The following is a 144,179-nucleotide window of genomic DNA, read 5'->3' as shown; positions in this document are numbered from 1 at the left end:
GGGAGACACAGACAGAGTATATGCATTGTATTAGTGTTTAAATCCTTTGCATTGCTGATTTTGTAAGAAATTATTGTACCTTCCAAAAATATCTCTGACCAAGTAAGCCACTATCCAGAGACATTATAAACAGCTGATCTAATAAACTGTGGATGTATCATGTGTTTCCAACTGGAAAATCTGCTTTTAATACCTATGTAGAGAACAGCATCCCTTCAAGCTACATAGTAATCAGCTATGCAGGCTAGTTTTAGGAAGAGCAGCAGAAATCTTTGACATTAATTTTTCCTGTGAAACCAAATTTAATTGCTGTATGACTGAAGTCTAATTTTAAATTTCAGAAAAATATTAGTTATGACACACTCACAGAAGAAATTATGATTGCTATTATTTAATTTACTCTTTTATTACTGTACAGGCTGTGTAAATTTATGCAACAGAAATAATGACAATTAGCTGACAGAAGGTAAGCACACTCATGGAGTAAATATCCATCCATCCATCATCTGTAGCCGCTTATCCTGTTCTACAGGGTCGCAGGCAAGCTGGAGCCTATCCCAGCTGACTATGGGTGAGAGGTGGGGTACACCCTGGACAAGTTGCCAGGTCATCACAGGGCTGATACAGAAACAAACAACCATTCACACTCACATTCACACCTACGGTCAATTTAGAGTCACCAGTTAACCTAACCTGCATGTCTTTGGACTGTGGGGGAAACCGGAGCACCCGGAGGAAACCCACGCGGACACGGGGAGAACATGCAAACTCCACACAGAAAGGCCCTCGCCGGCCGCCGCTGGGCTCGAACCCGGCCCTTCTTGCTGTGAGGCGACAGTGCTAACCACTACACCGTGCCGCCCCTCATGCAGTAAATAATTTTATTTTAATTACCTACAAAAAAGATGCCTCCATATACAATAGCAAATAGGCCACATACAGTGTCTTGCAAAAGTATTCTTCCCCCTTGGTGTTTGTTTGTTTTGTCGCATTACAAGCTGGAATTAAGATGGATTTTTAGAGGGTTAGTACCATTTGATTTACACAACATGCCTACCACTTTAAAGGGGCATTTGTTTTATTGTGACACAAACAATAATTAAGATGAAAAAACAGAAATGTGGAGTGTGCATAGGTATTCACCCCCCAAAGTCAATACTTTGTAGAGCCACCTTTTGCTGCAATTACAGCTGCAAGTCTCTTGGGGTCTGTCTCTATTAGCTTAGCACATCTAGCCACTGGGATTTTTGCCCATTCCTCAAGGCTAAGCTGCTCCAACTCCTTCAAGTTAGATGGGTTGCGTTGGTGTACAGCAATCTTCAAGTTATGCCACAGATTCTCAATTGGATTGAGGTCTGGGCTTTGATTAGGTCATTCCAAAACATATAAATGTTTCCCTTTAAACCACTCCAGTGTAGCTTCAGCACTATGTTTAGGGTCATGATGATGATGGAGTTTATTTAGTAAAATAATGTACAAAATACAAGTATAGTGTACATTAAAATACATGGATAGCACCAGGGCAGGAATTTCATGAGGCCCACGAGGACCATGGCCCTCCTGCCCTCTCAATTTGGCCTTGTGCCCTTGGAAAAAAATATCTGCCGTAAGGCCACAGTGGCCTTGATGCCCTGCGGTTTTGCGGTTTTGTAGTCTGCCTCGTGACTGCCAATAGGCTTTAACATCACCTGCGTCTATTGAGAAAAAAATATGTCTTTTGATGACATTCTGGATTCTTATTGGGCAACTCATCAGTGGTGGATCGGACTCGAGCCTGGCATGAACCACTCCGACATGCTATAATGACACCAATCTATCACCAGCCAACCAGGAGACTTAATCAAACGCATCCCATGCCCACTTGTGTCCGCGTCTGAGACGTTGAATTTTCACAGAAGGAGGGAAGAAGTTGACTGAGGTAAGACTGTGTGATAAATTAACGAACGAATAAGATAGGAATTTCAACATATAGGGCTTAAGTTTGTTACTGTTAAATAAGCATTGCTTGTACAGTAGCGTTATGTCGTTACAACATTGACCCACTTTTAACGTGCCGAGTACCAACTGTAGCCGGTAACAAATGCTAATTAGCTTGCTGTCAAAAGTGCAAAGACCTTAAATTGCTCTGTGTAAATTAGAAAATGGCGCAACTTCCTCTGTAGCCATCAACGGACAAGCACAGACTTGTCTTGAGTTTTGAGCCAATCACAACAGGGCAGCACTGTGGCCTGAGGTAAAACATGATAGTTTAAGTTTGTTTAAATTACAAAAATGAGTACACCCAATGACTGTCTCATATACTCTTCATATACTCATACTGTTTAAGTAATGCAATAAAACTAATCTTTAAAAGTGGTATTTACTCAAACTGTTTGCATAGAATGAATTTTCGGGTTAACAGTGTAATAGTGTTGCAGTGTTCTGCAAATTTGCAATTTAATATTTCAGATCTTGAGACATGAAAGTGCTATTTTTTAAAAAAAAAGGTCAGAAATGTTTTCTTTGTTGTCTATTTAGTTCATTTTATTTCCTCAATAATTTTCCTTGATTGAGAAATCGGTCTGGGCTCTTATGGGTTAATCAGTAGCCTGCATGCTAGTATATGTTCCATTTACAGTCAAACATTTTGATGTACTCCAGGCTCAATTTTGATTAATCAAAAATCTGCGTAGTAGTACAGTCTGAAGATGCTCTTGTACATTCGGTGTCAACTGAACAAAAATTATGGGAGGATATAGGTTTAATAAGTTTTACAATTTTTGAAGTGAGTGATGGATTGATAAATTTAGAGGTGTTCAATATTTTCTTATCTTCAGACATAATAGTGTAGGAGATGTTTCTTTACCTGCTTGATAGTTTCGACTGAGACTCCAACCTTCCTCAGAAGAGTCATTAGTCCTTAAATTAAATTCATTATAGATGTGAACTTAAAATCATTGTTTTATTTTATGGCCTTGGTGCCCTCAAAAAATTGACAGCACAAAAGGCCAAGTGGCCTTGCCCCTAAAATGACGAAATTCCAGGCCTGGATAGCACAATAAAGTGTAAACACTTGTTTCCATTGTGGTCCAATAATTGTCCTGCTGGAACGTGAACCTTCATCCGAGTCTCAAACCTCTGGCCGGCTCAAACAAATTTTCCTCCAGAATTGCCTTGTATTTGGTGCCCTCCATCTTTCCTTCAGTCCTGACCAGCTTTCCTGTCCCTGCAGGTGAAAAACATCTCCACAGCATGATGCTGCCACCACCATGCTTCACTGTAGGAATGGTGTTCTCAGGGTGATGGGAAGTGTTGGGTTTGCACCACACATGGCATTTCCCATGATGGCCACCAAGTTCAATTTTAGCCTCATCTGACCAGAGAATCTTCTTCCATGTGTTTGGGGAGTCTGCCACATGCTATTGGGCAAACTCCAAACATGTTTTCCTTTATTTTTTCTTTAAGCAATAGCTTTTTTTTTCTGGCCACTCTTCCATAAAGCCCCACTCTGTGAAGTGTACAGCTTAAAGTGGTCCTATGGACAGATACTCCCATCTCTGCTGTGGATCTTTGCAGCTCCTTCAGTGTTATCTTTGGTGTCTTTGTTGCATCTCTGATTAATGCCCTCCTTGCCCGGTCTGTAAGTTTTGGTGGGCGGCCTTCTCTTGTCAGGTTTGTAGTGGTGCCATATTCTTTCCATTTTGCTATAACGGATTTAATGGTGCTCTGTGGGATATTCAAAGTTTGGGATATTTTTTATAACCCAACCCTGATCTATACTTCTCCACAACTTTGTCTCTGACCCGTTTGGAGGCTCCTTGGTTTTCTTGTTGCTTGCTTAGTAGTGTTGCAGAGTCAGGGTCCTTCCAGAACAGGTTGATTTATACAGACATCATGTGACAGATCATGTGACACTTTCATTGCACACAGGTGGATCTTAATCAATTAATTATGTGACTTATGAAGTGAATCAGTTGGACAAGCTCTTATTTAGGGGTTTCATACGAAAGGGGGTAAATACCTATGCACACTCCAGATTTCTGTTTTTTCATCTTAATTATTGTTTGTGTCACAATAAAACAACAATGTGCACCTTTAAAGTTGTAGTCATGTTGTGTAAATCAAATGGTGCTAACCCCCCCAAAAATCCATTTTAATTCCAGCTTGTAATGCAACAAAACAGAACAAACACCAAGGGGGATGAATACTTTTGCAAGGCACTGGAGAGCTAATACGTACATTAAATCTATACTTTCACAACACATAGCTGTAATACCTGGTATGGGTTTATAACCTAATTAAATTAAACAAATGTATCTGCTGCTGTCAAAATGTTAATATTAGGATAATAAATTCAAGGATATGGATATGGTTGAATTATTTAAGATAAATATAAATAAGTAAATCATATTTATGGGTTTCATACAAATAAGTAACCATGTACAGTGGTCTTCACAGCCACAACTCACAGAGCTCAACTCAAGTGAACACACATGGGAGATCAACATGTTATACAGCACTTTTCACTTTCCATCTGAGGGAAAACACCAAATAAGAGTGATGTTCATACCTCCAGTACAATACCAAAGACTTATACAATCTGTTTATGTTGTGTTTTTACCCTTTAATTTTTCCTTTAATTTGTCACCCATCTCTATATGAAAGTGAGGATAAAGCCTTTAGGCTTTTTGACACAAAAAGGCTTGATGGCTCTTTTACGCTAAAAATAAATAGTATATAGCACACAAAGACCAACAGGAGGCGATGTTTACCTAAAATCTCACCAACTCTGAGAGATTTGGTCTGAATTAGCACATAGCTGGAAGCTTGTTATTGACAAAACAACAAAGGCATAAAGCCTGCATTCAGTCCTTTGAATGTCTACAAAATTGTAGTATCTATAACGCCCACCAAATCAGACATGACTGTATCAGTGTAGTGTGTGTGTGTGTGTGTGTGTGTGCGCATGGGGGGGACTGTCATTTCTAAAGGGCAAGGCAGGGTGTTACCAGTAGAAATGGCTGCAAATCAAAACATATAACATCCTGCTGTTTGTCTTACAAGTCTAAGTCTGGGGCACCGCAGACCAATTTATCATTATTGGGCTGACAAATCATGATTCAGACCATAACATGTTACACTGCCGGCACACACACACACCTACAGACTACCTTTGCCTCTTTACCTTATTGGATTTACAGACTTGTCAGTAGTATAGCACCAACCACCATCCAGGCTATCGATATACGGTATTTCTGAATTTAATGATACAGTAGTGTGACTTTACACTAATGAGAGAATAATGGCCAAATAAAAACTCTTATTTCTCTGTGCTTATTTAAGACAGCAGCCTGTAGCCTGTGGTTTCAGACAGAGATAGTGTCAGTGTGCTGCCATATTGCCTGGCCAGCTCTAGGGCACTGGATAGACAGGAGTAGAAGTGTTTGAGCCTGACACTTTAATAGATATCACAATAATACACTATTAGAGGAGCTAAATTGAGGTTACTGAGCTGGAAAAAGCTGCAGTGATTATAGCAGAGGTGTGATTCAAGTTGCTGTGTGTGTGTGTGTGTGTGTGTTGCACAGGATTCCCAGGAGGAACCGGTATCAATATAGATTAAAAATCCTCCTCTGTCCAGAACTGGTTTGATTGACATGGTGAAAAGTGCCAGTTGGAGAATTGATGGATTATGTATGTATCTTTGACTGGATTCATATAGCAAGTCTGGCTATATGTACTGCATATATATTCTGAAGGAATGCAGTGTTACCGCTTGGGCATGCTGTCACACTGGACTTTTGAGGATTTTCTGAATCAGGAAAAAAGGAAGTGTAAGATATTGTCTTCAGTTTCTTTTTATTTGTGTATCTAATTATTGAGTACTGATTATTTATTGGCGGCACGGTGGTGTAGTGGTTAGCGCTGTTGCCTCACAGCAAGAAGGTCCTGGGTTCGAGCCCCGGGGCCGGCGAGGGCCTTTCTGTGTGGAGTTTGCATGTTCTCCCCGTGTCCGCGTGGGTTTCCTCCGGGTGCTCCGGTTTCCCCCACAGTCCAAAGACATGCAGGTTAGGTTAACTGGTGACTCTAAATTGACCGTAGGTGTGAATGTGAGTGTGAATGGTTGTCTGTGTCTATGTGTCAGCCCTGTGATGACCTGGCGACTTGTCCAGGGTGTACCCCGCCTTTCGCCCGTAGTCAGCTGGGATAGGCTCCAGCTTGCCTGCGACCCTGTAGAAGGATAAAGCGGCTAGAGATAATGAATGAATGAATGAATGAATGATTATTTATTGTGAGTCTCAGTATTTGTGAGAGATTTCACAGGTTGAATATGACATCTTGGGTCATTTTGTGAAAGAGGGGAAAAAGGATAAAATTAGCATCAGCACTATTATCTGATTTGAATGTAAATTACTGTGGTACAAGCTGAAGCTTAATGTTTTGGGGGTTGTTGTTGTTGTTAGTGAGTCATACCTTTTATTTAAGTAATTTGATTTCTTTTTGAAAAAGGGACACAAAGCAAAACAGACACATGGGAGGGGAAATAGAGGATGAGTAAGAAATGATCTCTGACTCCGTGGAGAAACAATTTTGCTTTCTACTGTAACATATTGGAAGCTTCAAATTAATGTGCTGTTTGGATTTTACATTTTGTGCTATTTTTACTCATCCACCTTTATTATATATTTTAACTATGCATAACTAAATCTGACTTTTGGGCAGGTGTATTTAAGAAAAAAAAATATTTTCTTCAAGTATTAATGCACAGTTACAGTGGTGCTTGAAAGTTTGTGAACCCTTTATAATTTTCTATATTTCTGCATAAATATGACCTAAAACATCATCAGATTTTCACACAAGTCCTAAAAGTAGATAAAGAGAATCCAGTTAAACAAATGAGACAAAAATATTATACTTGGTCATTTATTTATTGAGGAAAATGATCCAATATTACATATCTGTGAGTGGCAAAAGTATGTGAACCTCTAGGATTAGCAGTTAATTTGAAGTTGAAATTAGAGTCAGGTGTTTTCAATCAATGGGATGACAATCAGGTGTGAGTGGGCACCCTGTTTTATTTAAAGAACAGGGATCTATCAAAGTCTGATCTTCAGAACACATGTTTGTGGAAGTGTATCATGGCACGAACAAAGGAGATTTCTGAGGACCTCAGAAAAAGCATTGTTGATGCTCATCAGGCTGGAAAAGGTTACAAAACCATCTCTAAAGAGTTTGGACTCCACCAATCCACAGTCAGACAGATTGTGTACAAATGGAGGAAATTCAAGACCACTGTTACCCTCCCCACGAGTGGTCGACCAACAAAGATCACTCCAAATGGAGGAAATTCAAGACCACTGTTACCCTCCCCACAAGTAGTCGACCAACAAAGATCACTCCAAGAGCAAGGCGTGTAATAGTTGTCGAGGCCACAAAGGACCCCAGGGTAACTTCTAAGCAACTGAAGGCCTCTCTCACATTGGCTAGTGTTAATGTTTATGAGTCTGTGGCGAGACGCACTGAGTTAAGTGCTTCTTAGCAATTGGGGTAGCCTCAACCAATGGCGTGCGTCGCCAGCCTATTTATGGTAGAGTGATTTTGAACTCTGGAGGCGTGACGACCCCCCCACCCGCTGTTTCCTGTCACACCCCTTCCCGTTTACCTGTGGCCGTGCATCCACTGTTTGGCTTTCCTCCGGTCTTGTCCAGCTGTGCATTTTTTGTGCAGTGACTTCCGAACGTTCTCTTGGCGTCTGTATTAAGTGCAGATGACCCATGGAATTCTGTGAACCTCGCTGGGACTAGGCAAGAAGTTTTGGATCATGTGGTGTTGCCGTTTTGGTCCGGGTTTGCTGCTGTTCTTGCCAGCGCGTTTTTACCGAGTGCTGCTTTCTTTGATTGGTGCAGCTGCCTGCATGAGGAGGGCTGCGAAACCACCAACCACCATAGCACTTTAACACTAGTTTTAACCTTTGTTGTGTGTGTGTGGGTGACTACTTGTGTGTCTGATCATCATTCATCTATAATCAGTGTGCGTGTATGTGTGCTTGGAGTGTGGTGTGAGGGATATTTTTTTTTCTGTTAAATTGGGTATTTTTGTTTATTTGCTTTAGTCCTGGAGCGCAAGTGGCCAAGTGGTTAGAGCACTTGACCGCTAAGCGAACGGTCCCTGGTTCGAGCCTCGGCTCGACGGGGATCTGGGGCTCGCTCCCTGTCCACCCAGCAGGGAATGGGGACCTGGTGGAAACACTGGGGAAGTTAAAGGCGGCGAGGAAAGGAACTGGCCACCCTACCTCACTATGCCGATGGCCCAGGACAAGTGCGCTCTCTAACAGGCACTTCCCCAATGTACGAATCGTATATGGGACTCCCCTTTGCTTGCTTTAGTCCTGCTCAGGTTTCACCTGCTGGCAGGAGGTTCTTTTTCTATAGCTGCGGATAGCCAGTGGGCTATCTTATTGGGCCTGATTTATGTTAATGCATTTTCTTTATTTTGTTTATTTGGTTTAATGCTCGCAAGAGCTTATTTTATGAGTTTGTGTGTGGTTAGCAACCACGTTTGTCAACCTTTTCTGCCGTGGCAAGCAGCCTTTGGTTGCCAGCTGTATGCCAGTACTGGTGGGAGGCCATTGCAAGCTGTGGATCATCAGTGGTCCATGTAGTTTCCCTCCCTTAGTTTACATTGTGTGTGGTTGTGCGTTTTAATTGGCTAGTTTGTTGTGATTTAAGCTGTATGTTATTTCTTTGTTTGATTTTCTTTCTTCATATTTCTCTTTTTGTTTATTTACTTTCCAGGTACTGTGTGCCCAAGGCGGGGTGGCAGCTGATCCCTTAGGTGGTGGTGTTTTCCTATTTTCCGTGTGTGTGTTCACGTGTGCCTGTGTGGAATTCTCCTTTTGCTGTGTTTTTGATTTATTTGATTTATTTCTACTTGGTTTGTAGTGAGTGTAGGGTTGCCACCTGTGTCTGACAAAAATCCTGGACATTTCGACCATCCAATCGACCTTTTTGCTTGTAAGCAACGGCGCCCTTCACACATCTAACCCAAGACAAAAATCGCCCTTCTACACTGAAACTGTATTGCTCTAATTAGTAAAAATGACGCTTTTGCTAGTTATTTGTTTAGTTAATTGCTTTACATAATATAGCAGGTCTTCAGTAGCCTGGCAAGCCAGACTAAATGTGAATATTTAGTCTGGCCTCGATCCGTAGACATTTCCGAAGCGGGTAGGAGGAACAACCCGCTGTCTTTCAAACTGTCTCTGTGCGTATAGGCCAATGCTCTGACCAATCAGCGCAACAGTGACTGTGACGTAGTCAGAGCGACAGAAAGCAGTGGGGGAGGCCTTGAAATAAATAATTTTTCAAAATGCATATTAATTAATAAACATGTTCTAGATATTAAGAAGTTTGGAGATAATGACCACAAGTTTGGAGTCTGTACCACATACATAACATACACTCATTTTTTTTTTCCCCAAGTGTTTTTCAAGGGTTTGCTTAAACTGTTTTTGAGAGTTTTTATTTAGTGGTGTTTGGTGAAATAATTTCCCTTAAATTTAAAATAATGGGAAAATAAGAAACAAATCAAAAAGTAATGTTTCAAAGCTGTTTATTAATTCTTCGTACTGCACAAACTAGCCCCATCCTTTTGGCTACGAGCGGAGCTAGCTGGTAGATCAGACTTTTGCCATAGCCGGTCGGCAAAACAGCGAAAACGTCCTTCTTGAAAAGGAATGAGCGGAGAGCCTCTTCCTGCTCATGTTTCAACGAAAACCCCAAGTCTAATTCTTCTAAAACTGATTCCAAAGCGGAGTCAAACGCGCGCTGTTCACTAGCCGTAGCCATCTTTCCTGCTGCGCTTTCTCCAGCATCGCGCAGCTTTGTCGTCACTCCTGCAAAAGGCCGCCCAAAGAATCCAAACAAAAACCTTGCGTTGTGATTGGCGGGCACGATTTGATGCCCGGAGTGTTTTTGTTTACATGGTGCGAGGCTAGACCCATTCGCTAGGCAAAAATATTTTTGGCCGCTAGGCGGGTGGGTCTAGTTTACTAGGCTAGGTCTTCAGTATTTTGGTTTATTTCCAACAGTTTTTGGTTGTGGACACCTGGGGGCAGTAGTGGGCACAGGTAAAAGGGAAATACATAATTAAGTTCTGTTTGTTTGCTTATGTGGAATAAAAATAAATAATCTAATTTTTCATTGTATCTAAGAATACCTGAATGTAACAACGTAAGGCGTAGTGTCAAACAGCTTACCTGATTGCTTAGAGTGTGGTGTGTGCTTTGCTTGTGCTTGCCTGTGCCTCTGCTGCTCTTGGCTAAACAAATACATAGGAGGACATGTAACTGATATAACTTGGCACATACAGTACATACAGGAGTATGTTACTACACTACACTATTTCATTTAATTCACCAAAACCTTACCTAATCTTCCATTTATATTTGGTGTTTTTCTTTGCTGCTGCTATGAGTCCTGGCTGATTTTCAATGAATGTCTTGAACTCAGTACAGGACAACTGAAAGTTTAGCCTGACTTGAAGCTCAGCCTTCACCATTGCAACAGAGAGTCTGTTTCTTTTATCAGTCCAAGCCGGTTCCAGGCTCGCACCAACTCTCTGCTGGGCCAGAGGAAAGAACCGCTTACGTCAGCGGGGGGGCGGAGTTGTTAAGACCAACAACAATAACAAGACCATGAAAGATCGCCATTTTTAAGCGCCGAGAAGCAGCAGCTGTACAAACGCGAAGTCATCCATTATTATTGTTGTTGTTGTTACTGCTGCTTCTTCCGTGTTTTTGCTTTGATATTCGCGCCAAGGTTTATGTAAACGTAGCGCCGTAACTGACGTATACAGCGACGTAAGTGACGTATACAGCGACGTAATGACGTATTCAGCGACGTGATGACGTGGCTCCGCTTAGTGGCGCTTAGGACGGGCGAGCTATGGAAAAGCAAACTGGTTCTCAGCTGGCTCGCAAGTTGAAATACACATTTTGCCCATCATGTACAAAAAACCGGGACATTCAGTGTCCCGGATTTTTATTTTTTTTTTCCGGGACAGACCATGAAAATCCGGGACAATCAGGAAAAACCGGGACAGGTGGCAACACTAAGTGAGTGTGACACGTGGGCTTGTATGGTGTGCCTCCTTGGATCCCTCCTCCGTCTCCTGGTATCTTGCCCCCTGCTGGTAGGCCTCAGCCCTGTTAATATTGATTTTTCCCTTACCCTCGCCCCACATACATGTCAGTCAGTCCTTTGGCGTGTGAATGAAAGTGATTGTGAAGTAAAGGGAAGAACTTTTATTTTTGTAAACATTGTAACAAAATAAAATAGCTTTTTTGTATTTTCATAACTTTGGTCTCTGGTGTCTTTAGTCAAATGAACCTTGCGTGTCAACATTGTGAAGTGTTTTCTGGTTAATATTCCTGGGGTGAAAGTCCCCTGGTGGCGTAGTCAGTAATTGTTCTTCTGCTTAAGGTCAAATTTAGTCAACGCGTTGCTTTTCTGCCCTAAAAAGGCCACAAGTCCACCATCAGGAGAACACTGAACAACAATGGTGTGCATGGCAGGGTTGCAAGGAGAAAGCCACTGTTCTCCAAAAAGAACATTGCTGCTTGTCTGCAGTTTGCTAAAGATCACGTGGACAAGCCAGAAGGCTATTGGAAAAATGTTTTGTGGATGGATGAGACCAAAGTAGAATTTTTTGGTTTAAATAAGCGTTATGTTTGGAGAAAGGAAAACACTGCATTCCAGCAATAAGAACCTTATCCCATCTGTGAAACATGGTGGTGGTAGTATCATAGTTTGGGCCTGTTTTGCTGCATCTGGGCCAGGACGGCTTGCCATCGTTGATGGAACAATGAATTCTGAATTATACCAACAAATTCTAAAGGAAAATGTCAGGACATCTGTCTATGAACTGAATCTCAAGAGAAGGTGGGTCATGCAGCAAGACAACGACCCTAAGCACACAAGTCATTCTAGCAAAGAATGGTTAAAGAAGAATAAAGTTAATGTTTTGGAATGGCCAAGTCAAAGTCCTGACCTTAATCCAATCGAAATGTTGTGGAAGGACCTGAAGCGAGCAGTTCATGTGAGGAAACCCACCAACATCCCAGAGTTGAAGCTGTTCTGTACAGAGGAATGGGCTAAAACTCCTCCAAGCCGGTGTGCAGGACTGATCAACAGTTACCAGAAACCTTTAGTTGCAGTTATTGCTGCACAAGGGGGTCACACCAGATACTGAAAGCAAAGGTTCACATACTTTTGTCACTCACAGATTAGATTAGATTAGATTAGATTAGATTAGATTAGATTAGATTAGATTAGATTAGATAAAACTTTATTGATCCCTTTGGGAGGGTTCCCTCAGGGAAATTAAGAAATGTAATATTGGATCATTTTCCTCAATAAATAAATGACCAAGTATAATATTTTTGTCTCATTTGTTTAACTGGGTTCTCTTTATCTACTTTTAGGACTTGTGTGAAAATCTGATGTTGTTTTAGGTCATATTTATGCAGAAATATAGAAAATTCTAAAGGGTTCACAAACTTTCAAGCACCACTGTACTTTATATTTGATTAACTTAAACAGTAGGGGAAAATATTGTGGCAAGTACAAATGTTTTGACTCCCTACTAAGTCAGAACTTAGTAACAACCCCTTTGGCAGATATCACAGCTTGCAAATGCTTTTTTTTTTGTAGTCAGCTAGGAGTGTTTCCTTTCTTGTTTCATGAAATTTCATGAACTTCTTCCTCTCTTCCTTGCAGAATGTTTCTCTCCTTGCATTTCTGAGATATGTTTGAGCCTTCTTGCATGCACATCATGTTTAAGATCTACCCACAGATTTTCAATGATGTTCAAGTCAGGGGACTGTAACAATCTTTGTCCTAATGTAGAATCCAGTCTCTATTCAGCTTCAGTTGTTTGACCGACTGGGTCATAATTGCTTACAGAATTTGTTGATATTTACTAGAATCCATTCTTCCATCTAGCTGTACAGTATTTCATGTGCCCTAAAGCAGAATATATGCACCACCATGACAGAGAATTGGAAAGGTGTTCTTTTCGCCAAACACTGCTCCTTTGTTCTCCAAACATACATTTGATGATTATCACCAAAGAGCTCCATTTTTCCATCATCAGTCCACAGCACTTGTTTCTAAAATACCTCTGGCTTATCTAGATATTGTTTGGTGTACATCAGATGTTCATTTTTGTGATGAAGTCACAGTTAAGGTATCCTTCTGATGACTCTTCCATGCAGATCATGTTTGTGCAAGCAACACTTCAGAGTACAATGGCAGACAACCAGAGGTGGAAAGTAACGAATTACATTACTCACGTTACTGTACTTGAGTAGCTTTTTTGTGTACTTATACTTTTTCAAGTAATTTTTAAAGAGTGTACTTTTACTTTTACTTAAGTATGTTTTCTTTTAAGTAGTGTACTTCGGTACATTTTACATCACAACCGTTACTGAGTAAATAAATAAATAAATAAATAAATAAAAAGGCTAAAACGGAGAAGGGGAAATGCGTTCTGGAAATGAATCACGGGAAGGACAGTTGTCGCGCGCACGAGTCTCACACAGACGATGGCAGACATGCACCGGCGCTTTAAGGGGGGGGCTTCGGGGGGCTCAAGCCCCTGGGCCACAGCCAATCAGGGGCCTTGTAATATTAATAAAATAATAAACTGTCGGAATCGTGGGCCTACATTAATGTACGGATAGAAATAAGGTTAGAAATAAATGAGCGCACAGTAGCCTGCTGTAAGAGACATGGTGGATGTGGTTCGCGAAACGAACACCCACAACTGTACCAGAATAAAATGTAACAAAATGTAACGTCACACACGAAAGCACACCAAAGACTGCAGACTACTGAGACACAAATTTAGAGGCTTTGAAAGATGAAGCGTTCACATGTTAGCGGGGCGCATAAAAGGAAAAAAAAGAGAGATGCAGGTAATGATAGAATCGTTGCCTAAAGTCACAGACTTTTTTAAGGTAAGGATCACCAATCTGTTCAGAATATCAGGTACTTATCAGTTATCAGCCTACCAGCAGCTAGGCTATGTGTAGCTAGGCTAGATATGCTATGATCTGTCCAACAGTAAAATAAATCAGTTGTGATTTGAATACGTGTCGTGTGATTTGAGTTATAATCCTGTTAGTATAACAGCATATTTCGATGGGGATAATAAAATGTCTAAAACGGCATCTACTGAAGAAATTGATGAAAAGATTGTAGCCTATAATGTTCACAGTTCGGGCAGCAGACAGAGTAAGCATACTGAGGGGAATAGCAATACAAAGCTAGCGCATATCCACATTTCTCGCTAGCTGTGTTGGGTGTGTTGTTAACCCGTGTGGATTTAAGTGAAATACTTGAGAAGTTCTGTGGTCAAGACAACGTTTTAAGGTAAGGACGCTTGATTATTAATGTTTGCCCGCCGTGGCTTGTTGTTGACGAAAGGCCCACGTGATTTTGCCTTATGCAGCTACTGCTAGCGTCATGCTTTGAACTAGGTTAAGCTCATTTGCGCTAAAGGATGGGTTTATTGAAGGACTTTGATGTAGCTAGTTTCTTTTTAAAAAATCATATGCTCAAAACAGTATGCCCGTGTTCATCATGTTTAACTTTTTTCTTGATGGAGTGCGTGAAATATTGTTGCAAGTGGTATTTCGATGCAGTCATGTCAAAAAGGCAGTTGAATGCACGGTCTTATTCAAGGAGAAGGAAGACTTGCATGATGCTTGAACATAGATCGGTAAAATAGACCCTAGTAGGACTTGGTTTCGTGTATTTCGGTCTGTAGAGTTATGAGTTTGGCTGCTGTCCATGGTGTTTACGTTTCATGTGGCCGCTGAGCCAAGTACCTTGACTTGCAGTGAATGTTTGTTTTCATGCCGCCGAGCTATTTTTATGTATTTTATTTTTTAAAAGGACTTGTCTGTAGGTGTGTGTGTTTTATGTTTACAACACATAGGTCTACATTATAGCGCACGCGCGCTTGTGTGGTTATCTCTGGCCATGCCCCTGCGTGAAAGTTACGCAGTATCACTGTCCTGTCCGTGGTAATAATCAGAACCGGCTCTGTAATGATAATGCGCGTATTCTTCTCTCCCTCTGTGGTTGGATGTGTTGAGCGATGTGAGCGTGGGCCTTGCGCAGCTACGCTGAGCCAAATGTAACCTATCGTAGGCTTCTAGGCTAATTACGCGTTTACACTGTAAATGCTTGACACGTATTGCAAATAAAATAAGAGTGTTTTCCTGGCCAACGGTAAGGGTAGGGTTGACAGGTAGCCTATGAGGGGCCTAGCCCCTGGGCCACGGGTGTTGATAAAGCGCCCCTGCGGACATGGAGGAGACCGAGGAACCTGTGGTGGACGACCCTGCAGAAAACGCAATTTCTTCCAGTAATGAAGTGCACCCCTGGCCCTACATACATGATCACTTCAGCTTCGTAGAAAAAAGGGGTGACAGTTTCATTATGCAATGCAGATTATGTGTGCCCAAGAAGACAACCATTGCGGCATACAAAAATTCGACGTCTAATCTGTGCAAGCATGTTGAGGTAAGTATTGTCATTGGCATCATAATCACGGGCGCAGATAGAGGGTGGGACGGGTGGGATTCGTCCCACCCAGATTTAAATTCACCTCGTTCGGTCCCCCCCACTTATAGGGAGGAAAAAACGTCTATGCTGTCTTTCTTTGCATAAGGCAAACCTCACGGAAAAATCAAAAGACTAATTACCATTCGGTTTATTGAGGTGCACAGCAGTGTATACATAGTTGCAACAACTCACATAAAACAAAACAAAGACTGATATTCAGTTGGTTGAGCTGCACAGACTGCACAGGTTGTGAGCTCGAGCTTGGCTGCTATGGTTACCCACAACAAGTTTGACAGGCATATCGGGGTTGGGGTTGGTTTGCTGGCAGCTTTGTCCCCCCCAGTTTTTTGTCCCCCCCAGTTCAAAAAATGTATCTGCGCCCCTGATCATAATGTTTCCTTTCCATAGTAAAACCGACAATAGGCTGGTTATATTCCAAAAATAGTGGATGGCATTGCTAATGTTGAAGTAGCAACCTGTTGGTACTGTAACATAATGGTAACTAGTCTGTTATTCGGTTGGCTAATCATGCAAGCAAGTTAGCTCGCCAACCTGACGTGATCAGTCCTCCTACCATTCTACATCCAACAGGCCAGAAAGGAATACTAAGCAAAACAAATAATGTTTGAATTGAATTGTTCAATAACACACAGTGCACACAGGCAAGCTACGAGATTTCGGTGCAACATTTCACTTTCATATTTCGTGTACAATGCTTTGTGTGTGGTCAGGGCGATGTAAACGACATGACTGTGTGTATTGACCTTTTTTGTTTGTCTCAGTTTTAATGCAGCATTATCCTAAGCATTCAATTTGATACACTTCCTTTAAATAAAACATCTGGGTTGAGATGTACATATATCCTTGTTTCCTCTTCTTTTTCATTTTTGCACAACACAATGGAGGCAGAAAACACCCATTGTTAAAAGTAACGTTTTACTTTTACTCAAAGTACATTTTAAATGATCTACTTTTTACTTTTACTTGAGTAGATTTTTTGTCTGGTAACTTTACTTGTACTTAAGTAAAATTTCATCAGAGTAACAGTACTTGTACTTGAGTATAATATTTTAGTACTCTTTCCACCTCTGCAGACAACCCCCTGTGTCATTTAGGGATTTTCCTTTGTCTTTCTGATCAGCATACAGGCAGTTCTATCTGAAAGTTTTCTTGCTTTTCCAGATCCTTGACTTCCACAGTTGCCCTTTCAGACAGTGGACATTGCAAGCTGGAAACACTTTGATATATTTTTATAGCCTTTCTCTGCTTTGTAGGCATCCGTTAGATTCATTTTCAAACCCTCAGTCAGCTTCTTAGAGAAGCCTGCGGCTATTGAGGGTTAGGACAACGCTTGAAGAGTTAGAAATGTATTATGCTCTGGAACTGTTATTCCTAATGACAATTCTTGATCTTCCTAATCAAGTCCTAATGAGTCAATTAAGCTCTCTCACTTTACAACTGGGGCATGACAGATAATTGTCCACCCTATCGTCTGGAGATCTCAACTTCAAATCACAGTGATGCCACAGCCATCTGTGACGGGGGGGGGACATGTTCTCTGTGTTGAAAGAATGGCATACTATCTCTCCCTTGTCAATCAAAATGACACTAGCCAATATAAAAACGTAACGCTGACCAAAATGTGGCATCCATGCATCCATGGCAGGACGCGATAGTGCATATGTAGAATTATTGTTAAAAACCACACAAAAAAATCCAGGATATCAGAAGTAGTTTACTGATTACTTACAGTACATAGCTCAGTAATATTTTATATTATGGTTCTTTTGATTGGCCATGTACTTCATAATTAATACACCAGAAGTAACATTGACAAATTAACTATGAGCTGTATTAATTGTTTTTTAATAAATAATGCACTAAATAATCAACTCCTGCATTACTGCATCCATCAATGAATAAAATTACAGTGTCTTGCAAAAGTATTCATCCCCCTTGGTGTTTGTCCTGTTTTGTCCTGTTTACAAACTGGAATTAAAATTGATTTTTAGAGGGTTAGCCCCATTTGATTTACACAACATGCCTACCACTTTAAAGGTGCAAATTGTTATTTTACTGTGACACAAACAATAATTAAGATGAAAAAACAGAAATGTGGAGTGTGCATAGGTATTCACCCCCCAAAGTCAATATTTTGTAGAGCCACCTTTTGCTGCAATTACAGCTGCAAGTCTCTTGGGGTATGTCTCTATTAGCTTAGCACATCTAGCCACTGGGATTTTGCCCATTCCTCAAGGCTAAACTGCTCCAACTCCTTCAAGTTAGATGGGTTGCATTGGTGTACAGCAATCTTCAAGTTATGCCACAGATTCTCAACTGGATTCAGGTCTGGGCTTTGATTAGGCCATTCCAAGACATTTAAATGTTTCCCTTTAAACCACTCCAGTGTAGCTTTAGCAGTATCTTTAGGGTCATTGTCCTGCTGGAACATGAACCTTTATCCCAGTCTCAAACCTCTAGCTGACTCAAACAGGTTTTCCTCCAGAATTGCCCTGTATTTAGTGCCATCCATCTTTCTTTCAGTCCTGACCAGCTTTCCTGTCCCTGCAGATGAAAAACATCCCCACAGCATGATGCTGCTACCACCATGCTTCATTGTAGGGATGGTATTCTCAGGGTGTTGGGTTTGTGCCACACATGGCATTTCCCATGATGGCCAAAAAGTTCAATTTTTGTCTCATTTGACCAGAGAATCTTCTTCCATGTGTTTGGGGAGTCTGCCACATGCTGTTGGGCAAACTCCAAAAGTGATTTTTTAAGCAATGGCTTTTTTCTGGCCACTCTTCCATAAAGCCCCTCTCTGTGGATTGTACGGCTTAAAGTGGTCCTATGGACAGATACTCCCATCTCCGCTGTGGATCTTTGTAGCTCCTTCAGTGTTATCTTTGGTGTTTTTGTTGCATCTCTGATTAATGCCCTCCTTGCCCGGTCTGTGAGTTTTGGTGGGCGGCCTTCTCTTGTCAGGTTTGTAGTGGTGCCATATTCTTTCCATTTTGCTATAATGGATTTAATGGTGCTCTGTGGGATATTCAAAGTTTGGTATATTTTTTATAACCCAACCCTGATCCATACTTCTCCACAACTTTGTCTCTGACCTGTTTGGAGGCTCCTTGGTTTTCATGTTGCTTGCTTAGTAGTGTTGCAGAGTCAGGGTCCTTCCAGACCAGGTTGATTTATACAAACATCATGTGACAGATCATGTGACACTTTGCACACAGGTGGATTTTAATCAACTAATTATGTGACTTATGAAGTGAATTGGTTGGACCAGCTCTTATTTAGGGGTTTCATACAAAAGAGGGTGAATACCTATGCACACTCCAGATTTCTGTTTTGTCATCTTAATTATTGTTTGTGTCACAATTAAACAACAACTTGCACCTTTAAAGTGGTAGGCATGGTGTGTATATCAAATGGTGCTGACCTTACAATAATCCATTTTAATTCCAGCTTGTAATGTGACAAAACAGGACAAACAGCAAGGGGGATTAATGCTTTTGCAAAACACTGTAAATGTACAAAGACCAGTATGATCCAACACCTTAGTTAAAATTGATCCATTATCCGTAACCGATTATCCTGTGCAGGGTCGCAGGCAAGTTGGAGCCTATCCCAGCTGACTATGGGCGAGAGGCAGGGTACACCCTGGACAAATTGCCAGGTTATTGCAGGGCTGACACATAGAGACAAACAAGCTTTCACACCTACATTCAATTTAGAGCCACCAATTAGCCTAGCCTGCATGTCTTTGGACTGTAGAGGAAACCCAAACACTCAGAGGAAACTCACGCAGACATGGGGAGAACATACAAACTCCACACAGAAAGGACCCCGTTGGCCACTGGGCTCGAACCCAGAACCTTCTTGGTGTGAGGTGACAGTGCTAACCACTACACCACGCCACCCCCTTAGTTAAAATGGGGTGCCAAATTCAGAACTGGGGCTAAATTGCAGGTTCCATTATTTATACCAGCCCTGCGATAACCTGGCAACTTATCCAGGGTGTACCCCACCTCTCTCGCCCATAGTCAGCTGGGATAGGCTCCAGCTTGCCTGCGACCCTGTAGGACAGGATAAGCAGCTACAGATAATAGATGGATTATTTATACCTTTGATCCGGGCTGTGTCATGCTCTTCAGACTTTCAAGTTCCCAATTCTACACTGTTCAGCTTCCCTTTACAGCAATTCAAACAGACTTGACCTGGGAAGATATTTCTGTCTTTGTGATATCTACAGTCGACTGTGTTGGACATTGTATGTCATTAATTTGCCAGGCTCATTTCACTTAAGGAACCTGGCTTGATTAGGGCCTGCCTTAGGGTTTTAGCACCATGACAAAGCACATCAACATCAACCAAAGTCTACGAGAAACCAGTAGGAAAGTTACAGAGTCACTGCATGACTCTTTGAAATCCTTCTGTCTCTGAGTGTTTGAGCTCATACCACACTTCTCTGTTCTGAGATTAAATCTAGCTCATTAAATTAAATTAGAGATTAAATATAGTAGAGATTAAATATTGCTCAAGGTAAAGTGGTGTTTGAAAGTTTGTGAACCCTTTAGAATTTTCTATATTTCTGAATAAATATGACCTAAAGCATCATCAGATTTTCACACAGGTCGTAAAAGTAGATAAAAAGAACCCAGTTAAACAAATGAGACAAAAATATTATTCTTGGTCATTTATTTATTGAGGAAAATGATCCAATATTACATGTCTGTGTTAGGGTTTTGCTGGGACTCAAACCTGGTTCGCTGGTGTGATAATCCAGCAAACCCCCACTAGGCCACCAGGGGAATGACTCAAGTGGTCCCTGTCTCTGCCAGATAGCAGTAGCCCAGGCTCACGCCTTACCAGCTAACAAGGTTATCACAAAGGCAATCTTGCGGCAATCCATAGTGTAGGTGGTAGGCTGAAGCTCAAAGGTGAGTTGACACTGGGTAAGGAACTCTCGACACTCACTGTGCTTGCCGTCATACCTCTGTGGTGCAGGAAGGCTGGGTTCGCAAGGTGAAGAAGGCAGCATGGCAGGAGGCACTGGAGCAGGAGCAGATGGTGGAGCAGGAACAGAATCAGGTGGAGGAGATAGGGGCAGAGAAGTCAGCTGTGCCAGGGTTCTCCCAATCTGCTGAAGCAGTACCTCGTGGTGAGCAAGGGTCTCACGTTGGCTTGTCCATGGTGTATCTGAGGCGTGTTAACGCAGCCATCATTCCCTGAAGGTTGGCCAGGTAGACAGATGAAGAAGCCTCTGCTGAGTCAGTCAGGACAGAATCTTTCTGTTAGGGTTTTGCTGGGATTCGAACCTGGTTCGCTGGTGTGATAATCCAGCAAACCCCCACTAGGCCACCAGGGGAATGACTCAAGTGCAGAGGCGTGAGGCAGAAGTAGGAAGGTATCAAAAACAGTTTATTTACACTATGTACAATCTAAGGGAAAAAACAAAAAGAATAATCCAAAGCTCAGAAGATAAACCAAAAATAAAAATATCCAAAGGTACAAAGTCCAAAATCCAAATAAGAAAAAAGGCAAAAACTCAAATGCTCAGAAGATCAAAAAGGTCAAAAACAAAATCCACAAAGTCCAAAAAGAAAGAAGCAAAAACCAAGAATACAAAGACACAGGCAAGGTACATGGGACAGAGGGAACTAGCACTAACAGCATAACATAGGAAAAAGACTCCGTGACAAGGGAACAAACAGAGGGGTATTTATACACAAACTAATTAAGGACAGGGCGGGGCAGGAAACAGGCAATAAGACAAAAACAAAACACAGAACACAGTGGTGACCTCTAGAGGCCCAAAACAAACATGACCAGAAAAGGAAATGACAGTGGCCTCTAGAGGCCAAAACAGTCCCAGTCCTAACAGTCTGTGAGTGGCAAAAGTATGTGAACGTTTGCTTTCAGTATCTGGTGTGACCCCCTTGTGCAGCAATAACTGCAACTAAACGTTTCCGGTGATCTTTAGCAAACTGCAGATGAGCAGCAATGTTCTTTTTGGAGAGCAGTGGCTTTCTCCTTGCAACCCTGCTATGCACACCATTGTTGTTCAGTGTTCTCCTGATGGTGGACTCATGAACATTAACATTAGCCAATGTGAGAGAGGCCTTCGGTTACTTAGAAGTTACCCTGGAGTGCTTTGTGACCTTGCCGACTATTACATGTCTTGCTCTTGGAGTGATCTTTGTTGGTTGACCACTCCTGGAGAGGATAACAATGGTCTTGAATTTCCTCCATTTGTACACAATCTGTCTGACTGTGGATTGGTGGAGTCCAAATTCTTTAGAGATGATTTTGTAACCTTTTCCAGCCTGATGAGCATCAACAATGCTTTTTCTGAGGTCCTCAGAAATCGCCTTTGTTCGTGCCATGATACACTTCCACAAACGTGTTGTGAAGATCAGCCTTTGATAGATCCCTGTTCTTTAAATAAAACAGGGTGCCCACTCACACCTGATTGTCATCCCATTGATTGAAAACACCTGACTCTAATTTCACCTTCAAATGAACTGCTAATCCTAGAGGTTCATATACTTTTGCCACTCACAAATATGTAATATCGGCTCATTTTCCTGAATAAATAAATGACCAAGTATAATATTTTTGTCTCATTTGTTTAACTGGGTTCTCTTTATCTACTTTTAGGACTTGTGTGAAAATCTGTTGATGTCTTAGGTCATATTTATGCAGAAATATAGAACATTCTAAAGGGTTCACAAACTTTCAAGCACCACTGTAAGCTTAATGTTAGCCTGCTTTATCCTCCATAACCTGCTGTAATGCGTGTTTGGGTTCACTGTCCTGTTGTAACTCCCAAGTCCCAAGTCGTGTTCAAGTTTTTGATGGTTTATGCTGAAGAATTCTGAGGTCGTCCTCCTTCTTCATTATTCCATCCACTTTGTGCAATGAACCAGTTCCACTGGCAGTAAAACAGCTCCAGAGCATGATGATCCTACCACCACCACCAGCTGGTACAGTGTTCCTCTGTACATGGTGGTCATTGTGGCCAAACAACTCAATCATTGTCTCATCTGACCACACAGCTTTCCTCCAGAAGGCTTTTCCTTTGTCCATGTGGTCAGCTTCATATTTTAGTTAAGCTTGAAGGTGTCAATTTTGGAGCAGGGGGTTATTTCTTGGATAGCAGCCTCTTAGTCCATGGTGATCTGAACTGTAGACAGTGATCCATCTGCTTCCAGTTCATGGTAGGGCTGTGCCATGGTGGTTCCTGGGTTATTCCTGGATCAGAACCAATTTCCTTTCAGCTGTGGGTGACAGTTTGGGTTTTCTTGAAGCAAAGTGGCTTGGCAAAGTGACTGCACCTCCCAGTAACTGACATACTATTGTTTGAACTGATCATGGAATTTGCAGTTGTTTAGAAATGGCTCCAAGAGACATTCCTAAGTTGTATATATCTGCAATCCACTTTCTCAGATCTGCACTGAGCTCCTTGGACTTTCCCATTTTACCGTGTTGGTCAATCCAATGAGTGCTGTAAACAAACCCTTTTTATGAAGGCACAGAGAAGCTACCAGCTGGAGTCAATCATGATCACTAACAGGAACTTAAGAGACTTTGGCCTTGGTAAGATAAGAGACATTTTGGATGTTTCAGTACCTCTCAATTAATAGTCTAAGTGAGCGTATGTAAATTTTTTGACCCTGTATGTATAATTTTGACCCTGTGTTGATTTCAGAAAACCCAAATAAAATTAAAACTTGTGTACCAAATTCTAGTGTTTTTTTTTATTCAAGCTGTATGCTGTACAATCATTCTGCCACAGAAAAAGACCAGTTCAAAGAAATTACTGAAAGCCCAAATATTGCCATGACATTCATATCCAAGATGACATTCATGTCACTGTATGTAAACTTCTGACCACAACTGCAGATTAAGGAATGTACTGTATTTACAGTAAAATTAGAAAAACAATATGTGGGTCTTTTTTTTGACACATTCTTGTTTCAATTTGCTGTCTCACAATGAATTTTTGCACCACTGAACTCATTTTGTAGTGATATGCCCCAGAATATGTATGGATATTCTTCTTGGACAGAAGATCATAAGTTATTGCAAATATTCAATACTTCTCTATATGGAGACCTTTTATACATGCGTAAATTAAATAGTATGCCATTGGTCAATGCACATGCATTTTGCCACCATAACATTTACTGATGCATCACCTTTGTGTCTTTTCTCTCAATAGCCACATGTTCACCACATGTTTTATGAACAAAACTACTGATCAAGTAACACTAGAATAACAATCTGTATGCTAATTCAGTAACAGAGTGCTACTATAATTCTGTGCATACATCTTGAACTTTTTTTTTTAATCATTTGGCTTGTGACTAGTAACCTACCAAGTTGGAACATTTGCAAATGTTATTTCTGAAAACTAGAACAGAGATCAGAGAATGTATAACAAGTAGAAATAAAAATACAGTACACGTTAAAAAAAAAGTATTTATCCAAGGAGCAGTTGGGGGTTAGGTGCCTTGCTCAAGGGCAACCTCAGGCCATGGCTGCCCCATGTTAACCTAACCACATGCCTTTGAACTGTAGGGGAAACTGGAGCACCTGGAGGAAACCCATGCAGACACGGGGAGAACATGCAAACTCCACACAGAAAGGCCCCCTGTTGGCCACTGGGCTCGAACCCAGAACCTTCTTAGCAGCAGTGCTAACCATTACACCACTGTGCCACCCATTATTACTGATCAGCTCTTCAGGTGTCATTCTAGGAATTTCAGGTCAAACCTGCTTTTAGTTACCCTGGAAAAGGTTCTCTGTCATGCCAAAGTCACCTTAGTACCAATAGTTCTACACAGTCATGTGAGACATCAAATGCTACAATGATGTGCCTTATTCAGATGTGTTATGAAAGTCAGATAGGACTTGCTCACATCACATGTCACAGTTCACGTTGAGTGACTGAAGGATGGAATAATGCTGCCAGACAACTGAGTGATGTCTTTCCACAATAAATATGCCATTTTCAAATGTGTGATCTGTTATTGTCGGCATTAAACAAAGCCAATAGTATAATAATATGTACAGTGTGACGGTTTACAGTGTGCTCCATGTTCAGAATTGTCTTACAATGGCTGTCAAGCTTAACACAGACTTCAATTCAATTCAGTTTTTCTTGTATAGCACTTTTAACAATAGACATTGTCACAAAGCTGCTTTACAGAAATCTGAACGTTGATTTCGAGCCCTGATGAGCAACCCAGAGGTGACAGTGGCAAGGAAAAACTCCCTGAGAAGACATGAGGAAGAAACCATGAGAGAAATCAGGGTCAAAAGGGAACCCATCCTCTTTTGGGTGGCACCAGATAGTGGGATTATTAATCATTACTCTTCTACAACTGAATAAACTCATTCAAAAAAGTCATTATTACTAAGCGTGTTGAAAAGATCAGTAAACGCATCATAGTTTTAGAATTACAATAGAATACAGAATAGTTCACAACACTATTACATCTTTTGGACATCTTTTGTGATGAAGGTTGTGGAGTGATATGATGTTATATGTGATTAAATTATGAATATGAATCTTGAAAACTGCCATCAAAGCTCAAGCAGGCGGTTCACAAAAAAACCCAATTGTCATGTTTTAATGTAGTTTTCTCCACTGACTCACTGCTACTTCGTATCTGTTTAAGTTACATGTTACAGTTTTGTATTTGTTTATGATACAACTTAAATCACTAATGACAACAGTATATCGCAAGCCAATAATCTATTTTAGGCGATCAAACTGAAAAAAAAATTTGCAAAAGTGAAAATATCTTGAAAAGTGAAAACATCAAAATTTTATCATCTCATCTCATTATCTGTAGCCGCTTTATCCTTCTACAGGGTCGCAGGCAAGCTGGAGCCTATCCCAGCTGACTACGGGCGAAAGGCGGGGTACACCCTGGACAAGTCGCCAGGTCATCACAGGGCTGACACATAGACACAGACAACCATTCACACTCACACCTACGGTCAATTTAGAGTCACCAGTTAACCTACAGTAACCTGCATGTCTTTGGACTGTGGGGGAAACCGGAGCACCCGGAGGAAACCCACGGAGACACCATGCAAACTCCACACAGAAAGGCCCTCGCCGGCCCCGGGGCTCGAACCCGGACCTTCTTGCTGTGAGGCAACAGCGCTAACCACTACACCACCGTGCCACCCCAAATTTTATCATATTTTCTATTAATGTTGATAAACCAAATATGTTTATTAAACCTATTTCTAGACATTTCTACTCATTTCAAGCTTTACATTTTCTCATTTTAATTGCAGATAATTCCGTTTCTTTCTAGAAATACCACAAATATAACAAGACTATTTAAAGTTAGGAGGTTAGTTAAAATGACCAGAATTAAGTTTAATTGTCTTATGTTTCGTTTACTGGATTTTAATACTAGATTGATTATATTCTTGCATTTTTTGCAGTGCAGGTCATTTTATTTTTATTTATTCTGTTTATGGCCAAGTATGACCACCAAAGACGTGTTTGTCCATTTCTATAATCAGTCATTTAATTATGCATTTTATATTTCTAATTTATCTCTAGGTGTTAAACATTTATACAAATCCATTCCCTGGCCTTTCTTTGCCCTTTCCACATGCATCAAGTGAAAGCAGCACTAATTTGTTTTGATCAACAGGTTAATTGAGCACAAACACACAGAGCATTGTTTCCATGTTGTGTGATGAGACACACATCAGCCACCTCACACATTTACCAGCATAAAGCTTTCATTAATCAGGGATGGGCATGCGTCAAAACAGTTCATTATGACTAATTATGTAGAGTATGTCTATAATCGACATACTTTGAAGTTGCATTTTTCACATCACCCATCAAGCAATTGATTAAAAAATTGTAAAAAAAATATACTCCAATGAGTTAGACAACACGAAAAAAATAAATAAATACATGCGTGATATTTGAATCAAGAGCAGAATTTCTACTAAAGTAAAGTTCACCAAAAAGGAAATAGATAAATAATGGCAGGTTTTTTAAAAACCATTATTGTAGTAATATGGACATGATATCGATATGTAAAAGCTAAATTTTACTTAAGTGGAAATTCTGCCCTTTATTTAAACATTTTGATCCATGATTTTTTTTTCACTGAAGAAAAGGGGTGTGTATTATCCCTTCATGTAGTTATTTGTAAATTTCCAAATTTTACAGGTGATTGACTGAACAGGGGCAGCACGGTGGTGTAGTGGTTAGCGCTGTCGCCTCACAGCAAGAAGGTCCGGGTTCGAGCCCCATGGCCGGCGAGGGCCTTTCTGTGTGGAGTTTGCATGTTCTCCCCGTGTCCGCGTGGGTTTCCTCCGGGTGCTCCGTTTTCCCCCACAGTCCAAAGACATGCAGGTTAGGTTAACTGGTGACTCTAAATTGAGCGTAGGTGTGAATGTGAGTGTGAATGGTTGTCTGTGTCTATGTGTCAACCCTGTGATGACCTGGCGACTTGTCCAGGGTGTACCCCGCCTTTCGCCCGTAGTCAGCTGGGATAGGCTCCAGCTTGCCTGCGACCCTGTAGAACAGGATAAAGCGGCTAGAGATGATGAGATGAGATTGACTGAACACATTTGTCACATCAGCAGCAGAGTCCATTCTGGACTCTGGTTCCCAGAATGCACTATGGTCTACAGATATGGCTGCCATGAACTACAACTCCTATCATGCACATTCACCGTCACCTGAGTACTGAGTATGCACACCTGTTCCTCATTACACACACACTATATAAACAGACTTTGGATAATGCCTCTTTGTGATGTAATATTCAGTGTGCTTTTACTGGACTTACCAAGCGTTTATATTTTGTATTTGTGTCTCTGTTTTTTGCTATTTTGGATATTGCCCTAGTATTGATGTTTACTGTTCGCCTGAACCCTTGCCTGGCCTTGACCTTGAGTGTGATTCTTATTTTGGATTTGTTTGCTGAACTTTTTATTAAAAACACTAACCCTAACTTAACACGAAGTTAAAAGGGACAGTGTACATTAATTAGCATGCTTATTTACATAGCTATGTAAATGTACCAGATTTAGCCACATAGACTAATTTCCATCTGTAATTCCTGTCAGGTTGATGTTAAAAAGAAGAGAAAACAATAACAACACACAGACATGTATGAGAAGCATAAAAGCAAGGACACTGACACTTAACATAGACAATTAGTACACAATTAACATACAGTGACTTTGAAAACATGAGCAAAAGCACATACAGTTGCGGTTAGAAGTTTACATACAGTGACATGAATGTCATCTTGGATATGAATGTCATGGCTTTCAGTAATTACTTTGAACTTCTTTTTCTGTGGCAGAATGTACAGCATACATCTTTAAGAAAAAAGAAACACTAGAAATTGGTGCACAAGTTTTAATTTTCTTTGGGTTTTCTGAAATCAACACAGGGTCAAAATTATACATACAGAGTCAAAAAATTTACATACGCTCACTTAGATTATTAATTCAGAGGTGCTGAAACTTCCAAAATGTCTCTTATCTTGCCAAGGCCGAGGACTCTTAACTTCCTGTTAGTGATCATGATTGACTCCAGCTGGTAGCTTCTCTGTGCCTTCATACAGCACTCATTGGATTGACCAACACACAGTAAAATGGGAAAGTCCAAGGAGCTCAGTGCAGATCTGAGAAAGTGGATCACAGATATACACAACTCAGGAATGTCTCTTGGAGCCATTTCTAAACAACTGCAAATTCCAAGATCAGTTCAAACAGTTGTATCCAGGTTATTGTGAAGTGTAGTCACTTTCCCAAGCCACTTTGCTTCAAGAAAACCCAAATTGTCACCCTCAGCTGAAAGGAAATTGGTTTGGATGGTCAGGAACAACCTGGGAACCACCATGGCACAGCCCTGCCATAAACTGGAAGCTGATGGATCACCGTCTACAGTTCAGATCACCATGGACTAAGAGGCAGCTATTCATGAAATAATCCCCTGCTCCAAAATTGACACCTTCAAGCTTAACTAAAATTTGAAGCTGACCACACAGACAAAGAAAAAGCCCTCTGGAGGAAAGCTGTATGGTCAGATGAGACAAAGATTGAGTTGTTTGGCCACAATGACCACCATGTACAGAGGGACACTATACCAGCTGGTGGTGGTGGTGGTAGGATCATCATGCTCTGGGGCTGTTTTACTACCAGTGGAACTGGTTCATTGCACAAAGCGGATGGAATAATGAAGAAGGAGGACTACCTCAGAATTCTTCAGCATAAACCATCAGAAACTTGAACACGATGTTAAGACTGGGACTGTTTTGGCCTCTAGAGGCCGCTGTTATTTCCTTTTCTTGTCATGTTTGTTTTGGCCTCTAGAGGCCGCCACTGTTCCTGTGTTTTGTGTTTATTGCCTGTTTGTCTTCATTATCGTCACCTGTGTTCAATTTATTTTGTGTATAAATACTCCTCTGTTTGTTCCCTAGTCACGGAGTCTTTATGCTATGCTGTTAGTGCTAGTTCCCTCTGTCCCATGTACCTTGCCTGTGCTCTTGAGTTTTTTGGTATTTTGTTTTCTTTGGATTTGTTCTACCCTTTTGAATCTTCTGAGCATTTTGCATTTTGCCTCTTCTTTTTTCATTTTTGGATTATACTTTTTGTTTTTTGCCCCTGAACCTTTGGATTATACTTTTTGCCCTGGATTGTATATAGTGTATATATTGTCAATAAACTGTTTTTTGCAACTTTCTACTTTCGTCTCACGCCTCTGCACTTGAGTCATTCCCCTGGTGGCCTAGCGGGGGTTTGCTGGATCATTACACCAGCGACCCGGGTTCGATTCCTAGCAAAACCCTAACAGAAAGACTCTGTCATGACCAACTCAGCAGAGGCATCTTCAATGGTCTACCCAGCCAACCTTCAGGGAATTATGGCAGCTTTGACATGCTACGGAGCTACCATGGACACTCAGGGACAAATACTTGCAAGCCAACGTGAGGCCCTTGCTCGCCATGAGGTACTGCTTCAGCAAATTGGGGAAAACCCTGGCACAGCTGACTCCTCTGCCCGCATCTCCTCATCCTGATTCTGCTCCTGCTCCAGTGCCTCCTGCCATGCTGCCTCCTTCATCTCACGAACCCAGCCTTCCTGCACCACAGAGGTATGACGGCAAGCACGGTGAGTGCCGGGAGTTCCTTACCCAGTGCCAACTCACCTTTGAGCTCCAGCCTACCACCTACACTACGGATCGCCGCAAGATTGCCTTCGTGATAACCTTGTTAGCTGGTAAGGCATGAGCTTGGGCAACAGCTATCTGGCAGAGACAGGGACCTGAGTGCTCTGATTTCGAACTGCTTACAGAAGAGATGCTTCGGGCCTTCGATCAGGTGGACATCAGTACAGACGCAGCCAGAAAGCTCATGTCCATCCGGCAAGGAGGAAGCGTCGCAGACTATGCCATATCGTTCCGGACGCTCACAGCAGTCAGCGGATGGAACGAGGCTGCCCTGGTTTCAGCCTTTCACCATGGTTTGTCTGACCCCATCAAAGACGGCCTGGCCTCTATCGGATGCCCAAGTGACCTTGAAACACTAACTTCCCATGCCGTTCGTCTTGACAACAGGATGAGAGAATGCCGCCAAGTCCTGAGCCTCCCCGGTCTCACTGCCTCGACCTGGAGCCCGTCTACCTCCTCCAGTGACTGTCCAGAGCCCATGCAAGTTGGCCGTACTTGTCTCTCCACAGCTGAAAGGGAGCGCAGAAGGAGGGACAAGTGCTGCATCTACTGTGGCAAGCCTGGCCACTTCCGAGCATCATGTCCCGAGCTCTCGGGAAAAGGACCGCCCCGTCCAGCCGAGGGAGGGTTGTGACGGGGCCTACCCTCTCTCCTGAACTTCCTGGCCAAGGAGTCTACATCCTGGTCTCCATCTCCTGGGGTGAGTCCGTCCATTCTTGTCAAGCCTTGTTAGACTCCGGGGCAGCTGGAAACTTTATGGATGTCGACTTCGCCCAAAGTATCAATGTCCCGACTGCACCTCTTGAAGTCCCACTGTCTGTGTCTGCCCTGGATGGCCAAGCGTTAGGTGATGGAATAGTCACCCAAGTTACTTCTCCAGTCTTTCTCCAGTCTCAAGGTCACAAGGAAGAGATATCCCTGCATCTTATTCATTCACCAGAGTTCCCAGTGATTCTAGGCCTTCCTTGGCTTACCTGCCACAACCCTCACATAGACTGGGTAACAAGCCAGGTTGTGGAATGGGGCCCTGCGTGCCATGCCTCTTGTCTGCTCTCTAGCTCTCCTGTGTCTCCTGCCGAGCCCCCCGATCTCACCGAGCTATCTCAAGTTCCCACAGAGTACTGGGATTTGAAGGAGGTATTTAGCAAAAGCAGAGCCGCCGTTCTTCCTCCGCACCGTGCCTACGACTGTGCCATCGACTTGCTCCCTGGGACTACCCCTCCTCGGGGCAGACTGTTCTCCCTCTCTCAGCCAGAACTCAAGCCCATGGAGGAATACCTCAAGGATGCCCTGGTCTCTGGGTTCATTCAACCCTCCACCTCACCTGCTGGTGCCGGCTTCTTCTTTGTCGGCAAGAAGGATTGGGGGCTCCGACCATGTATTGACTACAGGGGCCTGAACAAGATCACCGTGCGCAACCGCTATCCCCTTCTGCTGATGTCCACAGCATTTGACCTGCTCCAAGGCGCCACCGTCTTCACTAAGTTGGACTTACGGAACGCATACCACCTCATCCGTATCCGACAGGGAGACGAGTGGAAGACTGCCTTTAACACCCCGTCAGGGCACTACGAGTACCAGGTGATGCCCTTCGGACTCACCAACGCACCAGCTGTTTTTCAGGCCCTTATCAACGACGTCTTGAGGGACATGATCAATCAGCATGTTTTTGTCTACCTCGATGACATGACATCTTAATATTCTCTAAGACCTTGCAGGAGCACCGCCACCATGTCTGCCAGGTTCTCCAGAGGCTGCTACGGAACAATCTGTTTGCGAAGGCCCAGAAGTGCGAGTTTCATGTTCCCGAGGTCTCCTTCCTGGGATTTATTGTACGGACGGGTCAACTCCAAATGGACCCAGCCAAGACCCTGGCCGTCTGGGACTGGCCCACTCCCAAGTCCGTCAAGGAGGTGCAGCGGTTCTTAGGATTCGCTAACTTTTACCGCAAGTTCATCAGGAACTTCAGTTCCATAGCAGCACCCATGTCAGATCTCACCAAAAGGACTGGTGGATCTTATGTCTGGTCTCCTCAGGCGGAAAAGGCGTTTAAAGACCTCAAACACCACTTCTGCACGGCACCCATCCTGGTCCTCCAGGACAATTCTCAACCATTCATCGTCGAGGTGGACGCCTCGGACAGCGGTGTCGGCGTGGTTCTGTCCCAATGCTCGGAGGGTAAGCTGCACCCCTGCACATACTTCTCCCACCGCCTGAGCCCTGCGGAGTCCCGGTATGATGTGGGGGATCGGGAACTGCTTGCGGTGAAACTGGCCCTTGAGGAGTGGAGGCACTGGCTGGAAGGAGCGCAACATCCATTCCTGGTTTGGACGGACCACAAGAACCTGGAGTACCTCCAGCAAGCTAAGAGGCTGAACCCACGACAGGCTAGGTGGGCCTTGTTTTTCAGCCAATTCAATTTCACCCTTTCATACCGCCCGGGCTCTAAGAACACCAAACCAGACGTGCTCTCCAGGCTGTTCTCGCCCAACAACAGGGAGAGTGAAGTTGGGCCTATTATCCCTGTGTCCCGGATTGTGGCCCCTGTCCGCTGGGGTGTTGAGGAGGCCGTCCGACAAGCTCAATGCCAGGACCCTGGTCTTGGGACGGGGCCACTGGGCCTCCTGTACATCCCTCGTCAAGCCCGGGCCAAGGTTCTCCAGTGGGGTCACTCTTCCCCTCTCACCGCCCACCTGGGAGCTCGGAGGACCCTGGACTTCTTGAAAAGACGCTTCTGGTGGCCGAACATGGAGAAGGAAGTGAGGTCATTCGTCCTGTCCTGTGATATCTGCACCAGAACCAAGAATCCTCGACAGCGTCCCCAGGGTCTCCTGCATCCTTTGCCTATTCCCTGGCGTCCCTGGTCCCATGTGGTGGTCGACTTCATCACGGGCCTGCCAGACTCTCAAGGTAACACTGTCATTTTGGTTATAGTCGACAGATTCTCGAAGGCCTGCCGCTTCATACCACTGTGCAAACTCCCTTCTGCTCTGGAAACAGCTAAATTAATGTTTAATCATGTCTTCCAAGTCTTTGGTCTCCCACAGGACATCGTCTCAGACCGGGGGCCCCAGTTCTTCTCCCGAGTGTGGCACGGGTTTTGCAAGCTCATCGGAGCCACTGCCAGCCTCTCCTCTGGGTTCCACCCCCAGTCCAATGGCCAGACGGAGAGGCTCAACCAGGACCTCGAAACCACCCTGCGAGGCCTGGCTATGGATAACCCGACATCGTGGAGCACCTGGCTGCCATGGGCAGAGTACGCCCACAACACCCTGCAGTCATCGGCCACCAAGCTGTTGCCGTTCCAGTGCCAATTGGGGTTCCAGCCACCTCTGTTCCCGGACCAGGAGGAGGATGCTGGGGTGCCCTCGGTCAACCAATATGTGAGACGGTGTCGCAAGACCTGGAGCAAGGTCAGGAGGACCCTCATCCAGACCTCCAGAACCAACCAGACTCAGGCCAACCGCCATAGAAGGCCTGCCCACATTTTCCGCCCTGGGCAGCGGGTTTGGCTGTCCGCCAAGGACCTTTCGCTATGGGTGGAGAACCGCAAGCTTGCTCCTCGCTACATTGGCCCCTTCAAAGTTGTGCACAGGGTGAACCCTGTCTCCTACCGGCTCCAGTTACCACGAACTCTAAGGATCAACCCCACATTCCATGTTTCCCTGTTGCGGCCCGTATTTTCGTCCACGTATGCCCCTGCCCCTAGGAATCCCCCGCCCCCCGCATCTTCCAGGGTCAGACTGTGTTCACTGTGCATCGCCTGCTTGACTCCCGCCGGGTCCGCGGTGGGCTCCAATATTTAGTGGACTGGGAGGGCTATGGCCCTGAGGAGCGCTACTGGGTCCCAGCTCGGGACATATTAGATAAGGAACTTTGTCGGGACTTCCATTCGGCCCATCTGGATCGCCCTGGGAACGTCAGGAGACGCTCCTAGAGGGGGGGGTCCTGTTAGGACTGGGATTGTTTTGGCCTCTAGAGGCCGCTGTTATTTCCTTTTCTTGTCATGTTTGTTTTGGCCTCTAGAGGCCGCCACTGTTCCTGTGTTTTGTGTTTGTGTTGATTGCCTGTTTGTCTTCATTATCGTCACCTGTGTTCAATTTATTTTGTGTATAAATACTCCTCTGTTTGTTCCCTAGTCACGGAGTCTTTATGCTATGCTGTTAGTGCTAGTTCCCTCTGTCCCATGTACCTTGCCTGTGCTCTTGAGTTTTTTGGTATTTTGTTTTCTTTGGATTTGTTCTACCCTTTTGAATCTTCTGAGTGTTTTGCATTTTGCCTCTTCTTTTTTCATTTTTGGATTATACTTTTTGTTTTTTGCCCCTGAACCTTTGGATTATACTTTTTGCCCTGGATTGTATATAGTGTATATATTGTAAATAAACTGTTTTTTGCTACTTTCGCCTCACGCCTCTGCACTTGAGTCATTCCCCTGGTGGCCTAGTGGGGGTTTGCTGGATCATTACACCAGCGACCCGGGTTTGATTCCCAGCAAAACCCTAACACACGACTTGGGAGTTACAACAGGCATCAGAGCTAGTTGTGGAGGATAAAGCAGGCTAACATTAAGCTGAAAACAAGTCCTGACTTCAACCCTATTGAAAAGATATAGACTATGATTATAAGTGGAGTCTATGCCAAGAAAAAAAAAATTAATTGAGCTCTACCAATTCTACCATGAAGAGTCGTGAGATATCCAACCAGAATTCTGCCAGGAGCTTGTTCATGGTAAACAAAAATGTTTGGTCAAGGTGAATCTTGCGAAGAGAAATTTTACCCAAATATTAGGTGTGCTGTATATATATTTTTGACCCTGTATGTATACTTTTGACCCTGTGTTGATTTCAGAAAACCCAAAGAAAATTAAAACTTGTGCACCAAATTCTAGTGTTTTTTTAATTAAAGATGTATGCTGTACAATCATTCTGCCACAGAAAAAGAACAGTTCAAAGAAATTACTGAAAGCCCAAATATTGCCATGACATTCATATCCAAGATGACATTCATGTCATTGTATGTAAACTTCTGTCCACAACTGTAGCACATAAACGATGCAAAAATACAGATTAAGACAACAAGGACATAAGCTTATGCCAGAGTAGTAGCATGAATGTACCAGACAAAGACATAGACGCTAGACGAAATACTTACACAGAAATTGGTAAAATTAAATAAAGAAAAAAACCCTAGACAGTTAGTAAAACAATGACATAACCATTACTCCAGATGATAACATGTTTGAGTGTCCAACAACCGTTGTTTTAAAGATTCGGAGAAGGAGTTAATAGTTGTGATATTCCTTAGTTCTATTGGTATGGTGTTCCAAGTATGTGCTGCTTGATAAGAGCAGGCTGACTGTGCAAATGTAGTTTTTCTGTATGGTACTTTGCAGTCCCCTGTAGCAGTAGCTCTTGTGGATGTATTTTGGTTTTGTTTAATGAACTCATTGAGCCGAAGGGGGCCACGCCATGAAAGATTTTTATATACAAGCAGAATATCAGAAAACTTTTCCCAATTTAAGAAATTGTATTTTGTTAAAATCTTACAGTGGTGATAAACATTTGACTTTTTATCCAGTGTTTTCAAAGCCTGCTTATAAAGCCTTTCTCCTGATTGTAATGTGGTCCTCGCTGTCTGTGTCCAACTAGTGAAGCAGTAATTTATGTGTGAAAGGATCATGACATGCAAGTATAATTTGGAAGCCTCAGTTGTTAAATTATTCCTGATATGTCTGAAGTCAAGTCAACTTTATTGTCAAATATGCTATACATGCTCAACATACAGCACAGATGAAATATCAGTCCTCTCTGACCCACGGTGCAAACAGGCAATGCAATAAATAAAAATAGAATAATTGAAAAAAACCAACAACAGTATAAACACTCTAGATAGGAACTAGACAGACTAAACACTCAAACAATATAAACAGTATAAACACTAGATAAGAACTACACACAGACTAAACACTCAGACAATATAAACAGTATAAACACTCTAGATATGAACTAGACGTAGACTAAACACACACATATATATATATATATATATATATATATATATATATATATATATATATATATATACACACACACCACACACACACAAATTGGTTCAAATAACCAAACAGTCAAGGGCACTTGAGGTATAGCAGGTAAACATGAAACATGAAATAAGCAGCGTAAACAAACTAGCAGCTGTTAAGATGAGGTAGTGCAGAATAGTGCAAATGAGCGAGGTAAAGTGAAATTTGCAGTCCCTGAGTTCAGTGTGTTAATGAACGATGAGATGTTATGTATGTATGTATGTATGTGTGTGTGTGTGTGTGTGTGTGTGTGTGTGTGTGTGAGAGAGTGTGTTGGGGGGGGGACTGTGAGGATGATATGTCAGATGCTGAAGGGGGGGCAGGGGGGTGTGCGAGCAGAATCTGTGGCAGGGGGCAGAGGGGGGGATGGACAGAACAGGAGGGAGTTGAGCCTCTTGACTGCCTGGTGAAAGAAACTGTTCTTGAGCCTGCTGGTTTTGGCCCGGAGACTCCGCAGTCTCCTCTCCGACGGCAGCAGGCTGAAGAGGCTGTGAGATGGGTGGGTGGGGTCACCTGCAATCCTGATGGCTTTGCGGGTGAGGCGGGAATTATAAATATCCATTAGAGAAGGGAGAGAGACACCAATGATCCTCTCAGCTGCTCTCACGATGCACTGCAGAGACTTGCAGCAGGACACGGTGCAGGCGCCGTACCACACGGTGATGCAGCTGGTCAGGATGTTCTCAATGGTGCCTCTGTAGAAAGTGTGCATGATGGGGGCCGGGGCTCTTGCCCTCCTCAGTTTGCAGAGGAAGTACAGACGCTGTTGGGCTTTTTTGAAATTTGCTAAATGAAATTTGATTCTGTTCACAACTTTTTTAACTTGTGTTTTGAATCCAAGTTGTGAATCTATAACTATGCCTAAATATTTATATTCATCCACTACCAATAACCTTCTCCCTGCCACTATAACATCAGGTTCAGGATCTTTATTTGCAGACTTGGAAAAGAACATACATACAGATTTACTAGTATTGAGATTTAGATGTGAGCTTGACAATCAGTTAGAGATGTCAACCATTGCAGCTGATAGTTCTTCTGCAGCTTCCTTCTTATTTTTAGTGTGTACATGGATAACTGTGTCATCAGCATACATCTGACAGGTCACAGTAGGTGGACAAACTTTAGGTAGGTTATTTACTGTATATACAGGCTAAACAGTAAGGGGCCCAGTGTAGACCCTTGTGATACACCAACACAGTTATGAACTATTTGTGAGGTTGTACAGACACGTTGTTTTCTCTCGGTAAGATATGATTTAACCCATTTTATAATATTAGATGAAAAAATTAAACATTGATAGTTTTGCTATTAAAATGTCATGATTGACAGTATCAAAGGCTTTTCTTAGATCAAGGTAGACGGCCCCCACCACGCCTCTCTTGTCCAATTTAGCCTTGATATTTTCCAGAAGAAAACAATTTGCTGTTTCAGTGGAATTGTTTTCAAAAACCAAATTACACAGGATGTAATGAGAAGGGAGAAGTATTCAAATATAACAGAATCTGTTCAGAAATCAAATTTTCAGCTATTTTTGATACAGCCGGCAGGATATTGATAGGTCTATAGTTACTAATAACCATGTGGTCACCTGATTTGAACACTGGGATACTTATTGCTGTTTTCCAAGCACTTGGAAACAATCCTTCCTTAACAGACCAATTAACAATGTTTAAAATAGGGGAAATAAGCACCTCCTTGTGAGTTTTGAGGAATACAGTATCCATCTCAAATACATCCTTTGCTCTTGAACATTTAAGAGAGGAAATAATCATATGTACTTTATATTTGGTTATTTCTCTAAAAGTCAGGGTGGGTGCATCAGTGTTTAAGGGGGTTGTAATATAATTTGATCCAGGGAGATTCTGTGTCAATTCCTTTATAAAGTCAATAAAATAAGTTTTAAATGCTGTTGCCACTTTACTTGGATCATGAGTAACATTTCCCTCAATATTCAGTTCTATTGTTTTATTACTATTAGTAGATAGAGTGGTGGCTATTGACAGTCCATAATTATCGACACTTTCAGATTTACCAACAAAAAACAACTTTACAAAGGTGAGTTTCAGTTACAACAGTTATTATTGGCTAATTAATCAACTGGAAGACCCGCCTCACTCTTTGATCTTGCTGTCTGATGACACAACTCGTTACCTGAAATGGAATTTTTTTTTTTAGCACGATCAGCAATTTGAGAAAAACCTGGACATTATCATCGCAGGTAAGGATGGTGGAAAGATCATGGACATGTTTTTACTTATTAAATTCACCGATATTTTATGATCTCCTTGTCAAGACCTACTTTGTTTCTAACTCTTTCATTTCACAGTCTCCATTTTGCATCTAAACGCACGTTTGAGAAGTCACGTGAGGTGTCGATGATAGTGATCACTTTCACTGGTGTCCACCATTATCGACACCCTGTGGAATTAAGTGACATTTACAACTGTTATGGATCGATCTTTGTGTAACATTGTTGAAGTAGATAAAGTATTTTAAAAAATAAAAGTGCTGCGATTTATAATAATTTTTTTTTCTGATTCATAACAGAATTGAATGTTTATAGAGTATTTGGAATTCTATTTCAATAAATAGAATTAGACCAGAATTAAATTCCCAGTGTATAAAAATTACATGCTTGAAATATTCATATTTTTCTATTCCATTCAGAATTTTTTTCCAGTTTGCTGTAAATATCTACCACATATTACAATATCAGTAGACATTTTATAATTTTAGATATAAAGTTTTGGTTGGAAGAATGACATGCAACCTTTGACCTGGATTTTCATGTGGTAACAGTGTTGACATTTATTGGTAAACTTCATCCATTATCCATAACCCCTTATCCTGTGCAGGTTCGTGGGCAAGCTGGAGCCTATCCCAGCTGACTATGGGTGAGTGTCATGATCCGCCCCGGACATCCACTCCGGAGATTTACTACAGTGGAGGAAATAATTATTTGATCCCTTGCTGATTTTGTTAGTTTGCCCACTGGCAAAGATATGAACAGTCTATAATTTTAAGGGTAGGTTTATTTTAACAGTGAGAGATAGAATATCAAAAAGAAAATCCAGAACATCACATTTTATAAAATGTATAAATTTATTTGCATTTCGTTGAGTGAAATAAGTTTTTGATCCCCTACCAACCATTAAGAGTCCTGGCTCCCACAGACCAGTTAGACACTCCTAATCAACTCGTTACCTGCATTAAAAACAGCTGTCTTAAATTGATACCTGTATAAAAGACACCTGTCCACAGAATCAATCAATCAATCAATCAATCAATCAATCAATCAATCAATCAGACTCCAACCTCTCCAACATGGGCAAGACCAAAGAGCTGTCTAAGGATGTCAGGGACAAGATTGTAGAGCTGCACAAGGCTGGACTGGGCTACAAAACCATAAGTAAGAAGCTGGGTAAGAAGGAGACAACTGTTGGTGCAATAGTTCAAAAATGGAAGAAATACAAAATGACCATCAATCGACCTCGGTCTGAGGCCCCACGCAAGATCTCACCTCGTGGGGTATCAATGATCATGAGAAAGGTGAGAGATCAGCCTAGAACTACACGGGAGGAGCTTGTTAATGATCTTAAGGCAGCTGGGACCACAGTCACCAAGAAAACCATTGGTAACACATTACGCCGTAATGGATTAAAATCCTGCAGTGCCCGCGTGGTCCCCCTGCTCAAGAAGGCACATGTGCAGGCCTGTCTGAAGTTTGCCAATGAACACCTGAATGATTCTGAGAGTGATTGGGAGAAGGTGCTGTGGTCAGATGAGACCACAATCGAGCTCTTTGGCATTAATTCAACTTGCTGTGTTTGGAGGAAGAAAAATGCTGACTATGACCCGAAGAACACCATCCCCACTGTCAAGCATGGAGGTGGAAACATTATGCTTTGGGAGTGTTTCTCTGCTAAGGGCACAGGACTACTTCACCGCATCAACGGAAGAATGGACGCGGCCATGTACCCTAAAATCCTGAGTGACAACCTCCTTCCCTCTGCCAGGACACTGAGGGTCGTGGATGGGTCTTCCAGCACGACAATGACCCAAAACATACAGCCAAGGCAACAAAGGAGTGGCTCAAGAAGAAGCACATTAAGGTCATGGAGTGGCCTAGCCAGTCTCCAGACCTTAATCCCATAGAAAACCTATGGAGGGAGCTGAAGCTCCGAGTTGCGAAGCAACAGCCTCAAAACCTTAATGATATAGAGATGATCTGCAAAGAGGAGTGGACCAAAATTCCTCCTGACATGTGTGCAAACCTGGTCATCAACTACAAGAAACGTCTGACCGCTGTGCTTGCCTAGCCTGGGCCCGCCCATCCTAAGTGTGACGAAACACGGGGGGGCTGTTGCGAACTTAGTCTGGCAAGGCAAGCTATCTCCAGCTCTTCCAAGCTCCTGAAAAATCGGGAGCCAATCAACTTTGAGCATCTCCAATGGCCCTGGGTAGAGGCGTGTTCAAGGCACTGACGTAGTAGAACTGCGACCGGAAGCCATAGATTGTTTACAGAATCTATGCCGGAAGCGCTTCATTCACTAGAAACATTACGAACATGGAGCAGCGGCAAGCCTTTGACACAGCGGTAGATGCTGTATTGAAAGCATTCAACGGGAAGTTCTCATTGAAAACGGAGCAAAGAGCAGCCCTGGAGGTATTTATTGAAAGGAAGGACGTTTTCGCCTTGCTCCCGACCGGCTTCGGTAAGAGTTTAATCTACCAGTTAGCCCCGCTGGTAGCCAAATCAATGGGGCTCAGCGAGAATCCTATCGTTGTGGTCGTCTCACCTTTGATCACGCTATTATCGTCCTCTTCCTCTTCAGCTCCTCCTTCTTCTTCCTGTTACTCAAGCAGTTTCCGTCGCATCACATACGTCAGAGGAAAGAGTGATGTGATTGGTTTAAGCTTCGTCACAGCCTTTTCTGGCTTCGACCAGTAGCAAACTGAGGCATTTCAGGGAGGCGGGTCAACCACGCGCTTTGGGAAACGGTTGGGCTTAATATCTATGCCAGACCAATGCTCGCAGAGCTTTGAAGTTGCGTTAGCCAGACTAGTGCTTGCCAACAAGGGTTTTGCCACCAAATACTAAGTCTTGTTTGCTAGAGGGTTCAAATACTTATTTCACTTAAAGAAATGCAAATCAGTTTATATCTTTTATATGAAGTTATTTTCTGGATTTTCTTTTTGATGTTTTGTCTCTCACAGTTAAAATAAACCTACCATTAAAATTATAGAATGTTCATTTCTTTGTCAGTGGACAAACTTACAAAATCAGCAAGGGATCAAATAATTATTTCCTCCACTGTATCTCCCAGTTCAGTGCAATCCGGATCTGGGACGGGACTTCCATCTTGCCGGCATTCACATCCTGGCCTGCTCTGCTGTGTATAAATAGGCCGTTCTCAGAAGGGGACTTTGCCAGAACATCTTGTCTGTTTCTCATGTCGTCTCTGTGCCAGTTTTTGCTTCCTGATTTTTGCTCTCTGTTTTGCCTAGTCTTAACCACAGTTTTTTGTACTCACGTTTTGTCATTTTTTTCTTGTTTTTTGCACTATGGTTATTGTCTGAAGTATTTTTCATGTTTTTTCATATTAGCACTTTGTCTTTGTCTACCTCGTTGTTGTCTGGATTATTTTTGCTATTTTTGTTTGTTGACTCTTTTTTTTTTTTAGACTTTAAATAATTTTTTATTCACTGGATTTTCTGGTTTGTGTTCTGCTATTGGAACCTAACTCCCCACATCTTGCCACCCTTAACAGTACGTTCTGGCCAACATGGATCCAGCAGAACTTAACCATCTGAGAACGGCTATGCAGCAGCAAGGAGCCCTCCTTGGGACCCACCAACAGGAACTCAGGCAGATCACCCAGAACCTGGCCACCCTGTCTGACTCACTCAACCTCCTAGCCACACAACTCCAGCACTCCCAAGCCGTGTCTACCCCTGCCCAGCTGTCTCTTTCTTCACCTCCCGCCACCGCCGCTCTCCACAAACCAAGACTCCCTTCGTCTCAGCCCTACAGTGGAGAACCAGGTACCTGCAGATCTTTTTTGTCACGGTGTTCACTGATCTTGGAGCTTCAACCTCTGGCTTTCCCCACAGAATGCTCCCGGGTAGCCTATACCATCACGGTCCTCACCAGCAAGGCCAGGGAATGGGGGACGGTGGTCTGGGACGCCGATGCACCCTGTTGTTCCAGCTTCAAGGAATTCTCTGAGGAAATGAAGCAAACATTCAACTGCTCTCTATCCGGCTGGGAGGTGGCAAGAGAGCTCATGGAGCTGCGGCAGGGGTCCCGATCTACCTCGGATTATGCCATCGAGTTCTGGATGTTGGCAGCGTCATGCGGTTGGAACGAGAGTGCCCTGGTCGACGCGTTCCTACTTGGCTTATCTGACGCCATCAAAGATGAACTCATCTCGAGGGAACTGCTGTCGGACCTCTCCAGCCTGATGGACCTGGCCAATCGTATTGATGCACGGATTCAACAATGGAGGAGAGAGAGGAACCACCACAACTTCAAACCCTCTCCACCACCCGCCTCATCTGTCAAACCCATGCAGGTAGATCAGGTACGGGTGTCAGCGGAGGAATGACTGCGCCAACGGAGCATGGCAGCTTGTTTCTACTGCGGTCAACAGGGACACATCTGCTGAGCCTGCCCGCTAAAAGGACGAGCCCACCAGTGAATTGAGGCGCCCTGGTGGGCAATGCTCAGAACCAGTCCCCTGCCAACTGACCATTGCTCCCTGTTATCATTCAACAACTGGCATCACCATCTTCAGGCGCTCGTCGACTTAGGGGCGGACAGGAACCTGATCTGCTCTGCCACCGCCAAGGATCTTGGAATCCCGTTACTCTCTCTCAAGGTCCCTCTCACCGTCCTGACACTCAATGGCATTGGCTTGACCACCATTACTCACCTCAGCACTCTGCTCACCCTAAGGATTTCAGGCAACCACTCCGAAACTATACAACTTCACGTCATGAACAACCCTCGTGTTCCCATTATTCTTGGATTACCCTGGTTGATGCAGCACAACCCCCACTTAAACTGGACTGACCACATCATCTTAGGCTGGAGTCCTTCCTGCCTGGCCTCCTGCCTGAACTCCACTCTGCCTCCTGCCAAACCACCTCAGCCCTCAGCCAGCGAGTTTCCCGACCTTTCTCATATGCCTCCGGAATATCTGGACCTCAAGCCTGTCTTCAGTAAGACCTGAGCAGTGTCCCTTCCCCCTCATAGGCCCTATGACTGCAGTATCGACCTCCTGACAGGGACGGTGCCACCCAAGGGATGTCTCTACTCTCCCCCGCCGAGAGACAAGCCATGGAGAAATACATCACTGAGTCTCTAGCAGCTGGGATCATCCGCCCTTCCTCCTCCCCAGCAGGGGTGGGATTCTTCTTTGTGGAGGTCTCAATGCCATCACAGTCAAGAACCGCTACCCACTACCGCTCATGACTACAGCCTTTGAACTACTCCAGGGAGCTGAGGTATTCACTAAACTGGACTTATGCAACACCTATCACCTAGTCAGGATCAGGGAAGGGGACGAGTGAAAGACGGCCTTCAACACCACCACAGGTCACTATGAGTACCTCATAGTCCCTTTCGGCCTGACTAACGCGCCTGCGGTATTCCAGGTGCTGGTTAATGATGTCTTGAGGGACTTTCTTAACACCTTTGTCTTTGTTTACCTGGATGATATCTTGATTTTCTCTCACTCCCTGGAGGAACATTGGGGTCACGTCCGTCAGGTTCTTCAATGCCTGCTGGAGAATAAGCTGTTCGTTAAGGCAGAGAAGAGTGAGTTCCACCAAAGCTCTATCTCGTTCCTGGGGTTCATCATTTCACCAGCCAAGATCCAGATGGACCCCCTCAAGCTGGAGGCAGTCACTGACTGGCCCACCCCATCTTCGAGACGAAAGCTCCAGCACTTCCTGGGGTTCACCAACTTTTACAGGCATTTCATCCGCAACTTCAGCACGGTGGCTGGACCTCTCTCAGCCCTGACCTCGACCAAGACCAAGTTCAAGTGGGGGGAGGAAGCAGAGAAAACCTTTTCCAGTCTCAAGCACAGGTTTACCACAGCTTCCATTCTCACCATACCCGATTCTACCAAGCAGTTTATCGTCGAGGTCGACGCCTCCGAGTCAGGGGTTGGAGCCATCCCATCACAGAGGGTCAACAACAGCAAGGCCCACCCATGCTCCTTCTTTTCCCGCCAGCTATCCCCAGCCGAACGAAACTATGACATCGGAGAGCGAGAACTACTGGCCGTGAAACTAGCCTTGGAGGAGTAGAGGCACTGGCTCAAGGGGTCTGACCTCCCGTTCCTAGTCTGGACCGACCATAAAAACCTGGAGTACCTCAAGTCTGCCAAACGTTTCAACTCCCGTCAAGCCCATTGGTCTCTCTTCTCCCGATTCAACTTCATGCTCTCCTACCACCCAGGCTCCAAGAACGGCAAACCTGACGCCTTGTCCAGGATGTTCTCTTCCCACCAAGAGAAGTCCAAGCCACCCAACACTATCCTTCCTCCACGCTGCCTGGTGGGAGCCGCTAGAAGTTGAGACGCTCGTGCAGAAGGCCCTGGAGCAGGACCCCGGTGAAGGTAACTCCAAGGATATTCCTCATAACCATCTGTTTGTTCCCTGTCATGTGTGAACTCAGGTGCTGCAGTGGGGTCACAGTTCCAAGCTGGTCTGTCCTCTGGGAGCTGCCTGAACCCTGGCTCTCATCCAGCAGTGCTTTTGGTGGCCATCCATCAAGGAGGACATTCAGGAGTTCGTGGCAGCCTGCGACACATGCTCCCAGAACAAGACAGCCAATCGACCCACTCCTGGCTTACTAAGACCCCTTCCTACTCCAGATTGACCTTGGCCTCACATCGCCCTGGACTTCATCACCGGACTCCCCAACTCAGGTGGCAATACATGCATCCTCAATGTCATTGACCATTTTTCTAAGACCATCCATTTAATTCCTCTGCCCAAGCTCCCCTCAGCCAAAGAGACCACAGAACTACTCATCCACCATGTTTTCCACCTACATGGTCTGCCTACCGACATAGTTTCTGACCGGGGTCCTCAGTTCATTGCACAGTTCTGAAGAGCCTTCTGCAAACTCATCGGGGCCACCTGTAGTCTCTCCTCAGGCTCCCACCCAGAGACCAATGGCCAGGCAGAATGGGCTAACCAGGCTTTGGAGGTTGCACTCAGGTGCATGGCATCCAGGGATGCCAGTTCTTGGACCAAGTACCTACCTTGGATCGAATATGCACATAACACTCTCCCTTCCTCTGCCACAGGTCTCTCTCCATTCCAGTGCTCACTAGGGTACCAACCACCACTGTTCCCCAGCCAGGAGGAGGAGGTTGCCATACCATCAGCCCAGGCCTTTATACACCTCTGCAGGAGAACATGGGCATTGGCCCGGAGAAGACTCATTCGCTCCGCACTTGCATCCAAGAAGCAGGCCGACAAACGTCACTCCAAGGCACCCACCTACCGAGTGGATCAACGAGTTATGCTCTCCACATGCCACCTGCCACTTAGGGCCCTCTCGCAAGCTGGCACCCAGATTCCTTGGACCCTTTCTCATCAAGAACGTAATCAATCCTTGTTCTGTTAGACTGGCATTACCACTCACCATGCGAAGTGTTCACCCCACCTTTCATGTATCACAGCTTTAACCTCTGGTCTCTAGTTCTTTGCTGCAAGGCCTACACGGTCAAGAAACTGCTGAAGGTGCAGCGGCGAGGCAGAGGACTCCAGTACCTGCTGGACTGGGAGGGTTACAGTCCCGAGGAGAGAAGTTGGGTCCCCGCCAGGTTCATACAGGACCCAACACTTATCACGGAGTTCCACCGGCAACACCCTGATGCTCTCCCTAAAGCGCCTGGAGGTGCTCATTGAAGGGGGGGGGTTACTGTCATGATCTGCCCCTGACTTCTACTCCGGAGATTTACTATCTCACAGTTCAGCACAATCCAGGACGGGACTTCTATCTTGCCAGCATTCACTTCCTGGTCTGCTCTGCTGTGTATAAATAGGCTGTTCTCAGAAGGGGACTTTGCCAGAACGTCTTGTCTGTATCTCATGTCTCTGTGCCACTTTTTGCTTCCTGATTTTTGCTCTCTGTTTTGCCTAGTCTTAGCCACAGTTTTTTGTCATTTTTTCTTGTTTTTTGCACTATGGTTGTTGTCTGAACCAGGCCTGGAATTTCGTCATTTTAGGGGCAAGGCCACTTGGCCTTTTGTACTGTTAATTTTTTGAGGGCACGAAGGCCAAAAGCCAGGGCACCAAGGCCATAAAATAAAACAATTATTTTAAGTTCACGTCTATAATGAATTTAACTAATGACTCTTCTGAGGAAGATTGGAGTCTCAGTCGAAACTATCAAGCAGGTAAATTTGATTTAGACGTTTGATTAAGTCTCCTGGTTGGCTGGTGATAGATTGGTGTCATTATAGCACGTCGGAGTGGTTCATGCCAGGCTCGAGTCCGATCCACCACTGATGAGTTGCCCAATAAGAATCCAGAACGTCATCAAAAGACGTTTTTTTTCTCAATAGACGCAGGTGATGTTAAAGCCTATTGGCAGTCACGAGGCAGACTACAAAACCACAAAAACCACAGGGCATCAAGGCCACTGTGGCCTTACGGCAGATATTTTTTCCAAGGGCACAAGGCCAAATTGAGAGGGCATGAGGGCCATGGGCCTCGTGAAATTCCTGCCCTGGTACAGTGGCATAATACACGGAGGATAAGAGATATGATCACAATATTGCTATCAGTAAACCTACTAGAAGGGAATAAAATAAGTTTTTATTCCATGGAAAAAGTGTCCTACAGTGCTCAGCGTAAATGAGTACACCCCATTTGAAAAGGAACATTTTAAACAATATCTCAACACAAACAATTTCCAAAATGTTGACAAGACAAAGTTTAATGTAACATCTGTTTAACTTATAACATGAAAGTAAGGTTAATAATATAAACTTAGATTACACGTTTTTTCAGTTTTACTCAAATTAGGGTGGTGCAAAAATGAGTACACCCCACAACAAAACTAGTACTTTGTATGGCCTCCATGATTTTTAATGACAGCACCAAGTCTTCTAGGCATGGAATGAACAAGTTGGCGACATTTTGCAACATCAGTCTTTTTCCATTCTTCAACAATGACCTCTTTTAGTGACTGGATGCTGGATGGAGAGTGATGCTCAACTTGTCTCTTCAGAATTCCCCAAAGAAAATAATTTCTTTACACCACAAAGGTGAAGGCTACAAGAAGATCAGCAAAGCTTTACTTATCAGTCAGAATACTGTAGCAAAAGTGGTACAAAAAATTTAAGAAAGATAGAACTGCAACCATCTCACAGAGACATCCAGGTCGTCCACGGCCATCACCCCTCCCCATCCCCCTTCACACCCACTGGTCTGGTCCTGGTCTTAATTAGGTCTCACCCTGCTATGGTCTTGGTCTTGACTTGGTCTCCACCCCTCAAAGTTATGATGATATGGAAATCATTCTCAATCTCGATACACTTTAGTCTTGGTCATGACTTGGTCTTGGTTGAGCTGGTCTTGACTCCAATACTACCTGACAGTCCTAATAGATTCTAGTACATGCTTGGAAAGAGAGGTGTATTCGTTTGGGTGCAATCTGCATCCTGACTACTAGATGCCACTAAACCCTACATCTTATGGTAGTCTGTTGTGTCCGATGACGACTAGGAGGTGTTTAGCATTTGTTTGCTCGCTTTGTTTGCTCATAATAAAACTACGGCCACATCTTTCACATAATGTTCGACACCAACTGCCCATGACGTGACTTGTGTTGTTATTATGATAACAACATACCGATCTTTCTCCACTTGTATCTGTCTCTGGCTTTTTCTTCCCAGTTGTTCTTCACAGTCTATTCTTTTAAGATGAAGCCAAGGTCTAGTGGTTAGAGAAGCAGCTTTGGGACAAAGCTTTGGGACAAAAGGTCATTGGTTCGATTTGGGAACTAGGAAATGTGTACTGGGAAGTGGGAAATGGGAACAGGGTGGCTGTAAATGGGAAATTGGAGGAAGGATTAGAAGAATGGAAGGAAATAGAAAATTAGGTGATGGATGAAAATGGGAAATTGGGAATGGGGTGGATTGAATTGGGAAATGGGGGTCAATGGATTTGAAAAATTGGGGGATGGATTGGCAATTAGATGCAAATGAAAAATTGGGGATGGGAACTGGGAACTGGGAAGCCGGAACTCGGAAGTGGGAGTTCGGAAGTGGTAGGTGGGAAGTCGGAACTCGGAACTGGGAAGTCGGAACTGGGAAGTCGGAACTGGGAAGTGGGAACTGGGAAGCGGGAAGTCAGAAGTGGGAACCGGGAAGTCAGAACCAGGAAGTGGGAACTCGGAAGTGGGAACTCGGAGTACCTACTCATCTTAAAATTCCTACAGGAGTCCTTGACATCCTACACATACAGGTCCACATACAGGTCCAAAAGCAGCAAGGGTTTTAGCGTTTCTTTCTGATAATTTACAGTCCACTAAACCTTAAACTTCCTACAGGTTATATTTGTTGTAGGGCCTAAACCATCATCCTACTGGATGAATGGTAAGTAAGTTGCTGCAGGATATATAGACTGCATTTAATTGTCGTGGACCAAACATACTGTGAGACTTTTATTTTGTAATTTAAAAAAACCCACCCCTGCACACACCTTTATTCATGCATATACTTAATTTCAAGGTCATTAAAAAGAAATAGAAATGCATGCTCAGTTTCAAATCCAAACACTTCATGACCTGATACTACCATTTTACCAGATACCCAAATTATGTCACAAAACTTTTTATTAGTCTTCAGTATACACAATTCCTGATGACATTTGATAGACATTCTGCCTTATCAAACTAATGGAAATTTTAGTTGAGTAATTATATAGGTTGTTCATAAAGTAATAGTTGTACAAGGCAAAACAACAAAATAACCACAATATTGGAAATAACTACCTTTTAAAAGGGGAAAATTACCTCCATACACAAAAGTAAATTAAAATAGTTGTTGAACTCCCCACTTTCTCATATCTAGTGGTAAATTTTCACAAAGCCTGATACAAAATGATATAATTAAATAATATTGGCTGGCTTTTTTTGTGGTCTATCAGATATATTCCATTCAGCTAGCATGATATTGAACAAGGGCGGCACGGTGGTGTCGTGGTTAGCGCTGTCGCCTCACAGCAAGAAGGTCTGGGTTCGAGCCCCATGGCCAGCAAGGGCCTTTCTGTGCGGAGTTTGCATGTTCTCCCCGTGTCCGCGTGGGTTTCCTCCGGGTGCTCCGGTTTCCCCCACAGTCCAAAGACATGCAGGTTAGGTTAACTGGTGACTCTAAATTGACCGTAGGTGTGAATGTGAGCGTGAATGGTTGTCTGTGTCTATGTGTCAGCCCTGTGATGACCTGGCGACTTGTCCAGGGTGTACCCTGCCTTTCACCCGTAGTCAGCTGGGATAGGCTCCAGCTTGCCTGCGACCCTGTAGAACAGGATAAAGCGGTGAGAGATAATGAGATGAGATGTTGAAGATGAGTTCAGTACCATGCTAGCTGAATGGAATATATCTGATAGACCATGAAAAAAGCTATTATTATTATATGTATAATTATATGCCATTATTATTATATGTATAATTATTATTATACATACACACTCTCTTCATATCAGTATTCTCGAAGGCCAATGCTAGCTTACCCACGACTCTGTGCTGTTAGCACGGCAGTCCAGTTAGCTTCCAGCTGGTGTAGCGTTAGCAAAGGCCAACATTAGTTTACCCACGCCTCGGTGCTGTTAGCACGGCAGCCCAGTTACTTTCCAGCTGGTGTAGTGTTAGCGAAGGCCAGTGCTAGCAGAGTCAAGCTGATTATTATTATCATCTTCCCTGTGGAATTTACTTAATTACTTTTAAAATCAACATTGACAACTACAGACAACAGAGTGACCTGGCAGCCAAAATTCTCTCAAAATCTTCTGTTTTTAACGAAGCAAACCTGGCAGCCATGTCTGTTTAGAAATTGTCACAGGCGCTCGCTAACATGGAAATTTTATGTCGCCGACGTATGATGTGTTTTCTTGACAACGTGCAATATTGTAACAATATTGCATGCTCATTCTCTGTTGGGTACCGTGCAGGCCTGGAATTTCGTCATTTTAGGGGCAAGGCCACTTGGCCTTTTATGCTGTCAATTTTTTGACATAAAATAAGGCCATAAAATAAAACAATGATTTTAAGTTCACGTCTATAATGAATTTAATTTAAGGACTAATGACTCTTCTGAGGAAGATTGGAGTCTCAGTCGAAACTATCAAGCAGGTAAAGAAACATCTCCTACACTATTATGTCTGAAGATAAGAAAACATTGAACACATCTAAACTTATCAATCCATCACTCACTTCAAAAATTGTAAAACTTATTAAACCTATATCCTCCCATAATTTTTGTTCGACACCGAATGTGCAAGAACATCTTCAGACTGTACTACTACGCAGATTTTTGATTAATTAAAATTGAGCCTGGAGTACATCAAAATGTTTGACTGTAAATGGAACATATACTAGCATGCAGGCTACTGATTAACCCATAAGAGCCCAGACCAATTTCTCAATCAAGGAAAATTACTGAGGAAATAAAATGAACTAAATAGACGACAAAGAAAACATTTCTGACCTTTTTTTTAAAATAGCACTTTCATGTCTCAAGATCTGAAATATTAAATTGCAAATTTGCAGAACACTGCAACACTATTACACTGTTAACCCGAAAGTTCATTCTATGCAAACAGTTTGAGTAAATACCACTTTTAAAGATTAGTTTTATTGCATTACTTAAACAGTATGAGTATATGAAGAATATATGAGACAGTCATTGGGTGTACTCATTTTTGTAATTTAAACAAACTTAAACTATCATGTTTTACCTCAGGCCACAGTGCTGCCCTGTTGTGATTGGCTCAAAACTCAAGACAAGTCTGTGCTTGTCCGTTGATGGCTACAGAGGAAGTTGCGCCATTTTCTAATTTACACAGAGCAATTTAAGGTCTTTGCACTTTTGACAGCAAGCTAATTAGCATTTGTTACCGGCTACAGTTGGTACTCGGCACGGTAAAAGTGGGTCAACGTTGTAACGACATAACGCTACTGTACAAGCAATGCTTATTTAACAGTAACAAACTTAAGCCCTATATGTTGAAATTCCTATCTTATTCGTTCGTTAATTTATCACACAGTCTTACCTCAGTCAACTTCTTCCCGTCTCCTGGTTGGCTGGTGATAGATTGCTGTCACTGTAGCACGTCGGAGCGGTTCATGCCAGGCTCGAGTCCGATCCACCACTGATGAGAATAAGAATCCAGAATGTCATCAAAAGACATATTTTTTTCTCAATAGACGCAGGTGATGTTAAAGCCTATTGGCAGTCACGAGGCAGACTACAAAACCGCAAAACCGCAGGGCATCAAGGCCACTGTGGCCTTACGGCAGATATTTTTTTCCAAGGGCACAAGGCCAAATTGAGAGGGCATGAGGGCCATGGTCCTCGTGAAATTCCTGCCCTGTTCTGAACTATTTTTCATGTTTTTTCATATTAGCACTTTGTCTACCTCGTTGTTGTCTGGATTATTTTTGCTCTTTTTGTTTGACCTTTTTTTTTAACTTTAATTATATCATTTTTTATTTATTGGATTTTCTGGTTTGTGTTCTGCTATTGGATCCTAACTCACCACATCTCGCCACCCTTAACAGTGAGAGGCGGGGTACACCCTGGACAAGTCACCAGGTCATTGCAGGGTCGACACACAGAGACAAACAACCATTCACACTCACATTCACACCTATGGTCAATTTAGAGACACCAATTAACCTAACCTGCATGTCTTTGGACTGTGGGGGAAACCGGAGCACCCGGAGGAAACCCACGCGGACACGGGGAGAACATGCAAACTCCACACAGAAAGGCCCTCGCCGGCCGCTGGGCTCAAACCCAAGACCCCCACACACACTGTGAGGTGACAGTGCTAACCACTATACCACCATGCCACCTCTTGGTAAACTCCAAAAGTAGAAATTAATACAAACAACAACAAATGATTAACAAAATATGATCTACAAAAATACTTAGAAAGTGGGTAAAAAGGGAAACAAAAAGATTTCCTGACACAGGTTCAACATTATCAGTTCATTTGTTTACAAACATTAGAATTACTTTCTCCTTTACGTGAACACCGACATCAGTATATTTATATAAAAGATACTTTGTACTCAATATAAGTCTATGTAAAACAAATTTTAAATAATTATATTTTGTGAACTTAGTACCACATAGCTATTATTATTATAAATAATCATCTGGGTGTCGATAATTATGGAACGGTGTGGATAACTATGGACAAAGGTGTCGATAATTGTGGAACGGTGTCACGTGGTCTGATACGCAAAGTAATCGGGAATCAAGTCATTTCTTTTTCCAGTGGAAGTTTGAGAAATTTTTCATGCACAATTTACTTTTGCAACGGCCAAAAGATCATTAAGGTGCCGATAATTATAGCCGCCGCTCTAGTTTTAATCTAAACGAGTCTTTCCTGGTTAAATAAAGGTGAAATAAATAAATGTGAGCAGCGTTTTAAGAAACAAACACAAACACACACAAGGACCAAGAAGAAGAAACCTGCTGTGTGAGAGCCAATCCTGCATTTTATACATACACATACAGTGGTGCTTGAAAGTTTGTGAACCCTTTAGAATTTTCTATATTTCTGCATAAATATTCTGCATAAATCTCCTTTGTTTGTGCCATGATACACTTCCACAAACATGCGTTGTGAAGCTCAGACTTTGATAGATACCTGTTCTTTAAATAAAACAGGGTGCCCACTCACACCTGATTGTCATCCCATTGATTGAAAACACCTGACTCTAATTTCACCTTCAAATTAACTGCTAATCCTAGAGGTTCACATACTTTTGCCACTCACAGATATGTAATATTGGATCATTTTTCTCAATAAATAAATGACCAAGTATAATATTTTTGTCTCATTTGTTTAACTGGGTTCTCTTTATCTACTTTTAGGACTTGTGTGAAAATCTGATGTTGTTTTAGGTCATATTTATGTAGAAATGTAGAAAATTCTAAAGGGTTCACAAACTTTCAAGCACCACTGTGTGTGTGTGTGTATATATATATATATATATATATATATATATATATATATATAGTTGGAGAATAGAGTGTGAGTAGCTCTAGCGAAGAGTAAAAAAATTATTTCTGTAGTTTCAAGTCATTTTGTTTGTTAATGTGGAGATTTGGTGGTGATTGTGTTTGTGCGTCAAGGCGCGCGCCGTTAATACGCTTAAAGGAGCGTCACGCGCCTGTAGAGAGAGAGAGAGAGAGAGAGAGAGAGAATGGTAAAGAGGAGAGTCTTTTCAGAAGGAAACTGCCTCAGACGGCTGGCGGATGAGAGGGCAGCCCTCAGGAGAAGCTGCCCCTGGGGTGGGGGCTCGTGCTGAAGCGGGTGCGCACGCGGCGCTGAGGAGGAGGAGGAGGAGGAGAGGCAGCGGTTTGATTTCCACAGAAATGCCCACCAACCTCACCGCTTCTGCCAACCACACCGCTCAGCTCTCAGCCACAAACTACAACTTTCCTGCACTCGTATTTGGGATCCTGCTCATCATCGTGATTATCTGCGGGAACCTGCTCGTGTGCCTCAGCGTGTACAGAGAAAAGGCTTTAAAAACTACAACCAATTACTTTATTGTAAGTTTAGCCGTCGCGGACCTGCTGCTCGCAGTGCTCGTTCTGCCCCTGTTTGTTTACGCAGAGGTAAGTGCAACAACCCCGGGATTTATCCCATACATCTTATTTCTAGGCTGGTCAGCTTTTTCTACTCAACTGGAAAACTGTGAGGGTAAAAGGAACTGAACAATATACCTACTCTTTTCCAGTACATCACCCTTAATGTACACTATATGAACATGACCATGACACACACATGTGCTTGTTGAACATCCCATTTCCTGTTATAATAACCTCCACTCTTCTGCAGAGTGTTTCCACTAGATGTTGGAGTGACTGAGGATTTGTGAGCATTAGTGAGGTCAGGGGTTCAGTGGGGTTGAGGTCAGGGTTCTGTGCAGGTCACTCAAGTCACTGTCATGCTGGAACAGGTTTGAGCCTCTTTCTGAACTCCAGTGAAGGGAAACTGTAATTCTACACCATACACAGACATTCTATACAATTGTGCTCTTCTGGTCATTTGGGGAAGAACCACATCCACATATAGTCAGTTTTCCACAAACTTTTGCCCATATAGTGTACGGTAATTCATTTACATCTCTGATCCTTTGGCGTATTTGCTTTAAGTTTTGTCACCAGAACTGTGTGCATGCTTCTGAAGTGAAATCCAATTATCCATTAAACAAAAGTGTGAGCTTGGGTTCACTTGGCATGTGAGATGGGAGCGACACCTCCTACAAAGTGTGTAGCCTCGCTCCTGTTTCCCACCAGTGCGCAGCCAGTACAGCCCCCAGTGCACAACAGACGTTGTGTCTAACACGGCAGGGTTCGAGTCCAGCAAAACAGACTCGTAACAACAGCCCATAACACCGGAGTCCCTGGATGTTGATCGATTTCTACTTTACACTACTCTCACTTTGCTTGAAAATGTGGAAGAGGTAGTATTAGTTTATTACCTGGTTATTTCTGGTCATGGTCTCGCCTGACATCCTTACTGTGCAATCCAGCAGCTTTTCCTCATTATCATACTCCGCACTCTGTTGCCAGGAGCTCATGCATTCCACTTGTAGGGCAAATATGGGTCATTGGCATAAGAAAGGAGCTTTTACCAATAAAACAATTGAAGCTCTCCATTCCTCATCATTAAAATGCCATTGAATCCTCTTATCTGAGTTTTTTTAACACCCACACACACACCCTTTTGACACTGGGGTGTATCAGACCCAGAATAGCACATCAATTTGAGGGACATGGAGTGTGTGTGTGTATGAGAGAGAGAGAGAGAGAGAGAGAAAGTTTTGCTTGGGATAAGGACACAATATACCTAATAAGTATGATATGATGATTCCTGACACAGCCTTTTTGCTGTCTGCCAGCCAGGGAGAGAAGAAACGGATAAGGATGGAGTGACAGACAAAAAGAGGGAGTGCATGAGCATCAGTATAATTAAGGCAGGAGAGAGAGAGACGGACAGACACTCATTGCTGTTCTGTGTTTCAGTTCCAGGATGGAGTTTGGTCCTTGAACATGACCGTGTGTGATGGCCTGATGACCATGGACGTGATGCTGTGTACTGCCTCCATATTCAACCTTTGTGCAATTAGCATTGACAGGTAGGCTTGACAGAGAGAGAGAGAAAGAGCAAGAGTGAGTGAGAGAAAGTGAGAGAGCGCGAGAGAGCAAGAAAGAGAGAGAGAGCGAGAGAGAGTGAGAGAGCAAGAGAGAGCGCAAGAAAGAGTGAGAGAAAGCAAGAGAGAGTGAGTGTGAGAGAGAGACAGCGAGAGAGAGTGAGAGAACAAGAAAGAGCATAAGAGAGAGAACGAGAGATGTCTCACATGGTCTTGCACAGTAATTTCGATCATACAGGTGCAGGCATATGAGGGACATAAGTATAACCTCAAGGCACAAACAACAAAACATACAGAGTGAGTTAAAATATTTTTAGAGTGACAGACAGTCCCGAGCAGCATGTAGAGGTTACCTGTGGATGTCTCATTTACACTCTCATTGACATTGTCCTGCTGATCGAGGGTGGCTGCAAAGTTAATTGCGTCTGATGCCGTGCTCCCAGAGTGGTGCACAAGATTAATAGAATTGCACAGGTCAAGGGGAATAAAAGCACTGAAACGAAATCCTTTCATGCAGCGATTTTATGAGCGTTTATCTTTCTGAACTTTGTGCACAAACAGAAGTGGATCTGCTTCTAATAGCATCTCTGTTTGGATTGCTGCAGGTTTATTGCTGTATCCATCCCACTCAATTACAACCGTAAACATGTGGACCAGCGGCAGATTGTCCTGCTGTCTGCTACCTGGATCCTGGCACTAGCTGTGGCCTCGCCTGTTCTGTTTGGCATCAACGACGTGCCAAATCGGGATCACAGTGAGTGCAAGCTGGAGAACAACAACTACGTGGTCTACTCCTCTGTCTGCTCTTTCTTTGTGCCCTGCCCCATCATGCTGCTGCTCTACTGTGGAATATTTCAGGGCCTCAGGAGGTGGGAGGAGGTGAGGAAGGCCAAGCTGAAGAGCAGCACGCAGCAGGCCTGTCACCAACTTGAGGAGCCACCAGCATCTCTACCACCGCTAGCTTCTCTACCGCCGCCACTTCCCCCAGTCATACAGAATGACTTTACAGACCTTAATCTGAAAGAGATGGACCAAGATCCTGTCCCAGATGGTCCTTATACAATAGAATGTAAGAATGGGCCTGTAGCTTCGCTGACCTTCTCGGATAGTGGTTACAACCAAGATCAGAACCAGGAGAAGAAGAGGGCTAAAATTAACAGGAGGGAGAGGAAGGCCATGAGGGTGCTTCCTGTTGTGGTGGGTGAGTAGATCTTCATTGTGATCTCAACACTGCTGCTGAAAAAAAGTGTCTCGGTGCATGAGGACAGCTTTAGTGAGCCTTGGTTCAGAGTCTACAAATCTCAATGGATGAACACCATTCTTTTAAAAACATAATCCTTCAGTTGGTGTCGTATGGCACATAAACATCACAAGATCCCAGTATAGTGGTCCTCAATTCCAGTCCTGGAGAACCTGTATGTTTTTGTGTTTTCTGTGATTTAACACAATAATTTACTGGCCTGGATTATTGAAAGTGATTGAGAAACACGGCTATATAGAAACCTTTGTGTATATTAAGTAGGACTGGGTGATATGACGAGATAATATCCACATCATCACGATAAATTATATCACAATATGTTTTTCTACTGAAGTATATCATGATATCCATCCATCCATTATCTGTAGTCGCTTTATCCTGTTCTACAGGGTCGCAGGCAAGCTGGAGCCTATCCCAGCTGACTACGGGCGAAAGGCGGGGTACACCCTGGACAAGTCGCCAGGTCATCACAGGGCTGACACATAGACACAGACAACCATTCACACTCACATTCACACCTACAGTCAATTTAGAGTCACCAGTTAACCTAACCTGCATGTCTTTGGACTGTGGGGGAAACCGGAGCACCCGGAGGAAACCCACGCGGACACGGGGAGAACATGCAAACTCCACACAGAAAGGCCCTCACCGGCTATATCATGATATCTTTTTATTAAATTTAAAAGAAAACATTTTTGCTAATAATTCCTTAGTACTGACTGGAAGCCAAAATAAATGCAATTTTCTCAACATTAAATAAAGTATCATCGAACAATTTAATATTAACGCAACACTACTAACATATTGCTGGGAAATTGTTCACAAACCAAAATATTGTGATACATACATATTGTGGGCGGCACGGTGGTGTAGTGGTTAGTGTTGTCGCCTCACAGCAAGAAGGTCCGGGTTCGAGCCCCGTGGCCGGCGAGGGCCTTTCTGTGTGGAGTTTGCATGTTCTCCCCGTGTCTGCGTGGGTTTCCTCCGGGTGCTCCGGTTTCCCCCACAGTCCAAAGACATGCAGGTTAGGTTAACTGGTGACTCTAAATTGAGCGTAGGTGTGAATGTGAGTGTGAATGGTTGTCTGTGTCTATGTGTCAGCCCTGTGATGACCTGGCGACTTGTCCAGGGTGTACCCTGCCTTTCGCCTGTAGTCAGCTGGGATAGGCTCCAGCTTGCCCACGACCCTGTAGAACAGGATAAAGCAGCTACAGATAATGAGATGAGATGAGACATACATATTGTGTATCACTGAAATGCCTTTTGAGAATCACAGGATATTTTTGTCTTATTTCACGAATACTCGATTCTGATCGGTCAATTACAGCATTCTGCAGTCTTCAGACCAGCCTGTTGCTATGGACCATGTCATTAGTGGAAGCAAACAAGAAAATCATTTTAAAATATACATCAGCTTATTTAAATATACAGTATATATTAGCTTATTACATGACTACTCGTTAGGTAATGTACAGCAAGTCGGTCATTATTGCAAAATAAACTCTTTCAGGGTGATTCAAGACCCTCTTGCTTGGCATCAGGGTTTATCTCACCGGCTCACCCACTCATAATACCAAGTTATGTTTGCGATAGTATGATGTGTCAGAAAACCTTCATATTTCTTTTTGATAAGCCACTAATCGGTTGAGTATTTTTGTTTAGTTTATCACTAATCACTCTTATTAAATTGGTTCTAGGCAAGTACCAACATTGGTTATGATGTGACATGAGAATTCATTGATCAAGTTTTCGCTGTACACATATGTATACTGTATAGCCAAAAGTTTCTGGACATATGACCATCTCAGGCACAGTCTGCATACAAAGACATCCTGTACAATTGTGTGTTTCCAACTTTGTGGCAACAGTTTGGGCAACTTATCATACACTTATAATATACAAACTGGATATATATAGTATACAAGTTCTGCAATTCACTTTCCTCAGTGTCATCATATGATATTTAAATAATATTGACTGGCGTTGAGTGGTCTATCAGATATATTCCATTCAGCGAGCATGATACTGAACGAGTCAAAGACGAGTTCAATATCATGGTAGCTGCATGGAATATATCAGATATACCATGAAAAAAAGTCAGCCAGTATTATTATTATACATACACATTCCTTTCAGGTGTTCAACGCGTCTTTCTCTTTCAAAATTCTCTCAAAATTTTCCATATTTCACGAAGCAAACCTTGGTGGCCATGTTTGTTTACAAATTGTCACAATCGCTCACTAGCATGGAAGTTTTACGTCTCTGACGTACAACGTCATGTTGTCTTGACAACCATGCAATATCGTAAACCATATTCAACGCTGGGCGGCACGGTGGTGTAGTGGTTAGCGCTGTCGCCTCACAGCAAGAAGGTCCGGGTTCGAGCCCCGTGGCCGACGAGGGCCTTTCTGTGTGGAGTTTGCATGTTCTCCCCGTGTCCGCGTGGGTTTCCTCCGGGTGCTCCGGTTTCCCCCACAGTCCAAAGACATGCAGGTTAGGTTAACTGGTGACTCTAAATTGAGCGTAGGTGTGAATGTGAGTGTGAATGGTTGTCTGTGTCTATGTGTCAGCCCTGTGATGACCTGGCGGCTTGTCCAGGGTGTACCCCGCCTTTCGCCCGTAGTCAGCTGGAATAGGCTCCAGTTTGCCCGCGACCCTGTAGAACAGGATAAAGCGGCTAGAGATAATGAGATAAGATGAATGAGATATTCAACGCTCATTCTCCACTGGGTAGAGTGGTGTTAATACATGTAGGATAAGCGATATGCTAACAATATTGCATGCTGTCAAACCAGATGAATGAAATCCGCTAGAAGGGAATAGAATACATGTTTTTTCCCATCGAAAAAGTGTCCTGTATGTATAATAATTTTTATATCCCTTATCAAAAAATTCCCATGCAGGGATTGGCCAAGGATGGCTCACGTGATAATTTCACCATTGATTAAGCAATGTATCTCATGACGAGTCAGATGGCGAGATAGTGTGAGTCAGTCATGGAATATCCTGGCTATACCATGAACTGATGTCACAGTTTCAAGCTACACGGCCGACTTGAGTCACAGCTGTGGCTCCGCGAGCATTTGTGTGTCTATGTATCATGATTATGCCTAGCGAGGCAGGCAATAGCATGGTTAAAAATAAATAGATAGATAGATAGATAGATAGATAGATAGATAGATAAAGCGATAACATGGTACATTGCACATGCGCAGGTCGAAGGTCGCTCCGATGTAAACAACAAACATGGCTGCCTCCAGTGAGTTTATGCCAAGATTCAATCTCATCAACGAAAGTTAAAGTTAACATTTTTTGTTTGGAATTTTTTGATCAGGGATATAAATGTAATATACCCTGCGCTGAGAGGCAGCGGTAATTATGGATTCTGTTCAGTGACTGGCATGGTACTGCTGCGCCCCTCAGAAAATAGTACTATGCCAGTTACCTCAGAGAATCCATAATTTCAACTGGAGCCTCTCAGTGCATGGTATATTAGATTAATGTGCAAATCTTCACTGGTTTCTCAGCATAGATAAAGAGTTTTGGTTTGCATCAAAGAGCAATCTGACTAACATAGCTAGCAAGTTTCAGATGTTGCAGCACGTTCGCTTGTGTTAGAGATGAGACGTTTTGTAAACATATTCCAAATCTGTCTAGAATGTTTTTTCCCCTTCTTCCAGTGACCAGTATAATGGCATTTCCATAGTTGAGAAGGAATCGTGTTCAAAATACTGTAAGCCCCAAATCGCTCTGTACCTTCGCAGATGCTTCCCATATGGAATATGACAGTATCGTGCTGGTTGATTATTTTGTACATTGTCCAGTATAACAAATTATCAGCAAATAACTAAATGTTGGGGGGGAAATGTTGCAAAATTGAGAAGAAGCTTTAAGTCGTCATTAAATCAAGTGAAGGTTTCTGAATGTAAAGACAGGATGCACAAGCTGTGAAACTGAGTGACTGACTCTTCTGAGCCACGTTGGCTAATCAGCTCCTTAAATCCTCCAATCCTATTATGATATAACCTTTGTCCTAGGTTGAACGCAGCCATAGGGAGCTAGGACACTCACGTTTACAGCATTTTGCACACACACCTTTATCCAGAAGTGTTACAACACACACACACACACACACACACACACACACACACACAGGGTTAGTCAAAATTATGTTAACACTTGAATGGTAGAAACCATTTATTCACAAAACCTGTTCACCATCGTGTTCAACACACAAAAACCAGCGAGCAACAGTACCGTTTAAAGCCCGGACACACATTTCACGGTCATGGCGCACCACACATTCAGGAGAAAAATAATCCACACACACACACAGTGGCGTGCAAAAGTATTCATCCCCCTTGGTGTTTGTCCTGTTTTGTCGCATTACAAACTGGAATTAAAATGGATTTTGGGGGGATTAGCACCATTTGATTTACACAACATGCCTACCCATTTAAAGGTGAAAATTGTTTTATTGTGACACAAACAATAATTAAGATGAAAAAACAGAAATCTGGGGTGTGCATAAGTATCCCCCCCCAAAAAAAATAATAAATAAAATAAAGTCAATACTTTATAGATCCACCTTTTGCTACAATTACAGCTGCAAGTCTCCTGGGGTATGCCTCTATTAGCTTAGCACATCTAGCCACTGGGATCTTTGCCCATTCCTCAAGGCAAAACTGCTCCGACTCCTTCAAGTTAGATGGGTTGCGTTGGTGTACAGCAATCTTCAAGTTATGCCACAGATTCTCAATTGGATTGAGGTCTGGGCTTTGATTAGGCCATTCCAAGACATTTAAATGTTTCCCTTTAAACCACTCCAGTGTAGCTTTAGCAGTATGCTTAGGGTCATTGACCTGCTGGAACGTGAACCTTCATCCCAGTCTCAAACCTCTGGCCGACTCAAACAGGTTTTCCTCCAGAATTGCCCTGTATTTAGTGCCATCCATCTTTCCTTCAGTCCTGACCAGCTTTCCTGTCCCTGCAGATGAAAAATATCCCCACAGCATGATGCTGCCACCACCATGCTTCACTGTAAAAATAGGGTTCTCAGGGTGTTGGGTTTGCACCACATATGGCATTTCCCATGATGACCAAAAAGATAAATTTTAGTCTCATCTGACCAGAGAATCTTCTTCCATGTGTTTGGGGAGTCTGCCACATGCTGTTGGGCAAACTCCAAATGTGTGTTCTTAAGCAATGGCTTTTTTCTGGCCACTCTTCTATAAAGCCCCGCTCTGTGGAGTGTACGACTTAAAGTGGTCCTATGGACAGATTCTCCCATCTCCGCTGTGGATCTTTGCAGCTCCCTCAGCGTTATCTTTGGTGTCTTTGTTGCATCTCTGATTAATGCCCTCCTTGCCCGGTCTGTGAGTTTTGGTGGACGGCCTTCTCTTGTCAGGTTTGTAGTGGTGACATATTCTTTCCATTTTGCTATAATGGATTTAATGGTGCTCTCTGGGATATTCAAAGTTTGGGATATTTTTTATAACCCAACCCTGATCTATACTTCTCCACAACTTTGTCTCTGACCTGTTTGGAGGCTCCTTGGTTTTCATGTTGCTTGCTTAGTAGTGTTGTAGAGCCAGGGTCCTTACAGAACAGATCGATTTATACAGACATCATGTGACGGATCATGTGACACTGATTGCACACAGGCGGATCTTAATCAACTAATTATGTGACTTATGAAGTGAATTGGTTGGACCAGCTCTTATTTACGGGTTTCATATGAAAGGGGGTGAATACTTATGTACACTCCAGATTTCTGTTTTTTCATCTTAATTATTGTTTGTGTCACAATAAAAAAAAACAATGTGCACCTTTAAAGTGGTAGGCATGTTGTGTAAATCAAATGGTGCTAACCCCCCCAAAATCCATTTTAATTCCAGCTTGTAATGCGACAAAACAGGACAAACACCAAGGGATGAATACTTTTGCAAGGCACTGTATATATAGATGTATATATATATATATATATATATATATATATATATATATATATATATATATATTTTTTTTTTTTTTCTGGAAATACATTCCTCATTATATATAGCAGTTACGTATAGCTCCTACTGCTCCTTCTCTCAACTCGTCCCTCCACCCCCTTCTCTTCAACTTGTCCCTTGTGATGGAGTGATGATGGTCTTCAGCAGCTGACAACAGGGACAGTGACAGAGAGCTGTTCCATAATTCATAAACCGAGGACAGATGAGTCACTGTCAGCCACACCCCTCTTACTAAGAACAGCTCTGAAAGAATACAAATCAATCATGGCAGCCTGCAAGCTCTTTTTTTCAGCCCAATCACCACCGAGAAACGATTTGTAACAAGCATGTGAGATTAATTTAGCTGTTTCATGAGGAAAGGTTTTGACCTCCCCTAGAGCACATGTTGTTGTGCCTTTAACATGACACATGATCACAGGATGTTCTGGCCGATGAGCTGACGTACTCTGTGCTTTTCATTCCAGGTGCCTTCCTGTTCTGCTGGACTCCGTTCTTCGTGGTGCACACGATGCGTGCTCTGTGCCAGGACTGCGACATTCCCAGCAGTCTCATTAGCATCGTCACATGGTTGGGTTACGTTAACAGTGCCATCAACCCCGTCATTTATACCGTCTTCAACACAGAGTTCAGGAAGTTCTTCAGGAATTTTTTACCTAAATGCTGCTAGACACATTGCATGCCGAATGTTCAATTGGCCAATAAGCTCTGAGCCTGACCATGATTGTAAAATAAGGCAATGCTTACATCTTGTATATAGTAGAATGTGTACTTTGCCATCATAATACAATGTTACGTTGTTGTTGTTGTTTTGTTTACACTTGAGTTGAATTGCTGTAACAGCAGAATTGCAGTGGGACACTTGGCTGTTTTTAACGGCCTCATTCATAGGCTCTTATTGCATGTTGAACATGACTGACTTTGACTTTGTTCTTCAGCCTAGATCTATGTTGCGAAATGTAGTCATTTAAATCACAGCGACCCTGGCCAGGATAAAGCATTTACTTAAAATGAATGTAGTAAATGCAACGTGATGGAAGAGTAAAAACAACCTGCACCCGCATTTTTGCGTTGGCTCCTGTGAGAAACACATCAGGTTTTTCCAATAAGAATATATTTACTTGTTCGTGATTAAATATATGTCAACTTTATCCACCATCAGCCTGTGTAGCGGTATATTTTCATTCGAACCAAGTAACACATGATTCCTGAGTCTTGCATACACTTACGGAACAGCTACTTTTTTTTACAATAAACATTACACACACCTGCAAAGCTTAAAAAAGTTCCACCAATCTTGTCATTATTTTGTCATTTTCTTATTATCCGTCTTCCCATGTCAGGCTTGTTATTCTAAAAACACCTAAAGTGTCTGAAGGTCAAAATAAAAAAGGTGGAACATGTTTTGTAGAAGGAAGATCAGCACTGTTTTATGTTCTCACTGCTTTTAATATGAGCAGGACGTCAGTTTGCATTATACTGAGGCTAAGACAGGGCCGAGTAAACCCTCCTCTTACAACCCTGATTCCAAAAAAGTTGGGACAAAGTATAAATTGTACATAAAAACGGAATGCAATAATTTACAAATCTCAAAAACTGATATTGTATTCACAATAGAACATAGACAACATATCAAATGTCGAAAGTGAAACATTTTGAAATTTCATGCCAAATATTGGCTCATTTGAAATTTCATGACAGCAACACATCTCAAAAAAGTTGGGACAGGGGCAATAAGAGGCTGGAAAAGTTAAAGGTACAAAAAAGGAACAGCTGGAGGACCAAATTGCAACTCATTAGGTCAATTGGCAATAGGTCATTAACATGACTGGGTATAAAAAGAGCATCTTGGAGTGGCAGCGGCTCTCAGAAGTAAAGATGGGAAGAGGATCACCAATCCCCCTAATTCTGCGCCGACAAATAGTGGAGCAATATCAGAAAGGAGTTCGACAGTGTAAAATTGCAAAGAGTTTGAACATATCATCATCTACAGTGCATAATATCATCAAAAGATTCAGAGAATCTGGAAGAATCTCTGTGCATAAGGGTCAAGGCCGGAAAACCATACTGGGTGCCCGTGATCTTCGGGCCCTTAGACGGCACTGCATCACATACAGGCATGCTTCTGTATTGGAAATCACAAAATGGGCTCAGGAATATTTCCAGAGAACATTATCTGTGAACACAATTCACCGTGCCATCCGCTGTTGCCAGCTAAAACTCTATAGTTCAAAGAAGAAGCCGTATCTAAACATGATCCAGAAGCGCAGACGTCTTCTCTGGGCCAAGGCTCATTTAAAATGGACTGTGGCAAAGTGGAAAACTGTTCTGTGGTCAGATGAATCAAAATTTGAAGTTCTTTATGGAAATCAGGGACGCCGTGTCATTCGGACTAAAGAGGAGAAGGATGACCCAAGTTGTTATCAGCGCTCAGTTCAGAAGCCTGCATCTCTGATGGTATGGGGTTGCATTAGTGCGTGTGGCATGGGCAGCTTACACATCTGGAAAGACACCATCAATGCTGAAAGGTATATCCAGGTTCTAGAGCAACATATGCTCCCATCCAGACGACGGCTCTTTCAGGGAAGACCTTGCATTTTCCAACATGACAATGCCAAACCACATACTGCATCAATTACAGCATCATGGCTGCGTAGAAGAAGGGTCCGGGTACTGAACTGGCCAGCCTGCAGTCCAGATCTTTCACCCATAGAAAACATTTGGCGCATCATAAAACGGAAGATACGACAAAAAAGACCTAAGACAGTTGAGCAACTAGAATCCTACATTAGACAAGAATGGGTTAACATTCCTATCCCTAAACTTGAGCAACTTGTCTCCTCAGTCCCCAGACGTTTACAGACTGTTGTAAAGAGAAAAGGGGATGTCTCACAGTGTAAACATGGCCTTGTCCCAACTTTTTTGAGCTGTGTTGTTGTCATGAAATTTAAAATCACCTAATTTTTCTCTTTAAATGATACATTTTCTCAGTTTAAACATTTGATATGTCATCTATGTTCTATTCTGAATAAAATATGGAATTTTGAAACTTCCACATCATTGCATTCTGTTTTTATTTACAATTTGTACTTTGTCCCAACTTTTTTGGAATCGGGGTTGTATAACCTTAATGAAAAAGGCGCCGTCGAACAACGGCTCCATTGAAATGTGAGTGGCACTTTGGGTGACCAGTCATATTCTGTCGCTGGTTTGTGAAACAAAATCAAACGTCTGGCTCAGTGTAAATGTGCGTACATGACAGAACAAGATAGTGTTGATTTTCACTGGTGCACTTTACAAACTGAGGTGATCACTGTAGAAAAGTCAGGGAGGCTCAGGCCAGCCCTCTTCAGCTGTTCCGTGATTACCTCACCTGCGATGGAGTAAGCGGGGCGGGGTATTGTAATCAGTGCGGTTTGTTCGTTTACAATGTAGCATCTAGACGGTTGCACCGATTGACTTCAAATTTTCAGGGTAGGTGGGCAATGGTCCGTAGATTAAATTTTGGGGGTAATCGGGTCAAGGTCACCAGAAAGGTCAACCTTTCAGTCAAAATAACATATTTTCCACTATAACTCAAAAACTATTGCCGACAGACAGATATTTATGAGCATATAGGAACTCCCATATGGCTTTTCATTTGTCACCGTGATCTTTGACCTTGAGCGACCCTGAAAGGTCAAACTCAAGGTCATGGATTTTCAGAGGGCTGTAACTTGAAAACGGTTGATGGTAGACAGATATTTACCCTTATCAACTTATAGGAAGTACCATATGGGCTTTCATTTGGCACCAGGACCTTTGACCTTGAAAGGTCAAACTATAGGTTATGGGTTTTCAAAGGACTATAACTTTAAAATGGTTCACGATAGCCAGATGTTTACCATTATCAACGTATAAGATCAACCATCATACCATTATCAACATATATGAGCTTTCAGTTGCCGCCATGACCTTTGACTTTGAATGACTTTGAAATGTCAAACTCAAGGTCATGGATTTTCATAGGACTATAATGTGACAGCTGATAATTGAGACATATTACCATTATCAACATACAGGTATAAAATAAGTGCTGTCGTGTAAGGTTTATTACACTTTTTTTTTTTTTTAAGTCCAAGTCTGTTCAAGGGAAATGGATTTCATTGACCTCTGCCAAGAAACCAGTTTGCTTATTTGGAGACACCACTACTTTCACTTCAGAAGAAAAGCCCATGGTTCAGGAGTCTCCAAAGACCAAAAGTAAACCCTCTACTCAAGTCAAAACCACTGAAGCGTAGGTTTGCAGTAGGAAAACCTCTCTCTTCATTAGAGGTTTGAGAACTCTAATATCATAAAAGCGCTAAACCGCACAACTGTAATAGGAGAAGAATTAAAACAATACAAGGCAGCAGGAAATAAGACGACAGTTTAGCATGAAATGATGCTTCACAACCAGAACCACTGGGACTGGATCAATGAGCTGCTAAGTTTTGTGCCTCCTCCTGACTTGATGCAAGACATCCACTACCGTTCAAAAGTTTGGGGTCACTTTGAAATGTCCTTATTTTTGAAAGAAAAGCACTGTTCTTTTCAATGAAGCTCACTTTAAACTAATCAGAAATCCACTCTATACATTGCTAATGTGGTAAATGACTATTCTAGCTGCAAATGTCTGGTTTTTGGTGCAATATCTCCATAGGTGTATAGAGGCCCATTTCCAGCAACTCTCACTCCAGTGTTCTAATGGTACAATGTGTTTGCTCATTGCCTCAGAAGGCTAATGGATGATTAGAAAACCCTTGTACAATCATGTTAGCACAGCTGAAAACAGTTGAGCTCTTTAGAGAAGCTATAAAACTGACCTTCCTTTGAGCAGATTGAGTTTCTGGAGCATCACATTTGTGGGGTCGATTAAATGCTCAAAATGGCCAGAAAAATGTCTCGACTAGATTTTCTATTCATTTTACAACTTATGGTGGGAAATAAAAGTGTGACTTTTCATGGAAAACACAAAATTGTCTGGGTGACCCCAAACTTTTGAACGGTAGTGTAAGTGCATACAGGAAAAACAAAAGGACGTGTAAAACATTATACGTGTTTGCGTATTTTGTTGAGGTTTAATACATTAATCACAACTGAAGTTCAAGATTGTGTTGGAATCTCTCCTTGACTGATTAAGCAAGTGAAACAGCATTTCTGAAATGACTTTCTAACACTGCAAGGTGAAACACCATTGCATTAATGTCATTTAGCAGACGCTCTTAACCAGAGTGACGTACAACATACCCAGAGCAGCCTGGGGAGCAGTTGGGGGTTAGCTGCCTTATTCAAGGGCACTTCAGCCATTCCTGCTGGTCCAGGGAATCAAACCAGCAACTTTTTGATCCCAAAGCTGCTTCTCTAACCTTTAGGCCTCGGCTACCCCCAAATTTAGTTTTGTTCATTTTGACCCTTGATGTAATGCTTCCTCACTCCTGGCACGTGAGCTTGTGTGTCCAAGAAAGCAACAAAAGGGAGCCGACGTTGATTTTAGAATACACAGAACGGAGGAGGACAGAATAAATTATTGCGGGTTCACAAACTCCTGGAGGTAGATTTGACTGGACAACCCTAGAGTCTCCTGCCACTGAAAGACGGTTCCCATCAGTGACTCTTCATGAAGCTCCTTAAGATAGCACTGAAATGTACAATTTCATCTGGTAAACATTTAACTGATAAATTGAAATGCGCGTCACAAGAAGATGCTTGTGATACATCAAGCATGGCAGTCAAAGCCATTACACTTCATATTGAATAAAAATTACTTTCTTTAAAAGAACTGTTTGTGCTCTTTACATATTTTGGCATTTGAAATCATCCAGTCCTCCCATCAATAATGCATTATGACTAAAAGTCATTCTAACTAGAAGTTGCAGTAAACTACACTGCTCGAGCCAGACATTCATCAGTCTAGATTTTGGGTCACTAAAAGGCTAAATCCTCGAGGAAAACATTTTCTATAGGGCAAAAGTTGTTTTCAAACCCTAAGCAATTTGCATAGGCTTGAATCTCTGATAAAGATTTTTATTTGGTTAATGCTGTTCCTCGTCACAAATGTCAAACACGCCGTTTAATTTTAGAAATTGAGGCTGCATGGCATGGTGAATCTGTCCAGTGGAGCATGTGGAGTTCATCAGCTCAGGATTAATATGGATGAAGCCAGCTGTGTGGCAGTGGATAACACCTCAGAGAAAAGCCCAGCTAATCTCCGCTACGTGCCAGTCATTAAATAATGGCTATTTCAGTAACGGGCACATGCAATCACCAGCCACTTTAATAGGAACAAATTATCCAATCCGCCGATCAGGTGGCAGCAGCACAATGTGTAAAATCATGCAGATAAGGGTCAAGAGCTTCAGTTAATGTTCACATCCTGGAATATACCCATGCCATCATGGAAGAAAAAATCCATCGATGGTATAATCTGGTCATTCAGGTCGTCAGCTGACTTCATTTTATTGCCACGCAACATTGCTGAGCCTCGAACTGACCAACTGAAGCAACCAAAGATCATAACACTGCCTCCAGAGGTTTGTACAGTGGGCACTACACATGATGGGTGCATCGCTTCACGTGCTTCCCTTCTTACCCTGACACACCCATCACTCAGGAATAGAGTAAATCTGGACTCATCAGACCACAGGACCCTTTTTCCATTGCTCCAGAGTCCAATCTTTAGACTCTCTAGCAAATTGAAGCCTTTTCTTCCAATTAGCCTCACTAACAAGTGGCTTTCTTATGGCCACACAGCCGTTTAGTCCCAATCCTGTGAGTTCTCATCACATCGTTAGTGTGGAAATGCTCTTACTTTCACTATTAAACAAAGTTGAACACTATTACCCCTTTTCCACCAAATCAGTTCCAGGGCTGGTTCGGAGCCAGTGCTGGTGCTGGTTCACAACTCGTTCAACTTGCGAGCCAGCTGAGAACCAGTTTGCTTTTCCATCGCTCGCGGTGCTAAGCGGAGCCACGTCATTACGTCGCTGTATACGTCATTACGCCGCTGTATACGTCAGTTACGTCGCTGTATACGGAAGTTACGGCGCTACGTTTGCATAAACCTTGGCGTGAATATCGAAGCAAAAACAACACGGAAGAAGCAGCAGCGGCAACAACAACAATAATAATAATAATGGATGACTTCGCATTTGTACAGCTGATGCTTCTCGCTGCTTAAAAATGGCGATCTTTCGCGGTCTTGTTATTGTTGTTGGTCTTAACAACTCCGCCCCCCCGCTGACGTAAGCGGTTCTTTCCTCTGGCCCAGCAGAGAGTTGGTGCTAGCCTGGAACCGGTTTTTCTGGCCCCAGAGCCAGTTCTTTGTCAGTGGAAACAGAAAACCCGGTTCCAAACTAAGCACTGGCCCCGAACCAGCCCTGGAACTGCTTTGGTGGAAAAGGGGCATATTATACACACACACAACCCCAATTCCAAAAATGTTGGGATGCTGTGTAAAACATAAATAAAAACAGAATATGATAATTTGCAAATCATGGAAACCCTATATTTCATTGAAAATAGTACAAAGACAACATACCAAATGTTGAAACTGAGAAACTTTATTGTTTTTTGAAAAATAAAAATATGGCTGTGTTTCTGGATATTGTTTATATCTGGTTTTAACTTGCATTTGTGGATGCAGTAATGAACTGTTTTCACAGACGATGGTTTTCTGAAGCATCCCTGAACCCATACAGTGATTTCCACTACAGACACGTGTCTGCTTTTAATGCAGTGTCTCCTGAGGGCCTGACGATCACCGGCATCCAGTATTAGTTTTCAGCCTTGTCTCTTGCATACAGAGATTTCTCCAGATTCTCTGAATCTTTTAATGATATTATGTACCATAGATGATGTGATCCACAAATTCTTTGCAATTTTAAATCGAGGAACGTTATTCTTAAATTGTTGCACTGTTTGCCCACGCAGTCTTTCACAGAGCAGTGAACCCCTCATCTTTATTTCTGAGAGACTCCGCCTCCCTGGGATGCTCTTTTTATACCCAATCATGCTACTGGCCTGTTGCCAAATAACCAAATTAGTTTTTTTTTTGTTTTTTTTAGCATTACACAACTTTTTCAGTCTTTTGTTGCCCCTGTCCCAACTTTTCTGAGATGTGTTGCTGACATTAAATTCAAAATGAGCATATATTTTTCAACAAACAATAACATTTCTCAGTTTCAACATTTGATATGTTGTCTTTTGTAAATTTTTCAATGAAATATAGGGTTTCTATGATTTGCAAATCTTCACATTCTGTTTTTATTTGTTTTACACAGTATCCCAACTTTTTTGGAATTGGGGTTGTGTGTGTGTATATTATCTCATCTCATCTCATTATCTCTAGCCGCTTTATCCTGTTCTACAGGGTCGCAGGCAAGCTGGAGCCTATCCCAGCTGACTACGGGCGAAAGGCGGGGTACACCCTGGACAAGTCGCCAGGTCATCACAGGGCTGACACACAGACACAGACAACCATTCACACTCACATTCACACCTACGGTCAATTTAGAGTCACCAGTTAACCTAACCTGCATGTCTTTGGACTGTGGGGGAAACCGGAGCACCCGGAGGAAACCCACGCGGGCACGGGGAGAACATGCAAACTCCACACAGAAAGGCCCTCGCCGGCCACGGGGCTCGAACCCGGACCTTCTTGCTGTGAGGCGACAGCGCTAACCACTACACCACCGTGCTGCCCCTGTGTATATTATATTATATATATACACACACACACACACACACACACACTATCGTTCAAAAGTTTGGGGTCACTTTGAAATGTCCTTATTTTTGAAAGAAAAGCACTGTTCTTTTCAATGAAGCTCACTTTAAACTAATCAGAAATCCACTCTATACATTGCTAATGTGCTAAATGACTATTCTAGCTGCAAATGTCTGGTTTTTGGTGCAATATCTCCATAGGTGTATAGAGGCCCATTTCCAGCAACTCTCACTCCAGTGTTCTAATGGTACAATGTGTTTGCTCATTGCCTCAGAAGGCTAATGGATGATTAGAAAACCCTCGTACAATCATGTTAGCACAGCTGAAAACAGTTGAGCTCTTTAGAGAAGCTATAAAACTGACCTTCCTTTGAGCAGATTGAGTTTCTGGAGCATCACATTTGTGGGGTCGATTAAATGCTCAAAATGGCCAGAAAAATGGCTTGACTATATTTTCTATTCATTTTACAACATATGGTGGTAAATAAAAGTGTGACTTTTCATGGAAAACACAAAATTGTCTGGGTGACCCCAAACTTTTGAACGGTAGTGTATATATATTCCATTTTCAGGAGAAAAACGAAGAACATGAATAGCACTAAACACAGAGAACTAAAGGTTAATTGGACAAAATCCTGAAATTTACCATTTTAGCCAGCTTGAAAAAGTAAAATTGATGCTTGCCAGATTTCACCTAGTGCCATTTTGTGAGCAAGCATGTTTATGCAAGCCCTGATTTGACTTCACATTTAAATTTTTTCCAAGTGTAGGTCATAAAAAGAATTTTCCCCGACACACAATTATTTTTGTTTAGTGGACCAAAAGCTAATGAATTTGAATCACAGACTTCCAATTTTATTAGCTTTTTAAACTAGAACAATTAATGAATTTACAGCCACATGGCCCTAAATTCTTCACTATTTTTTCTTGCTGCACCATGATGCAATTCAAGACACTACGTCATGCATCACGTGGTGGGCTTTCCCCGTTCACAAAAGGCATTGTGGGATACAAATTTGAAACAGGAGAGAAAAATGGAGGACGCAAATGAAACGTGAAAGACCGACTACAGTAACGGAAAGTGAGAAGAAAAGACGTTATGTTGCGAAGGAAAGGAAACGCAGGACCAAACTAATAAATATCGGCGGTCAGCAAGCACCTCGGTGTGATCAGCTGTTCGTTTAGCGACAGAATGATGGAACAGTCAGTGCACGGTCAAGGTAAACCTGTAGATGGCAGTAATGCAACACTGTGGATGCCAGCTGCCGTAAAACCCAAAAGAAGAGGTAAACCTGCGCATGCGCACACGGACTTCCTTTGTCTGCTTGACTGCGTAAAGCAAGCGATTTCATGCACATTATTTGCTCGGGAATCCCGTCAAATTAAATAACTTCCCAGCCACAGAACGGCCTGGAGTTATTTATTTATCTATTTAAGACATTGCAGAAATAAACATATCACAATGACCAAATTTCAGAGGGAACTAAATTTCACCGATTTTATGAAATTGAAAAGCTGTCTAGCCTCCAAAATGAAATCCATACATCTAAAAAATCTTGCTATCAAAACCACACATTTTGCACTGCCATAAACCCTAAAGTCTAGGCAATAAGTAACCTGTGTGGGCCTATTTGTTGTTCAGTTTTGTCGGCTGTAGGTGATTATGGTCACTTGTACGTGTCAAGCGGTCTAAAAGGTACTGAAACCTCAGTACTAGAGATCTGTAGAACAGTGTGCTGTTCCCTATTGACATCAATAATGATTGGATTTAACCCAGAGAACTTCACTGATAAACCTGAGGCTGTGAATAATAACAGAACGACGCTAGTGCTGGCTATGTTACACGTACGTTTTTTTTTTCCTTCATGCTCATTGATGATTACGGGTTAATTGGAAACATTCAAAATTATGGATAATATCACACGCAAAACACTAAACCATGTGTCATCCAGTAGCGCAAGTTAGAATGTTAGAATGTATCATGTGAGACGTGCGTTTTTTGCAATGTTTTTCAGGGTTTCTGCAGGCTTGAACAAGTTCAATTTAAGACTTTTTAAGACCATAACAGGTTAAATTTAAGACTTATGCCGCACAAAAAATAAAGAAAATTGGGAGAGCCTAAATTACTTTCAAAATAACAAAATTTATCATCATTCACCAATGAACTCATTACATCCCCAGGGTGCGCTCTTGCATTAATGAGGAACTAAGTTGCAGTGGAGCCAAAAACATCCCGCAAATCACTTGAGGATGAGGCATTCGATTCCGTACGGTTTGTGTGTTGTAGCGTTACAGTTTGCACGGAGTTTGCTGATACACTGTCTCGAGATGTGCTGACAACGGTGAACAAAATTGAGTGATGGCATGCGAATGTTGCAGACTTTTATGGGCAGCCTGGTGCTTCTCCGCTTTCGCGTGCGATTCCGGTGCCTTTACACCCAGGGTGCTGAGTTTGAGTGTTCTTTTGCACAATGTGCAGTACGCCTCAAACGGATTGTTTGGTACACGTTTTAACCAGTCTACGAAATCATTGCATTCAAGCCAGCAGTCGTTAAACTTGCATTTGCCCATTTTGCTACAAACCGTGACAATCTCCCTCGCTTCTTTTAGGCTCTACTGTCTAAATGCGCGCGCACCATGCCCTGTGCATCACCATGCCAACCGGGCTAGACGCCAGATTCTACTGTGTCTCATTTGTAGTTTGCAGCATAGCCTACTGATACTAAGTAGGCCTAGCCTATATGACTAATTATGAATATCACCAACACATTCAACAAAAAAAAAGCGAATGGGGTAAATGGACGTAAGGATTTAAAGGTCCCATGGCATGAAATTTTCACTTTCTGAGGTTTTTTAACGTTAAAATGAGTTCCTCTGACCTTCTTAAGTCACCCCAGTGGCTAGAAATTTCATAATGTGTAAACCAAACTATGCCCAACATTTGAGAATGGCGCGTCAAAATGGCGCGTTGATAAACTCTTCCCTTTACTACGTCAGCAAGGGAGATGATCCCCACGCCCCCCCTCTGGATTCCCACCCACTGTATGGATTGCCCGCCCAGCTCAAAAGTTGCCACCAAACATGGAAATTGCGCTGTACATGGATGTGACAACACAGAAAGGAGTCTGTTTTTACTGCCGACGGGAGAGCCCCTGAAGACGCAGTGGCTTAATTTTATTTACTCCAATAATACGCCGTCGAGTCTACCTAAGACGGTGTATGTTTGTCGGAAGCATTTTCCTGATGAATGTTTCCACAACTTGGGACAGTACAGGGCAGGTTTTGCACATCAACTGTCACTGAAGCCTGGGTCCGTACCAAGCATCCCTGCCGCATCAGCCACAAACACCGAACAAGTAAGTGTATAACTGTTAAGTCGTTTTGCCATGTTTTAAAATCGGTGCCACGTTAGCCTTGCAATGGCTACATTAGCTGTGCAGCTAACCGCTTCCTGCAGTTAGCCAGGTACTCTGCGCTACAAAACCAAAAAGCATGCAGCATGCTCTGTTATAATAGCCAATCAAAACAGTTTTTACAAAGACACCCACATTCTTTTTTTTAAGTCACTCGTTCATTTTATTTGTTTGTTTGTTCAGTAAAAACCCAAATATTTGTTGAATTTATTTTATTTCCTCGCGTCGCACCTTAATGACGTCAGCGCGCGGTATTTTTCCCTTCGCGGTTTGTTCCTTCTCTCTCGCCATAGTAAGACACCCACATCCGCTTGTTCTGACCCACTGGAGGTAGCGTCACAGTGCTGTTAGCCAATCAGAGGTAACACGTTTACATGTCATGAATGTTAATGATAAGACACGCCCCCACCCTCTACCCTTCCCCGCCTCCTGCTTCTCATTAGCAAAACGACGCACTGGGAAAAGCGCTGAAATGGGGCTTTCTCCCAGGAGGCTATATCTACGTGCCGAGGGTTCATTTCGAGAAAGGCTGCGGATATAACATCCGGAAACCTCCACGAGCCCGTTTAAAGCATCAACAAACCACCATGCCATGGGACCTTTAAGACTTCACAAAATTACATTTAAGACCTACAATGCAAAATATGCTCGTATTTTAGACTTTTTAAGGCCTTAAATTAGGATTATCAAATTTTAGACTTTTTAAGACTTTTTAAGACTCTGCGGAAACCCTGAAAGATGAACGACAGAACAGACGGATGGATGGATGTTCAATCCTGTTCAGCAAAAAATGAAACAGCAGAAAGATTCCCACATGAGGCCACATGTTGAATTGTGCAGCCTGGTGAAAAAAACAGGTTCCACTTCATCATAACTTAATAATGTTTGTACTGGAGTAATCAAAACAGCCCGAAGTGGAGTTTTGCATTTGTTTATATCATTCATATTCGATTTTCCAATGACAGAAGTGTGAGTAGATTTTTACAAGCAGTCAAATAAGGATAAAATAAAATAATAACTGAAGCTGGGGTATTTTCAGCTAAGCTGGTAAATCATTGATGCATGATTAATGTAACAGACCACCCCGACCCCCCCACCTCTTTGACGTCTCTTTACTTTGTAAGGTAGTTTGTTGTGCTTCCTGGAGTAAATGTAACACTGCATGCTAGTGTCTGCTGTCAGTATGGACATATTAATTACATTTACAAAATTCTAGTCAAAACCAATTCACCTAATATTATCGGTACTATTCGATGATTGCAGTTGTTTCTCATCAAATTACACTGATTACATATTATACATTTAATTTAAATACTGTCCAACGTTCAAGGTATAAACGAAGTCATATATTCATCATCGTGCTCCTTGAGCCTTGGGTTCATGATCGCATCGATATTTTTATTCACATTAATCTTATTTTGTGTTAAGCCATGCTTCAGAGACTGAGAAGAACTGCAGTGGTTTCCAAGACCAACTCCGTTTCCTCATCTTGCATAAAGGTTTCATTTCAGTCTCTGGTGTTATGCTTGTTCTTCTTCTTCTTCAAAAAAGTGTCCTGCCCAATATGGCCAAAAGTTTGTGGACACATCATCAACCAGCCCACCACATGTGCTTGCTGAACATCCCGTTTCAGATTTATTCCCCACTTTCTGTTATATACGCTTGGAACACAGGTGGCGTTCCAGTTCATCCCAAGGGTGTTCAGTGGGGTTGAGGTCAGGACACACGACTTCTTCCACTCCAACTTTGGCAAACCAGGTCTTCACAGAGCCTGCGTTGTGCACAGGAGCACTGTCATGCTGAAACAGGTTTAAGCCTCTTAATTCCAGTGAAGGAAATTACAAAGACGTCCGAAAACAATTCTGCGTTTCTAACTTTGTTACAGCAGTTTTTTTTTTTTTTGGGGGGGGGCACATATGGGTGTGATGGCCAGGTGTCCACATACTTTTGGCCATATAGTGTGTTTCTACATCGTAGAAGGTGAGGGTGGGATTATTCCACCACCACTGCCTGTGTCCGTACTGAGGCTATGACTTGACCTTCTCTGCCTCCATGCTGGCTATGTGAGCCTCATCATGAACTCCCATAGCTACACTGGGCTGAGAGCAACTGTGCTGGTGATCCTTCCAGTCCTGGGGAAAAAAAAAAAAGACTATCAATTCTATCAATGTTGAATACACAGAATATTGTGGGGGGTTTCGAGCAAGAAGCATGTTTCTGAGGAACAGATGTGCTCATTAGACACTGACGGACACTATTAAGAGCGAAAGCTGCATAATGCACAGTTAAATGTGATCCTTCATTAATTTTAAAAAAGAAAGAAGTGCAATGAATTTAGAAACTGCAACTTAATCCAAACTAGAAATTTAGTGAGTGTCATGCTTACCTTTTTTTGGCAGAAGTTAGAACAGTAGTAGACTTTGTGGCAGCCTGCACATTCGCTAGAAGCTTCACGGCCACAGTTCACACAGGTATGCTGCAAAGAACAAGGAAAATGACAACATGTGGCTGTTAGATTCATTTACCCGTAAGGTGCCTAATGAATAATGTAATACGAGAGCGGCGGCTACAGTTATCGATACCTTAACGATCTTTCGGTTGTTGCTAAAGTAGAAAAGACTTTCAATATGTAAATTGTGCATGAATAATTATTTAAACTCCCACTGGGGGGAAAAAAAAAAAAAAGAGTTGATTCTCGATTACTTAGCATATCAGATCATGTGACACTGTTCCACAATTATCGACACGTTTGTCCACAGTTATTGACACCGTTCCACAATTATCGACATCCACATGATTATTTATTTTAAAAAATAATCGGTATGTGGCATTAAATTAACAAAACGGTTTTTATTTAAAATTTATTTTACATAGACAAAATATCTTTTATATAAATATATCGATGTCGGTGTTTACGTAAATAATGTTTGTAAACAAATGAACTGATAATGTTTAACCTGTATCAGAACATATTTCTGTTCCACTTTCTACCCACTAAATTTCTAAGTATTTTCGTAGATCACATTTTGTTAATCATTCGTTGTTGTTTATATTAATTTCTACTTTTGCAGTTTAACAATAAATGTAAACAGGCATTTCACATTGTAACCACATTAAAATCCAGGTCAAAGGTCGCATGTCATTCCTCGAACCGAAACTTTATATTTTTACATCTAAAAATATAAAATGTCTACTGATATTGTAATATGTGGTAGATATTTACAACAAACTGCAAAAAAAAAAAAAAAAATCTGAATGGAATAGAAAAATCTGAATATTTCAAGCATGTAATTTTTTATATGCCAGGAATTTAATTCTGCTCTAATTCTATTTTTTGCAATAGGATTCCAAATAGTCTATAATCATTCCATTCTGTTATGAATCAGAAAAAAAATTATTATAAATCACAGCACTTTTTTTTTTTTTTTTAAGTACTTCATCTACTTCAACAAGATCGATCCATAACAGTTGTAAATGTCACTTAATTCCACAGGGTGTCGATAATGGTGGACGCCGGTGAAAGTGATCACTATTATCAACACCTCACGTGACTTCTCAAACGCGCGTTTAGATACAAAATGGCGACTGTCAAATGAAAGAGTAAGAAACAAAGTAGGTTTCGACAAGGAGATCATGAAATCTCAGTGAATTTGATCAGTAAAAACATGTCCGTGATCTTTCCATCTGCGATGATAACGTCCGGGTTTTCCTCAAATTGCTGATCGTGTTAAAAAAAAAAAAATCGATCTCAGGTAACGAGCTGTCATCAGACGACAAGAGCAAAGGGTGAGGCGGGTCTTCCGGTTGATTAATTAACCAGCAATAACTGTTGTAACTGAAACTCACCTTTGTAAAATAGTTTTTTGTTGGTAAATCTGAAAAGGTGTCGATAATTATGGACTGTCAAAAAATGCTGCATTCAAATAGAAGCTGTAACTCGTAATCCCTGCCCTCCAGCCAGGAAAAACGGAAGAAAACAACCCTTAAGTGGGAATTCCTACTCAGGAACTCGGGATTGTCTGCTCACAGCATCAACAGGAAACAAAGCAGCACTTCTTATCTTTAAATGAGTTTTACTGTATATACACAAGTATTTAGATTAATTAACATAGACATATTCGCCTACTACATCCAGAACACTGACTGTACAGTTAACTGTTTTGAGGAGGAAAATAAACATCACTCATCACATTTAGCTGGCTAGCTTGTTGTTAACAAATGTCGAACACGGAGGTGTCCATGGTTTTACCCCCTGCCATGTAGCTTGAATGCACAGACGTCAAAAATGACGCTGTTCTGAGTGCCGACTCGGAGCACAGGGACGCGGTGTGCAGTTAATTCATCTTCGTAAGCCTTCAGTATTAGTTCTCTCACACTTGTTCAGTACACCCTGATCCTCGACTGACCCTCCACACACACACTCTCACACTTTCTCTAAATGAACTGCCTGAGCTCATGCAACTGTTACTGCTGATGGAACCACATCACGCTCCACAGATCAACTCCCTTCAAGCGGCTTAACTCCGGGCTACGCTTGCAGAAGGAGCAGCGGCACAGAGAGACAAGTTATGTAGCGACTATGCCATTACATGATTTAGCTTTCACAGCTACAAATGTCCACAGATTAAAGTGTTAAAAATTATTTTTTTTTAAAAATGGCTTGGCACAAGTGAAATGTAGGAACCAAATGAGAGAATCCATCCTCTGGATCATCACCAAAGCGCTAAAATGCTTCTGTGCAGAATGATTTTCGGATTTTGAAGCTAGCAGGGGCAGTCGGTTGGAGCGACTGCAAATATCACTTCCAGAAATTGGAAGAGCCTCAAAGACGCCTCCTACTAGAGTTATAAACATGATTTATAAATCTTAGTATGAAAGCATTTTATCTGTAATGCAACTGAGTGGCTTTACTGCTCAAGTTCAGGGCAAGAGTTTGCACATGCACCTGCCCACCCACACAAACACACACTTTCCTATATATTTTTCTCCCCGAGTCCAGATTGGAGTTTGCGAGAGAGAGAGAGAGAGAGAGAGAGAGAGAGAGAAAGCGAGCAGGACGCCTACTTGCCTTGATGATAATTTCAGTAATCTTCCCCTCTGTGTCATCAGTAAGCGAGAGTTGGCTGGGAAAAGACTGAAACAGAACACGTATGATTAGCACACTTAGTGATGATAGACGGACACAAACACGATTTTAATGGTGAAATTACATTTCCTCGATCATCACTATGACATGATTAGCACTAATCAGAAGGTGTCTAAAGGCTTCACGTACCTTATATTTGTGCATCTTTCTTTTTCAATGGCCAGAGTGACTTACTGAGTCAGAAAATACTGCTGTGCAATTTATACAGCATTAGAGACTGTTCTCTTTTAACTGGATTTTAAAAATATCCTATTGAGGTGTCTATCCACAGCATCAAAACTCCAAATGAGAGAAACCCACTGTTCCTGGAAAGCACACATAGGCTAAGCTCTAGCAAATCAGTCCTTTCCTTGCCGAGCGAGGTAAAGAAAACAGGCTACTTTCGGCTGGAAATATTTTAGACGGTAGCTTAAGGCAACTGCACGCTTGTCTAAAACTTTCTTTTGGAACACATTTACATCACTTTTGTGGTTAAGTATACAGGTAGTCGTCGACTTACGACTGCGTTTGGTTATGACTGACCGGTCGTAAACCGATCTGGTCATAAGTCGGCCTATGTTAAATGAACGTAAGTATATTGTGACGTGTAATGCTATTGTAATCATCTTAAAGTCTTATTTTATCAACATTTTCTTATTTCATTACCTTGGCTCATTATTTGGTTTAAGTCAAACACTGCATACTACACTGCGTACAGTACAATTTGTTTAATATGTGCAAAACAAAAAATATGAAAAACAGGTGTGAAAAATAGAAAACATTTTAGTTTGAAACATACCAAAATACAAATGTAAAACAGCAAAATACAAAATTTAGTGACCGCTGGCATCACTGGTGCTTGGCTGTGGGTCGTCTACATCATCATCAGCTGTTGCAGCGCTCGGGCTGGCGGGAGCATTTGCTCGTTTCATAAACCAGGAGCTGGGGCGGAAACTGTATGACGGAGTGCGCGAGGGAGCGCGAGAGAGACTGCGCGTGTGCCGGGAGCTGGGGCGGAAACTGTTGTACGCGGTGAGAAGCGCTGCCGGGAGCTGGGGCGGAAACTGTCATACACTCAGCTAGCTCAGCTGGGAAACACTTGCCAGTCATAACCAGACGGTCATAAAGTCGATTGGTCGTAAGTCGCATAGGTCGTAAGTCGATGACTACCTGTAGAGGGTGTGCACAGGAGTTTATTTATTTATTAAAATCCCACTCACTCATGCAGTTAATTTTATCTGTACCCGTCTGCAACATGTGCTAATGAGCATTTCATTTATATTAGGCATATCGGGGGAAAATTCAAATTTAGTCCAAATTGCTTGAAACTGCTCTCATCGAATTCAGAGTGGAATGCAGAACAACATACTTTTTAATGAATTAAAATACATTTATCCGTTCTTGAGATATTGCAAATCAAAGATTGAAAAAAAAAAAGGCTTAATTTTTAGAAAGCTGCCGTAATATTCTGTATTAGGATCACATGGTCTAAAATGGGCCTCATTAACGCATGAGATCAAATGTTTTTTTCTGAATAACTTTTTTATTTTTCAAGATATTTACAGTTGGCAGGCACATAGATTGTTGTATAATGAATACAAAATTTGAAAAATTAGTAAAAAGAAATGATGCAAATTAGTATCTCATTAGTATTAATTATGCTAATTAGGCAAAATGTTAAATCGGTACACTCAATAAAAAAGTAAAAAAAGATTATTTCTAATACCCTCTTTGTGTTCTGTAGGCCTTTGTATTTCTCAAAAGTAGGGCTTACTTGTGTTTATATGAAAGAATACATATATGTTATTTACCAGCTTAAGGTCGGTCCGTATGGTGAAATACCGTGACCGAGGTCTTGAAAGTACTGCGTGAGGCCCTCTGGGCCAAGATCAGTATTCAAGGCCGAGGTCACGGTATTTCACCATACGGACCGACCTTAAGCTGGTAAATAATATATATATTTTTTTCTTTACCAAATTCTAACAGAAAACGAGAGCGCCCGAAAGGGAAAACCGAGCCGAGCCGCCATTTTGAATCCTCATTCACGGCTGTAATGCAAATGGCTTCCTCCTCGGTATACAAGTGCACTTCCATGGCAGGAAAAAAACTACATTTTGCCGCCTATGTAGTCCCCTATTTATACAAATAGGAGTCATTCAGGATTCAGCCATGTTTTTGCTTGGCGTTAGCAAGTTACAGGTTTTTAGCTTTCTCCTGAAATGTTTTCTTTTATTTCTTCTTCCTCAGGGGAGTAAAACTCACTTTCGCTGTGAACACTGTCGTTATCGCTATCCATGCTGTAAAATTAGTGCTATTCTCCTGAGAAATGCTCACCAAAATGTATAAGATTTTTGATAATCTTATAAATAAATCTTATAAAAAAAGCGCTAAATGTTGACAAAAAATGCTACTATGTTTGTTGTTGTTGTGAATGAGTCGCCAGAGGTCCGTAACTGGGGTCCGTATCGTAGGATACAGACCCGCTTGCCAGCCAATCAGAGCGCAGGATTTGATGAAAACCGGACCGCGAAAAAAATTTAAATGATTATTTCAATTAATATTCACAGCTTTCAAGGCGAACCTCAAGAAAACTGTCTGAGCCACACCCAATAAACAATTCCCTTTAATTGAACTGAAATTGACACTCGCGTTTCTGACTTTCGATTTTTTTTAAAAATCTCATTCCGACCACTAAAATCTCAATGTTTTTCATCAAAACAGCTACAGTTATATTCTAAAATAGTTATTTATTTACAGGAATCAGTTTGATTTGAAAAAGAATAAGTAGGTAAAGCTATGAAAACTCACTTCAAAGTCTTCTGTGAATCATAACATCAAAACTAGCTGATGGAAAATTTTTCTGAATACTTCATCAGAAACAGTGAGACCTACAGAACATCCCTATAAAAGTTATCTGACTGATATTCACGAGTAATCCAGTCGGAAACCAATCAGAAGAGAGAGCGAGCGCCTGACCACTTTCCCGTGACTCAAAAAGCACCGTCAGTTTCCCGACGTCACGCGAGCAGAGTTTTTACTCTGGTGTACCAACTTCAACCTGCTGTTACTCCCAAAGTACTGAACAGATCTTCAGGACATACATTTCTTTGGAAAACAGATATTATAAGCTTTTTAAATGACAGCATTCATGATAGAAAATATTCAAGAGTTAAGCAATGACAGATTTAGAAACTTAGATGAGCGTCTGCATGCACAGTTTTCACACCACGGCCAGCGAGCGTCTGATACGCCTATTTATATTAACAAAAAATTATTTAAATATCAGCGACCCTAACCTGGATAAAGCAGTTAAAGAGCAAGTAAAGTAAAGATGAACATCTCTAATGGAGTGGTTTTACCAAAAGGACACCTGACCATCACACACGTGTTTCCGCTGCCACAATTTGTGTGGAAAGACACAATTGTATAGAAATGTTTTTGTATGTAATGCTGTAGCATTACAATTCCCCTTCACTGGAATGAAAGGACCCAAACCTGTTCCAGCATGACAATGCTCCTGTGCACAAAGCAAGCTCCATGAAGACATGTGCCCCTTTTCCACCAAATCAGTTCCAGGGCTGGTTTGGGGCCAGTGCTGGTGCTGGTTCACAACTCGTTCAACTTGCGAGCCAGCTGAGAACCAGTTTGCTTTTCCATAGCTCGGGGTGCTAAGGGAAGACACGTCATTACGTCGCTATATACGTCAGCTATGTCGCTACGTTTGCATAAACCTTGGCGCGAATATCGAAGCAAAAACAACACGGAAGAAGCAGCAGCAGCAACAACAACAACAATAATAATAATGGATGACTTCGCATTTGTACAGCTGCTGCTTCTCGTCGCTTAAAAATGGCGATCTTTCGCGGTCTTGTTATTGTTGTTGGTCTTAACAACTCCGCCCCCCCGCTGACGTAAGCGGTTCTTTCCTCTGGCCCAGCAGAGAGTTGGTGCTAGCCTGGAACCGGTTTTTCTGGCCCCAGAGCCAGTTCTTTGTCAGTGGAAACAGAAAACCCGGTTCCAAACTAAGCACTGGCCCCGAACCAGCCCTGGAACTGCTTTGGTGGAAAAGGGGCAATGGTGAGCCAAGGCTGGAGTGGAAGAACTCAAGCGTCCTGCACACAGCCCTGACCTCAACCTCCACTGAACATCTCTGGGATAAACTGCACCCCAGACCTCCTCGCCTAACGTCAGTGCCTAATGCTCTTGTAGCTGAATGATCGCAAATCCTCACATGCCCCTTTTCCACCAAAGCAGTCCCAGGGCTGGTTCGGGGCCAGTGCTTAGTTTGGAACCGGGTTTTCTGTTTCCACTGACAAAGAACTGGCTCTGGGGCCAGAAAAACCGGTTCCAGGCTAGCACCAACTCTCTGCTGGGCCAGAGGAAAGAACCGCTTACGTCAGCGGGGGGCGGAGTTGTTAAGACCAACAACAATAACAAGACCGCGAAAGATCGCCATTTTTAAGCGACGAGAAGCAGCAGCTGTACAAATGCGAAGTCATCCATTATTATTGTTGTTGCTGCTGCTTCTTCCGCGTTGTTTTTGCTTCGATATTCGCGCCAAGGTTTATGCAAACGTAGCGACATAACTGACGTATACAGCAGCGTAATGACGTGGCTTCCCTTAGCACCGCGAGCGATGGAAAAGCAAACTGGTTCTCAGCTGGCTTGCAAGTTGAACGAGTTGTGAACCAGCACCAGCACTGGCTCCGAACCAGCCCTGGAACTGATTTGGTGGAAAAGGGGTAATAGCCACTCTCCAAAATCTACTGGAAAGCCTTCACAGAAGAATAGAGGTGATTATAACAGCAATGGGGGAATAAATCTGGAATGGGATGTTCAGCAAATACATATGGTGTGATGGTCAGGTGTCCACTTACGTTTAGAGTTTAACTTGTAATTTGCTGTTGCTTATCAGCACTAACGAGAAGGATGCTCGGTAGAGTACGTACCTCCGCCAAGCCACGCATTCAGATTTGCATCAAAATCTAATAAACTGTTCCTTGGCCCATGGCTCTCCTTTCCTCAACGTTTCATCAGAATCTGTTCACTACTTTGTGTTATGTCGGGAACAGGCAAACAAATAAAGGGAGGTGAAAACATAAATAAAACTGACTCTACTGACTAGGTTTCACTTTATTAGTCGTGCAACCCTAGCATACTGAACCCAGGCAGTTAAATATAAAATCGGGGTTAACTGAAATATATAGGGGCAAACTAACTGATGGCACTGAAAAACCATGACAACTAATGCGACATGCTGAAGAACACAAAACAAATCTCTCCTTGCTGTTTTTGGCCCTTGGAAAGGATTTAGTAGATTATTATTCAAACATTTTAATATATTTATTGTTTTATTTGCACAACAATTGCAATAACGACAATGTGATTATTACTCTGAGCCAGAGGAACTAATTCACAGACGCTTTCTAAATAAACAAGGAATAATTTCCCATATATTACAGCATGCTTTGCCTAAGGCCTGTCTGTCGTCTAGACCACTCGATGACGGTTTCTGCATATAAAAGGCATGATGGTGATTGTTCGCACAACTTTAGTACAACTATACAGGACTAAATTCCTGAATACTCGGTGTCTCTTGCGAAGGTAAAACAGGAATCTAGTAATAAGAGACTGCTACTTAGTCTGTGCTGTGTGGGAAGGTGGTGTAACATTTCTTCTGTTATATTTGAGCTGCTTTGTAAAGAGAGAACAAGTTATTTTTAGGGTGGAATTAAAGCCCTTGTTTAAATATGCATTGTTCAGACAACGTGCTCTGAAGAAGCGGCTAGTGACTGAAATACTTTCATTGTTATTACTTTACTATTGCTCGAAAAGATCTATGCATTTTACTGATGATGACGACTGACATGAAACTGGGACCAGTTTTGCTTTTATACACCACACCAATCAGTCCACTCACATCCTTCCTGCTGCAGTTGCTTTTCTCCAGGCTGCTGTTGGTTTGGCTGGCCTGTTTGGCCTGGGCGATGAATGCTTTGAGCTGCTGGACGGTGTTGAGTAGTGTATTGGCCGTCTCCTCCAGGTACAGCCAGGTGCGCTGCTCGCTTATCTCCAAGCCGTTGGCCAGTCCGGCTGCAGTGGGAGCTTTCGCCTGTAACACGGACTGCTGAGGGACGACAGTCAGAGCCGGGAGCGTGGTCAGCACTGACGAAAATCAAGAAGAAAAGTTTAGGACTAGGAATTAGCACTGAGAATTAAGATGCTCTCTTACCAGCAGAATTTATTTTTAAACCTGCAGTTTAAATCAATCAGTCAAATACGACCTTGGTGAAGAGACACACTGTCCTAAAATGGATCCCACTTTAACCCTGCTCTAAATTTTAACAACTTATTAATGAGAGCAGTGAAATGTAGGCTAGATGAGATGCCATACAAAACAAACAAAACCTGTGCAAGTGAAGGCTCAAGTACAGCACTCTGTGCATTGTGTATGTCCCTAACAGGGACTGAAAAAGTACAAAAGTGTTCCTAGCTTGGCTTTACCACCAATTAGGCATGTAATGATATATCGCAGTACAAATTTACGACCCAGTCAATGAAATAAAAAATGAATCGTGATTATTATCAGGCTGTGTAATCTCTTGACTTCACCATAGTTGGAAGTAACACAGCTCTAGTGGTGCGAATACACACACACACAAACAAACAAACAAACAAACAACAAAAAAAAGATCTAAAATGCTTTTTTTCCCATTTTTCCCCCAATGCGACTGACTGTACAAATAGATTTAACAAGAAATCAGAGCTCTCTTTTTACAGACTGCTGAAAGCAAAAGAAAAGAGAAGCAAATGGGGTAATGCTCATACAAGTTTACTCAGAAAATGCCTATTTGTTATTAGCTATTTCAATTTTTAATAAAAGGAATATTTTAGTTAAAGCTACACTGACTTTCAGATTTTTCAAGTGTAGGTCCTAAATTCTCCGCTATTTTTTCCTGCTTCACCATGACCCAATTCAAGATACTACGTCATGCATCACGTGGTGGGCTTTCCCCGTTCGCACAAGGCATTGTGGGATACAAATTTGAAACAGGAGAGGGAAATGGAGGACGTGAGTGAGACCGACTACAGTAACGGAAAGCGAGAAGAAAAGACGTTATGTTGTGAAGGAAAGGAAACGCAGGACCAAACTAATAAATATCGGCGGTCAGCGAGCACCTCGGTGTGATCAGCTGTTCGTTGAGCGACAGAATGATGGAACAGTCAGTGCACGGTCAAGGTAAACCTGTAGATGGCAGTAATGCAACACTGTGGATGCCAGCTGCTGTAAAACCCAGAAGAAGATGGTAAACCTGCGCATGCGCACACGGACTTCCTCTGTCTGCTTGACTGCGCAAAGCGAGCGATTTCATGCACGTTATTTGCTTGGGAATCCCCTCAAATTAAATAACTTCCCAGCCACAGAATGGCCTGATATTTTGTGAGATATTACATCACTGATTTTATGAAATCGAAAGGTCGTCTAGCTTTAATAGGCTGTTATATTTTACTCCAACCTTTACAAATATGGTTTAATAATTACTGTTGGTTACTAAGAAAATGAAAGAAGTTTTCTTATTTAACAAAAGAAATATTTACGTTGATAAAGAATAGGAACATAAATGTTGCATTTTTTTATTGTGGGAAAATCAAATCACGAACCCAATATCGTGAATCAAATCAAATCAAGAGTTGGGTGAATCGTTACGTGCCTAGTACCAGCTGCTGCAGCTTCCACGAGTGATTAATGGCAACCAACTGTAGTATGGCGTTACTTTAGGTTTCTGTATTTAAGCTTGTATTTTCATACCTGTGTTTACAACCTGGTCTAATGTGAGCTTGGCCGCAGAGACAACTAGACCCACACGAGTCTATTATAATTAATGGTCACTGAGGACACAGGTGTCCTAGAGTGATGAGCGACTTTATCCGCCAGAGAACTCTGCACCTAATCATCTTCCAGAAACGGAACTAGCCACGCATAACTAATACACAGGGCTTTAATTGCCAGCGTGACAGATGGCGCTCTAACAGATCTCCATCTCCACACACTCACAAGAACAAGGGTATATGGGTCCGTCTCAGAAACTGGTCTCTCATTTGGGACATTATGGTCAAAAAATAAATTTTCTAATTTTACTATTTTTTTTGCATTTACCGAACACTCAATGTTTCTTTTGTCATGTTTAATAAGAATAAAGATAGCATCTTGCTTTATCTGGCCTCCACTGTGGAAAATTTTTTTGATTACAATTCAAATGCTTTTGTAAAATTGATTTCCATATAAAATAACTACATCATGAAGAATTAAAGCCCCTCCTTCACAGATGAGTGAAAATATTGAATAAATTTCCTCTTTTTGATTGCTTGGGTTAAAAATGCCAAGTTATGATGACTGAATTGTTCATTCACTTAAATATGAATAATATGATACATTTTAGGTATTTGATATGGCGAAATAGGACAATAGGATACAATGGAAAAATCAAGAACACATCGGAAAGATGAGAATAACGGCGGTGGTAAAAGAACAGCGACTGTACCGGCTGAAGGTCGCGCGGGTCTCTGCTGCGGCACGCGAGCAACGGGACATCACTACCGCACCGGCTGGAGCGCGAGGCGGGGGCGGGACAAAATGACTGGCCGTAGATTCTATCAAAAGTTCGATCTAAATTGACCATGGTTGCAAAATATTGGCCAAAAATACGCAAACACTACAAAAGATGAAAGTAAGATGAAAAAGAAACATTCTATTGCCTTATACTGCAAGACTAAAACAAAACAGAACTGTCAACACTCACCTTTTCAGTGATAACGTCCAAACAGATCACCCGCGTAACAGAAAGACCGCAAATGGAAGCACGATCAACTTCTAACTGTTAGAGTGGAAAATTCCATTCTACATGTGCAAATTGTTAATGTGTGTCCTTCCCCGCACACAAATAACACACTACGGTAAAAAATAGACCACAACTCATTTTATAGCTCAGAAATTCATACAAGACCAGCTACCATCGTAACATTCTGTAAGAAACATATTCTATACCTCACTTTCAGCTTTCGTTTTAAAAAACAAAATCGCAGATTTATAACTAAATTTTTATATGGCGTAGTGATTTTAAGTTACTACTTTTGGTGAGGTAGTGACCTTGACCCTGAGGCTTTCCGTTTAGATCAAAACACACGATCGTATTGGTTTTGGGTCTGCGGAAAATGGAGTTACAACGGTGATCAAATATTTTGCATGATGTTTTATTACGGTTATGATTATTCTGTGAGCGCACCAATCCTTAGGTGTATAAAGTTACAACTTAAAATACAATTAGTGATAACTGTAGACTTTTCAGTGGACTACAACCTTTTTAAGGGAACGTGATGTAGTCAACCATTTATCATGTCCCAGATCAAGCCGCCATTTTTCCACAAATTTGCAGAATTTTTGCCAAATTCTGAATAGAGTATTCACATCAAAGACTTAGTATTATAATCTGTATTATTTCTTTCATCATTTTATTTCAAATTAAAACCAACATCACCATGCAAAACCGTATAGTTCATTGACTGAGTATATTTAGTGGGGTTCCCCCACAGTACCCAGTTTCTGAGACAGACCCATATACTGTACAGACCACAACTATCGACTACATCATGACAAAAAGATTACTTAAAGCAACAGTGTGTAGGGTATGGTTGCTAAAAAAACCAACATGATTACTGAGAGTACCGTAGAACAATCCTCTATAATAACTGACAATCTTGTTGGGTGTTCGGGTTAGAACTGATGGGACCTTGTGTGATGGGACACTCACCAAACACTTTATTAGGAACACCTGTAATTATTTAAGCAGCCAATCACGTGGCACCAACAATCATGCCATAGTCAACATATCGTTAACATGATCAACACATCGAACCTTGAGGCGGTTGACCTCCAACAGCAGAAGTCCACGTCAGGTTCAACTTCTGTCAACCAGCAGTGTTTTTGAGTGTTGTTGCTGACCATGTGCGTCCCTTCATAGCCAACATTTACCATCTTCTAATGTTCTTGCATGACAATGCACCACGTCACAAAGAAATAGTCATCTCAAACTGTTTTCATGAACATGACGATGAGTTCAATGCTCTCCAGTGGCCTTCCCAGTCCCCAGATCTGAATCCAACAGAACGCCTTTACACTACGTTCAGACTGCAACCTGAAACGACCCATATCCGATTTGTTGTGAAATCCGATTTTTTTGTTAGGCCGTTCACATTACCAATTATATGAGACTTGTGTGCGATCTCCAATATGAACGGAAAACGACCCAAAAGTGTCCCGCATGCGCAAATTGACACGTAATAAGCACATCTACGTAATACGTAAACAAAAAAAAAAGCGCACTCTTCAAGTTTAATTATTTCTTTTTTGTTTGTTTAATTATCTGGTTAGTGTTAAAGTGTGAGGTCTCGTGTGTGTTTTTGTTTCTGAACTGAAATGAAAACGTGTAGCCTGGTAACGAGGGTTGACTCCTAAATGTCTCTCTAATTTCTATATAAGTGCACTACATGTTACTAGGAAGTAATGGATTTTTAAACTCTATATAGTGCACTCGAGCTTCAGTAGGCAGTCATTTGGGATACGGCCGCTGTATTACCAAACTCTTAATTCAGGCTTAATAATTTGCACATATTTATTTCGTCATATTAATAAACTTTTTCTACATTTTTATAAATATTTATTTAGATTGTTTATAGCCAGCTGAATTCTGCAACTTCTCTCAGCGCTGGCTCAAGGTGCAGAAACACCAGTGCAGTTTGCTATGGAGATGAGGCGAGACCTGGCGATGTGGTTTTTGTGGCGGCGGCGGAACTCACACAATAATCTGATTAATGTGGGCAGCAGACTAATGAGACCGAAGGTGTCAAATTACTGGAAATTTCCAGAACAATCTTATAATCTTGTAATACAGGATGGTTTAAGTTATAAATCAGTTATAGAAACTGTTTTATTTAATCAGGCTAACAGATCAACATCCAGGTCCCTACCAAATCCACCATTAGCTTGATCAATTCTATAAAAGTCTATTTAAATTCTGAAAACTGTATAAATGTTGTTGTTTTCCACCAAAGAGGCGGGATTAGCCAACGCAGAATAGTGACGTTTGTCTCTTGTTGATGACGTGTAGGTTGCATGAATGCGACCTGCCCGGTCAGACTGCAGTCGCATGTGAAAATATCGGATATGCATCGGATTTAGGACCACATATCCAAGCGGCCTGGGTCGCATGTGAAAAAATCGGATCGGTGTCGTTCAGATTGTCAATAACAAATCGGATACAGGTCGCATATGGGCAAAAAAATCGGATATGGGTCGTTTCAGGGTGCAGTCTGAACGTAGTCTTAGATGTGGCAGAACGGGAGATTCGCAGCATGAAAGTGGAACTGAAAATCCTGCAGGAATCGTGTGATGCGATCATGGCGACATGGATCAGAATCGCAAAAGAATGTTTCCATCGTCATATGGAATCCATGCCATGAAGAACTGAGTCTATTTTAAGAGCAAAGGGAGATCCCACCTGGTATTAATATAGTGTTCCAAATAAAATAAAATGCTCGGTGAGTGAATATACATCATCATGCCCCAAACTTTACGCGTGAAAGAAGTACTAGAGGTACTACAGGACTACGAGATCCATTAAGACATGGATTGGAAGAACTTGAGTGTGCTGCACAGAGTCCTGACCTCAACCCCACTGAACACTTTTGGGATGAACTGGAACACCGGCTGCATCCCAGACCTCCTTCTCCGACATCACAAAGACTACTCTCAAGGCGACAGGTTGCCACAGGGATCCAATTAAAAGCTTTGTATACAAAAGGCAACCATATTACAGGCTGCTGCTAGGAGAATAGATGGATTGGAGGACCTTTTCTTGTGCGAAGGCAGCTAAAAATATCACAGCCTCATTAATATATGACCAAAAGAAGAAAGAAAGAAAGACAGAATCCCAGTGCGCAAAGGGAGAAAGAGAGGGAGTGTGTGTCAGTGGAAAGAAATAAAACACACAATCTTCAGAGGAGGTACAGTATACTGCTGTTCAGAATGCCCTTGACCTATCTGTCTAATGGACTGTTAAGAGCTCGAGGCACAAATAGCTGCACTGGTATAAAAATAATGGACGGAAAAACAAAACCGAAAAATACGCTGTCCACGTACTGAAAATCTCATCTCATAAAATATCGAGACAATATAGTCAAAACAGTTTGTCGTGTCAGAATCTGTTAGATTCCCTCATGAGCATCAAAAAAGTGTTTAGGAACAGCCGCATTCCTGCAATTATCTAATCAACCAATCATGTGGCGGCACTGCAATGCGTACAATCATGCAGATACGGGCCAGCAGCTTCACATAATGTCCACATCAACCATCTGAATGGGGAAAAAAAATGTGATCTTGGTGATTTTGACCATGGCATGATTGTTGGTGCCAGACGGGCTGGTGTGAGTATTTCTATAACTGCTGACCTCCTGGGGTTTTCACACACAATAATAATAATAATAATAATAATAATAATCAGTTAAATTTATATAGCGCCTTTCTCAAAACCCAAGGTCGCTTTACAATTATAGGGAGGGGAAAAAAAAAAAAGTCCACCACCAAATAGAGGTCAGGATGTCATTCCAATGGTGTAGCAGCCACAGTCCCACCAAAAGGTGCACGAAAACAAGCTCCACACCACCTGCACAGCCGCCGGGCAACACCACTCGGAACACCACGCCATGGATCCACAAAGCGAGCACAGACGCACAGACACACCGCCACGCAGAGCGCTGGTATATCCCAAACTGCCTGCACAGCCGCCGCGACGCCACCGAGCAACATTGCTCGGAACATCACGCCAAGCACAAAAGCGCTGCTGCACAGAGCACTGGACAACCACGATGTTAAAATGAACAACGAGCTCACTGCAGTCCATAGCGAGGAGCACAGGCATCACCCACGGCGAACCAAGGCCTGGAGGGAACCGACGCCCAAAACTGGGTCCGGAGCTACACCACAACCAGCAGACGAAACACTCAGACAAAAACAAACATCAAACTACACACAAAAATACAACCCCAATTCCAAAAAAGTTGGGACAAAGTACAAATTGTAAATAAGAACGGAATGCAATGATGTGGAAGTTTCAAAATTCCATATTTTATTCAGAATAGAACATAAATGACATATCAAATGTTTAAACTGAGAAAATGTATCGTTTAAAGAGAAAAATTAGGTGATTTTAAATTTCATGACAACAACACATCTCAAAAAAGTTGGGACAAGGCCATGTTTACCACTGTGAGACGTCCCCTTTTCTCTTTACAACAGTCTGTAAACGTCTGGGGACTGAGGAGACAAGTTGCTCAAGTTTAGGGATAGGAATGTTAACCCATTCTTGTCTAATGTAGGATTCTAGTTGCTCAACTGTCTTAGGTCTTTTTTGTCATATCTTCCGTTTTATGATGCGCCAAATGTTTTCTATGGGTGAAAGATCTGGACTGCAGGCTGGCCAGTTCAGTACCCGGACCCTTCTTCTACGCAGCCATGATGCTGTAATTGATGCAGTATGTGGTTTGGCATTGTCATGTTGGAAAATGCAAGGTCTTCCCTGAAAGAGACGTCGTCTGGATGGGAGCATATGTTGCTCTAGAACCTGGATATACCTTTCAGCATTGATGGGGTCTTTCCAGATGTGTAAGCTGCCCATGCCACACGCACTAATGCAACCCCATACCATCAGAGATGCAGGCTTCTGAACTGAGCGCTGATAACAACTTGGGTCGTCCTTCTCCTCTTTAGTCCGAATGACACGGCGTCCCTGATTTCCATAAAGAACTTCAAATTTTGATTCGTCTGACCACAGAACAATTTTCCACTTTGTCACAGTCCATTTTAAATGAGCCTTGGCCCAGAGAAGACGTCTGCGCTTCTGGACCATGTTTAGATACGGCTTCTTCTTTGAACTATAGAGTTTTAGCTGGCAACGGCGGATGGCACGGTGAATTGTGTTCACAGATAATGTTCTCTGGAAATATTCCTGAGCCCATTTTGTGATTTCCAATACAGAAGCATGCCTGTATGTGATGCAGTGCCGTCTAAGGGCCTGAAGATCACGGGCACCCAGTATGGTTTTCCGGCCTTGACCCTTACGCACAGAGATTCTTCCAGATTCTCTGAATCTTTTGATGATATTATGCACTGTAGATGATGATATGTTCAAACTCTTTGCAATTTTACACTGTCGAACTCCTTTCTGATATTGCTCCACTATTTGTCGGCGCAGAATTAGGGGGATTGGTGATCCTCTTCCCATCTTTACTTCTGAGAGCTGCTGCCACTCCAAGATGCTCTTTTTATACCCAGTCATGTTAATGACCTATTGCCAATTGACCTAATGAGTTGCAATTTGGTCCTCCAGCTGTTCCTTTTTTGTAACTTTAACTTTTCCAGCCTCTTATTGCCCCTGTCCCAACTTTTTTGAGATGTGTTGCTGTCATGAAATTTCAAATGAGCCAATATTTGGCATGAAATTTCAAAATGTCTCACTTTCGACATTTGATATGTTGTCTATGTTCTATTGTGAATATAATATCAGTTTTTGAGATTTGTAAATTATTGCATTCCGTTTTTATTTACAATTTGTACTTTGTCCCAACTTTTTTGGAATCGGGGTTGTAAATAAATTAATAAAATAAAAAGTGCTGATGAGAAGCGGCAGCCAGAATGTGCACGACGTACTCTCAACTGGAAAACGGAACCCATGACAACAGTCTCTAGAGTTTACTCAGAAAGGTGCAATAAAGAAAAAAGCATCCAGTGAGCAGCAGCTCTGCAAACAGAAAAGCCTTGTTGTTGTTGCGAGAATGGCCAGACTGGTTTGAGCGGACAGAAAAGGTACAATAACTCAGATAACCACTCTGTACAGCTGTGGTGAGCATCTCAAAATGCACAACACGTAGAACTTTGAGTCAGATGGGCTACGACAGCAGACGACCACATCAGATTTGACTTACGTCAGCCAAGAACCGAAAGCTGAGGCTAGAGTGGGCTTAGGCTCATCAAAACTGGCCAGCTGAAGACTGGAAAAATGTAGCCTGGTCTGATAAATCTCAATTGCTGCCGAGGCACACAGATGGCAGGGTCAGAATTTTGTGCCAACTGCATGAATCCATGGACCCAACCTGCCTTGTGTCAACAGTCCAGGCTGGTGGAGGTGGTGTAACAGTGTGGGGAACCAGGGCTCGACATTAACGGTAGTCCGACTGTCTGGGACAACTAAATGTTTGGTCCGGACAAGTCAAATCTAAATTGTGCCTCGGCAGCAATTGAGATTTATCAGACATTTTTCCAGTCTTCAGCCTGTCCGACAGGACAAGCTGAATATTTGTTGAAAAATCACCATTTTTATAGTAATTATTCAAGACATACATCAACAAAGTTCCAACAAAACTAGTTCAATCACCTCAGTGATCCGACTGTGTTACTGTTTACAAAATTCCGGTGAAGCCAAGGGCAGCAGCTGTGTGTGTGTAAAAATAACATCATCGTAATATCTAATCATAGATTATTAGTAGTGCTGTCAAGCGATTAAAATATTTAATCGCGATTAATGTCGCGACTGTCATAGTTAACTCGCGATTAATCGCAATTTAATCGCACATTTTTGTCACATGAAAACCATTGTAATTCTCTTATCAGCATAAAAAAGTGAATGGGCTTGCTTTGTACCAATGTTTTTTTTTTTTTATTGCAGAGCATAACACGTCTTGTCACAGCCACTGCAAAGTCGGGCTGGAGCCGCCGATGGGAAAACGAAACCTAAGCCGAGCACCGTGGCTCTTCGTCCCGAGGCGCGGGGCTAGCATGCCCTGCCCGCGCTGGTTCTTTGGGGGGGGGCAGAGGACTCTGGCTGTGCGGGGCGTGCCATTACAGTCTAGCTGCTATCGTTTTTCTAAGCAAAGTCTCTGTTCCAAGTTCCTGGCAGTTTCAAAAGCTTATGAAAAACCTACATCATGTCACAGAGCGTTAATCTCGCGATAAAAAAATTATCGCCGTTAAAATTGAGTCAAGTTAACGTGATAATAACGCGACATTTTTGACAGCACTAATTATTAGACTTTAAATTCAGCGAAATTGGAGAAATGGTGATCAACTACCTCAATAAAATAAATATCTGTGGTGAATTTTCACTTCATTCGGACATTTATTGTGTTTTTCTTTTGTATGGTACACATTAACCATCGCAAAAGTCGTAAAATATTTAGCGGGAATTTACTACCATGCCGAACTCACTTATGGTTTGTTCTCATTCACCTGTATCATGTCCTACTTATTTTCCTTCCATTTCATTTCTTTTAATTAATTTATACAGGGTTCTTCAAAAAATTTGATATCATTTCACAATCTAATAACTTTGCCAATTCTCGTTCAACTGACCTCAAATTTTAACAGCATATGTAGAAACGGGTCAAAAATGTTGAATGTTTTTATCTTTTTAGGTATAGAAACGCCATTCACTGGAAAAGAAAAGGAGTTTTGTGTGTTCGAGTACGCTTGAACACAGTCAAACAAGACTGCAGCGTGCATTTATGAGACAATTCTGTAAAAATGCACCAACTGCAATGCAGATTTGGACACGGCACAAAAAGTTCAAAGAGGAAGACTGTCCGTGTGTCGTGTCTCAAGCGGCGCGCATATTGAAAATTTGTGAAATTGTTCAAGGAATCCACATACCTTTGAATTTTTCATTCAAATTTTGAGGAATACATCTTATACTGCTCAACATTAAAGTGCACATCACGGGTAAATTCAGGAGCAAGATCAATGTAATTCTCCTATTTTATATTAAACTTTGGTCCAATATTTGTCACATTCTGCATTCTCTGCAATTTTTTTTTACCTTCCGCAATACCAGAAAAATCCAGTTGAAATCAAGCCATTTGAGGCGAATTGGTCCGCCTCTGAAAAAACTTGCCATTTGGATTTCCCGGGAAACACTGATTTTCGTGACGTTGCGTGCGGGACGCCTCCCTCTGAATCCTACGCCAGCGCTGGTTTGTTTATGAGAAAACGACCTGGTGGTTTTCTGCAAACTTCTTCAGCGTTATCACGTAATTATTAAAATGGTTAACAGATGTATCGTAGGAGGGTGTAGCAACACCAATCTTGATGGGATTAGTACTCATCATTTTCCAAAAGACCGGACAATGAGAGAGAAATGGGAGCGCTTGGTCTACACAGGCTGTGCACTGAAACCATACAAGCTCGCGCAGCCTGCTGGCGCTTCCGCAGGTAACGTCACGAATCTGGCTCCAGACTCCCTTGGGATTTTTCCAGACGCGTTTTGTTATTTTATTTTTTTCTGCTGTAGACAGATGGCCTTGTGCAAAATTACCCTTCTGGATGAGTGTGTAAAGGGACATACTTTCATATAAAAAAAAAAACACAAAATTGGTCCAGAATATGCACATTAAGCCTGTTCAGTTTCATTTGCCTGGACTATGTAGTTTCTGGGATATTTACATCTCAAATAATATTACATTTTTTGAAACACCCTGTACTTCAGGTTTTACTGGATTAATCAAGCTTTAATTTTATTTCCTCCAGATGTTTTGAATTTGAGTGAGTCTAACTCTCAACCTGCAGATCAGGTAATGTGTTAGAACAACACACGCACTATAATGGGGTATCGGATAGTTTTTGTTTATTGTTACAGCTGAAGTTTGAGTTTTATGAAAACATTATAAATAATTAAAGCATAATGATTATCATAACCAGACCTGCTTTTTGATTAACAAAGTTTACCACTTTCCTTTCACTGAACTAGGAAACACATAGTAATAAAAAGGTTATGGTCGGGACAAGTGAAAAATCTTGCTGCTTGTCCGACTGGATTAAAAAGTTAACGTCGAGCATTGGGAATGTTTTCTTGGTAAACTTTGGGCCCGTTCATGAGCGCAATTTACCAATGGCTACTTCCAGCATGACAATACAACATGTCACGGAGCAAAAGTCGTCTCAAAGATCTGCAGGAATTGCGTAATGCGATCGTGTCAACATGGACCAGGACCTTAAAGGAATGTTTCCAACATCATGTGGAATCTATGCCATGAAGTGTTGAGGCTGTTTTGAGAGCCAAAGCAGACGCTACCTGGTATTAGTATAGTGTTCCTAATAAAGTGTTCATCGAGCGTATACACTACCGTTCAAAAGTTTGGGGTCACCCAGACAATTTTGTGTTTTCCATGAAAAGTCACCCTTTTATTTACCACCATAAGTTGTAAAATGAATAGAAAATATAGTCAAGACATTTTTCTGGCCATTTTGAGCATTTAATCGACCCCACAAATGTGATGCTCCAGAAACTCAATCTGCTCAAAGGAAGGTCAGTTTTATAGCTTCTCTAAAGAGCTCAACTGTTTTCAGCTGTGCTAACATGATTGTACAAGGGTTTTCTAATCATCCATTAGCCTTCTGAGGCAATGAGCAAACACATTGTACCATTAGAACACTGGAGTGAGAGTTGCTGGAAATGGGCCTCTATACACCTATGGAGATATTGCACCAAAAACCAGCAGCTAGAATAGTCATTTACCACATTAGCAATGTATAGAGTGCATTTCTGATTAGTTTAAAGTGATCTTCATTGAAAAGAACAGTGCTTTTCTTTCAAAAATAAGGACATTTCAAAGTGACCCCAAACTTTTGAACGGTAGTGTATGTATTCATAGCTTTTTATTAAAAATGGACACTGCTCTGCTGTCTCATTTGATTTCTCCTGTTAATTAGACTTGTCATCTGTAAAGTCTTAGGTGGGGTTTACATTAGACGGTATCAGCGGATCATCAGATTAACGTTTTTAAAACGATTAGTGTGCACACAGCAACGCCAATACACGGATACGCTCGGCTCCGCAGGCATCCTGCGCTCCAAATCACTCCGCCCTGAACAGCGAGTGCCCTCTGGAGGGTGCGCACTCCGGCCCTGCGCAGCTCACAGAGCACGCGAGTGAAGCGCACGAGCAGTGATTCGGGACTGAGCCGCTGTGTGTGTGATCTCAGTGCATGTCGGGCATGCGCGTCACTAACCACTTGCAAGTGGAAGGATGGCAAGCCTAAAGACAATCATAACTACACAATGGGCAGTATTTGCATCAGTATTTGCAGTATTTTCATACTTTTATACTCTTTAATGAAAGGTGATACAAGGCGGAAGTCCGCGCCGTTTTTCAGCAGTCGCGTCACATGACCAACGCCAGCGAATCAGGAAGGTGGATGTCACAGTGACGTTGTCCAATGACGACGCCAGCTAGAGCTCAGCACAGCGTATCCGCGTATTCTCAATGTTTACACAGCACCGGAGCTGACACGATCTGGATTGAATACGTGGACCCTGGCGGATTCCCGTTTCCCGGCGTTTCCAGGCGTTTTAATGTAAACGGACAGTGCATCCGCGAAGAAAACGAGACCGATACGGTCTAATGTAAACTTGGCCTTAGGGTTCGCACGTGCTTCTTCATATTCTTGTGGCCTTAGTATTTTAGGTTGAACCCTGGCATACACATCATACACAGATGCATAGGCAGGTTGTTTATTATTTCCTGTTGAATGGTAGGGAAACAAATATGCCAGTGATATAAAGAGGTGTCATTAAACGGTTGCTAAGCCTAGTGATAATCATTTAGACAGCCCAAAACATTTATTCATTGGTGTACGTGCGCCATCCCTCTGTCTGACCCATTCTGTCAATTTTTAACTCACAGATGTCTCCTGATTTTTTTTCCCCGCACAGTTATGAGTACTCTTACAGATTAGAACTTCTGATATGGACACATACATCACATTACACTCAGATTTTTTTTTCATGGAGTTCTTCCTCTTGAGCAGCTTGATGATTACGGGTCCAGGTCTGAGTTCAGTGCCTGAGAGAGCAGAAGAGGGCTTCATGGTTTCATTACCCCTCACAGCGTTGCCAGTGATGAGGCACCTGCTTCAAGAGCCACTCTGTCTCTGACTGAGTCAAGTCTACAGCAGCTCTGCTCTTCAAGAGGAAGAAGAGGAATATGAACGCGTGTGTGTGTGTGTGTGTGTGTGTGTGTTTGGTTTAATATCTTGGTGAGGACCAAATGGCCCCACAAGGATAGGAATATCTGACCATTTTGATCCATTTGGCTGGTCACCCTGAGGGGATTACAGCTTAAAAAAATAAGAAAAATGAAATAAAAAATAAATAAAAGTGACAAAGGCTTTCCTTTTGGTTACTGAGATTAAGGTAAGGGCCCGGTCCCACGACACCGATAACTATAACTGTACCTATAACTACATCTATCACTGCGTTCAGACTGCAACCTGAAACGACCCATATCCGATTTGTTGTGAAATCCGATTTTTTTGTTAGGCCGTTCACATTACCAATTATATGAGACTTGTGTGCGATCTCCAATATGAACGGAAAACGACCCAAAAGTGTCCCGCATGCGCAAATTGACACGTAATAAGCACATCTACGTAATACGTAAACCTAAAAAAAGCGCGCTCTTCAAGTTTAATGATTTCTTTTTGTTTGTTTGTTTAATTATCTGGTTAAAGTGTGAGGTCTCGTGTGTGTTTTTGTTTCTGAACTGAAATGAAAACGTGTAGCCTGGTAACGAGGGTTGACACATGAATGCGACCTGTCCGGTCAGACTGCAGTCGCATGTGAAAATATCGGATATGCATCGGATTTAGGACCACATATCCAAGCGGCCTGGGTCGCATGTGAAAAAATCGGATCTGTGTCGTTCAGATTGTCAATAACAAATCGGATACAGGTCGCATATGGGCAAAAAAATCGGATATGGGTCGTTTCGGGGTGCAGTCTGAACGTAGTCTTTGACTATACCTACGCCTGAATTTATTTCCAGTCTGGAGCAGTCACACCACAACTATAATCCCGACTATAATATATAATATCGCTTGGTCCCGTCACTCACGTAAATAAATGCATGCAACTTAGGAATAGTCATGGAAGTTTTTTCCAAGTAGTAGCACATTATTCCGGATCGTACTGTACTTCAAAACAACCCATACGCACACTCTGGTGGTTGACAAGATACAGTTACAGTGGGGCAAAAAAGTATTTAGTCAGCCACCAATTGTGCAAGTTCTCCCACTTAAAAAGATGAGAGAGGCCTGTAATTTTCATCATAGGTATACCTCAACTATGAGAGACAAAATGGGGGGAAAGAATCCAGGAAATCACATTGTCTGATTTTTAATGAATTAATTGGTAAATTCCTCGGTAAAATAAGTATTTGGTCACCTACAAACAAGCAAGATTTCTGGCTCTCACAGACCTGTAACTTCTTCTTTAAGAGGCTCCTCTGTCCTCCACTCGTTACCTGTATTAATGGCACCTGTTTGAACTCGTTATCAGTATAAAAGACACCTGTCCACAACCTCAAACAGTCACACACCAAACTCCACTATGGCCAAGACGAAAGAGCTGTCAAAGGACACCAGAAACAAAATTGTAGACCTGCACCAGGCTGGGAAGACTGAATCTGCAATAGGTAAGCAGCTTGGTGTGAAGAAATCAACTGTGGGAGCAATTATTAGAAAATGGAAGACATACAAGACCACTGATAATCTCCCTCGATCTGGGGCTCCACGCAAGATCTCACCCCGTGGGGTCAAAATGATCACAAGAATGGTGAGCAAAAATCCCAGAACCACACGGGAGGACCTAGTGAATGACCTTCAGAGAGCTGGGACCAAAGTAACAAAGGCTACCATCAGTAACACACTATGCCGCCAGGGACTCAAATCCTGCAGTGCCAGACGTGTCCCCCTGCTTAAGCCAGTACATGTCCAGGCCCGTCTGAAGTTTGCTAGAGAGCATTTGGATGATCCAGAAGAGGATTGGGAGAATGTCATATGGTCAGATGAAACCAAAATAGAACTTTTTGGTAAAAACTCAACTTGTCGTGTTTGGAGGAGAAAGAATGCTGAGTTGCATCCAAAGAACACCATACCTACTGTGAAGCGTGGGGGTGGAAACATCATGCTTTGGGGCTGTTTTTCTGCAAAGGGACCAGGACGACTGATCCGTGTAAAGGAAAGAATAAATGGGGCCATGTATCGTGAGATTTTGAGTGAAAACCTCCTTCCATCAGCAAGGGCATTGAAGATGAAGCGTGGCTGGGTCTTTCAGCATGACAATGATCCCAAACACACCGCCCGGGCAACGAAGGAGTGGCTTCGTAAGAAGCATTTCAAGGTCCTGGAGTGGCCTAGCCAGTCTCCAGATCTCAACCCCATAGAAAATCTTTGGAGGGAGTTGAAAGTCCGTGTTGCCCAGCGACAGCCCCAAAACATCACTGCTCTAGAGGAGATCTGCATGGAGGAATGGGCCAAAATACCAGCAACAGTGTGTGAAAACCTTGTGAAGACTTACAGAAAACGTTTGACCTCTGTCATTGCCAACAAAGGGTATATAACAAAGTATTGAGATGAACTTTTGTTATTGACCAAATACTTATTTTCCACCATAATTTGCAAATAAATTCTTTAAAAATCAGACAATGTGATTTTCTGGATTTTTTTTTCTCATTTTGTCTCTCATAGTTGAAGTGTACCTATGATGAAAATTACAGGCCTCTATCATCTTTTTAAGTGGGAGAACTTGCACAATTGGTGACTGACTAAATACTTTTTTGCCCCACTGTAGGTCACAGACTACTGAAATATAATAAAAAAGGATACAAAATACTCGATTTAACACGGATGCATCACGGATGCTAATAAGTTACAGACTGGTCACGGATGTTTCAGTATATTACAGATTGGTTACTGATTTCATTACGGATAAAAAATTCATAGAAAAGAAAAGAAAGGACGCACAACTTTATTCATCACACATTTGTGAAATTTCCTCTCTGCATTTAACCCATCTGAAGCAGTGAACACACACATGCACACACACAAGTGAGCAGTGAGCACACACACACACACATACCCAGAGCAGTGGGCAGCCATGCTAACAGCACCCGGGGAGCAGTTGGGAGTTAGGTGCCTCGCTCAAGGGCACCTCAGCCCAAGGCCGTCCCATATTAACCTAACCTGCATGTCTTTGGACTGTGGGGGAAACCGGAGCACCCGGAGGAAACCCACGCAGGCACGGGGAGAACATGCAAACTCCACACAGAAAGACCCTCGCCGGCCACTGGGTTCGAACCCGGAACCTTCTTGCTGTGAAGCGACAGTGCTAACTACACCACTAACTACACTACAGGATAACTACACCACCGTGCCACCCAATAAGTCTAAAACGATTAAATGTTTGGACTGCCAAAGTTCATAATTAAAATATTTTACCTGCATTTACATGTTGATTAAATTTACTTCACGGAAAATATCACATATCTGTGAAGAAAAGATCCATGCTTGGTATTATTATTTTTTATTTTCCGTGAATCCATAATTTGTGACTTCATGATGCAACAAGGATGTACAAAGATGCCTGGAAAAAATTAGTCTGGCTAACGCGACTGCAAAGCTCTCCGAGCTATCGGTCTGGCAAAGATATTAAGCCCAACCGTTTCCCAGAGCCCGTGGTTGACCCGCCTCCCTGAAATGCCTCAGTTTGCTACTGGTCGAAGCCAGAAAAGGCTGTGACGAAGCTTAAACCAATCACATCACTCTTTCCTCTGACGTATGCGACGCGACGGGGCTAACTGGTAGATTAAACTCTTACTGAAGCTGGTCGGGAGCAAGGCGAAAACGTCCTTCCTTTCAATAAATACCTCCATGAACTTGCTCCATGTTTGTAATGTTTCTTCCGGCATAGATTCTGTAAACAATCTATGGCTTCCGATCGCAGTTCTACTACGTCACTGCCTTGAACACGCCTCTACCCAGGGCCGTTGGAGATGCTCAAAGTTGATTGGTTCCCGATTTTTCGGGAGCTTGGAAGAGCTGGAGATAGCTTGCCTGGCCAGACTAAGCTCGCAACAGGCCCTCATGTTGTGTCAGGCTTAGGATGGGCGGGCCCAGGCTAGGGAAAAATAGCACGTGCTCAGACGTCGTCACATGTAAACAATTACCTGATTGGTCAGATGTTTTATGGGATCAGGTCCAGGCCGGGAAAAATCGCTCCAGAAGCAATCTCACCGATACGGATAAACCCAGGGCTGGGCTATAGGTATTGTTATCGGTCTGGTGTGACCACCAATCACATAAACTGCAGGGGGACTGATTTATTTATATTTGTAGTTACAGTTATAGATATCGGTGTTGTGGGACCAGGCCTTTAGGGTTAGGTTTAGGTGTAGTGTTGCATTCATTACCTGAATTAATAATTATGTCGATGGAAGGTCATCACATGGATAGTAAGACGTGTGTGTGTGTGTGTGTGTGTGTGTGTGTGTGTGTGTGTGTGTGTGTGGGCATCTAATTTCCATTGTGCTTCCTGAGAAAAATCCCTTTCCATAAAAACGACTGCAGACTACTGATGATTCTCTTTTAGTTGAATAACAGTCATTTGTCCCATTATGATGACAGGCTATAAGTGAAAGCTACACTGGGGGGGTGGGGGGAAACCACCACACCCATTCCTTAAAAAAAAAAAAGTGACAAATTATGTGAGATTCAAACATCTGAGTTAGAAATGCAAAAGAAAGCGGTTATGAACTGACAAGGAAATTACTGCCATGTAACTAAACATAACCTGCAATTACAGCGATCAGGATGTGACCAGGCACTTTATTTACCCTGCCAGCTGGAAATCATCAGCGCCAGCCTTCAAAACCACGACTGCTGGAGTCAAAGCAACTCTCAGCTCTAATGACAGAAGGATACTCCCCATGTGCCTATGACCTCTGACTGCCCTCATGTGAATGAGGAATGGTCCCAGACCACTGCTCCTGCATGCTTGCTCGCCTAACTAGACCTAGTTTAAGGTGAAAATGAGAACAAAAAGTGAGTATCTGAAAACGACCAACCTGTTGTGCTGCTGAAGACGTCTGAAGAGGCAGAGCTGTCGGAAATGAGGGTTGTCGTGTCTCCGGTTGCCGTTCGATCAAAGGTCAGTGTACCAGCAGTGGTGAGCTGACCTGATGGGGTCACTGTGACTGAGTAAACGCAGAAGCAACCATCAGGAACCTTTCGCTTTGGGTACAAAGCAGTGAGCCAGTCCCAGTGTTGTAGTTGAGTCACTAAATCTCGAGTCCGAGTCCAGTCTCGAGTCCCCAGTGTTCAAGTCCAAGTCATTAAAAAAAATGTTTGAGTCGAGTCCACTATCAGACTCCAACCGCACCGTTTGACGGTGGCTGTTTTAGCGCCATTAACGTTAGCTTGTTCCTGAACATGACGTATGAACAGGTGAAGGTGCGTTCGCTTTGTCAGGGAGTGCTGCGAAGTATTCTGTCAGAGATGGTTGGGAGACGGATGCAAGTGCAGAAGGTGTGTTTTGAGTGGCAAACGAAGACACATAAACGATCCGGAATGGCAGGCAAAATCGTAAAACAGTGAAACAGGTTGAGCGAGGCACAAACAGGCTATCGTAGACTAGAAACAGGAAATCAGGGCTCAGGAATAGGGTGCATCAGTTGCCCCCTAAAAATGAAAAGTTCCTCCGATCATGATGCATTTTTGTTTTTATGTTCCTTTTGGTAAGAAAACACACTGGGTGAAATATTTTGACACAATTCAAAAGTTTAATGGTGGCACCAGGAGCTCAAAGTTATGGAAAAAGCTGCTGTTTTATGACTTTTATGACAAAATTTCAATCACTTTTCATGAAACATTATGGCACCTTATAGAGTATACCAAATATCTTAGATACACATTTTTAGTACATATTCTAAATATATTATCAAGCACAGTTTGAGTTTTAGCTGTTCATTGAATCATTGTTCAACTACTTTTAAACAATACAAATGTATTATGAATCACATTAATGCTTCTCAATCCCTTGCAAAGGTTCTTAACATCATCTCTGGGTCACAAGAAATCAATAAATGGAGTCCAACATTGTGATTCAAACCTTACGCGAAAACATAAAATAAGCGTTTTTTTGGCAAAAAATGAACCTCATGGTGCCACCATTAGACTTTTGAATATGGTCAAAAAATTTTACAGGATGTCTTTATTGGTGAAAAGGAACACCCAAACAAAAATGCATCAGATTTTATGAAAGTGAGGGCAATTGATGCACCCTACTCAGGAAACAAGGCTCGGTAACGTGTCAGCAATGCAACTCAATACTTCGCAAAGTAAGTGTGTTTTTATATCGGCACACTGATTGCGCCTTAATCCTGTGTAGATGTGAGTCGTTTACAGCGCAATCGTTCTTGAAACATCTCTTTGTAAAACCACTACATTTCAAGCATCTTACTTTAATAGGATAGTTTGCCTCTGGAATGCCATCTGTAAAGAGGCGCCAACTAGTATTTTTTCTAGTCGTTCTCAATTTAAATTGTTTCTAAAGCATAAATACTTCTCTTTGCTTGAGGACACATTTGATGTTGATCTGACATGCACTTGGTCACTAGTTCGCAACTGTCCTTGTCATCATACTCAATAATAACCGAATCTCAGTGACTTTATTTGATTTTATTTGTCTGAACTCTAGTGATTATTTTTGATTGTTATTCATAGATCTTAGTTCACTAGTTATCAATTTTTTACCATAACTGAATTTTATTTAATTTTTCAAGTCAATTGTTCTATTTATTTTAAGTTAGTCAAAAGGAAATGCCTAGCATGGGACTTAGAGTCCCGTTCGCACTTTCCTCTTTGGGTAGTCCTACGTATTCTGTAATTTTCCTTTCATTGATTCCCAATAAAGTTGTTAAAAAAAAAAAAAACGTGAGACAGTCCACTTGGAGCGCACGCTGTCTAGACCAAGCTCGAGAGTCTCTCTAATGCATGCAGGTGTGACAGTCTTGCACGAAAGTAGTACAAAAATTTATGTAGATATAAATATCTTCTGCCAAATTATTATGGCATGTTACAAAAAAAAAAAAATCTGAGTCCTCATCTTCGGTTTACGAGTCCGAGTCATCAGTGCTCAAGTCCAAGTCGAGTCACGAGTCTTTAAAATTAGGGCACGAGTCGGACTCGAGTACTACAAGCCTGGCCAGTCCTAACTAAAATGTTCAGACGGCCAACATTCAGGTACATAATGATAATCATTATCTTCATCATGCACTAAAAACGCCCATCAAATCAGTGCATATAACGACTGAGCTTGAGCATGACCTTCATGTAGGTGTTCGTAATTAAATAAGCAATATGATGAACAATTGTGTAAATGAGCTATGGTGGTTTAATGTGTGTACTGATTAAAGGAATATACTAGTGCATCTCAAAAAATTAGAATACCATGAAAAAGTTTCCTTTTTTCATAATTTAATTCAGAAAGGTAAACTTTCATATATTCTATATTCATTACATGTAAAGTGAAATATTTAAAGCCTTTTTTGTTTTAATTTTGATGATTATGGCTTACAGCTCATGAAAATCAGAACTCCAGTATCTCAAATTATTATAATATTCCCTAAGATCAATCAAAAAAAGGATTTACAATACAGAAATGTCCAACTTCTGAAAAGTATATTCATTTATACACGCAATACTTGGCTGGGGCTCCTTTACCATGAATTACTGTATCAATGCGGTGTGGCATGGAGGTGATCAGTCTGTGGCACTGCTGAGGTGTTATTGAAGCCCAGGTTGCTTTGATAGTGGCCTTCAGCGTATCTGTATTTTTGGGTCGGGTGTTTCTCATCTTCCTCTTGACAATACCCCATAGATTCTCTATGGGGTTCAGGTCAGGCAAGTTGGCTGGCCAATCAAACACAGTAATATCATGGTCAGCAAACCATTTGGTAATAGTTTTGGCACTGTGGGTAGGTGCTAAGTCCTGCTGGAAAAGGAAATCAGCATCTCCAAAAAGCTCGTCAGCAGATGGAAGCATGAAGTGCTCTAAAATCTCCTGGTAGATGGCTGTGTTGACTTTGGACTTGATAAAATACAGTGGACCAACACCAGCAGATGACATGGCACCCCAAATCATCACAGACTGTGGAAACTTCACACTGGGCTTCAAACACCTTGGATTCTGTGCCTCTCCACTCTTCCTCCAGACTCTAGAACCGTGATTTCCAAATTAAATGCAAAATGTACTTTCATCTGAAAAGAGGACTTTGGACCACTGAGCAACAGTCCATTTCTTTCTCTCCTTAGCCCAGATAAGACACTTCTGACATTGTCTCTGGCTCAGGAGTAGCTTGATATTAGGAATGCGAAAGTTATATCCCCTTTCTTGAAGATGTCTGTTCGTGATGGGTCTTGATGCACTGACACCAGCCTCAGTCCACTCCTTGTGAAGCTCTCCCAAGTTCTTGAATCAACTTTTCTTGGCAATCCTCTCAAGACTGCGGCCATCCCTGTTGCTTGTGCACCTTTTCCAGCCACCCTTTTCAGCAATGACCTTTTGGGGCTTACCCTCCTTGTGGAGGGCATCAGTGATCATCTTCTGGACAACAGTCAAGTCAGCAGTCTTCCCCATGATTGTGGTTGTGTGTACTGAACTAGACCGAGAGATACACTGTGTTCATACTGTTTTACTGAAACTCAAAATGAAATATTCTAATATTTTGAGATTTTTTTTTTTATGTTTTAGTACCGTATGCCATACTGATTAAAATTAAAATAGAAAAATGCTTGAAACATTTTAGTTTATGTGTAATGAGTCTATAATATATAACATTTTCACTTTCTTAAATAACTGATGGGAAATATTGAACTTTTTCACAATATTCTAATTTTTTTTAGATGCACTAGTAAGTGAAAGGTTTAATATTAAAACCCTTACATGCAGCCCCAGGTGGTAGAGTAATGTTCTTGGGTGGTGGTGTCTCCTTCTTCTCTGGAGATGCCGGACGCTCGCACTCTTTCTTCCGCCTCTTGTAAGGGACGAAGAGTCGCACAGGTCCAGTCTATAGTAGTAGAGAGTACAGAACCATCACCAACTTTGGTAACAAAGCACGACATTAAAGCAACAGTGTCTAAATTAGCCACGGTTTTGACATTACCATAGATATGCTGTCGCCTCCGAAGGATCCGTCCTTGTTCTGAATGAAGGTTAGAGACAGACACAGAGTGAACACAGTACAATGTTTTCAAAGTTTAACCTCAGCCATAGAACTACATTTAGCGTTCTCCCTGCTCTGGATTCACTGAAGAGCACAGACTACACCCTGCAGCATCATACAGCAGATTTTCATCAGTCAATATCAGAACATCCAAATAATAACTAAACTATCTTTAGTATAAATTTGCAGGTGATTATAGAAAATCGTGCACGCTGATTGGTCGAGAAATTCTGGCTATTCTTCGATAATCCCCTCGAGCGGCTCGGCAAAATGGTGGGCGATCGCTTTGTCACTGTAAGTGAGGAAGAATTACAAATGATGAAAGAAAACACCGTTTCTAAAATCAATGAAGATGCTACGAAGTTTGGTCTAACACTATTCAAAGGTAAGGTGGGACTGTGATTTATTTTATCGATTTCAAAACAAAAGTATTTTACGTGAGTCGTTATCGATAAGTGACACAAATCTGCACCGTGCCATTATGACGTTTGCATGCCGCTTTTGAAGTTTGAAATAAATGACTTTTTAATACAATTTTTTAAAATTTAAATAATCACCTGTATATTTATATTAAAACAATTATCCGCCCCAGGCTCAGTGAATAATAATGGAGATGAAGTTGAGGTTAGTCTCAGTTATTATTTAAATAATATTGGCTGGCGTTGCGTGGTCTATCAGATATATTCCATTTAATGAGCATGATATTGAACGAGTCGAAGATGAGTTCAATATCATGGTAGCTGCATGGAATATATCTGAAATACCATGAGAAAAAGGTCAGCCAATATTATTATTATTATTATTATTATTATTATAATACATACACGCTCTTCACATCAGCATTCTCGAAGGCCAACACTAGTTTACCTGTGACTCAGTGCTGTTAGCGCGACAGTCCAGTTAGCTTCCAGTCAGCGTAGCAGTAGCGTTAGCGAAGGCCAAAGCTAGCTTACCTGCGACTTGGTGCTGTTAGCGTGGCAGTCCAGTTATCTTCTAGCTGGTGTAGTGTTAGCACAAGCCAATGCCAGCGCAGTCAAGCCGAATATTATTATTATTTCATGTGTAATTTACTTAGTTACTTTTAAAATCAATATCGACAACTACACATAACGGAGCGACCTGGCAGCCAAAATTCTCTCAAAATCTTCGGCTTTTAATGAAGCAAACCTCGCGGCCATGTTCATTTACAAACTGTCAGCCACTCGCTAGCACGAAAGTTTTACGTCCCGATGTGTCTCTTTTCCAGTTTTTCGATGTCCGTTGGTATGTTTTTCTCTTGTAAATATGTGTGAAGAATATATAATGAAGTTTTGGTAGCCTTTTGGATGTTCAGCGCATCTTTAGTTTCAGTTTATTTATTTAGTGCTTAATCCTAGCACTGTATTAGCCTCGTCTTCTCTCTTTCCCACCCGACAAAGCAACGACTGTACGTAGGCACAGCAGAAAAGTTTTGTCACTGGATATTACAGAGTCGGTAGACTCTCTATGTAGGGATGGCGCGGATTGCCACGCCCCCGATTTGCCGCTAAAAAGCTAGCGATCTTGCCGACTTTTCGGTTCTAAAGCTTTTCACGAGTTTCACTATGTTATTTGACTACTGGTTGATTAGTAGAAATGGTGAAAAGTGCTCTATTGCGTTACGATTCACGCGTGTGAAAATGTGTCCGCGATTCCACGGTTCTATCTTCTTATAGGTTTCTTTTGATTCTTCTTCAACTATACGACTTAGCGCCTAAGTAACTATAACGTAGTAAAAATGAGTGGAACAAGTGAAAAAATCATTTCATGAAATGAAAATGTGATGGAGTGATGTCGAAATATGAAAAGAGTCAGACAAGTAGGTATTTGCTTCTCCCAGAAAGGACTGGGTGTATTGATGCTGTAAGACTATCCATGTATTATTTTCAGGATACGTTATTAGTTTTATCACAATAAGTAACACAATCCCTACATTAGTCAGCTTTTCTAGTGGTCTATCAACACTCTCATATTAGTGCTGACTTTGTAAGAAGACTCAGGATGGTAATGCTTTTATAATCGTGTGCTCTACCGTGTGTTTAACACTGCAATGTTTGTAAATAAGGTCGGGCATGGTAGTGAACTGCGTCGGAAAAGCTACAGTTTTAGTAAACTGATGTAGGGATTGTGTTACTTATTGTGATAAAACTAATAACCTATCCTGAAAATAATACATGGATAGTCTTACAGCATCAATACACCCAGTCCTTTCTGGCAGAAGCAAATACCTACTTGTCTGACTCCTTTTTCATACTTCGACATCACTCCATCACATTTCCATTTCATGAAAAGATTTTTACACTTGTTCACATGAGCTCTGGCATGTGACGTCATGTTGTCTTGACAACGTGCGATATTATAACAATACTGCACGCTCATTCTCTATTGGGGAGAGTGGCGTAATACATGGAGGATGAGCAATATGATGACAATATTGCATGGCATCAATAAAGCCACTAGAAGGGAACAGAATACATATATGTTATTTACCAGCTGGGAGGTCCATATGGTGAAATACCGTGACCGAGGTCTTGAAAGTACTGAACGAGGCCCTCTGGGCCGAGATCAGTATTCAAGGCCGAGGTCACAATATTTCACCATACGGACCGACCTTAAGCTGGTAAATAATATATTTATTTTTTTCTTTACCAAATTCTAACAGAAAACGAGAGCACCCGAAAGGGAAAACCGAGGCGAGCCGCCATTTTGAATCCTCATTCACGGCTGTAATGCAAATGGCTTCCTCCTCGGTATACAAGTGCACTTCCATGGCAGGAAAAAAACTACATTTTGCCGCCTATGTAGTTCCCTATTTATACAAATAGGAGTCATTCAGGATTCAGCCATGTTTTTGCTCGGCGTTAGCAAGTTACAGGTTTTTAGCTTTCTCCTGAAATGTTTTCTTTTATTTAATCTTCCTCAGGGTAGTAAAACTCGCTTTCGCTGTGAACAATGTCGTTATCGCTATCCATGCTGTAAAATTAATGCTATTCTCCTGAGAAATGCTGGCAAAAATTTATAAGATTTTTGATAATTTTATAAATAAATCTTATAAAAAAAAGATAAATGTTGACAAAAAATGCTACTATGTTTGTTGCTGTTGTGAATGAGCGAGTCGCCAGAGGTCTGTAACCGGGGTCCGTATCGTAGGATACGGACCCGCTCGCCAGCCAATCAGAGCGCGGGATTTGATGGAAACCGGACCGCAAAAAAAAATAAATGCTTTTATTCCATGGAAAAAGTGGCCCGTATGTATAATAAATCACCGATATTCACTGAGCCTTCGGCGAATAACTGCTAAATATAATAACTAAAACTAATAAGTATCAATAAATCATTATTGTTTTCATGATACATCTCAGGGATTTCATCTCCATCAAGAACATAACTCAAAAGTGTTACTGAAGTGCTACCATGTGCTCGAAGCCAAAGTTAAAAAAGCAACGAGAACAGGTCCACTCTTTTACAGTGCTTTATATGAACAAGGGGGGAGTACAGGTTCTATGCTGTCACTGAAATCTTCTGCCGTTTCTGTAAATGAAGTGCGTATTATCGCTTTCATGAGGTACCCACAGGAAACTACACCCCCCTAAAAATGTAAAAAAAATAAATAAATAATAATTTTAAAAATCTGCTGTACACTGTATAATCAACACTCACACCTACAGCAGTATTAACCCGGTGCGTTTTGCCAAGAGCGCCCACTGCCAGTTGGCTGTATTACACGGTCACATTTCGCAGAAGCCAACCTGTCACCTTGGCGACACTACACACTGCACGCTGGTTATGCTGGCCACATTGAACACTGTTCCTCTCAAACGAGTGGTTTCAAACATCTTTCATATAATATATGAAAACATTTAAAAACACAGCTGACTAAAGGGAAGACTCCTAGTCCTACCTATGAACTGCGTTATCTATTATTTATTAGAAAGAACAGCAAACTGCTTCGGGCAGCACGGTGGTGTAGTGGTTAGCGCTGTCGCCTCACAGCAAGAAGGTCCGGGTTCGAGCCCTGTGGCCGGCGAGGGCCTTTCTGTGTGGAGTTTGCATGTTCTCCCAGTGTCGGCGTGGGTTTCCTCCGGGTGCTCCGGTTTCCCCCACAGTCCAAAGACATGCAGGTTAGGTTAACTGGTGACTCTAAATTGAGCGTAGGTGTGAATGTGAGTGTGAATGGTTGTCTGTGTCTATGTGTCGGCCCTGTGATGACCTGGCGACTTGTCCAGGGTGTACCCCGCCTTTCGCCCGTAGTCAGCTGGGATAGGCTCCAGCTTGCCCGCGACCCTGTAGAACAGGATAAAGCGGCTAGAGATAATGAGATGAGATGAGATGAGATTTCTACGTTATGGAGTCAGTACAAAAGCATTTCCAAATATTACTTTTCCAGCACAAAATGAAATATTACAGAAAAATGTTTGTATGTCAGTAAAGAAAGCAGCGTATTACACCAGACAAAAACACATGATAATGAAGGCTGCTTTGTGTTGCTGTAAAAAAAAAAAAATGAAACAAGTGTGACCGTCAAAATCTCTAGAAGAACTGTGTCTGGTTCTGCAAGATGCTCCCTAAAGCTATGGTCACACCTGCCTATGAACTGCGATGCTGTGCGATGGGTTATTGATGAAAATGAGGCGTTTTGGTGACGATATACAGGCGAGCTAAAAGCTGTGGTCACACAGCAGGCGAACACTTGACTGTCACGCCTTTGTGCGCTTGAGTGGCCACGCTCGCTCACAGGACCCAGTCGTTATGGGAAACACCTGATGCTGATTTGAGCGCAATCAGCACGTGCATATAAGGGCACTGTTTTCACAGAGACTTTGTGACGTATTATCATAATTACTCTCACGTTTGTTTCGAGCCATGCTTATGACTCCGGTTAAATATTCTGCTTTCTGTTTCGTTTTTGTAAATATCATACCTGCTAATAAACACTCTTCCTGCACTTAGATTTGTCTACCGCCACGTACCTGACACAATATACTTCACAAAGTTTCTGTGAAAACAGCGTCCTTAGATTAGATTAGATTAGATTAGATTAGATAGAACTTTATTGATCCCTTTGGGAGGGTTCCCTCAGGGAAATTAAAATTCCAGTAGCATCATTACAGGATAAACAGAGAATAGAAATAGAGAAAAACTTCTAGATAAATTAAATTAAATTAGGTATTTACATATACAAATATAAAAAAAATAAGAATAAGATATGGGGAAGAGGAAGGGGAAAAAAAAAGGCCAGCAGAAGAGGTATTGCACATTGTCCGGTATTGCTTATTGTCAGGCTAGGCTACTGCTCCTTCCCGTCCTCTGTCCTCCTGTTACCCCTCCTCCTCCCCAGAGAGGAGTTGTATAGTCTGATGGCATGAGGGACAAAGGAGTTTTTAAGTCTGTTCGTCCTGCACTTGGGAAGGAGCATTCTGTCACTGAACAGGCTCCTCTGGTTGCTGATGACGGTGTGCAGAGGGTGACTGGCATCATCCATGATGTTCAGTAGTTTGTCCATAGTCCTCTTCTCTGCCACCGTCACCAGAGAGTCCAGCTTCATACCGACCACAGAGCCGGCCCGCCTGATCAGTTTGTCCAGCCTGGATGTGTCCTCCTTGGATGTGCTGCCCCCCCAGCACACCACGGTGTAAAACAGGACACTGGCGACCACAGGCTGATAGAACATCCACAGGAGTTTCCTGCAAACGTTAAAGGACTGCAGCCTCCTCAGGAAGTACAGCCTGCTCTGTCCCTTCCTGTACAAGTGGTATGCACGTGCATGTGCTGATTGCGCTCAAATCAGCATCAGGTGTTTCCCATAACGACTGGGCCCCAAGAGCGTGCTCCGAAGGATCCCTGAATGTAAATGCACTTTTTAAGTCTCGGGGAAGGTTAGACTATGCTGAGCCGCGGTGTTGATAAGGCTCCCACGAGCATCGGGGACATGGATTCGAGACAAATACATCTCCAGAGGTTTGGTGAAGGTTCCCTGAGCTTTGGAAAGTATTCCCAAACCCGTCTGCGAGTATTTGCCGTTTAGTTTGCCGACGAAAACATCGCCACCTAATTTCAATGCAGGCATTAAAATTTTTCGCGACGTTTTTGGACACTCGTGATGCGGAGACAAACCGAAAAACAACTTGCGAAGCTTGGAGAACATTCGCTGTGCATTGCACGATTGGTGGCGATGCTACCAATTTTGCATCGCCAAGTATTTGCGAACCCATCGCGAGCTGTAGTGTGACCAGAGCCTCAATTTCCAGCTCATTTCCTTATAAAACAGCACACGTTGTACCGGAGACTACTATTTTCTTCTTTAAGCAAAGGATTGTCACACTGAAAATTGTCTCTGTTTCATTTATGACTGTTTCTTGCTCTTTATAGTCTTTTTTCTAAATGTAGAAACATTTAATTTCGTTATTTTTAAAGGCATCTTTGCATTACAGCATTTCTTTGCTTGTGACTAGGACTTCTGCACAGCATTGTATCTGAACAGCCATCTTGAACTTATGTCGAATTCTACTGCATCTCAGACCCTGTCCACACGTAGCCGGGTTTCTGCTAAATCGAAGATATTTTTCTACGTTTTGGCCTGTCATCCACATGAAAACACATCGAAAACGAATATTTAAAAAAACTCCGGGCAAAGTGAAGATTTTTGAAAACTCCGTGTATGCCTTTTCGTGTAGACAGAGATAACCGGAGTTTTGCGTTTTAGAACGTCACAATCTGCGCCAAAAAATGACAACAAATCTGCCCTGACGTCAAACGTGCGACCTTTGTTTACTGCAGAAGCCAGATTAAGCATGGACAAAGAGTAATGGATCGGAGTAGTGCCTTGAAAGCGTTAATTATTGTGCAGGTGCTATTTACATGTTTAATTTTAGAAGCCCAACTACTGACAAGATTCCCAATTAACGTTTTCTTGCGTCTTTTGAAGTTTATACTCCAAAATTGTGTTTAGAAGCAATTCTGTCTCCGAGTCTGTCCAGACGAACGAGCTTGGCGCCATGTTTTATGTTTAGGCGGAAGTGACGCCAACAGAGGGCTATTCTGATGTGATTAGGGGGTAGGATTTGGGGAAATAATGCCATCTACAGGTTTGGAATGCTTGTGAACGTGATTGAAAACGCAGATGTTCGGTTGTGTGTGGAAGGGATTTTTTTCGAAGACGAGGTGGTGTGGATAAAACATTTTTATAAACAGAGGGGGGGGAAATGTTCGGTTTTAAAAATACCCGGCTACGTGTGTACATGGCCTTAGTGCTACACTACAGGGTGACCAATGCGAGTACCAAGAAGCACTATATCTCCTCTTTCATCTAATATTAATGCCATTTTCTCCTATAAATGTCAATAAACAAGTAAATAAATAATACATACAAAATCGTCTATAGGTAGTTTAACTCCCATTTATTTTTCGGACACCCTGAAGCTTAGGCACCTTTAAAGCAGAACTCTATGATTTTTTTTTTTTAATTTAAATAATGGACTGAGGACAGAGAAAGAGATGTTACTAACCACAGCTAGATCATCACAGCAGGCCACACATGTACAAGATGCAGCATGGGGGTTGAGGATGTGCTCCTGTAAAAACAGCCAACATGTGTTTTGAAATTCTACACAAAAGACTGTCTTAAACAACAGATAATAGATATCACTTACATGGCATTCAAATGTCCCTACTTACTATTCTATAAGATCCCTAAAAAACACTATTATATTGTGTCATATAATCATATGAGCATTGTTAGCAATCTCGCGACACACGATTATTTTACGTGTTCGACTTAAAGTGCATATTCTGGACCAATTTCGTGTTTTTTTATATGAAAGTATGTCCCTTTACACACTCATCCAGAAGGGTAATTTTGCACAAGGCCATCTGTCTACAGCAGAAAAAAATAAAATAAAACGCGTCTGGAAAAATCCCAAGGGAGTCTGGAGCCAGAATCGTGACGTTACCTGCGGAAGCGCCAGCAGGCTGTGAGAGCTTTGCATGGTTTCAGTGCACAGCCTGTGTAGACCAAGCGCTCCCATTTCTCTCTCATTGTCCAGTCTTTTGGAAAACGATGAGTACTAATCCCATCATGACTGGTGTTGCTACACCCTCCTACGATACATCTGTTAACCATTTTAATAATTACGTGATAACGTTGAAGAAATTTGCAGAAAACCACCAGGTCGTTTTCTCATAAACAAACCAGCGCTGATGTAGGATTCAGAGGGAGGCGTCCCGCACGTGACGTCACGAAAATCAATGTTTGCCGGGAAATCCAAATGGCAAGTTTTTTCAGAGGTGGACCAATTCACCTCGATTTCAACTGAATGTTTCTGGTACTGCACAAGGTAAAAAAATTGCACAAAATGCAAAATGTGACAAATATTTGACCAAAGTTTAATATAAAATAGGAGAATTACATTGATCTTGCTCCTGAATTTACCCGATATGCACTTAAGCCCCCGTCACACTTATTCGGAATTAGCAGGAATCAAGCAGAACCAGCCGGAATGAAAAAATTTTCAAAATTCGTGCCACATTCGGGCGGGAATTTCAAACTGACCAGCATTCTTACAGCTTTGTAAGAATGCCGTTCGAATACTTAGAATGTGCTTCAAACCCGCCTCGAATGATTCTTGCACATTCCGGGTGTATTAGCTTTCAAATGCAGTTCAAATGTAGTTGGAACACAGTAGGAATACCTAGAATGCTGTTACAATGTAGTAAGAATATTAAGAATGCACTTCGAATGCCGTACGAGTGCGGTTTGATTGCTGCCCGAATACCACCCAAAGTCGGGTCGGAAGGTGCCTCGAATGCTGTACGAATTCACCTCAAATGGAGTCAGAACGCTCCCGGAATAGCTGCCGAATATGTTTAGAACGTCTAAGAATTCAAAGAGAATGCAGCTCGAATACTTCGAATGTGCTTAACACGAATGTCCCGAGTGTACCAAGAATGCCACCGGAATGGTCCCCGATAGGGTATAAAACGCTGCCGAATCTAGCCTTTTCATCAGTCTCAGCCCAGACACCATAGAGTATGGACCCCCTGGACCATGTTGCTTCGCTGCAGATTGCTGTCCTCCAGCAAGACCTGCTTGAAAGAGATGTGGAGGAGACTAGGAGAAGAAACATTAGGAGGAGAAAACCCAGAAGGTATCAGACCTGACCATGGCTGCAGCCAGTGATGGAGTTCTTGACCTTGGCTCCCTTCTTCCTTGGCGGCATGATGTGAGAAACTTGGGAAACTTTTTAAAACAATGTACGAAAGGTTGATGTTGAGCAGGCGACTCCTCAATGCAGACTGAAGTTCCAGAGGCAGCTAGCCGCATTTTTATGTGATTCGGTGGTGTTCTGAATCACGTCCGGACTTATTCGAGGGCCAATCGGGACGTTCCGACTGCATTCGAGATGTATTCAAGCGGGAATCGAAATATTCAGACAGCATTCGAAGTGCATTCCAGCTGAATTATTTTAATATCAAAATAATTCCGGCAGCAATCGAGATGCACTCGAGGTGCATTCCGGCTCGTTCGAGGCACATTTGAGACATTCTGGCAGGACTTGAAGTGGCTTGCCATTTAGATTTTTCCCTCGAATGCGATCAGAATGTTTTGAATGCCGTAAAAATATTTAGAATGGAGTCAGAATACACTTCGAACACCGTTCGATATTTCTCCTCTTCGAATGCACCTCGAACGTTTTGAGCATGAGCAAAACATTCGGGCCGGCCACAAGAATGGGCCCGAATGTTTGGAATGCACTCAGAATGCAGTCAGAATTTTTAGAATGCACTTCGAATATCCCGGAACATACGAAGAATTTTCATTCCGACGGCATTCCGGCTCATTCCACCTCTAGTGAGACTACCCTATAAAGGGCAATAAAATACCTGTAATATCTATAAACCAAACATAGATAAGTATAGAAATGACTTCAGAAAACAATTAATCTGATCGTAATAAACTGTATGTTAGCGATTTTCAGAGACACTGACGTCTAGCTGCATTCTCAGGGAAGATGTGTGTGAAACCAGACAACGCAATGCGTTATTCCATGGTATTTTGTAGCCCATTCAGGAACACTGAGCCTCATTTAACAACCTGTACACAAACAAAGGTTGCGTTCACACTGCAAGCCTTCGTGCTCAATTCGGATTAATTGCTCAGATCCAATTTTTTCGATTGTTCACGTTATTAACTCCACCAACTGTGTTGGAGGCGGTCATGTTTTTGCCTCCATCTATTTGTTTATTTGCCTGTTTCCAACGTAACTCAAAAAGTAGTGAACAGATTTTGATGAAATTTTGAGGAAAGACGAACCATCAAGCCAAGGAACAATTGATTAGATTTTGATGCAAATCTGGATATATACAGTGGATATAAAAAGTGTACACACCCCGTTAAAATGATAGATTTTTCTGATGTAAAAAAATAAATAAATAAATGAAAAATATGAGACCACAATAAATAATTTCAAAACTTTTCCCACCTTTAATGTGACCTATAACCTGTACAATTCAATTGAAAAACAAACAAATCTAACAAAAAAAAAAAAAACGTACAATAAGCTGGTTGCATAAGTGTGCACACCCTTAAACTAATACTTTGCTGAAGCACCTTTTGATTTAATTACAGCATTCAGGCTTTTTGGGTTCACACCTGCCATCAATTAAAATGACTCTGATTAACCCCAAATAAAGTTCAGACATTTACTCCGTTGCCTCCTCCAGCAAAAGCCAGGGTTCACAGAGAGCTTACAAAGCGTCAGAGGGATCTCATTGTTGAAAGGTATCAGTCAGGAGAAGGGGACAAAAAAGTTTCCACGGCATTAGATACACCATGGAGCACAGTGAAGACAGTCATCAAGAAGTGGAGAAAATATGGGACAACAGTAACATTACCGAGAACTGGGCGTCCCTCCAAAATGGATGAAAAGACAAGATGAAAACTGGTCAGAGAGGCTGCCGAGAGGCCGACAGCAACGCTGAAGGAGCTGCAGGAATTTCTGGCAAGTACTGGTTGTGTACTACATGTGCCAATCTCCTGTATTCTCCATATGTCTGGACTATGAGGTAGGGTCAAAGAAAAACATCCAGGCCCGGCTAAATTTTGCAAAAAACAAAAAATACATCAACTCTCCCAAAAGCATGTGGGGAAAATGTGTTTTGGTCTGATGAAACCAAGGTTGAACTTTTTAGCCACAATTCCAAAAGGTATGTTTGGCGCAAAAACAACACTGCACATCACCAAAAGACCACCATACCTACGGTGAAGCATGGTGGTGGCAGCATTATGTTTTGGGGTTGTTTTTCTTCAGCTGGAACAGGGGCTTTAGTCAAGCTGGAGGGAATTATGAACAGTTCTAAATACCAGTCAGTTTTGGCCCAAAACCTTCAGGTGTCTGCTAGAAAGCTGAAGATGAAGAGGAATGTCATCTTTCAGCACGACAATGACCGCCAAACAGTTTTGGAACGGCCCAGCCAGAGCCCAGACCTAAATCCAATTGAAAATCTGTGGGGCGACCTGAAGAGGGCTGTGCACAAGAGATGCTCTCGCAATCTGACAGATCCGGAGCGCTTTTGCAAGGAAGAGTGGGCAAATATTGCCAAGTCTAGATGTGGCAGGCTGATAGACTCCGACCCAAAAAGCCTGAATGCTGTAATTAAATCAAAAGGTTCTTCAACAAAGTATTAGTTTAAGGGTGTGCACACTTATGCAACCAGCTTATTGTACGTTTTTTATTTTTTATGTTTTCCCCCCGAACAGATTTGTTTGTTTTTCTTCAATTGAATTGTACAGGTCACATTAAAGGTGGGAAAAGTTTTGAAATTATTTATTGTGGTCTCATTTTTTTACATCAGAAAAATCTATCATTTAAACAGACTTTTTATATCCACTGTATGTGGATCCAGGATTTTTGTGTCTGTTCCCAACATAACTCAAAAATAATGAACGGATTTTGATCAAATGTGGTGTCCAGCGTTAGTATTATCCTAGGTTCAAGTGATTTGATTTTGATGTTGATAAAATGGAGCCTGGCAGAGGTATGCACTCTACCGAGTGCCGTTCTAGTTTTTTTAAGTGTAGCCAAAGCACAAAAGAACAATAACAGAGACGTCACGCGCTGCACGCTGTCGTACAGAAGTAAACATGGAGGCCACTGAAGTCAGCGCTTAGGGTTTCGGTTACAAACTGATGTACAGTGGAAGCCAGCAAATTTCTGAGTGGATGATGATGAGAACAAGGAAGAGGAGAAAGATTTTTAATCATGGCTTTTTGTAGAGCAATGCCTGCTACTTCTGTACAGAGGTGTGTTTGGATGTTAAGCCAGGAGTGGTGGGATTGTGATGTAAATGGCTTCACTGAAACGGATTTCAACCAACATTTCAGGAGCTCAAGGGCTATTTTTAACGCCATCGCAGTTGTCTTCCATGTTTGTATTTACCGAGTGACTCATGCCAGCAAAGAATTGTGATGAATGTCGATCTAGAGCAGCGTTTCGCAAAGTGTGGTCCGCGAGGTGATTTACAAATGTAGTCAGCGTTTTCAAGATAAGCTAGCGTATGCTTTGCAACATTATTAGAAAGTTAAATTTATCCAATCTTGTTTTTAACGGCAATCAAACGGGCCTGTAATTTCATCATTATTATTATTTAAAAAGCGTTCTGCATCTGAATTTGCACCACATAAAACTTGTAGTGTGCACGTGCTCTTATTCCGCCTCTCGTCTCTAGGCAACAGTCACCTCACAAATCTCTGCCTCACAGGCAAACAGGCAGGCAGACCTGAAAACAAGCAAACCAAAATTCTCAACATATAATAGGCTAATCCTAACTAGCTCGTGTTCGTGGCGATTTTTTTAATTTACTGAAAGTGAAACAATAAGGATGGAGAAGTGGCTGACAGGCTCAGTTAAGAGCTTGGAACCAGATATTAAATCATTGATGCTTAGTATGCATCAGCACCACTCCTCCCATTAAGAAAAAAGAGTCAGTTTTGAGCAGAAGACAAGTAAGCGTAATCTGTTAAATCTAAAATTTGTTTTGTTCATTTCAGTTCATTCATGTTCCTCCTAATTTTGAACAATTTTGAACTATTGATATGAAATGTTCTGATTAACTGTTTGCTGAATTTTAAACCTCCATACTTTTGCCTTTAAAAACCACGGAGGATACGGAATGGAGAGGCCTTTAATGTATTTAGGTAACCATAATTTTTTCAATTAAAAACACCTAATAGTACACATCTCTGTATGGTCTGTGTGTGTGTGTGTGTGTGTGTGTGTGTGTGTGTGTGGGGGGGGGGGGGGGGGGGGGGGGGGGGGGGGGGGGGGGGTTGACAGGTGGTCCCTGAAATTTTTTTGGGGACAAAGTGGTCCTTGGTCTGAAAAAGTTTGAGAAACACTGATCTAGAGTGACATAAAAGTCACATGAATTGTGATATGACTGTTCAGACTGCACATGTGAATGCGGTCCAAATCAGCATTGAAAAGATCAGATTCCATATGATTTATGCTGTTCATGCATTAAAAAAAAAGAGATATGAAAAAAACAATTTGAGCCACTTTTGCCTGCAGTCTGAACATAGCCGTATTAATTCCTAATTTTTTACACAGGAAATGTGGTCTTTATGAAAATCCAGTTTGATCAGAAAAACGTTTGTGTCCTGTGAGAGCTCCCAAGTTTGCATAAATTCATATATAAAGAGAGTTAGTAATACGAGTCTTGATTGATAGGTTTCAAATCATATTTGGTACGAGCTGGTGCAAAATCTTTGTGAATTTTAAATCACTTCTTCTTTTTGCCTGTGCCTATACCAGGCTTATAGTACTTGAGTCCAGGACTCGGACTCGAGTCCGACTCATGCCCTAATTTTAAGGACTCGTGATTTGACTTGGACTTGAGCACTGATGACTTGTTCTTGAACTCAGACTCGTGCATTAACTGCATTCGGACTCGCAAACTGGAGACTCTCGCTACGTTCACACTGCAAGGCTGTATGCTCAATTCCGATTTTTTTGTGAAATCCGATTTTTTTGTGAGGTCGTTCACATTAACAAATATATGCGACTTGTATGTGATCCTCAGTATGAACAAAAAGCGACCTAAAAGTGTTCCGCATGCACATTGCAGGATACGACGACGTCACACGCAGTGAGCATGGCCAGTGTTTACGGAAGTAAAACCGCCTGGTTGCGGTATGACCCATCCAATCTAGCTTGAATAGCTGCATCCCCCCAAATGGAAATCAGCTCCCTAACCTCTGTGTCCTTCCATTGAGAAGATTCAGAACCTTCACAGCCCGAAGCGTCCCTCGCATTGATGTCATGCGCAGGGGCGCAGATACGTTTTTTGAACTGGGAGGGACAAAAAACTGGGGGGGACAAAGCTGCCAGCAAACCAACCCTAATATGCCTGTCAAACTTGTTGTTAGTAACCATAGCAACCAAGCTCGAGCTCGCAACCTGTGCAGTCTGCGCCGCTCAACCAACCGAATATCAGTCTTTGTTTTGTTTTATGTGAGTTGTTGCAACTATGTATACACTGCTGTGCACCTCAATAAACCGAATGGTAATTAGTCTTTTGATTTTTCCATGAGGTTTGCCTTATGCAAAGAAAGACAGCATAGACGTTTTTTCCTCCCTATTAGTGGGGGGGACCGAACGAGGTCTGCGCCCGTGGTCATGCGCCATGTTGTTGTAACTTTTTTTGAGAGACCCGCCGCCTACTTCAGCGCAGAATAGTGACGTTTGTGGCTTGTTGATGACGTGCAAGTCGGATGAATGCGGCCTGGCGGTTCAGACTGAAGTCGCATATGAAAAGAGCGGATAGGAATCGGAATTAGGACCACATATCCAAACGGCCTGGGTCGAATTTGAAAAAATCGGATCTGTGTCGTTCATATTGTCAATAAAAGACCGGATACAGGTCACATATGGGCGAAAAGATCGGATTTGAGTCACTTCAGCCTGCAGTGTGAACGTAGCCTAGGACTCAGATTTTTTTCTAATACGCCATAATAATTTGGCATAAGATATTTATATCTACATTAATTTTTATACTAATTTTGTGCAAGAGAATGCACATTCACCTGTTCATACGTCATGTTCAGGAACAAACTAACGTTACTGGTGCTAAAATGCCTGGAGTGAAGCCCCAGGATTGTCCGCTTTGCTTAGACAGACTTCTCATGCAGTGGGAAAAAAATGCACTGTTATGTGTTCCATATGTAGAAGAACTATCGAGGAGACGACAGGGACGACCTCGAACTTCAATCATCATTTGGCAAGACTCCACCCAGAGGGGTAAGTGACACGCTGCGTTCATTGCTCTGTTGATAGCGGGGTTTGCTTGGTGACTGATGAACTAGCGAGTGTTAGCCCTCTCTCATGTTATTTGCCCTGTTGATAGTGGGCGGAGCTTGCTAAACAACAAACAAAAGCTTTTTATCTGTAGCCTATTAACTAAAACGGGGCAGTCGAGCAGTAACGTCAGTCCAACACAGTAGCAGAGACGCTTTCACATAAATGCCACCGTCAAATGGTGCGGATGGAGTCTTGCTCTCGGACTCGACTTGAAATTTTCTTTAATGACTTGGACTTGAACACTGGGGACTCGAGACTGGACTTGGACTCGAGGTTTAGTGACTCGACTACAATACTGGCCTATACATCGAAGGAACATTTTGTGAAACTCGGTCATTTCGTATTAATAACTTGAAAGAAAGCATAATCCAAAAAAGAATCCATACAGTGGGGCAAAAAAGTATTTAGTCAGCCACCAACTGTGCAAGTTCTCCCACTTAAAAAGATGAGAGAGGCCTGTAATTTTCATCATAGATACACTTCATCTATGAGAGACAGAATGGGGGGAAAGAATCCAGGAAATCACATTGTAGGATTTTTAATGAATTAATTGGTAAATTCCTCGGTAAAATAAGTATTTGGTCACCTACAAACAAGCAAGATTTCTGGCTCTCACAGACCTGTAACAACTTCTTTAAGAGGCTCCTCTGTCCTCCACTCGTTACCTGTATTAATGGCACCTGTTTGAACTCGTTATCAGTATAAAAGACACCTGTCCACAACCTCAAACAGTCACACTCCAAACTCCACTATGGCCAAGACCAAAGAGCTGTCAAAGGACACCAGAAACAAAATTGTAGACCTGCACCAGGCTGGGAAGACTGAATCTGCAATAGGTAAGCAGCTTGGTGTGAAGAAATCAACTGTGGGAGCAATTATTAGAAAATGGAAGACATACAAGACCACTGAGAATCTCGCTCGATCTGGGGCTCCACGCAAGATCTCACTCCGTGGGGTCAAAATGATCACAAGAACAGTGAGCAAAAATCCCAGAACCACACGGGGGGACCTAGTGAATGACCTGCAGAGAGCTGGGACCAAAGTAACAAAGGCTACCATCAGTAACACACTACGCCGCCAGGGACTCAAATCCTGCAGTGCCAGACGTGTCCCCCTGCTTAAGCCAGTACATGTCCAGGCCCATCTGAAGTTTGCTAGAGAGCATTTGGATGATCCAGAAGAGAATTAGGAGAATGTCATATGGTCAGATGAAACCAAAATAGAACTTTTTGGTAAAAACTCAACTTGTCGTGTTTGGAGGAGAAAGAATGCCGAGTTGCATCCAAAGAACACCATACCTACTGTGAAGCATGGGGGTGGAAACATCATGCTTTGGGGCTGTTTTTCTGCAAAGGGACCAGGACGACTGATCCGTGTAAAGGAAAGAATAAATGGGGCCATGTATCATGAGATTTTGAGTGAAAACCTCCTTCCATCAGCAAGGGCATTGAAGATGAAGCGTGGCTGGGTCTTTCAGCATGACAATGATCCCAAACACACCGCCCGGGCAACGAAGGAGTGGCTTCGTAAGAAGCATTTCAAGGTCCTGGAGTGGCCTAGCCAGTCTCCAGATCTCAACCCCATAGAAAATCTTTGGAGGGAGTTGAAAGTCCGTGTTGCCCAGCGACAGCCCCAAAACATCACTGCTCTAGAGGAGATCTGCATGGAGGAATGGGCCAAAATACCAGCAACAGTGTGTGAAAACCTTGTGAAGACTTACAGAAAATGTTTGACCTCTGTCATTGCCAACAAAGGGTATATAACAAAGTATTGAGATGAACTTTTGCTATTGATCAAATACTTATTTTCCACCATTATTTGCAAATAAATTCTTTAAAAATCAGACAATGTGATTTTCTGGATTTTTTTTTCTCATTCTGTCTCTCATAGTTGAAGTGTACCTATGATGAAAATTACAGGCCTCTCTCATCTTTTTAAGTGGGAGAACTTGCACAATTGGAGACTGACTAAATACTTTTTTGCCCCACTGTAAATTAACACAAATAATTCCAGATGTTAATTAGGACACTTGAAATGCGCTCTATAAAAGAAGGAAGAGTTTGTTTACGGTAGCCAATGCACTACAATGACTGAACCGCATTACTGGAAGGCTCTCTCGCTGTTTAGTTGGTGTTTTCGGCTCTCTGTGACCTTTTATGAGGTTTTTTGGGCGTCGCTAAATGTAAATCCGCTGCCCTGTCAACACAATTGGTCATTTCCAGGAGACTGGGATTCATCTGCATACGAGCATGAACATGGCCTATGACAACCTTTACACAAAAAGTGTACTCAAAGGCTGATAAATGTACACTGCCTGTCACAGTGCACTGCATAACCTCAATTATGTTTTCAGGAACCACTACAAAATAGCAGACTCCTAAAACAGCGCACGAGATACTGAACAGGCCACAGATTCAGGCACGGCACTAGAAATACTTCGTACTGTCTATAAAGACTGACGTGGTGCAGTGTTTCTGTAAAGATCTGACCTGGATAAGGCATTGTAGAGGTCTCCCAGCATAACGAATGCTCCTCTTCCAGTCCTTACTGCTGGCTCTTCCAGCCAGCCCTTCGAACTCCGTTGGCGTGTACCAGTTATTGTTGCATTTGATGCAATGTCCTTTGCCACCTGAGAACAGGGTGTGCATTTACAAACACACTGCAAGCCAGAAGGTGCTCTGCTATCTGTGCACAAGTGTGAGACCCTATTTCATGACTATTTTCAGCAAGTCCCTGTAGATTTCACCTCATGACTCAGAAGTGTAAATGGTCTATATCACACATGTGAACGGGGTTGGGGAATTTTCAATAAAATAAGAACACACTTTCTTTTGGACAATAAACACAATCTGCTACACATGTCCTATTAGACGACCTCAAATTAATTAAAAAGCTCTTGATCAAATGATATCATAATCTACAGACAGACAAGAAAGGAGAGAAAAAGTGTCACTAGTACAGCAAAAATCGGAATTTGCAAGGCTTTCTGGGTGAATTGTGTTCCTGAAGTCTGCTGTATAAAATCCACAACCTAATCAAAACATACTGTTGAGCTGATAAGTATAACGACATAAACAGTGCATCACGTCAGAAAACGATCGCACTGCGTGGTGTGATGTGCTTCAGTCCTCCCAAAGTAAATTATTTTCCAATAACAGCACTTCTCGAAGCATTTTATTCCTCTTCTAACACAATTTCCCAAAGCTATTACTTTTTATTAAAGCTAGACGGCCTTTCGATTTCATAAAATCGGTGGAATTTAGTTCCCTTTGAAATGTGGTCATTGTGATACATGTTTAATTCTGTAATATCTCACAAAATATCAGGCCATTCTGTGGCTGGGAAGTTATTTAATTTGAGGGGATTCCTGAGCAAATAATGTGCATGAAATCACTCGCTTTGCGCAGTCAAGCAGACCAAGGAAGTCCGTGTGCGCATGCGCAGGTTTACTTTCTTCTTCTTCTTTTGGGTTTTACAGCAGCTGGCATCCACAGTGTTGCATTACCGCCATCTACAGGTTTACCTTGACTGTGCACTGACAGTTCCATCATTCTGTCGCTAAATGAACAGCTGATCACACCGAGGTGCTCGCTGACCGCCGATATTTATTAGTTTGGTCCTGCGTTTCCTTTCCTTCGCAACATAACGTCTTTTCTTCTCACTTTCCGTTACTGTAGTCGGTCTTTCACGTTTCATTCGCACACTCACGTCCTCCATTTCCCTCTCCTGTTTCAAATTTGTATCCCACAATGCCTTGTGCAAACAGGGAAAGCCCACCACGTGATGCATGACGTAGTATCTTGAATTGGGTCATGGTGAAGCAGGAAAAAATAGCGGAGAATTTAAGGTCACGTGGCCCTGAATTCATTAATTGATCTATTTTTTAAAAAAGTAATAAAATTGGAAGTCTGTGATTTGAATTCAGTAGCTTTTGGTCCACTAAACCAGCGGTTCCCAAAGTGTGGTGCGTGCACCCCCGGGGGTGCGCGAGCTGCCACTAGGGGGTGCGCAAGATAAAAAATGTAATGGCGATTTTTAACTCTTCTCCGCCGCAACGGTTCTGCAGTAGTTTGTGGCTTCATTCATTCATTCATTCATTCGCGATGCTCAACTGGTTGAAATCGGCAAAACTAAATGCGCCACCACAAATCAGGGATGAAGGAGGAGAAACCCCACCCACCGTCTGTCTGTCTCTCTCTCTCGCTGCAGACTGAGCCGCCAGCGCTGCACAATCAGATGGATCCTCTTCTTTATCTGTTCCTGATATGCTCCTTAATTGTTGTATCTCTTTAAAATGCATATGTTCATGACTATCATTGCTATTTTTACTGTTATTATATGTTAACTTTTTTGCAAATTAAATTCATTCTCAATTCATTTTCATAACCTTGTAATGACTGGGTTGTGTTGCTAGTGTTTTAAACACGGATGAAAATCATATATTTTCCCCATATCTGGCTGGTAGACTACATGCCTCGATGTGATCTCCCTTTGGAATGAATTTGCGCATTTACCGTGTTGCAACGTTTTAAAACTGTTACATTTCAATCAAATTCAAATACGAGAGCGCATATGTTAATATGATTCGATGTTCTCATTCGAGCATGACGTGCTGCCTGTAAGGTGTTTTTTTTTTTTTCACTTTTGTGGTTTCCTGCAGGTGTGGCAAACGATGTTTGTTATCATTTTAGCACGATTGAAGATGCTGCCTTTATAAGAAAGCGTGTGTTTTTTGAAACTGGGGAACTGGGGGTGCATCAACCTGGTTGGAGTATAGAAGGGGGTGCGCGGCCAGAAAAGTTTGGGAACCGCTGCACTAAACAAAAATAATTGGGTGTTGGGGAAAATTCTTTTTATGACCTACACTTGAAAAATCTGAAAGGCAGGACAGCTTTAAAGGTCATAGGCAATGGTCGGAGGTGAAATGTAGAATATCAACTTTATTGTCTAGAAGAACGACCCAAAAAGCAAATTCATTCTTCCTAGTGTCTAATTTGCACCCTAAAATTGAATAAAACGGTTAAAATGTACTGTTTTGCCCAATTTCCGAAGGTTTGTTTACATCTCACTTATGCACACTTTCACCACCAGGGGGCCGCCGCCGTGACGTCATTTAAGCCAAACAGACTGGGAGCAGCTCTGTGTTTACTTGCGAACTGAGCACACGTGTACGGACTTTGGCCGTGAGAGGTTGTGTAAAATGTCTGAAAGCGATAGCGATTTTGAAGTAGGAACTCTCCAAATTGAATATCGAGAGGTTAAGCCATATATGTATGAACCTATGGCCGTTGCGAAGCAATCGGTGAATGTGGCTCACTGGTTTGACCGTGCGGCCTTGGAATCGGACAGCGACTCGGCCGACTCTGATCGTGGTGACCCCGGACCTCAACAAGACTCGCGCCCAAACAATTTATTCTGGTAATTATGATAAATTCCTACTTTCGTTGTAATGAGGCCTTTTGAAGAATAATTAAACCGCCCTCCCTAGTGGATATAGGGAACAATTACTGGACAGTGCGCCGGTAGGCCACATTAGCCTGCCATCCACAGCATTATACTATTTATAGCCCACTCTAAGCGAGGAAATATCCCTTTGTCTCATTTCCACAATGATTGTACAGGATCCCTCAGGATTCTTGACCTGTCAATTGCACGCAAAGGTAAAAATGTTTACCTCCAATCTTCTCCTTTTTGCTTGAGCGTTGCTGCTCCGTTTCTTCTTTGACTGCTTAATTTTGTTTCACATGCACAATCCACTCTCTCCGCCTCTTCTCCTCTTTCGGAAAAAGCCAACCCACTCGTTCCGCCTTTTCTCCTCTTTCGGAAAAAGCCAACCCACTCGTTCCGCCTTTTCTCCTTTTTCGGAAAAAGCCAACCCTCTTGCTCTGCCTCTTCTCCTTTGTCGGAAAAAGCCAACCGTCTCGCTCCGCCTCTTCTCCTTTTTTTGGAAAAAGCCAACCCTCTTGCTCTGCCTCTTCTCCTTTGTCGGAAAAAGCCAATCCTCTCGCTCCGCCTCTTCTCCTCTTCCGGAAAAAGCCAATCCACTCTCTCCGCCTCTTCTCCTTTTCCGGAAAAAGCCAACCCTCTCGCTCCGCCGTTTCTCCTTTTTCGGAAAAAGCCAACCCTCTCGCTCTGCCGCTTCTCCTTTTTCGGAAAAAGCCAACCCTCTCGCTCCGCCGCTTCTCCTTTTTTGGAAAAAGCCAACCCTCTCGCTCCGCCGCTTCTCCTTTTTGAAAAAAGCCAACCCTCTCGCTCTGCCGCTTCTCCTCTTCCGGAAAAAGCCAATCCTCTCGCTCCGCCTCTTCTCCTCTTCCGGAAAAAGCCAATCCACTCTCTCCGCCTCTTCTCCTCTTCTGGAAAAAGCCAATAAACTCTCTGCCTCTTCTCCTCTCTCGGAAAAAGGTAAAAACTTCTTCCTGAGCCGGTCCCGTTGTTACAGTTCACTGCACAACAATAAGGCATGGGGTTTTTCTTTGGAAATTCCCAAACGCACGTCTGCACTCAAGCCGAATGGCAATGTAAGTAAACAAAAGTAGACTCAACTCAAGCGGTTTGTTTGTCTGGAATGACGTCACGCGCCGAGTGGTCACGAAAATCGCCGAACAGAAATTCGCCGCGATCCGCACTAACTTATTTTAATTATTACTTATTAACAATACTTCTTGGGACCAGAAGAAAATTACAGAGGGTTTTTTAACATATAAAGTTTCAAATGTGCATAAATTGAAAACCGTTGCCTATGACCTTTAATTACATAATGACACACTCTAGATTGAAATACTTATGTTCCGCGGCATCCATGAAACAAGTTTTCCTGTTATTAATTGTTAAATAGCAGCTATAAACAGTCGTTCCCTCATCAGCCTCTTTTGTTTTTGGTTATGCTAGCAAAAAAAGCAAAGTACTATATAGCCTTGCCTGTCCTGAACACTTTCCCTGACTGAAAAAAAAAAACCAAAAAACAACTAAATCTACAGCTTTATCTCTGACTATATCTTCCGCAAATGCTAAATAAGTATCTCCACCATCAGCAATTACACGCAGTAACAAACCCGTATTAGAACGAGCACATGAACACTATGTAAGCCTGTGACTTGGCTTACAGCCGGAACGAATGTCAGAGTCGTGCTGCTCTGACCAATCAGATTTGAGAATTTAATAGCACTGTTGTATAAAGTCACATAACACTCCTTGAAATGCTGAAGCCAAATGAATGGGTAAGTTAACAACACGACTTAGAGGTTATTAAACCGTCAGTGCAGATGACAATGCTTTGGTTCCCCCTAGTGTTCAGAACATACCTGATCCTAGTCTGTTCTTGTACAGGATACCACTGGTGTTCCTGCAGCGCACGGGCAGCTCGTTGTCGTACACGGACGGATCCCAATTATACTTGTTCACATCTTTCTCATGATTCGGAGTCAGTGGGGTGGAGGGAGTCGGAGGCCCTGGAATGGAGCGAAAAAATGTTTTCAAGCTTGGTGCCTTTATTAAAAAACTAAAAATCAAGTAAAGGATATAAAGTTCATCTCAAACTACAGTAATACGATGTTCTCATATGACCCGTACGGACCTGTGCGCGCACTCTTAAGAAAACCATTGGGAAACGTCACATGACTGGGCAGATATGGATTTTTTAATACGGTCCGGGAAAAGCCGTATGCAGCCCCGGACCCGTTTCCCTCGCTTCCATGGTTTTCATTTTGCTCTCAATTGTTACTTTGAAAAATGAGCGACACAACTGAGCATGTGAATTTTATTATTTTTTAACAATTTTATTACCATTGTTTTCTTCAAAAATATGATCAATATCTCCACCAGTCAAGGTTCTGTGGCATTTGGTTTGTTGCCTTTTCCATTTTTCCGAAGGTCTCTGCGTTTGGATTTCAGGACTTCCCGGGACTTTTTAAAGTCTTCGTCTTTCAGGATGTTTATCTTACTGTTGTTGTTGTCAAGTTAGCGTTGAATACTTTGCAAAAAGGCAAGGCAAGGCAAGTTTATTTGTATAGCGCATTTCATACACACAGGCAATTCAATGTGCTTCACAAAAAATAAAAGCATAAGAACAGTAACAAAGAATTAAAGCAAAAGTGAAATCATTAAAATCAAAATTAAAAAGAAATTAAAATAAAGAATTAAAGTAAAATCATTAAAATCAAAATTAAAAGAAATTATGTTAAAGGACATTAATTACACTTTAGGTAAAAATTAATCAAGTGAAAGCATCTGAAAACAGCTTTGTCTTGAGCCTGGATTTAAAACGAACAACAGTAGGAGCATTTTTGATCTCATCTGGAAGTTGGTTCCAAAGCTTAGCAGCATAGCAACTCAAGGCTGCTTCACCACACTTCGTTTTGACAGCTGGTATTACTAGCAAGTTTTTCTCCTGTGATCTTAGAGACCTAGTTGGTGCATATAATTGAAACATATCCAGTAGGTAGCTGGGTCCCATCCCATTTAATGTTTTAAATAGAAGAAGGAATGCCTTAAAGTCAATTCTATAGCTCACTGGGAGCCAGTGCAGAGACCTTAGGATTGGAGTGATATGGACTACCCTTTTTGTTCTTGTAAGAACCCTTGCTGCTGCATTTTGGATTACTTGAAGCTCTTTGATGGTCTTTTTTGGAAGACCTGTGAAAAGGCTATTGCAGTAATCAACCCTACTGGAGATGAAAGCATGAATAAGTTTTTCTAGATCATGTTTTGACATGAGACCCCTGAGTTTAGAAATGTTTTTTAGGTGATAGAATGCAGACTTTTTTACCACTTTCATATGACTGTTGAAGTTAAGTTCACTGTCAATAAGGACACCAAGGTTTTTGACAGTATCCTTTGCTTTAAGCCCCTTAGTTTCAAGAACAGTGGCAATCCTAAGCCTTTCCTCCTTTTTGCCAAATATAATTGCTTCAGTTTTATCTGCGTTCAGCTGAAGAAAATTGTGAGACATCCATTTGTTAATTTGGTCAATGCATCTATGAAGAGACTCAAGAGGGGCATAGTCATTAGGTGACATAGCTAAGTAAAGCTGAGTGTCATCTGCATAGCTATGGAAGTTTATTGAGTTATTCTTAAAAATCTGTCCAAGTGGGAGCATATAAAGGTTGAATAGTAATGGTCCCAGGATTGAGCCCTGGGGAACCCCACAGTTCAAGGACACGGGTGATGAACTGTGGCCTCCAATGGCCACATAAAAAAATCTTTGTTGTAGGTAAGATTTTAACCAGTTGATTACTATACCAGTAAATCCAACCCAATGCTCCAGTCGATGTAACAGTATGAAATGATCTACTGTGTCAAATGCAGCACTTAAGTCTAAAAGCACCAAGACTGATGTTTTACCAGCATCAGAATTAAGACGTAGGTCATTCATGCCTTTAGTAAGAGCTGTTTCAGTGCTATGATTGGCACGAAAACCTGACTGAAACTTATCAAAACATCCGTTTGATGTCAGGAAGGCAGTTAATTGATTAAAAACAATTTTTTCAATTATTTTACCAACGAATGGCAAATTGGATATGGGCCTGTAGTTGTTGAGTACTGAGACATCCAGGTTATTCTTTTTCAGTAGGGGTTTTACACAAAGTGTCAGGGTCGTCGTCTAAATTTCCATTTTTCTTTGCTTGTATATAGAAACTACATACCAAGCTGCCTAACTCCTTAGAGGGGATGACGGTTATGTCTCTTTCCTCCTTAACTTCAGCAAGAAATCTTTTGAAAACGTTCATGTTGTACTTAGTTTAGTTTTGGGGTTTTTTACGGTGTTTTCTTGTTGTCCTTGTATAAACAAGTGAATTTATTGGCTCAAAAGTACTTTTTTTTGTCATTTTCTTCGACAATTTCAGCTTGTTCAATTAGGTCTGTGTCTGATAAGTCATCTGGATAATAAAATTCACTTTCACTCTGCTCAGTTGAGTCATTTTTCACACACTGTTGTTCATTGTTTTCCACTGTGTACAGTGGTGCTTGAAAGTTTGTGAACCCTTTAGAATTTTTGATATTTCTGCATAAATATAAATGTGGACGGCACAGTGGTGTAGTGGTTAGCACGGTCGCCTCAAAGCAAGAAGGTTCTGGGTTCGAGCCCTGTGGCCAGCGAAGGTCTTTCTGTGTGGAGTTTGCGTGTTCTCCCCGTGTCTGCGTGGGTTTCCTCCGGGTGCTCCGGTTTTCCCCACAGTCCAAAGACATGCAGGTTAGGTTAATATGGGACGGCCTTGGGCTGAGGTGCCCTTGAGCGAGGCACCTAATTCCCGACTGCTCCCCGGGTGCTGTTAGCATGGCTGCCCACTGCTCTGGGTATGTGTGTGTGCTCATTGCTCACGTGTGTGTTCACTGCTTCAGATGAGTTAAATGCAGAGAGGAAATTTCACAAGTGTGTGATGAATAAAGTTGTGCTTTCTTTCTTCTTTTTCTTTCTTTTCTTAAATATGACCTAAAACATCATCAGATTTTCACACAAGTCCTAAAAGTAGATAAAGAGAACCCAGTTACACAAATGAGACAAAAATATTATACTCGGTCATTTATTTATTGAGGAAAATGATCCAATATTACATATCTGTGAATGGCAAAAGTATGTGAACCTTTGATTTCAGTATCTGGTGTGACCCCCTTGTGCAGCAATAACTGCAACTAAACGTTTCCAGTAACTGTTGATCAGTCCTGCACACCGGCTTGGAGGGATTTTAGCCCATTCCTCTGTACAGAACAGCTTCAACTCTGGGATGTTGGTGGGTTTCCTCACATGAACTGCTCGCTTCAGGTCCTTCCACAACATTTCGATTGGATTAAGGTCAGGACTTTGACTTGGCCATTCCAAAACATTAACTTTATTCTTCTTTAACCATTCTTTGGTAGAATGACTTGTGTGCTTAGGGTCGTTGTCTTGCTGCATGACCCACCTTCTCTTGAGATTCAGTTCATGGACAGATGTCCTGACATTTTCCTTTAGAATTCGCTGGTATAATTCAGAATTCATTGTTCCATCAATGATGGCAAGCCGTCCTGGCCCAGATGCAGCAAAACAGGCCCAAACCATGATACTACCACCACCATGTTTCACAGATGGGATAAGGTTCTTATGCTGGAATGCAGTGTTTTCCTTTCTCCAAACATAACGCTTCTCATTTCAACCAAAAAGTTCTATTTTGGTCTCATCCATCCACAAAACATTTTTCCAATAGCCTTCTGGCTTGTCCACGTGATCTTTAGCAAACTGCAGACGAGCAGCAATGTTCTTTTTGGAGAGCAGTGGCTTTCTCCTTGCAACCCTGCCATGCGCACCATTGTTGTTCAGTGTTCTCCTGATGGTGGACTCATGAACATTAACATTAGCCAATGTGAGAGAGGCCTTCAGTTGCTTAGAAGTTACCCTGAGGTCCTTTGTGACCTCGCTGACTATTACACGCCTTGCTCTTGGAGTGATCTTTGTTGGTCGACCACTCCTGGGGAGGGTAACAATGGTCTTGAATTTCCTCCATTTGTACACAATCTGTCTGACTGTGGATTGGTGGAGTCCAAACTCTTTAGAGATGGTTTTGTAATCTTTTCCAGCCTGATGAGCATCAACAACGCTTTTTCTGAGGTCCTCAGCAATCTCCTTTGTTCATGCCATGATACACTTCCACAAACATGTGTTGTGAAGATCAGACTTTGATAGATCCCTGTTCTTTAAATAAAACAGGGTGCCCACTCACACCTGATTGTCATCCCATTGATTGAAAACACCTGACTCTAATTTCACCTTCAAATTAATGGCTAATCCTAGAGGTTCACATACTTTTGCCACTCACAGATATGTAATATTGGATCATTTTCCTCAATAAATAAATGACCAAGTATAATATTTTTGTCTCATTTGTTTCACTGGGTTCTCTTTATCTACTTTTAGGACTTGTGTGAAAATCTGATGAAGTTTTAGGTCATATTTATGCAGAAATATAGAAAATTCTAAAGGGTTTATTTAAAGCAAAATAATAGTTACTGCAGCAGATTTTCATGAATCAGTAGTAAAACACGTATCAGTGAGTTACCAGATTACACTGATCTGGATTTGTGTTATTCTGCTTGAGAAAATTAAAAACTAGATTTGGTGTTGTTCTTGTAATAGGTGATCAGGATGGCATCCACGCACCTGGCGTCATGGGTGCTGTTGTGGCTTTCAGGCCTGTAGCGTCCACTATACTCCCATCCGTGTGCACAACGATCAGCGTGGCTTTCTGCGTGCTGAGACTGTCCCCAATCTGCAGAGTGGTTCTGCCTGTCTGCATAAACCAAACACAAACACATTGCACTCCTTTACTTTCAGAGCCTGGATGGACTTTCACATTGCAACATCAGTATATAACCAAGAACAATATCATTACACTACTGCCAGTATTTTTGCTTTTTATCATCTTTCATTTTGTGTGATTTTTCTGAAACAGTGCATTACTCGGGGGCGGCACGGTGGTGTAGTGGTTAGCACTGTCGCCTCACAGCAAGAAGGTTCTGGGTTTGAACCTCGTGGCCAAAAGGGGCCTTTCTATGTGGAGTTTGCATGTTCTCCCCGTGTCTGTGTGGGTTTCCTCCAGGTGCTCCGGTTTCCCCCACAGTCCAAAGATATGCAGGTTAGGTTAACTGGTGACTCTAAATTGAGCGTAGGTGTGAATGTGAGTGTGAATGGTTGTCTGTGTCTATGTGTCAGCCCTGTGATGACCTGGCGACTTGTCCAGGGTGTACCCCGCCTTTCACCCATAGTCAGCTGGGATAGGCTCCAGCTTGCCTGCGACCCTGTACAACAGGATAAAGCGGCTAGAGATAATGAGATAAGATGAGATGAGATGAGTGCATTACTCGGACACCATTTTCGATTTAGACAAACTTTTTCGGTACAAAATGCAAAGTTTTCGAACCATAGTGAAATAACCTGACAAAGAAAAATATGTTTTGATAAATGGAGGCTAAAATTTAAACATGCTACAAACAGAATTCCCTGATATTCCATGACTTGGCCCCAAAAAAACAATCAAATCCCAATCTAAAAAAACCCACGTTGGGCCATTATGGGATTTGCAAGCGTTAAGCCCTCCCCACACTGCCCACAGCTTGCCCATAAAGGCCTGATGTGGGCATGTTTGCTGGGATCTAAAACAAATGAAACACGCACAAGCACATGTTCGGGGATGGAGGCTGTCGTGGCAACCGATGTTGAGAAAACGTTGTCATCTGCACTCTGGACATCGCTGACTGTCACAGTTGTAACCTCTGTGAAGAGAAGGAGGAGATTCATTATTTCTAGCCGAGTTTACAGAGTAAAGTAGTGAATCATTTTTTTGCAGGTATACATAAATAAATATAAGCAGTTAATTTACATCTCTACGGACAAATTCATAATAAATGGGGTACAGTATGAACCAATATAGTGAAGGTGTTTGTCAGGAGCTTAAACCAATCCTTTTCAGATGGGGTGGGGGGGTCATTCATAATTATGTATTAGACTTGGTAGTCTTCTTGTTCCAGTTGAAGGAAGACGATATACACTTCTTCCTAGAGAACGTTTGTAAATCCTGCCTTGATTGAGTTTTGTATGGAAATTCAATAGCGACTTGAGTTATGACATAGTAAGCCATACTTATAAGATAGTTTCTTATATTTTGACAACAGAGCGGCGGCTACAATTACCGACAGTCCATAATTATCGACACCTTTTCAGATTTACCAATAAAAAACAATTTTACAAAGGTGAGTTTCAGTTACAACAGTTATTATTGGTTAATTAATCAACCGGAAGACCCGCCTCACCCCTTTGATCTTGTCGTCTGATGACACAGCTCGTTACCTGAGATCGAATTTTTTTAGCACGATCAGCAATTTGAGAAAAACCCGGACGTTATCATCGCAGGTAAGCATGGTGGAAAGATCATGGACATGTTTTTACTTATCAAATTCACCGAGATTTCATGATCTCCTTGTCGAAACCTACTTTGTTTCTTACTCTTTCATTTGACAGTCGCCATTTTGTCTCTAAACACGTGTTTGAGAAGTCACGTGAGGTGTCGATGATAGTGATCACTTTCACCGGTGTCCACCATTATCGACACCCTGTGGAATTAAGTGACATTTACAACTGTTATGGATCGATCTTTGTGTAACATTGTTGAAGTAGATGAAGAACTTTAAAAAAAAAATAAAAGTGCTGTGATTTATATTTTTTTTCTGATTCACAACAGAATGGAATTCTTATAGAGTATTTGGAATTCTATTGCAATAAATAAAATTAGAGCAGAATTAAATTCCCAGTGTATAAAAAATTACATGCTTGAAATATTCATATTTTTCTATTCCATTCAGTATTTATTTATTTATTTATTTTTACAGTTTGTTGTAAATAAAGTTGTGGTCAGAAGTTTACATATAGTAACATGAACGTCATGGCGATATTGGGCTTTCAATGATTTCTCTGAACTGTTCGTTTTCTGTGGCAAAATGATTGTGCAACATATTTCTTTAATAGAAAAAAAACATGAGTTTGATGCACAAGTTTTAATTTATTTTGGGTTTTCTGAAATCAACAGAGGGTCAAAATTATACATAAAGGGTCAAAAATATACATTCACTCACTTAGAGTATTAATTCAGAGGTGCTGAAACGTCCAAAATGTCTCTGATCTTGCCAAGGTCGAGGTCTCTTAACTTCCTGTTAGTGATCATGATTGACTCCAGCTGGTAGCTTCTCTGTGCCTTCATAGAAAGGGTTTGTTTACAGCACTCATTGGAGTGACCAACACACAGTAAAATGGGAAAGTCCAAGGAGCTCAGTGCAGATCTGGGAAAGAGGATCGCAGATTATACACAACTCCAGAATGTCTCTTGGAGCCATTTCTAAACTAGAAAAGCACTCGGAGAGCGCAGACCTCCGCCAAGAATCCTTTAAAAAAATTCCGGGATCCAGAAGGTGATCCGGATCACCGCCAAAATTTAATGGATTGTTACTTGTGCCCAGTCACACCTCTGGAAAAAATTTCAGAGCAATCCGTTCATTACTTTTTCCGTAATGTTGCTAACAGACAAACCAACAAACAAACAAACCAACGCTACCGAAAACATAACCTCCTTGGCGGAGGTAATAATAATAATAACTAGAATGCATTTCCGGAGAAAATGCGAAAGTGTGCTTGCTCAGGTGCGCCGCCATGGCGACCCGGCAAGAGAGGCAACCGCACAGCCACACGACAAGTTTTGTGTCAACACGCGAAAGTTTGGCCAAGACACAAGGCAGATTCTCATACGGAGATGACAGGCTGGCAAGGAAAATCTAATTAGGCGGAGAATTACGTCATAGAGTGCGTTGGAATCGTCTAGCTCCAAGGATTCCAACGGCACCCAACTTATGAAAATCGGACATACGGATCAAAAGTTACGTGCATGAACGCATGTAAGACTGTGATCAGTTGGTGGCGCTACAGCGTGAGACATACCAACATGAAACTTGATGAAATCAATCAGGGTCCACTCCTCTATCAGTGTACCAAGTTTCATGACTTTACACCTTACGGTTTGGCCTCCCAAAGGAAAAACCTGTTTTTTGCGTCGCACACCCATTCATTTCAATGGGGAAAAAATTAATCCTTTAAAAAAATCTGGGATCCAGAAGGTGATCCGGATCACCGCCAAAATTTAATGGATTGTTACTTGTGCCCAGTCACACCTCTGGGAAAATTTTCAGAGCAATCCGTTCATTACTTTTTCCGTAATGTTGCTAACAGACAAACCAACCAACAAACCAACGCTACCGAAAACATAACCTCCTTGGCGGAGGTAACAACTGCAAATTCCAAGATCAGTTCAAACAATTGTATGTAAGTTACTGGGAGGTGCAGTCATTTTGCCAAGCCACTTTGCTTCAAGAAAACCCAAGCTGTCACCCTCAGCTGAAAGAAAATTGGTTTGAATGGTCAGGAACAACCTGGGAACCACCATGGCACAGCCCTGCCATGAACTAGAAGCTGATGGATCACTCTCTACAGTTCAGATCACCATGGACTAAGAGGCTGCTATCCAAGAAATAACTCCCTGCTCCAAAATTGACACCTTCAAGCTTAACTAAAGTTTGAAGCTGACCACACGGACAAAGAAAAAGCCTTCTGGAGGATAGCTGTATGGTCAGATAAGACAAAAATAGAGTTGTTTGGCCACAATGACCACCATGTACAGAGGGACAGTGTACCAGCTGGTGGTGGTGGTAGGATCATCATGCTCTGGGGCTGTTTTGCTGCCAGTGGAATTGGTTCACTGCACAAAGAGGATGGAATAATGAAGAAGGAGGACGACCTCAGAATTCTTCAGCATAAACCGTCAGAAACTTGAACAAGACTTGGGAGTTACAGCAGGACAATGAACCCAAACACGCATCACAGCTGGCTGTGGAGGATAAAGCAGGCTAACATTAAGCTTAAAACAAGTCCTGACTTCAACCCTATTGAAAATATATGGACCGTACTTATAAGTCGAGTCCATGCCAAGAAAAAAAAAATGTAATTGTTCTACCAATTCTACCATGAAAAGGCATGAAATATCCAACCAGAATTCTGCCAGAAGCTTGTTCATGGTAAACAAAAACATTTGGTCAAGGTGAATCTTGCAAAGAGACATTTTACCCAAATATTAGGTGTGCTGTATATAAATATTTGACCCTGTGTTGATTTCAGAAAACCCAAAGAAAACTGTGCACCGAATTCTAGTTTTTTTTAAAGATGTATGCTGTACAATCATTCTGCCACAGAAAAAGAAGAGTTCAAAGAAATTACTGAAAGCCCAAATATCGCCATGACATTCATATCCGAGATGACATTCATGTCATTGTATGTAAACTTCTACCACATATTACAATATCAGTAGACATTTTATATTTTGGTTTGAGGAATGACATGCGACCTTTGACCTGGATTTTCATGTGGTTACAATGTCAATTGCCTGTTGACATTTATTGTTAAACTACAAAAGTAGAAATTAATACAAACAACAACGAATGATTAACAAAATGTGATCTACGAAAATACTTAGAAATTTAGCGGGTAGAAAGTGGAACAGATTTTCTGACAGGTCAAACATTATCAGTTCATTTGTTTACAAACAGAATTATTTCCTCATTTACGTAAACACCGACATTGATATATTTATATAAAAGATATTTTGTATTAAATATAAGCCTGTGTAAAACACATTTTAAATAAAAACTATGTTTTGTTCATACCACATACTGATAATTTTTTTTTTATAAATAATCATCTGGATGTCAATAACTGTGAACAAATGTGTCGATAATTGTGGAACAGTGTCATGTGATTGGAGATGTTAAGTAAGCGGGAATCAACTTGTTTGTTTGTTTGTTTGTTTTTTTCCAGTGGAAATTTGAGTAATTATTCATGTAGAGTTTATGTACTGAAAGTCTTTTCTACTTTTGCAACAGCCAAAAGATCGTTAAGGTGTCGATAACTGTAGCCGCTGCTCTACTACTGTAATTGTGCCATCACATTTGAGGAAGAGACAGTGTGTGTGTGTGTGTGTGTGTGTGTGTGAGACATCTCTTCAGTATGTGGAAATGGATCCTTTTTCAATCAACATTTATGTTTTTAATTCATAAACATAAATCCAGGGCGGCACGGTAGTGTAGTGGTTAGCGCTGTCGCCTCACAGCAAGAAGGTCCTGGGTTCGAGCCCTGTGGCCGGCGAGGGCCTTTCTGTGTGGAGTTTGCATGTTCTCCCCGTGTCCGCGTGGGTTTCCTCCGGGTGCTCCGGTTTCCCCCACAGTCCAAAGACATGCAGGTTAGGTTAACTGGTGACTCTAAATTGAGCGTAGGTGTGAATGTGAGTGTGAATGGTTGTCTGTGTCTATGTGTCAGCCCTGTGATGACCTGGTGACTTGTCCAGGGTGTACCCCGCCTTTCACCCGTAGTCAGCTGGGATAGGCTCCAGCTCGCCCATGAGCCTGTAAAACAGGATAAAGCAGATAGAGATTATCTGTAGCCGCTTTATCCTGTTCTACAGGGTCGCAGGCAAGCTGGAGCCTATCCCAGCTGACTACGGGTGAAAGGCGGGGTACACCCTGGACAAGTCGCCAGGTCATCACAGGGCCGACACATAGACACAGACAACCATTCACACTCACATTCACACCTACGGTCAATTTAGAGTCACCAGTTAACCTAACCTGCATGTCTTTGGACTGTGGGGGAAACCGGAGCACCCGGAGGAAACCCACGCCGACACGGGGAGAACATGCAGACTCCGCACAGAAAGGCCCTCGCCGGCCACAGGACTCGAACCTAGAACCTTCTTGCTGCGACGCGACAGTGCTGACCACTACACCACCGTGCCGCTGATTTTCATGATATTCTGCAATGTTAATAATCTATTGCTGTGGTTTAAAATGCGCTGATATACCACTGAAATCCTGCTGATGTTTAGTTATGATTTCGACATTGTTTCAGGCTGCAAAAGTGATAATGAACCAATATCAGAGTTCAATGAAATTGACAGCGGAATGATGATTCAACGTAGTTTCAGTGATTATATTATTATTATCCCAGACAGCAAGTTTCTCATAATTATAACTTATCTTATAGATATGTGAAAGTGTCTCATAAATAATGAGGTATTAAGTCATAGTTTTGAGAAAATTATTATGACACAGTATCTCATAACTATCTCATGAGGTATGAAGTCATAATTATGAGATATTTTATCATTATTGTGTGACTTTTTTTTCTTCGTGAGGCAGAAACAGGCTTGACTGAGGGGCAGCTTTTAGTCAGGTGGTGAACAACAACAGCAGCAGCAGCAGCTCCCCGCTAGTAAAGCGCGCGGTTAGCTCCTGCTCCTCGGCTCTTTAATTAGCAGCTTTAGCTTCCAAAACAAACCCAAATATCGTCGTTGTTTGTCTGGTATAGTATCGTATGGTTTGGTATGGTCTGGTCTGGTCCCCCTCTGTGTGAAAGTGAGCGCGGAGGCGCAGTGAGTCTGTGTGAGCGGGACTGCTGGAGTAAACCGACCCGCAAACGGCGCTCCGCCGTCGTCTGTGTTCGGCAGCGACTCGGCTAGAGCGATGTTGGCCGCTTCCGCCATGCCGGGCATCGGGCTCACTTCGGCTTCGTCCGGCTCGCTTTCGGAGCGCTCCCCCTCTTCGTCCTCCTCCTCCTCTTCCTCCTCCTCCTGCAGTCCCCCGGCCTTCTCCTCCTCCACTCCTGCGGCTAACCCGAGCTGCTTCACCGCCGCCTCGCCTGCGTCCATCACATTCAGCACAGCGGCGCCCGACTGCAGCCGAACACAGCCGAGACTCACGAACCGGCTCCGCCTCGGCCTCTCCCCGCTCCGCTCCGCTCCTGCTGCCGGCTACAGCAAGCACACACCGCAAACACTGCGCGCTTATTCAGGGAAATGGTTTCACACGGGCGGATAAAGGGAAAGGGGACATAATGGCTGCCAACTTTGTTTCTGTGGGCCGATGAGCAGCACAGGAAGGAGACGCGGCGGAAATGCACGGAAAAACACGACGTAACACGAAGTGACGCGGGGCACGCGCTACAGGCCGCGCTTCACTCTCACTATCTCTCTCACACACTCTCTCTCACTAACTGTCTCTCTCTCACACACACTCAATCTCTCTCACTAACTGTCTCTCTCTCACACACACTCACTCTCTCTCACTAACTGTCTCTCTCTCACACACACTCACTCTCTCTCACTAAC

At 42.2% G+C, this 144,179-nt stretch overlaps 2 protein-coding genes across 3 annotated transcripts; one reads left to right on the top strand and one right to left on the bottom strand.

The window, feature by feature from the left end:
* The first annotated feature begins 53,583 nt into the window (after positions 1-53,583).
* Positions 53,584-63,312, top strand: drd4a (dopamine receptor D4a). Its single transcript, XM_060908464.1, has 4 exons — positions 53,584-53,829; positions 55,243-55,355; positions 55,976-56,571; positions 63,110-63,312. Exons 1-4 carry the CDS (start codon positions 53,584-53,586, stop codon positions 63,310-63,312), a joined length of 1,158 nt encoding a protein of 385 aa, XP_060764447.1.
* A 12,324-nt stretch (positions 63,313-75,636) lies between these two features.
* Positions 75,637-143,963, bottom strand: deaf1 (DEAF1 transcription factor). Of its 2 annotated transcripts, none has more exons than XM_060914475.1 (13): positions 143,351-143,963; positions 137,600-137,697; positions 136,586-136,715; positions 131,757-131,903; positions 126,945-127,084; positions 116,608-116,673; positions 109,025-109,063; positions 108,805-108,928; positions 104,927-105,055; positions 85,846-86,090; positions 79,869-79,934; positions 77,187-77,276; positions 75,637-76,932 (listed from the first exon to the last, which is right to left on the bottom strand). In XM_060914475.1, the coding sequence occupies exons 1-13, from the start codon at positions 143,718-143,720 to the stop codon at positions 76,828-76,830; spliced, it is 1,749 nt and encodes a 582-aa protein (XP_060770458.1). In that variant the 5' UTR covers positions 143,721-143,963; the 3' UTR covers positions 75,637-76,827. The 2 variants fall into 2 exon arrangements, with proteins under 2 accessions (XP_060770458.1, XP_060770459.1); XM_060914476.1 differs by having other exon boundaries at positions 75,639-76,932; positions 143,483-143,962.
* Between the last annotated feature and the right edge of the window lie 216 nt (positions 143,964-144,179).

This window comes from Neoarius graeffei, chromosome 2 (genome assembly GCF_027579695.1).
Source record: "Neoarius graeffei isolate fNeoGra1 chromosome 2, fNeoGra1.pri, whole genome shotgun sequence".
NCBI classification, from domain to species: Eukaryota; Metazoa; Chordata; class Actinopteri; order Siluriformes; family Ariidae; genus Neoarius; species Neoarius graeffei.
This window is presented reverse-complemented; position numbering and strand designations above follow the sequence as displayed.

Excerpts from the sequence above, each read along its gene's own strand:
- drd4a (XM_060908464.1), top strand. The coding sequence starts at position 53,584 with ATGCCCACCAACCTCACCGCTTCTGCCAACCACACCGCTCAGCTCTCA. Across the intron at positions 55,356-55,975 it reads TGTGCAATTAGCATTGACAG|GTTTATTGCTGTATCCATCC; the intron begins GTAGGCTTGACA and ends GGATTGCTGCAG. Across the intron at positions 56,572-63,109 it reads GGTGCTTCCTGTTGTGGTGG|GTGCCTTCCTGTTCTGCTGG; the intron begins GTGAGTAGATCT and ends TTTTCATTCCAG.
- deaf1 (XM_060914475.1), bottom strand. The coding sequence starts at position 143,720 with ATGGACGCAGGCGAGGCGGCGGTGAAGCAGCTCGGGTTAGCCGCAGGA. Across the intron at positions 109,064-116,607 it reads GCTGTGATGATCTAGCTGTG|AACAAGGACGGATCCTTCGG; the intron begins GTTAGTAACATC and ends ACCTTCATTCAG. Across the intron at positions 76,933-77,186 it reads CTAACTTCTGCCAAAAAAAG|GACTGGAAGGATCACCAGCA; the intron begins GTAAGCATGACA and ends TTTTTTCCCCAG.